This window comes from Camelina sativa, chromosome 3 (assembly GCF_030686135.1).
Source record: "Camelina sativa cultivar CO46 ecotype springtype chromosome 3, ASM3068613v1".
Lineage (NCBI taxonomy): Eukaryota > Viridiplantae > Streptophyta > Magnoliopsida > Brassicales > Brassicaceae > Camelina > Camelina sativa.
The window spans coordinates 12924377-13065748 of record NC_141882.1 but is presented as its reverse complement, the minus strand read 5'-3'; the positions used below and the strand labels follow the sequence as shown (position 1 = coordinate 13065748).

The 141372-nt window shown below is 33.5% G+C and overlaps 18 protein-coding genes, 1 long non-coding RNA gene and 3 pseudogenes across 34 annotated transcripts; 12 read left to right on the top strand and 10 right to left on the bottom strand.

Moving 5' to 3' along the window:
* Positions 1–15575: 15575 nt before the first annotated feature.
* Positions 15576–21042, top strand: LOC104777060 (auxin response factor 6). 7 transcript variants are annotated; one of them, XM_010501259.3, is made up of 14 exons: positions 15576–16908; positions 17017–17135; positions 17227–17325; positions 17415–17471; positions 17557–17712; positions 17804–17888; positions 17979–18069; positions 18153–18317; positions 18408–18548; positions 18631–18706; positions 18798–18945; positions 19031–20226; positions 20305–20495; positions 20587–21042. In XM_010501259.3, exons 1-14 carry the CDS (start codon positions 16866–16868, stop codon positions 20801–20803), a joined length of 2784 nt encoding a protein of 927 aa, XP_010499561.1. In that variant the 5' UTR covers positions 15576–16865; the 3' UTR covers positions 20804–21042. The 7 variants fall into 7 exon arrangements, with proteins under 7 accessions (XP_010499561.1, XP_010499563.1, XP_010499562.1 ...); XM_010501261.3 differs by having other exon boundaries at positions 15580–16908; positions 18426–18548; XM_010501260.3 differs by having other exon boundaries at positions 15767–16908; positions 17023–17135.
* Positions 21043–24520: 3478 nt separating this feature from the next.
* LOC104777058 (uncharacterized) lies at positions 24521–27530 on the bottom strand. Of its 2 annotated transcripts, none has more exons than XM_010501257.2 (6): positions 27294–27530; positions 26720–26915; positions 25641–26192; positions 25136–25553; positions 24956–25037; positions 24521–24850 (listed from the first exon to the last, which is right to left on the bottom strand). In XM_010501257.2, exons 1-6 carry the CDS (start codon positions 27315–27317, stop codon positions 24641–24643), a joined length of 1482 nt encoding a protein of 493 aa, XP_010499559.1. In that variant the 5' UTR covers positions 27318–27530; the 3' UTR covers positions 24521–24640. The 2 variants fall into 2 exon arrangements, with proteins under 2 accessions (XP_010499559.1, XP_010499560.1); XM_010501258.2 differs by having other exon boundaries at positions 25653–26192.
* Positions 27531–29556: 2026 nt separating this feature from the next.
* LOC147946877 (uncharacterized) lies at positions 29557–30366 on the top strand (annotated as a pseudogene).
* Positions 30367–37072: 6706 nt separating this feature from the next.
* On the bottom strand, positions 37073–39813 carry LOC104777057 (putative hydrolase C777.06c). The gene is made up of 10 exons (XM_010501256.3): positions 39346–39813; positions 38916–39051; positions 38599–38726; positions 38361–38508; positions 38170–38275; positions 38022–38080; positions 37891–37926; positions 37709–37818; positions 37542–37603; positions 37073–37445 (listed from the first exon to the last, which is right to left on the bottom strand). The coding sequence occupies exons 1-9, from the start codon at positions 39537–39539 to the stop codon at positions 37546–37548; spliced, it is 975 nt and encodes a 324-aa protein (XP_010499558.1). The 5' UTR covers positions 39540–39813; the 3' UTR covers positions 37073–37445; positions 37542–37545.
* Positions 39814–39968: 155 nt separating this feature from the next.
* LOC104777056 (uncharacterized) lies at positions 39969–42835 on the top strand. The gene is made up of 2 exons (XM_087503638.1): positions 39969–42339; positions 42528–42835. The coding sequence occupies exons 1-2, from the start codon at positions 39969–39971 to the stop codon at positions 42620–42622; spliced, it is 2466 nt and encodes an 821-aa protein (XP_087359764.1). The 3' UTR covers positions 42623–42835.
* A 1646-nt stretch (positions 42836–44481) lies between these two features.
* Positions 44482–45871, top strand: LOC104777055 (uncharacterized). Its single transcript, XR_766199.3, has 2 exons — positions 44482–45087; positions 45487–45871. It is a non-coding gene; the product is annotated as an uncharacterized LOC104777055 (long non-coding RNA).
* Positions 45872–50684: 4813 nt separating this feature from the next.
* LOC104777054 (uncharacterized) lies at positions 50685–53013 on the top strand. The gene is made up of 5 exons (XM_010501253.3): positions 50685–51572; positions 51684–52257; positions 52354–52443; positions 52535–52714; positions 52798–53013. The coding sequence occupies exons 1-5, from the start codon at positions 51091–51093 to the stop codon at positions 52840–52842; spliced, it is 1371 nt and encodes a 456-aa protein (XP_010499555.2). The 5' UTR covers positions 50685–51090; the 3' UTR covers positions 52843–53013.
* A 3247-nt stretch (positions 53014–56260) lies between these two features.
* Positions 56261–57712, bottom strand: LOC147946876 (uncharacterized; annotated as a pseudogene).
* Positions 57713–62722: 5010 nt separating this feature from the next.
* LOC104777053 (CBL-interacting serine/threonine-protein kinase 23) lies at positions 62723–66756 on the bottom strand. Of its 2 annotated transcripts, none has more exons than XM_010501251.3 (15): positions 66006–66756; positions 65837–65899; positions 65532–65603; positions 65333–65440; positions 65154–65234; positions 64966–65019; positions 64738–64863; positions 64459–64548; positions 64227–64346; positions 64018–64143; positions 63685–63801; positions 63535–63591; positions 63365–63439; positions 63156–63234; positions 62723–63056 (listed from the first exon to the last, which is right to left on the bottom strand). In XM_010501251.3, the coding sequence occupies exons 1-15, from the start codon at positions 66240–66242 to the stop codon at positions 62998–63000; spliced, it is 1464 nt and encodes a 487-aa protein (XP_010499553.1). In that variant the 5' UTR covers positions 66243–66756; the 3' UTR covers positions 62723–62997. The 2 variants fall into 2 exon arrangements, with proteins under 2 accessions (XP_010499553.1, XP_010499554.1); XM_010501252.3 differs by having other exon boundaries at positions 62723–63050.
* Positions 66757–70897: 4141 nt separating this feature from the next.
* LOC147946875 (uncharacterized) lies at positions 70898–71545 on the top strand. The gene has a single exon (XM_087503625.1). The coding sequence runs from the start codon at positions 70898–70900 to the stop codon at positions 71543–71545; it is 648 nt and encodes a 215-aa protein (XP_087359751.1).
* Positions 71546–71547: 2 nt separating this feature from the next.
* LOC147946874 (uncharacterized) lies at positions 71548–74500 on the top strand. Its single transcript, XM_087503617.1, has one exon. It carries the CDS (start codon positions 71570–71572, stop codon positions 74276–74278), a length of 2709 nt encoding a protein of 902 aa, XP_087359743.1. The 5' UTR covers positions 71548–71569; the 3' UTR covers positions 74279–74500.
* Positions 74501–76136: 1636 nt separating this feature from the next.
* Positions 76137–76714, bottom strand: LOC109131142 (uncharacterized). The gene has a single exon (XM_019241770.2). The coding sequence runs from the start codon at positions 76650–76652 to the stop codon at positions 76251–76253; it is 402 nt and encodes a 133-aa protein (XP_019097315.2). The 5' UTR covers positions 76653–76714; the 3' UTR covers positions 76137–76250.
* A 6617-nt stretch (positions 76715–83331) lies between these two features.
* Positions 83332–84014, top strand: LOC109131140 (uncharacterized). Its single transcript, XM_019241766.2, has one exon. It carries the CDS (start codon positions 83444–83446, stop codon positions 83690–83692), a length of 249 nt encoding a protein of 82 aa, XP_019097311.1. The 5' UTR covers positions 83332–83443; the 3' UTR covers positions 83693–84014.
* A 373-nt stretch (positions 84015–84387) lies between these two features.
* LOC104777052 (uncharacterized) lies at positions 84388–89457 on the top strand. 2 transcript variants are annotated; one of them, XM_010501249.2, is made up of 13 exons: positions 84388–84746; positions 84864–84976; positions 85067–85131; positions 85547–85652; positions 85940–86011; positions 86245–86304; positions 86409–86538; positions 86619–86803; positions 87096–87280; positions 87585–87712; positions 87812–88089; positions 88254–88497; positions 88583–89457. In XM_010501249.2, the coding sequence occupies exons 2-13, from the start codon at positions 84890–84892 to the stop codon at positions 89281–89283; spliced, it is 2241 nt and encodes a 746-aa protein (XP_010499551.1). In that variant the 5' UTR covers positions 84388–84746; positions 84864–84889; the 3' UTR covers positions 89284–89457. The 2 variants fall into 2 exon arrangements, with proteins under 2 accessions (XP_010499551.1, XP_010499550.1); XM_010501248.3 differs by having other exon boundaries at positions 84393–84746; positions 84860–84976.
* A 417-nt stretch (positions 89458–89874) lies between these two features.
* Positions 89875–92016, bottom strand: LOC104777051 (elongation factor 1-delta 1). The gene is made up of 7 exons (XM_010501247.3): positions 91606–92016; positions 91177–91284; positions 90883–90999; positions 90687–90780; positions 90480–90600; positions 90119–90394; positions 89875–90033 (listed from the first exon to the last, which is right to left on the bottom strand). Coding segments are annotated over exons 2-7 (693 nt in total). The 5' UTR covers positions 91260–91284; positions 91606–92016; the 3' UTR covers positions 89875–90031.
* A 4552-nt stretch (positions 92017–96568) lies between these two features.
* LOC147946873 (uncharacterized) lies at positions 96569–97379 on the top strand (annotated as a pseudogene). Its single transcript, XR_015586959.1, has 3 exons — positions 96569–96705; positions 96777–96855; positions 96953–97379. The product of XR_015586959.1 is annotated as an uncharacterized LOC147946873 (transcript).
* A 519-nt stretch (positions 97380–97898) lies between these two features.
* On the top strand, positions 97899–100951 carry LOC104777049 (putative inositol transporter 2). The gene is made up of 6 exons (XM_010501246.3): positions 97899–98280; positions 98402–98472; positions 98969–99304; positions 99403–99510; positions 99596–100201; positions 100284–100951. Exons 1-6 carry the CDS (start codon positions 98136–98138, stop codon positions 100767–100769), a joined length of 1752 nt encoding a protein of 583 aa, XP_010499548.1. The 5' UTR covers positions 97899–98135; the 3' UTR covers positions 100770–100951.
* Positions 100952–109332: 8381 nt separating this feature from the next.
* Positions 109333–112915, top strand: LOC147946872 (transcription factor TCP24-like). 5 transcript variants are annotated; one of them, XM_087503591.1, is made up of 4 exons: positions 109333–109449; positions 109681–109825; positions 110460–111436; positions 112664–112915. In XM_087503591.1, the coding sequence occupies exon 3, from the start codon at positions 110484–110486 to the stop codon at positions 111396–111398; it is 915 nt and encodes a 304-aa protein (XP_087359717.1). In that variant the 5' UTR covers positions 109333–109449; positions 109681–109825; positions 110460–110483; the 3' UTR covers positions 111399–111436; positions 112664–112915. The 5 variants fall into 5 exon arrangements, with proteins under 5 accessions (XP_087359717.1, XP_087359700.1, XP_087359713.1 ...); XM_087503574.1 differs by having other exon boundaries at positions 110319–111436; XM_087503587.1 differs by having other exon boundaries at positions 109392–109449; positions 109643–109825.
* A 162-nt stretch (positions 112916–113077) lies between these two features.
* Positions 113078–115282, bottom strand: LOC104777046 (F-box protein At1g30200). Its single transcript, XM_087503566.1, has 2 exons — positions 113889–115282; positions 113078–113483 (listed from the first exon to the last, which is right to left on the bottom strand). Exon 1 carries the CDS (start codon positions 115063–115065, stop codon positions 113914–113916), a length of 1152 nt encoding a protein of 383 aa, XP_087359692.1. The 5' UTR covers positions 115066–115282; the 3' UTR covers positions 113078–113483; positions 113889–113913.
* Positions 115283–121562: 6280 nt separating this feature from the next.
* Positions 121563–122706, bottom strand: LOC104741619 (uncharacterized). Its single transcript, XM_010462504.2, has one exon. The coding sequence runs from the start codon at positions 122643–122645 to the stop codon at positions 121785–121787; it is 861 nt and encodes a 286-aa protein (XP_010460806.2). The 5' UTR covers positions 122646–122706; the 3' UTR covers positions 121563–121784.
* A 5660-nt stretch (positions 122707–128366) lies between these two features.
* LOC104777044 (uncharacterized) lies at positions 128367–130094 on the bottom strand. Its single transcript, XM_087508952.1, has 3 exons — positions 129804–130094; positions 128907–129643; positions 128367–128830 (listed from the first exon to the last, which is right to left on the bottom strand). Exons 1-3 carry the CDS (start codon positions 129834–129836, stop codon positions 128503–128505), a joined length of 1098 nt encoding a protein of 365 aa, XP_087365078.1. The 5' UTR covers positions 129837–130094; the 3' UTR covers positions 128367–128502.
* Positions 130095–131836: 1742 nt separating this feature from the next.
* Positions 131837–133839, bottom strand: LOC104777043 (uncharacterized). 2 transcript variants are annotated; one of them, XM_010501236.3, is made up of 3 exons: positions 133499–133839; positions 132460–133193; positions 131837–132381 (listed from the first exon to the last, which is right to left on the bottom strand). In XM_010501236.3, exons 2-3 carry the CDS (start codon positions 133119–133121, stop codon positions 132063–132065), a joined length of 981 nt encoding a protein of 326 aa, XP_010499538.2. In that variant the 5' UTR covers positions 133122–133193; positions 133499–133839; the 3' UTR covers positions 131837–132062. The 2 variants fall into 2 exon arrangements, with proteins under 2 accessions (XP_010499538.2, XP_010499537.2); XM_010501235.3 differs by having other exon boundaries at positions 133398–133613.
* Between the last annotated feature and the right edge of the window lie 7533 nt (positions 133840–141372).

The window sequence follows — 141372 nt, the reverse complement described above, 5'->3', positions numbered from 1 at the left end:
CTAGTTAATCATCCCGTCGTTTTTAGAAGTATTATAGTTGATGAGACGTTTAGGTTCACGAAACAACTTATTTTTTCGCAACATATAATATAAAGTTACATATGAGTCAAAATTGTTTATAGAATTATAGTATTCTGGTAAGAAAAGAAAACAATACTCCCTCCGTTTTAAATTACTTGTTGTTTAAGGTTTTTTCACAAGAAACTAACTCAATTTTCTATTTTACTCATTCTTTAATACATTTTTTTAACCTTTTTATTGGTTAAATCATTAAAATAATTGGGATAAAATTGATATTTTTACCAAATATATGCATTGGAAATCTAAAACGATAAGTATTGGAAAACAAAATTTTTACTCTAGAATAACAAGTAAAAGAAACCAGAGAGAATATAATATAAAGTTACATATGAATCAAAATTGTTTATAGTATGTGGTATTAAAAGAAAAGCTGCCCTAGCTATTTGTATTTTTATTTCAGTTTAACTAAAATAAAACAAAAGTAAGTTGAACTAGTACGGAGGTTTCATAGAACTAAACTCTTTAACAAAAGTTGGATGCTCATGAGTCACACATGAGGTACGATATTTGAACCAAATTGCCTTCGATTATAATTTAATATATGGTTAGGTACTCTTACTATATATTTAGGTTACAAGTTGCGGAGAATCCTGTTCTTTTTCTTTTAATTTTTATTTTCCTTTGGCACAAAAGGAGGGTCAATGTGTACTAATTAAAGAAAACATCCTTAAAAGAGAAAAATGTTTCATTTAAGGTATCTTTCTTTTCCGCGAAATCCCCTGAAAAAAATAATTTCATGATTATCTTATAGTAGCAATTTGTAGATCTCATTGTTTTATATAAGATGCATTGTAATCATTTTATCGTAGATGATTCCTTTGCATGTTCGCTTTTAGATTATTAATATAGTATTTACTAGCGATTAATTTGAAATAAAGGGTATAGTTTGTCAGGAGAAAAGATGTATTAATTAAAGCAAAATATATATCATGTACTAATGCATACAGTATATAATAGTACTATTGGTTTATTTATATACGGCCAATGAAATTTATTAACAATAATAATAATAATAATAACAACAAATTTTTCCCATAAAAACAGAATTAGTTGTTTATAACAATATGGGCCCAATATATAAAAAATGTTGCACTACATGTTTATTATATCAATAGCCGTATCTGGCTCGTCTGACGTCAAAACGTTTTTAAAAACTATCTTTGGTTAACTCATTTTACTACATTTCTTATAATTTAAATTAAAATAAAAATAAAATTATCCATTGGTTGTATCTGTAATCTCATTGATAACATTGTACTCTGATTGATATTAATAAAGTTTTTAAGATGTTAAAAAAATTTAATTGAATAGTGGAATATATTATATCTTTCATTACGAATAACAAATCCAATAGTTTTTTTTTGTCAAACAACAAATCCAACAGCTATGAAACAATACATATACAAAAAATCTAGTAAGTGTGTTTGGTACTAGCTTTGCAAAACTCTCCAATGTTTAAAACATATTTATCTATCGTCAGATATTTATACTAAAATATGTGAACAAAATGTAAATGAAAGGCATGGGCGATAAATGTAGGCAGTGGGTGAAATTGTACCTACTCTTTCTTTCGTATATGTTTGTACTTTGTAGTTTATAGAGAACAAGTGCCTTAAATTTCAAAATGTGGAATGGGCTTATATGTTATCTATAACAAGTATGGATGTTTGTTTTTTGATAAACTATTTAAAAATAAGAACCTATAAAGTAAGTATGGATGTTTCTCCTCAATTGTTTTATTTATAATATTGAGGGTAATTAAATTGTGTTCATCTTCACGTAAGCATGGATAATTCTCTATTATATTCACAAGATTAAGTCAAAGTCACCTTATGACACTAATTCTAACAAGTAAGAAATACAGAAAATAAAAACTCCCCACATTGTTTAACACAAAATATAAGAGTAAGTTTGAAGGAAACTTTTGATTGACGAACATGCTCACTCCAAAATCACATTGTTATTAACCACACTATCTTTTTTTTTTTTTCCTATGCGAGATGAAAACTAAATTGTTGTATTATTCTTAATCATAGTGAAATCGTTTTCTTTTGAAAATGAGCAATTATTTGTGAAAAGCGATGGATTAAATCATAGAAAATATATATAACCAAAAATCATAGAAAATGGTAGGACCAAACTTAATATCAATTTGTTGAAAGGATCAATTTTTTTTTTTTTTTGGACAAAGTTGAAAGGATCAGTTTTGTATTTATTTTATCTTCATCAATACAAAAAAATTATAATCAAATGAACCACATCGTCATATACAAATTAATTGCTCAATAAGTGATAGAAACTTTACATTTGGAATACGATACATTTGGAACATTGTAAAGCTGCAATGAAGAAAAATAATTAATAATTAATTTAAGGCAAATTTAATTTTGATAAATCATTACATCAGAACTTTGTACTTCGTTATTGATTATTTTTTTATTGTTGGAATCAAATTCTAAGACATTCTAGAAAAACAAAAGGTTTATTACACCTCACGTAATGATATTTTAGATTGATTAAATTCATGCATAAACATAACCGCACAGTTCAGTGTGATTCTAATAAAAATAAGATTTTTTTTCCCGTGACTATAAGAATCGCACCATATATACTTTATCACTTTTCTTTCTATCTAAACTTCCACTTATACTATAGTTACGATAATAAGTGAATTAGAAAGAATAAAATATTCAATAAATTTTTTATTATATATTAGATTAATTATTGAAGGATAAATATTTACAATCTTTATTTTTTGGGTGGTTTTGGCTAAACAGTCAACCTTAAAATTAAACGTACGATAAGTAAGAGAAAGAGAGAAATAAAAGAATGATCGAATATTTATATGAGTCTTATTCATATCAAATTTTGATTTTGTAATTCCAATAGAATATATATATATATATATATATATAAAAAATATACATAAATCCAATACAAAATATAACAGTGATCGAATTTCTCATGTCGCCTCTTTTTCTTCTTCTCGGTTTAGATCATCTGTTTCTCTCTGCAGCTTCGTAACTTCGATAATGTTTTCGATATTGCTTTCCAAAAGCAATTAGCCAAAAAGATAATGATTATTAAAGTTAGGAGAAGAAATAATAGTGGAAGATACAATATGACGTCAAAAAGAGATGGGACGGGGAAATCTTAAGCGATGAAATGGTGGGACTCCCAAATCTTACACTTGACCTGTTGCTTTTTTATTTTTTATTTTCTCACAAACCTGAATCCTCCCCTTTTTTTTTCGTGGATACAGTGAATAATATGCATATAATCTAACATTTTTCTACGGCCAAAATATGTTATGAATCATATTTTGAGGGGTTTTTTTTTTCCAGTTATAAGCGTGAGATATAGTTTTGTTTTTGTATATTTGTCTTGATTGGGTTAGTTAACTCGACTAAATTTGGCACTCTGATAAATAAATATGAGCTTCAAAATTAAAATTTATTGGCAGTTATTCAACTAGTCTTTGTTTCTTACAGAAATATGTTTTCTCTATCTCTACTTTTAATGAGAAATATAATAATAGATTTTTTTCTATGAAATAACCTAGTATGCTTATAAAACCAAAGAAGGAGGTTGATTTTTTAAATCGTAAAATGTCTTGGTGTCTTCAAATTCTGAGAGTTCCTATTTTTATAATACTTTTTGAAAAAGATGGTGTTTCTATAACTAACATCTAACATATGCCACTTCTAACACAAACCTAGTTCTTCTTTCCTAGTATGATATTCTACATGGGTACCCAACAGGTACAATTGTTGGCAGTGCGGTCTACTACTAATAAAAACGATTTGTATTGTCAGTACAGTACGAAATAAACAGTGCCATTAAAAATGTTAAATAGTGAACTAATGTGATGTATTAAAAAAAAAGGAGTTTGATATTACTCATTTTAGAAAGCTAGATAACCAAATACTGTTTTTATTTCGTAATTTACATATTTTATTATTACTTTTCAAAAACAAATATAAGCAGTATGGCGGTGCATGAGAACCGCAAATACTTTTCTACATTTTTAATTAAAACAAAACTACTTCACTTCATTTTGAAGACAATGACTCTTCCCGATATAAATAGTGTTTACTGTTTAGAAGAGTCCAAGTTTATTCGGATAACAACTCGTTGTATATATTTGCAGCCAGTACTTAGTCATATATAACTTGAGTTTTCGTTTACTTTTATTTATTGTATTATATGAGTTCATAGCATATGTCTGCATTTATTGTGTTGTTTTAATTGAGTTCTTGGTTCTGTAAAAATGTTTGTGGTTATGAAAATGTATGAGAAAATTTTGACCATGACGTTGACTCGAATGACAGGTTTGCCAGAGAAGTCGGTGTTTTAAATAGGTATTGTTTTTTTGGCGTTAACTAATTATTCAAACGTCAGATACAAATAATATTGTCTAGCCAATTATATTTGTTAATTTTTATATTATTTTATATTATAAAATCCAAAGAAGAGTTTTGAGCTCATACTCGATAAGACAGGTTTCACGTGCAATGCCCATAGACCAGAGATCAAATACATTTTTGGACTAGGACTAATCTCAGCAATCTTACAAATTTTAAAAGAAAATTCTAATATAGTTTTTGAGTTAGTTTATTATGTCGAAGAGAATGCGTGTTAAACTGACTTAAACGTATTAAAGACAGGCTAAATAAAATTATTATATCGATAATTAATGGTATGCTCCAGCCTCCAGTATTATAAATATGCGATATTAACACCAAACATTTGGATAAGTCATACGCCAAATTTGCATGAGACAGGAACACTTGGAAATTTGTAAACCAAGTCTAAGAATGATGTGATGCTGTTGATAGAAAAGGTATCTCGTTTTCTAAATTGATACCAACATTTTTTTCAAAAGAATAAATTAAACTTATTTCCAAGAATTAAAATTAATACACATAACTAAATTATCTCACAATTGTTTTTCTTATAAAAGAAATGAGAGAGAGGGAGCGCATGTGAGATGGGCCAGAGCCTCTGATCCAACTGGCAGTTTCTTCGAGGGACATGCATGAATGGCCTCTTCTTCCTTTTCTTTCTCTTCTCTTCTTACTTACTTAGGGTTTTAAAAAAAAAAAAAAAAAAACTCTAGCATTTATTAGTTACTTTTTTCATGCCCGAGAACTTTCTGATCGAGAAAACTCAGGAATCTCTTTGGACCAGAGACAAAAACATAATTTATCTAATGATTTTTCATCAAATAGTGCTCGAACAAACGACATGGTCCGACTCCACCACAGTTTGATTTCATCAGATTCAACCGATTGAATTATCGTTTCCAAGTATTTATTATTTACTTCATAAACATATATCCTTTGTTATCATCGTCCTATCTGTTTTTTAGTTGTACGTACGTTCTTGTCTTGAACAAGTGAGGTTACACGGTGTTTCGATGATTTTAGAATCGTAGCCTACATAAGACGTCTCCCAATGATTTTTACCACGAAAAAATCATACACCATTATTTTCTGTTCACGATCGAGGAATAACTATGTTTTGTTTATGTAAGGCAAGATACTCTAGCTTCATATATATGATCAACACCAAGGGTTATATATCCTGCAACTTTTTCTTTATTTTATTTGCCTTGGAAATAAGTCTTTGTAGAATTAATCTTATTTATTGGATATTGATTTCATGGTGGTGGTCATTTAGAGCAACGCCATTAAGATATGTTCGAGGCATCATAAAGCCATCAAACAATCCTGATAACAACAAGAAACTATATATCATTTCACCCGGTAACCTTTGATATTTTGTGTAGTTTATCCATCATTCCTCTTATAAATTGTACTTCTGGTTCTGAATAAAAGGAGTATATTCTTATGGGTAATATTATGCATTGAACATGTATGAGATATATAGGCTTCCATAAAATGCATAACTTTTTCCTCAAAACTATTTACCAGTGACTATTCTTTTTTTTTTGTTGGCATCCAGTGACATTTTTATTCAGTAATTTGTGGCTTGAAACAAGGACAGTTTTGACCCAAGAGAAAAAAGAATGGGAACAGTTTCCTTTTAACCACAAAAAAAAACCTTGCATTTTTAATTATTAGAAACACTATTGTTGTAAATATCCAATGAAAATTTTCTAAAAATTCGTAGTCCAATTAAATACAAAATGTAAATCATTTTTCTCTTATCTTTCGTGTGTGTTTCCAAATACAATATACATCAAAAATGTCATACGCCTCGTAGATCTTATCTTGATCATATTTTCAGAACCTTTCAAGCTAATATATAGTCGAAGAAGAAGAACAATAAATATTAGACTATTTTTCGTTTTATGTGTCACGCAGTACACACAGTGACACACGTGTGGATTAGAGTGTGGGAGCGGGAAGGTAACTGCGTGTAGCGATGAAACACCGTAAGGTACTGTGAAAACGACCAATGGAAGAAGCCCTACTGTTTTTAGTATAATGTCATGTCCCATCTCCAACTCATGCGAGTCCCCACTCTTTTTTTTTCAATCGAACGGCTACGATTCATTCCTTGTGTTCATAACCTATCATCGTACACCGCTCACTTCCGCTCTCTACCCTTTCTTTCTAGGGACAACCCATACACTGTCCTATTCTTCTTCTTCTTCTACTTACGCATATAATAGTATTTTTACATAATTCTTTTCTTATTTTGACGTCCAAAATCTGTCATATACGTACTTTTATAATATACCCGTCAAGTCCACATATATATATATATCGCCGACAGACAAAATATCATTCTATAGTAGTTGTAATACATTAATTTATTCGTGTACACATACCGAGCTATATTACTTAATAAAGGTCTTGCTTTTGAGACTTTTGTGACAAGTTCAAAACGTATATATATATATACAAATTAATTTTAGTTCATATCGAAGTCAATTTCCATTGCAAAACCTCTATTGCTTATCTCTTAAACAAGTCATGGTTACTATTTTCTACACATATCTCGGACAGTGGCGGATCTAGCCAAATTTATCACCATATGCAAAAAACTATAAAATTGGAACATAGAGGGCGTCGAACCCATAACCTCATTTTTAATATGGTACATTCCTACCATTATACCACTTTAACTTCAAGAATTCATACATAAATTAAACAAATTATAGTTTCATATGGTGCACATGCACCACCTTGGATAAAGTGGATCCGCCCCTGATCTTGGAGACGAAACAAGAAAACGAAAACTAAAGTCAATGTGGATTTGTAAGGAGTTCTATTATGACTAGGAAACACTTTTATGGCCGCCATGACATTACTAGTAACATCGTATAGATCTCAATCATTTCATACATTAGTACGCAAAATCTGATTAAGAAATTTTCTAAACCAGCCGTTTCACAATAGTCCGATTAATTTATGTTTAATTTGAATATTAATGTAGTCTACATCTCTTTTTTTCATTTTGAATTTATTTTTTTACAAAAAAGTAATGTAGTTTTAATTTTTTTTTTTTTTGTTTTTTTTTGTTTTTTTACCATTGTACCACAACGGATCGATCTATTATACCAAATCCCTACAATCGTAGGGAACATGATTTGATCCTTAGTGGTGTATTTTACAATTGGAATTTTTATTAGCTTTTGTATATATTAAGATCACTTTATTGATTAAAATTATTTTTATCCTATTATTTGAACTTATTAATTAGAAAGAGAACAAATTTTAGTGCATATGTAAAAGGTAAAACAGAGATTTAGATAATTTTTTAATTTGTGTGCATTATGTCCAAATAACATTTTTGTAAGATAGAGGAAGTTTTAAATTTAAATAACAAATATATTAATTAACATGATACAATAACTTTTGACATATTTTAATTTTGTATCTGATATATCATAACATATATCTAGAAAATGAAATAAAACTTTCAAATCCACGATTTTTTTTTGGATCTATAATCTATATCTGTAGACTTGTTTTTAAAATTATTAAGAGTTAAGAGGGTTTAATTCTTTTATTTTTCTTTTCGAAAGTCCTCTTATAATTGAGACAAGACTGAACCTATGATGTTGTCGAAATCCGTATAACAAAAGGAATAGTTTAAAATGATCATAACTTAAAATGTTACACAAAATTTAGCTTGTACATTTATTATACACAAAAAATAGTTTATGAACAAAAGGGGGGAGAAAAATATGAAGTAGAAAAATGGAAATGAAAAATGTCTCTAAATGCGAAAAAGACAAAAAAAAAAAAAAAAAAGAAGATTTATTACTTTATTTATCATATTTTTTCAATTATATAATTTGGCAATCTTGCATTGTAATTCACTAAATTCACCCATGTTTCTATATCTCCAATTGTTTTTCTATTTAAAATCATTAGATCTAAATTATTGTATATAATAACTAATAACTGTTATTTTTGCATAACTTACATGTCATTTGTATATATAATAAACAAGTACTAGGCAACTAGCTATTTATCTAGGGTAACTTTAAGGTTTTTTGCTTAAGAATGAGTTGCATAAACAAATGCCACATTAGCCGAATTTTCTAGCAACTGAATCCCATGTTATTGAGAAAACTCAATAATGCAACTATAATTAATACAAACAGATAAATATCCCAAAAATATATGACGATATATGTTACTGATCTATATTTGTATATTATGTTGTTTCCAAGGTTACCCTTGTTACGTCAAGAAACTGCACGTGCCTTCTTAGGGACAGTACTGTCATTGCAAAGCTAAATGATCACTAATGTCCACCGTTCGGAATCAAATTAGTCACCCAAAATAAAGTGGAAAACACCTAGAAAGTTCGAAAATATGATTTTCATTTAAAAAAAAAAAGAAAATAGCTCTAAATTGATTTGAAAGAAATATACGTATATTACAAAAAAATATGACATCAGATTCGTGAATTTCCGAACGAAGAAAAATGTGTATTATATACATATATTGCCAAAAGTGCCCTCTCCGACATGCAATTTCGAAAGTATTATATACATAAAATATAAGAAAAATGTATAGAAGAATCAGGAAACCCTAAAAGCACGTCCTGTCATTTTTATCAGGTGATTTCACTGTCTATCTTGACTTATTGCTACAAAAAAAAATTATTTTATTTGTACCTCACACACTTCCAATTTTTCTCATAATTACAATTTAAAAAGTAAAAGTTCTGTACCAAATTAATTACTACAGACCGCTTGCACTAAAATCATTTTTATTTTAACTAAATATTATGCCACAAAAAAAATATTATGCTCTATGATGAAACAGTTAGATACTTTTACCTGAATATTTATAGTACCATATTTCCTGTTTTGTGATAAAGTGAAGTCCATCACCTCTTAATATTTCTTCAAAATTAATTAGAACACTTACTTAATTAGTGTGTAATTTGTTGATGATTATTGTTACAAACAATGATTTATTTCATTCACGATAAGAAAATTTAAATTTATATAGTAAATACTTAATCCACACAAACATATGATCTTATGAACAACTTTACAATAAACTGTCTACATGTATAAATACTTCAGCGTTGAACATTTAATTTTAATAAGTAGAATCACCGAAAATCATATCGTTAACATTACTTTGCTTTTTTTTCCCCCCAAATAAAATATATTGATTTAAACTTAAACATTACAAAGTTGTTGTAAGAGCCAAATAGGCTTTGTTACAGATTCGACATAGTATTCAACATGTTGACAACCAAATTTTGCTAAAGAACGAGCAGCCAAAGCTGAATGAGCAACCAAATCTTGACAACATTACTTTGCTTTTGTAAATTGCCATTTACATCAATATGTACATCAAAAATCAAATCTTTTATTTAGTTTCAATTGATTAAATCTAACTATGTACATCACATAAGGTTATAATAAAAGAAGTAACAAACTATTCTACAACATATAAATCTAACTATATACATCAGATAAGGGATCTAATTGGTGACTACGATTAAACGAGACAGTTAAAAAATATGAACAATTATAAAGAAAATAATTATAAGAAAAAATGTTAAAGATAGCTAGAGATGTAAAAATGGTTAACTCAACCCAACTCAACTCATTATCCAATGAGTTAAAAGTTAAATGAGTTAATGAGTTGATTTAACTCATTTAACAATTGGGTTGGATCAACCCATGAATCCATTTAGTTAAATGAGTTAGATGAATAATTGGTTAACCTACTACAATATAAATTAATTAATATATAATATAAAATAATAATAATTAATCTTTATCATCCTTTTTACTATCATCATCATTATCACCATCACATAACTTTTAGTGGAAAATTATAGAGGAAAAATCAGATTTTACATTTTCGGCGGGAAAATTATGGTTTTGAGATTTTGGCGGAAAATTACGGTTACCATTTTTGGCGGGAGATTTACGTTTGCGGGTTTGCGTTTTTGGCGGAAAATTTACAGGTTTGCGTTTTTGGTGAGAAATTTACGGGTTTTCGTTTTTGGCGGGAAATTTACGTTTGCGGGTTTGCGTTTATAGCGGGAAATTTACAGGTTTGCGTTTTTGGCGAGAAATTTACGGGTTTGCGTTTTTGGCGTGAAATTTACGTTTGTGGGTTTGCATTTTTGGCGGGAAATTTACAGGTTTGCGTTTTTGGCGAGAAATTTACGGGTTTGCGTTTTTGGCGGAAAATTTATGGGTTTGCGTTTTTGGCGGGAAATTTTACGGGTTTACGATTTTGGCGGGAAATTTATGGGTTTGCGTTTTTGGCGAGAAATTTATGAGTTTACATTTTGGTGGAAAAATAGTGGGTTTGAGATTTTGGCGGGAAATTGCGGATTTGAATTTTGGTGAGAAAATTGCGGGTTTGCTTTTTTGGCGTGAAAATTATAAATTCTGAATTTTGGCAAGAAAACTACGGATTCCAATTTTATCAAAAATTACGGATTTGTGTTTTTGGCAGGAAAATTGAGGGTTTGAGATTTTGGCGGGAAAATTATGATGATGTTGATGATATTAGGTTGATAATGTAGAAATTGATGGGTTAGTAGGTTAACTCATAAACCTATTATAACCAAACTCATTTGACTCATTAACTCATTTAATCATCAACTCATTTAACCCATCAAGTCATTAGGATTAAAATTTTCAACTCATTAGGGTTCTTGATTTGAGTTGAATTGAGTTAAACCATTAGTCTTGACCCATTTTGACACCCATAAAGATAGCAGAGGAAAAAAATGATACAGTTAAAGAGAGTGGTAGCTAGTATTTAGTTTGATTGGTAACATTGTAGTGGTTGAATAATATAAATTACAGTAATTAGTAAAATAAATAAATTAGTTTAGTTGGAAAATAAAAAATATAAAATAATAGATTATTTATTTCATTATATGAAATATAAACATAGTTAAATGAAAATTTGTTAAAATGCTAAAGAATTAGTTTTGTCATAACGATAGTAAATTATGATATTAAACTATCATAAATTATAAAAAAACGAATTAATTTTTTTTTTGTATAAAAAATTCATGAAAGTATTATATGAACTATTTTTTCTTTTGTGTTAGATAAAAAAGAATAAAATGCCAAAAACAAAGGATTAAAATGCCAAAAACAAAGGATAAAATGCCAAGTAACTGAATTTGGTATTTGCTAAAAGCATGAAGACATTTGGTGGAACAAGGTTAGTCTGTAAGACACAGGAAGAAGCTGTGCCCAGGAAACAATGAAACTGAGGTTGAATGATGTGGCGAATTATAATTGGAATATTGGAGTTTCCTTTATTGTTAAGCAAGATATCATCGGATCAAATAAAGAAGATTTGGGGTTATCTTAAATTAGGAAAGTAGGTTAGTCGACGTGATATGTTAGCTATCTATATATATTTGTATTGAGGCTTAAGGTTTTTCTTGAGCCGTATAGAAAAAGTAGAAGCCAAGCGAATAAGCTTTTAGGGTTCTTAACAAGTTTTGGTTAGATTAAGAATTGGTCAGTGACAAGTCGTGTTGACAGTGTGTAAATCTGATTAAACATATCTTGTAAGATTGTTTAAGTGATTCTTAATAAAAAAAGAGGTTCTTTTCAATATTGGCTGCATCTTCGTTTTTACAATTGGTATCAGAGCAGTCAACCGACGAGAGCTCTATACTCGCTATAGGTTGAGATCTTGGGATAATGATGCAATCGGGTAATGAGTTGATGATGCTTCAAAGGGTTGTGATCTTGGATGAACAAAGTTATGGTCGTTGGAAGGTCCGCATGGTTCAGTTGATCCGTAATCTAGGTGAGGATGCTTGGACGGCTGTTGAAGAAGGTTGGGAGCCTCCATATGAGAAAACCGAAGCTGGTGACAAGATCACTAAACCTAAGGCACACTGGACAGTGGAAGAAAAGAACTTGTCTAAATACAATGCTAGGGCTCTTAATGCTATCTTTGGAGCTATTGATGATGATGAGTTTAAGCATGTTCAAGGTTGTGAATCAGCTAAAGATGCTTGGGACATTCTGCAGAAGACTCATGAAGGAAACTCAAGTGTCAAAAGAACAAGATTAGACCAACTTGCATCTCAATTTGAAGTCTTAAGGATGGATCCAGAAGAGTCAATTTCACAGTTTAGTGCAAAATTGAGTGTTATTGCTAATGAAGCAAAGAATCTTGGTAAGATCTATAAAAATATCAAGCTGGTTAAGAAATTAATTAGATGTCTACCTTCTAAGTATGCAGCTCATAAAGCAGTTATGAGGGTATCTGGCAACACGGACACCTTGAAGTTTGAGGATCTCGTTGGTATGCTAAAATCAGAGGAGATGGAAGTTGCTGAAGAACTGAGAATTCATGGTAAATGAATTGCATTCAAGGCAGATGACAGGAGTGATCAGTTGCAAGAGATAAAAGATAACATGTCCTTGATGGCAAGAAAATTTGAAAAGCTCTCAAACGTGTTGAAAAAGGACATGGACGAGGGTTAGCTCGCTGGAATCAAAGTGCTACAGAGAGGTCTTGTTCTAGGCCAAATATATCTGAGAAAGAAAAAGCTGATCGGAGAAAAGAGATTCAATGTCTTGAATGTGCTGGTTTTGGTCATTACAAGCTTGAGTGTCCAATGGTTAAGCGCAAGGAGATGAAGTGCTTTGAATGTAAAGGGATTGGACATTTAAAATCTAAATGTCCAAACATGGTGAAAAGAAATAATAAGGCATATGTTAGCTTTAGTGATTCAGAATCAGAGAGTGATGGAGATGAAAAAGAAGGAGGAATGCTGAATCTTTTTGCATATAGTGCTAAGAGTGATGACATAGCTGATGAAAGCTCAGATGATGATGGTGAAGAGTCGATTTCAAGAGAGAGCTACTGTGTTTTGTATGACAATTGGGTTCAGTTGTGTAATGAAAAGTTGTTTCTTATCAAGGAAAAACTGAAATTGGAAGCCAAAGTCAATATGTTAGAAGAAAGGAAGCCTGAAGTATTGATTGGTGAGGAACTTCCTCCTGCTGAAAAGGAGTTGTTTGAAAAGAAGCTAAGAAATCTGCAAGATTTGTATGGTTTGGAGAAGGAAAGATCGACAAGCTTAGAAAGAGAGTTGAATGAGAATCACAAGAAAATCAGAATGTTAAACAATGGTGGAAAAAAACTGGATGAGATTTTGTCAATGGGAATTGTAGGGTCTCAGCATAGAGGTCTAGGTTACCACAAAGAGGAGACTGTTGAGCTGTTGTCTCGTGATAAATCAGTGAGTTTTGTTAAGAGCAATGCAAATCATGAAACGGAGTCAAGTATTCTGGAAAAAGGTGTACAACAGAAGGTCTCTGTAGTACCAACCAGGAACACACAACATCAACCTAAGCGAAGAGGTTGGACTGAATCCAAGCGAGGACGTAGGATCTATGAGTGTTTTCACTGTGGTAAAACTGGGCATGTCAGATCTTTTTGTTATAAGTTTAAGAACAAGATTAGAGAACTTTGGATGGCTAGGAAATGTCTTATAGACCCATCTCACTGTTGAAAAGTTTGGGTTGCTAAAAAGGATCTTTACAGTAAGGTTTCTGAACCTATGAAAGACAATATAATCAAGTAATCCAGGAAATTGAGGAGATCAACCTATGTTGCAATTTCTCGAAGATAATCAATGAAGACAATGTTGGGGTTGAACCTGAGGTTCTACAGAAGCGTGTTGCAGAACAACATGTACAAGAAAAAGTCACAACTAAATCAACTGGATCCAATAGTGCTGATTGGAATGATGAATCGCCATGAGTCTTAGCAATATCTAAACAGTTTCAAGGTCACAAGAATCATTATGCTGCAATTGCAGTTGTTGAGCAAACCTCTCATTATGTTGAAATGAATTTTCAAGAAGTGTTGCAACATTGTTGTGTTTCAAAGGTTGAGCCTAAGGATATTATAACAGCTCTTGAGGATTATTTTTGGTACAAGGCATGATAGGAAGCTTGTTGTGTCTCCCTGCTTATATGTCTTCATCCTTGTTTTTATCAGAATGTGCACTCACGCTGGGGGAGAGTATGCATATTGGTGATGTTGTAGCTGAATGTGGCTAAGGGGATGTTTTTGGAAGATTCTGGTAGTATTCAAATCTGGAGTTTGAGTTGTCACATTCAAATAAAATGGGGGAGATTGAAAGCATGAAACTTGAGTTGACACATTCAGATAAAAATGGGGAGAATGAAAGCATGAAAACATTTGGTGGAACAAGGTTAGTCTGTAAGACACTCGAAGAAGCTGTGCCGAGGAAATAATGAACCTGATGTTGAATGATATGGCGAATTATAATTGGAATATTGGAGTTTCCTTTATTGTTTAGCAAGATATCATCGGATCAAATAAAGAAGATTTAGGGTTATCTTAAATTAGGAAAGTATGTTAGCCGACGTGATATGTTAGCTATCTATATATATTGGTATTGAGGCTTAAGGTTTTTCTTGAGCCGTATAGAAAAAGTAGGAGCCAAGCGAAAACTTTTTGGGTTCTTAACAAGTTTTGGTTAGATTAAGAATTGGTCAATGACAAGTCGTGTTGACTGTGTGTAAATCTGATTAAACATATCTGGTAAGATTGTTTAAGTGATTCTTGATAAGAAAAAATGTTCTTTTCAATATTGACTACATCTTCGTTTTTACATTTGCAACCTATAAAACTAAGCTTTAACTATCTTCTCCAAATTTTTTTTCTAATAAAGATTTTCCTTCACTTTTTTCCAATCAATTTGTTGATTGATGAGTATTAGAACAGTTTATGATGTTAATAAATGCACTAATCAGAGTCAAGATTATAATTAGTTATCGATTAGTGGAAAAAATCCCACAAACAACTTTTTTATATAAGACTAGGATATACAAAGGATTCTTTAACAAAAAAAAACTATGATATACAAAAAAATAAAAATAGAAAGAAATACGACGGGATGACGGGATGTATAATAGTAGTATATTTTTTTTTTGGTGTGAGTATAATAGTAGTATATGACGGGATGTATTATTAAAACCACTATATAGTACTTCTTCATTTATTTATTTTCATGGACGGGAGAATAAATAAATGAAGCACATTTTTTTTATAATAGCAACGAAGTTCTTAAAATTTCGGGAGAAGCACATTTTTTTTTTTTTTTTTTTGACAACGGGAGAAGCACAATCTTTGTTTTTTAAATCAATTTTTGTTTTAAAAAAAAAAGGCACGAGTCCCCAACTGTAATAAAAAAGAAACAAAAAGGGTAAATGAGTAAATGTAAGTGTCCTTTCGGAAACACAAACAAGTTGCTTTAAAAATGTTTTAATCAGAAAATCAAAGACCCGCTCCGTTCGGGTTCGGGTCTAAAACTGCCATTGTCGTTCTTCTTCTCCTGATTCAAATAAGAGAGAGAGAAGTTTGTAAAAACTTTTTGCAGAAGAGAGAATAAACAAATAACAATAACAATAGCACCGCCACGTCGCCCCCGTACTTCGCTACCGGAAATATAATCAGTCTTCTCAGTTTTTTATCACTTTACAAATCGAAAGAAATAAAAAAAAATAAAAACCGTCTCTTTCTTTCTATCTTTGTCTATACTTTTTTTTTTCTTTTTCTTTGGGGGGGGGGTTGGGTTTGATTATTCTGACTGTACCCATGTTCTGCAACAGTTGAACAAGTGCATGCCCCATATCTTTCTTACTTCTCATTTCCTGATCTTCCTCCCCCATTAATCAATCATACTCCTCTTGGGATCTCATCGGTTAGACCAAGCTAAGCTTGAAAGAAGAAGATCTCTCTGTTCTTAATCTGAAACGACGCCACCTCTTGTCGTTTTTTTATTTAGCTCGAGATCTGTGTTTTCTTTCTTTTTTTCTCCTTTTCTTGGCTTCTGAGCTTTTTAGCGGTGGTGGGTTTTTCTGGAGAAAACCAAAGGACAATTAAAGTTTTGAGCTTTTTATTTAATTTTTAATGGGAGTTATGAGTGGGATTGTTACTGGGTGAGTAGTTTACAAGTATGAAGGAGTTGAAGAATCGAAGAAGCGGCTTTGAAGTTGGTGAGACCAAGATTGCGAGCTTATTTGGCTGATTCAGTTCTGTGAAGGAGATTAGAAGAAAACAGTTATTTTATAATTTTTAGGGTTTTTTTTTTTTAGATTGTGAAAAAGATTTGGTTGGTGAATGGGTGGGAGGTGGAGGGAAACAGTTAAAAAAAGTTATGCTTTTTGTGTCCCTTCCTCATAATTACATTTGGGCATCTTGAGAAATCTTGGATCTTTGAAGAAAACTACAAACTTGCAAGTTTTTTTTTTTTTTTTTTTTCTCCTTTGTTATTGGTGTTTGCTTTTAAGTTATCAAAAAATGAGATTGTCTTCAGCTGGGTTTAATCCTCAACCTCATGAAGGTACTTCTTCTCATAATTTTCCCTCTTTCTCTCTCTCTCTCTCTCTCTCTCTCTTTGGTTTCTTGATATACTTAAACTAACTTTGTGTGTTTTGTTTTGGATTCAAAGTTACAGGAGAGAAGAGAGTTCTTAATTCTGAGCTCTGGCATGCTTGTGCTGGTCCTCTTGTCTCGTTACCTCCTGTTGGAAGCAGAGTTGTGTATTTCCCTCAAGGTCACAGTGAACAGGTTTTTTTATCTCCTTCCTTTATTGGTTTGGGATTCTAATCTTTCCTTTTTTGGTTACAGATTACTTAAGCTTCTGAGAACATTTTTTCAGGTCGCTGCTTCGACCAACAAAGAAGTGGATGCTCATATACCAAACTATCCAAGCTTGCATCCGCAGCTTATCTGTCAGCTTCACAATGTCACAATGCATGTGAGGAGCTTGTTTTTATGAAAAAGAACTTCTCAGAGTGTTTTGTTCTGTTCTGTGTTAATTAATAACATGTTTCCTTATAATTTCAGGCTGATGTTGAGACTGATGAAGTCTATGCACAGATGACTTTACAACCTTTGAATGCGGTATGAGACTTTCCCTCTGAATCTATACTTCATTTACGCCGAATTTGTCGGTGTCCTGAAATTTTTTTGCTTTGATTGAATGCAGCAAGAGCAAAAAGATCCTTACCTTCCGGCGGAATTAGGTGTCCCGAGTAGACAACCTACAAACTATTTCTGTAAAACTCTGACAGCTAGTGATACAAGCACTCATGGAGGTTTCTCTGTGCCTCGCCGAGCTGCTGAGAAAGTTTTCCCTCCCTTGGTAAATACATCCTCTAGTTCATATGAAATTTTAACTTTTAACCTTAGCTATTGTTGCCTCTTTAACCAGAAAATGTTATTTGTTTCTTCAGGATTACTCACAACAGCCTCCAGCTCAAGAGTTGATGGCGAGGGATCTGCATGATAACGAATGGAAGTTCAGGCATATATTCCGAGGTTAGCTTTCTTTTTGATTAATCCAAGCTCTGTATTGATAACCTAAGAACAAAGAGGTTTATGTACTCTGCATTTGTTTCCGCCTTTCAGGCCAACCAAAGAGACATCTCCTTACTACGGGTTGGAGCGTATTTGTGAGTGCTAAAAGGCTTGTTGCTGGTGACTCTGTGCTTTTCATCTGGTTAGAAACGTTTCTTTCAATTTGTTCTTTTTTAAGTGAGACCTGCGAATCTTGGAACTAACTCAAATATTTTATAATTCTAGGAATGATAAGAATCAATTGCTTCTTGGTATAAGGCGAGCGAACCGACCACAAACTGTCATGCCTTCATCTGTTCTGTCAAGTGACAGTATGCATTTAGGTCTTCTTGCTGCAGCAGCTCATGCTGCCGCCACAAACAGCCGGTTCACTATCTTCTATAACCCAAGGTACGGTTTTAGATCCATAATAATGCGCTGCTTATGCATAAGAATGCACAAGAATGTGCTTATGTGTTGATCTGCATTTCGCGTTTAAAGGAATCCGCTTTTCTTCAGGGCGAGTCCATCAGAGTTCGTTATACCCCTAGCTAAGTATGTGAAAGCGGTTTATCACACTCGCGTCTCTGTTGGCATGCGGTTTAGGATGCTGTTTGAAACCGAAGAGTCAAGTGTTCGTCGGTAGGTGAATAATCAGAATTCCTATATTTTTACTCTGCTTTTTGCAGCTGGAATGTCCTCAATTGTCTTTGTTTATTGTCAGGTACATGGGTACAATAACTGGCATTTGTGATCTAGATCCTACTCGTTGGGCTAATTCTCATTGGCGGTCCGTTAAGGTTTTAGCTCCAAAACCAAACCTTATGTGAAACTTTATTCATTAATCTTTACTTTCTCATATGTAACATTCACAGTCTGATCAAAATGTAGGTTGGGTGGGACGAGTCTACTGCAGGAGAGAGACAACCGAGGGTTTCCTTGTGGGAAATTGAACCATTAACGACATTCCCGATGTATCCATCTCCTTTCCCTCTCAGGCTTAAACGTCCTTGGCCTCCTGGTCTCCCATCTTTCCATGGTATTGTAAAATTCAAAACTTGTTGGTTCATCTCTCAAGAGTCTTTTGTATCTTCTAATCTCGGTTGCCTTTCCTTTCCTTGTAGGCCTTAAAGAAGATGACATGGGTATGAGTATGAGTTCGCCGCTTATGTGGGATCGTGGACTCCAATCTTTAAACTTTCAAGGTATGGGAGTAAACCCGTGGATGCAGCCGAGGCTTGATACGTCAGGCTTGCTTGGTATGCAAAACGATGTTTACCAAGCAATGGCTGCAGCTGCACTTCAAGACATGAGAGGCATTGATCCCGCAAAAGCTGCTGCTTCACTTCTTCAGTTCCAAAATTCTTCGGGATTCTCAATGCAATCTCCGTCTTTAGTGCAGCCGCAGATGCTGCAGCAGCAACTCTCTCAGCAGCAACAACAACTCTCTCAGCAGCAGCAGCAACAGCAGCTCTCTCAGCAGCAGCAGCAACAGCTCTCTCAGCATCAGCAGCAACAGGCGTATCTCGGCGTTCCTGAAACCCACCAGTCGCAGTCTCAGTCTCAGTCACAGTCAAACAATCTACTTTCTCAACAGCAGCAGCAGCAGCAGCAGCAAGTAGTGGATAATCATAATCCGTCAGCATCCAGTCCTGCTGTTGTTTCCACTATGTCTCAGTTTGGTTCTGCTTCTCAGTCCAACACGTCACCACTCCAGTCCATGGCTTCTCTGTGTCATCAACAAAGCTTCTCCGACACCAATGGAGGAGACAATCCTATTTCCCCGCTTCACAGTCTTCTCAGTAACTTCTCTCAAGACGAGTCATCTCAACTGCTCAACCTCACTAGGACTAACTCTGCAATGACTTCATCCGGTTGGCCATCAAAGCGTCCTGCAGTTGATTCATCGTTCCAGCACTCTGGAGCTGGAAACAACACTCAATCCGTAATGGAGCAACTGGGACAGTCCCACACAAGCAACGTTCCTCCTAACGCAGTCTCGTTGCCTCCATTTCCCGGTGGTAGAGAGTGTTCAATCGAGCAAGAAGGAAGTGCCTCAGACCCGCATAGCCATCTTCTCTTCGGAGTCAACATAGACTCATCTTCTCTTTTGATGCCGAACGGAATGTCAAACCTTAGAAGCATTGGCATTGAAGGTGGCGACTCCACGACTTTACCCTTCACATCATCTAACTTCAACAACGACTTCTCGGGTAATCTTGCAATGACCACACCATCCAGTTGCATAGATGAATCAGGTTTTCTACAGTCCTCAGAAAACATTGGTTCCGAGAACCCACAATCTAATACCTTTGTGAAGGTAAAAGCTTAGTTATGTTCTTTTCCTACCCAAAGTGTTTTCCTTTTTTGTACACGTAGTGATACTTTTTGTTTGCAGGTGTACAAGTCAGGGTCTTTTGGGAGATCGTTAGATATATCGAAGTTTAGCAGCTACCACGAGCTGCGAAGCGAGCTTGCTCGCATGTTTGGCCTCGAAGGCCAATTAGAAGACCCTGTGAGATCAGGCTGGCAGCTTGTATTTGTCGACCGAGAGAACGACGTTCTTCTCCTCGGCGATGACCCTTGGCCGTGAGTTTACTACTTACTAATCACACAGCTCAGCTTTTGTTGTTTTGTCCATTTCCATATTTACTAACCCGCATTTATCATTTATCAACAGGGAGTTTGTGAGCAGCGTGTGGTGCATTAAGATATTGTCACCACAAGAAGTGCAACAAATGGGTAAAAGAGGCCTTGAGCTTCTCAATTCCGCGCCATCTTCCAACAATGTCGATAAGCTCCCGAGCAACGGGAACTGTGATGACTTTGGGAACAGGTCAGACCCGAGGAATCTCGGTAACGGTATCGCATCAGTTGGGGGTACATTCAACTACTAGAAGTATAAAGAAAACCCCATTCAAGTTAAGTTTCAATCTTATAAAATTAGTAGTGAGATCCTCTTTTAGTTTAATTACTAGCAAAAATCTCTCTTTATAACTTATAAAAAAAAAAGGGAGTTGTGCCTTTGCCTTTGTGGAAACAAAAAAACTATATAATCCTTCTGTCGTAATACTGTAATTATAAGATCTTTTGGTCTTTTTTTCTTTTTCTTAATCATATGAATATTTTTACTCAACTCTGTATGTCTTTTTCTTTACTCACTTCTTCTATCAATATGATAGTGAAGTGCTATTTTGGAGTTATATTAAGACTTTGTCTGACCTTAATGGTCCACATAGAAAGGGATTGGGTCCCAATTCCTTTATCAGAAGTGAAAGCGTTTTGTGGTTTTGTTGTGTGAAACACCGAAATATTCCGACCCGCAATTTAGGGCTTTACCCTAAAATTAGATCTCGTTCTGCGTCAGCAGTACCTTTTTTCGCTAGACACGTATCGATCCGTAGTTCGTAGGACACCTTTATTGGTAGGTAAATTAATATATGTCCTAGCCTCGGAGAAGAAAAAAACGAGGCGGTTCAATAAAAGAAGTTTAGAATGAGTAAGGTTTTTGTTCACGTCTTATGTTATGAATTTATGATGATGATTAGATTATTATTGTATAACATGGAAACGTAAACGTAAGGGTATGCATAACTCGGGCTATATACTTACAAATCCAAGTCGTTTCAATGATTGATCGAACTGGTGAATTTGGAAATATATCTCTTGCGAGTTGCGAGTTAACTTTTTTGTTGGCTTTTAACAGATTGGGATATGGTTAGCTATGAATTGGGCATCTTCAAATTATTAGTTTAGAAGAATTTATGATTTAGTTTGGTATTTGATAGTTCTTGTTTGATTGCCCATTACGATATAATAGAGTGGCCAATGAATGAAAGACCATGTTTTATACATTTTATTGAGTCAAAGAAATAACAAATCTGATAAAGAGATATTTGTAAGCATTTGGTTTTGATGTGTGGTGTATGAATGTGATTCACATAAATCTTTATAGTGGTGGGACTCTATATTCTAAGTAAGAAATTGGGAATGGTTGAAAATAATGTTGGGTGCATGTGGTAGGGACATTTATAGATGACACAAGTTAGGGCACTTTCATGAACCCTAATTAAATAGTGCATGGTGACCCATCATTCTGAAAGTTCTCACTTTTTTTTTTCTTTTCATTTTCTTTATTTACCTTTTTTCTCCTTTTTAAAGTTATTTCTTCTTCTTACAAAATCAATTATTAATTCTAGTCATCCATAGGATGTTATAGCCATTCATTACGTGGTTAAGAATAGATTCAAATGAAGATCTAAGAATATAACTTTTGTCTATATATATCTACACAAAGAATCATATGTCTTTTCTAGATTATATGTCATAACTATATATATATTTTCAACTTTATAGGAATTTTCATGACTTTAATATTACTGCATAATTAAAAAAATTCTGGTTTGTTTTATTTGAGATTCAAAGGCTGAAAGTGAACGTGTAATTCTTTGAATTCATTACTTTAAAAGCATGCATGCATCAGTGCACCACTCTATTATTTCTGATATATATATTATTTTTGTGATGAACATATTAATCTATTGAAGAGTAGGATCTTAGAACCGTAATCTGACTTACAGAAAACATTTCATGCTTTAGTTATTTTGTTGATGGAGAGCATAATTTATTTTGAAGTTTGCTATTGAAGAATTTATCTAGTAGTAATATTTCTGATTTTGTCTCATTACCAAATAGAAATAATAAAATGATATTTGCACTGTTAAACTCGTAGTGGAATGAAAATATAATCCTTACTTTCTATCTATAGATGTATGGAAATTAAAAATGGATATAACCAAAATAAGCTTTTAGCGATAAGGCATAAGGGTTTTGAGTGGATATGTAATTTTGTTATTGTTCGACTATCTTTCTCATTTATCTCTTTTAAAAACGACGAACAGAAAACGTCAAATGTGATAATTATTGATTGTTGAAGCACTTTTTGAACAAAGTAAATAAAGGCACTTTTTTGAGTTGTAAGACCAAAGAAAAAAAAAATTCTTTGGACCATCCTTTCGTTGTACTAACTACTCTGTTACCGTTTCACTGAGTGATCCCTTTATCACATTAATTCTATTTTGTAAGGATGGTTTCAATGCAATGGAACAACCGGACAACCATGCATTGTTAGCGAAGTACGATCCAAGCTTGAGTATGCCAGAACTTCTAACTGAACTACTGCAAACTGTAAAAAAAATAGCATAGCTAGTACGTAGTGATCCTAGCTATACTACTTACCCATGTTTTTTCTAGAGGTTTGAAGGGAGTTAAAACAAAATGAGTATTTTGTATAAATATATTTTAAGGATGATTATGATTGAGTTTCAGTCAATCATAAAACATACTCCCTCCGTTTCATAATATAAGATGTTTAGAGAAGTATTTTTGTTTCATAATATAAGATGTTTCCAACTTTCTATACAATTTTTAGATTAAATTTATATTTTATATTATGCAGACTTATTTATGATTGGTTAAACTTTTTAAAAGTAACTCTTTCTTAATATGCGTGTTTTCACTAAAACATCCTATATTTTAAAACGGAGGGAGTATTACATTTGGGAAAAAATGATCGATAAAAGTCTAATTAAATCGTTGATATAACCAGATTTGTAAGCATACTTTTGATATTTTTCTACAAAATCTTTCCAAACTTTCATATTCGAGTTTTCTAACCAAATTCATTTCGATTATATGATAGCCAAGTTTATTTTTTTGGTAAAAGAAAAGGAATCCGGTTATATGATAGCCAAGTTATCCAACCTCACTTGTTGTGACATAGTTTAACATTCCATCTTCCATGCTTTTAAAAGAGACTTCAACATTTCAACTATCTTGCCTTTTGACCAAACATCTCTTACAACTTTTAGTTGGAGAGGAAGAATAATAAAAATGGTTCGTGGGAGAAGAAGACTCAAGCGAACGAAGTTACGTACGAAGGTCGAAGAAACAACAACTTCAAATTCTAAAGTATCAATAAGACTATTTTCTTTGATTAGAGATTTAAAAATCAATAGTGTCTTTGGATTTTGGAATATGAGGCAAATGGCTCATTTTGTTTCAAAGTATACAGGGGCCGGCTTGCAATCGGAATATGGGATATGGATTTTCTAAGCATAGATACAGAATGTATATAATTTTTTTATTTTTTTTACAATATGTGAGTTTGAACTCGAATGATGATATGAGGACGACGCACATATAACTTGGCTGCATATCCAATAAGACGTTCAATCTGTCATTCCTGCTTCTTGAAGAGAAGATTTTTAGATTTGGAATCATATATACATACAAAAAGAATACATTTGAAATCTTTCTATCACAGTGAAACTTTTTGGGTCAACAGTTGTACTCATTTTTAAACATTGAGTCCATCGGTCGAAGCCCAAATATTTCAGCGAAACCAAAGAGGGCCTCTAGATGATGATAGGTACAACTGCTGTCCGGTTGCAAGTGAACCATTTCAAATTTGTTTGAGTCTTAGAGGCCTAATGTCTATCAACAAGCAAAACCTATAAAAGCAAAGAGTTCGTCTCTAGCAATTTGTTTTTTCAATTCTTGGATTGTTAACTTGTTCCTGAAGGCAATAGGAATCCCTAACCTAAGGCACAATCTTTGGCATTCTCTTTTGAATCTATGCAACATAAAAATGCATTCCATTTATATATTACACAAAAGGGGATCTGAGAGTCCAATCTTGGTTTACTCAAAGCCCAAAAACTCAATCTAGTGCCTCATGAGAACCAACCACAACATATCTTGTAACCAGAAGCCGGTATTCGACCAGCTTCCCGGATATATTGGGCTTCAGCTACTGCCTTTTCAGCGTCACGGAATTTTCTAGCTTCCGCCAAAGCCCGTTTCTCTTCTGACCTTTGCTTAGCCATCGCTATTTTCTTCACTATCTTTGCTTCAGCTTCAGCTTTCATCTGCTCAACTTTAGCCTACCAACAGAAGTTTATATAATCTTTAGCAATGAATTTGGTGTGAGAGACCAATCAAAAGTTTCAAAGGGAATAAGAATTTTGATCAGAAAACGCCTTACATACCTCAATACGTCGCATTTCTGCTTCGAGTTTGGCTTTCTCTTGACTTTCCCAAGCTTGGATTCTGATTTCCTCACGCTTATACCTAAATATTTTGAGTTTCAAAAAGAAACAACACATTAAGTCTTTGCTCTTTACCTGCAAAGCAAGAAATATTGGTTTAGGTCATAGGAGCACACAGACCTTGCATTATGTTTGGATTTCTCTGCTTCTTCCCATGCAGTAGCTCGTTTTTCAAACTCAATCTTCTGTGCCTCCTCTGCATCTTCATTTTTTTTATTGTTCTCCTCTTCTTCTTTACTTGCCCAAGCCGCAATGTTCATCTTCCCTAGCTGAACTCCAAGAGCTACAATCTCTCTCCTCGTCTTTGCTTTCTCTTCCTCCTCAGATAGTTCTCTTCTTGTGTTTTTCGACTGGTCTTGCGACAAAGAAGAGTCCTGCTGTTGGCCACCTCTAGGAGTCGAAGGGAGAGATGAGGTCGGGCTTCGAAGAGGAGTTGTTGCATCAACTGGTGTGACAGATCTTGAAGGTTCTTGACTCGGTATTGGTGTCATATCAGTTCCCATATCTCTCATACATACAGAACGAATCGCAGGACCACCTTCAAAACATATTAAAATACTTATCTTGTCAAGCTCCGTGGTCATCTTCAAGAATCAAACAATTTCGCCAAAACAAAAGTAGTCACCTTTCTTTTTACCTATTGTGTTATCATGTGATGAAACCTTTGTTGTATCCACAAGATCATTGCTTTGTGCAGATTGATCGATCAACGAGTTTCCTCCATAGTGGCACGAATCCATCCTAGATTTGTTATGCTCGTAACCTGCATTATCAGGCACAACTCTAACGGGCACCCGGTTCCCTTGACCGTTCTTCCTCATCACCATGTTCTGTCTGCTCATTATCCACTTCTCAGCATCATTCCATTTGGATGGCATTTGTCTCGAAGGGTAAGCTCTTGACCCATGATTCTGATTCGAACGCTCGCCACGAGCTCGGTGAAACTCGAAGCTTGAAGAGCTAGCGTTACTGTCATAATCAAGGTTCTCATCTTCTTGAGGTCTCATCATGTGAGAAGCCATACTCAAGTCCCCTTTTCTATATTGCTGCAGTCTTGGTTGATCGTTTTCCTTCACAACACCATCATGTCTCGAGGTTTGATTGTCGTTCTCGGTTAGATCCAGAACTGGCTCATTTGGAAGTTTAGCTACTTCGACATCCGTAGTTGTAACCGCCACTAGACGTCACACACAACAAGAACAGAGCAAAGAAACAAAATTTAGCCAAATTCAGGAGTGAAATCGATGAAAAGACTTCAAATTGTAGTATAGAACAGAGAGACCAAACAAAGAAGAGGTCAAAGACACAAACTTTATCCAAGAACAGAACAAAGACACAAGCTTAAGCAAAGTGTTGAGGACCAAAACAGAACAAAGACACAAGCTTTAGCCAAGTGTTATATCAAAACAAGAACAAAGATACAAGCTGTAGCCAAGTGTTGAGGACCAAAACAGAACAAAGATACAAGCTTTAGCCAAGTGTTGAGGACCAAAACAGAACAAAGCAAAGACAAAAACTTTAGCCCAAGTTCCGGAGTTGAATCGAGCTAAAGACTCCAATTGTAACGTATAGCACATAGACGAAAAGAACAGGTGAAAAAAACACGCACTTTAGCGAAAGAACAGAGCAAAGACCAGAGACTTAAGTTGATTACATGATCAAACTGTGATACGGAAGAGGAGAGAGAGAGAAAGGGAAAAAAACCATTATTGTCGTCGTCGTCAGAATAAGTATGAGAAGCTAACAAGCTGTTCTTGGAGAACTCGGTGTCATCTGAAATCTGAAGACGAGAAGGAGAAGTTCTTGAAGAGTTACTGTTAGACTTGGATCCTTCTTTCTTCTTGTTATTGTGAGGACCCATTAGCTTCATCCGCAGCTTCGTTGGCGAGATTATGCTCTTCTGCAATTTATTATACACATATATTAAAACATTTAAAAAATTAGTGAATTTTTCTTGATTTTTTTTTTTTTTTAGTTTGTTAATATGAAAATTCAATAGTTCAAAAAAGACAAGACATATCAAAAAAAAAAATTCTGATAGAACAAAACTGAAAAGGACAAAAATTTCTAAAATTGAATAGTAGGAAAGTTAAAGGTAGAAGTGAAACTCACTGTAACATAAAATGGATCCTAAAAAATCTTAAGCAGAGAGTGTAATAATGAGGACAAAAACAAACAGAGAAGTACAAACAAGATTCAAAAACCAGAGAAATGTTGTACGTACTTGAATTGATAGAGAAAAAAAGAAAAAAAAAAAAGATTTAAAATGAAACTGTACCTTCTCTATCCTCTCGTAATCCATTATTGTCAATGCCCAAATCTTTTCTTCTTTATTTTCTCTATATATTTACAGATACAAGAAGAAGAAGAGCAAGAGGAAGAAGAAGAACTGAAGAAGAGAGACAAATGAGATTTTGTTTTGTTTTAACTTTGTTCCTAACTCCTAGCTTCTTCTCTTTTTTTTTTTTCTCTAATAGGGGTTTTTGGGAATTTTTTAGATAATGATTGGGACAAAAGACGAATATATATTTTGGAATTTATATACGACTTCTCAAATAGGGTGGGACTGTGCACGCCGGTCCACATTTTGCTAGCTCTTCATCATCATATCACCGTTCTGATTTTGACACGTCACCTAATTACATCAACAGTTTATTTTTGGTTTTGAGTACTTTTTGTTTTCTTGTGTTGTAATCCAAGAATACAACAATTTTTCTTGTTTCTATCCAATTAAGTTTGGAAAATTCTTCTAATTTATTTATTCAAATAGAGAGAAAACAAAACAGATGTATTAGAGACACAAAGCAATTGGATATATGATGAAATTAGAGTATTTTAACAAAGTTTAATTTGAGTTTAAATAAAAAGAAGAGAAAACGAGTCTAATCATTACCATGGTAATCATTTTGATTCTTTTTTTTTTGAGATAAAGAGTTTGGAATAAAAGAGAACAAAAATTGAACTACATGCCAAAAAGAAAACTTCATAAAAATTCACTGATAACTGAAGAGTCTATAAATAGATCACTAGTTAAAAAAGTGTATTTATTATTTATACCCATCATAATGAACTCTGAGAATCGTTTCTTCTTTCACTGTTAACCTAATAATTAAAAGAAAAAAAAATCAGAACCCCCCATACAGCATTTGCCTATTTGGTTCAGAATAATAAAATGGTATTTATTTTCCTCATATAATGATTTTTTTTCTTGGTTAGTTTTAAAGAAGAACCGAAGAAGTAGTTGTGTTGTGTTGTAGAGAGATTCGCAAAGCAAATGTAAAAAAAAAAAAAAAAGAGAAATCAGTACTGACTGAAACGTAAAACAATCAAAACGGACACTTTTTCTCCACTTTAGGGCATTACGTTTCCTCTGTCACTTTGACCGTTGACTACCCCTCTCCTTCTATTTTTCTTTTACTTTAATCGTAAGACTATATAGTTCCTCTGATTTATCAAATAAACACCACAATCGATATTATATAGTTTCATGGGATTATAAAATTCAAAACATACGAATGTATAAAAAAATAACGAGGCGTGTGTACGTATTGCGAGGCTCGAGCTCACAGCTAGATTCCTCTAGCCTAACCTTGTTTTCCTCAAAAGTTTTTTTTTCTTTAAAAGAACAATTTTTTCCTAAGAAGCCATGCTTTTGCCCACTACATAAATGACATTATTTCACTAAAAACACATATTTTTTTCTAAAAGAATATACTCTATCTGTCTCACATAAATAAATTGATATTTTTAGAAAATATTTCTTGTCTCTAAAAAATTAATTTTCTAGATTAAAAAATTAAAATAAATTTTTTATTTTATATTTTATTTTAAGTTAGATTATGTTTTTTCTTTCTACCATAAAATAATAATAAATTAGTTTAAAAATAAAAATTTAACTTTTTCTTAATATGTATCAATCTATATGAAACGAGAGAGTATGAGATTATTCATCGATCATAATTTTTGTTTTTTCCCTTTTCTCTCAGTTTGGTCTAAAATATTCTTAACCATCACAAAAAGGACTAAAGCAAACCTTATCCTCAAATCAATCCTTACTATAAGGACAGCCCCATCGGGGTTGCTCACGTTGATGCTTTTATTAAACAAATAATTAAAAAAAGAGAGAAGAGTAAAGAATAAGAAATGTTGCTTGGTTGAGCACCGTAAAAAACGTTGCTTGTTTGAAAATAGACATATGTCATTTACTTATTGATATACATATTAAAAATAAATAAATAAAAAAACAGGAATAGCGATACAATATGGCGATTGCGAATGCGATTCGACGGTTACTGTTCTTCAACGCTTTCTAGGAGACGGTTTGTCTCAATTTTTCCGGTGATGTGGGTAACTACTACTCCACTTTTCCGACGGTTATCTCCACGTTGGTACCCCTTTTACAACGTGATGCACTATGGGCGGTTACTGGAGGAGATCCTCTATATAATCGCGATCTCAGTCTACTATTTGTTACATCCCTTTAACAAAAATTCTCTTTTGTTCTTCTATTTCCTTTCCAATTTTATACAATCCATATGAAAATGGCTGATAACTTAAGAAGAGCGGTACAAGACATCAATCTTGGTGCCGATGAAGAACCAATAGCCCTCCCACCGGCTGTTCTGGAAAGGGCTCAAGCAGAGAATCGATTCGTGCTTATTGGGCGACCCGTAATACCTTGACGCCAGAATCTACACTCAATTGTTGCATCAATGCCCCAAATTTGGGGAAAAGCGGGACTGGTTCATGGAAGGATCATCCCAGGAAATCAATTTCAATTCACTTTCCCTACGGAAGAATCTCTGGAGACAGTGTTACGAAGAGGTCCTTGGGCTTTTAACGACAGAATGCTCGTTCTTCAGAGGTGGACTCCTCTGAACCTTCCACTCATCAACTTTATCCCTTTCTGGATACAAATTCGCGGCATACCATTTCAATACCTCAATCATGAAGTGGTCAGTTACATTGGTCGAGCACTAGGCAATCTTCTTGAAGTGGATTTTGATGCAGAAGCGGCTGTAAGCGCCGAGTTTGTCTGTGTCCAAGTCCATTGGGATATCACGCATCCGTTAAGGTTCCAGAGGAACTTTCAATTTCAACCAGGAACAAACACTTTGTTGCGCCTCCGGTATGAACGCCTTAGTGGTTTCTGTGAAGTATGTGGCATGCTCACACATGAATGAGGAGCATGTTTGATCCAAAATGGTGGCCCTGGTGATGTACCGGACTCTGATGAAGGACATGATGATGGAAATCCTGGAGTTGGTCACCAAAACCATGGTGTGATCATCAGAGAAATCAATGAAGAAGAAGCTCTGGTCCCTGCAGAACCTGAAGAACAAGATTTGTAACAGTCCCACCACAAGGTATAAGTGGTGGAATTGCAATCTTATGGAAAAATTCAGTATCTGTTTCAGTTATTTCTTCTTCATCCAACCTTGTAGATATGCAAGTTAATATTAATGAAGCTTCCTTTTGTTGCTCATTGGTGTATGGTTATCCGGATCCGAGTATGAGAAATGATCTATGGGAACTCTTGGAAAGTATCTCGAGTAACAGATTTGGCCCGTGGATGTTATTAGGAGACTTTAATGAGATAAAGAGTAATGCAAAGAAGAAGGGTGGACCTAGATGACCTGAACGATCCTTTGATGACTTCAGACGCATGATCACCAATTGCAATATTCATGATCCCAAATCAGTCGGGAACCGTTTCTCCTGGAGAGGAAAAAGATACACACATGATGTTTGGTGTTGTCTAGACCGTGCGATGGCTAATAATGAATGGTTAGCACAGTATCCATCTGCACAAGTTGAGTTCTTACCATTTGAGGGTTCTGATCACCGACCGATAGTAGTCAGTGTTTGTAAGGTCATTGAGCAGAGAAGAAATGTCTTTCAGTATGACAGTCGAATGTTTGATAAATAAGGATTCAGAGGTATGGTCACATATGCTTGGAATAATGTTGATAATTCTACTCCTTTCGACACAAGAATCCAAATTAGTAGAAAGAAAATGGCAGACTGGAAAAAAAGAAACAACTTAAATGCAACAGTGAGGATTGAGTTTTTAAAGAAGGAATTGGATAATGCTCTCACACATGGTACACACACAACAGAGCAAATACAGAGGATAAAAAGGGAGTTACATCAAGCCTATAAAGAGGAAGAGAAGTATTGGCAAGTTAAAAGCCGTAACACATGGGTTAAACTAGGAGATCGAAACACCCGATTCTTTTATGCAACAGCAAAACAGAGACTTGCCAGAAACCGATTATTGGCTATAGAAGATGATGACGATATGATTCACAGAGGAGGTGAGGCTGTTGGCAAAGTGGCTGAAGACTACTTCAAAGATTTATTCAAAACTTCAAGAACACCAAATCGGGACTATAAAGATGTCTTTGCTAGGTTCCAAGCGCTAATGACAAGGGAGATAAATGAGGATCTGCAACGAATGGTCTCAGAGGAAGAAATCACAAATGCTATCTTTGATATAGGACTTGATCGAGCTCCTGGACCAGACGGAATCACAGCGGTTTTTTACCAACAATTCTGGCCAGACATCAAAGACAGTGTTATTGCTGAAGTCACACGTTTTTTCAATGATGGCATCATGAGAGGTACCATGAATCATACAAATCTTTGTCTGATCTCTAAAATTGATACACCAGGAAAAATGAAAGACTTTAGACCCATTGCTATATGCAATGTGAGTTATAAAATCATTTCTAAAGTCTTGGTGAACCGATTGAAGAAACACTTGGGAGCAATAATCTCAGAAAATCAAGCAGCCTTCATACCAGGGAGAAACATCATGGATAATGTGATCATAGCTCATGAAATGATCCATTCCCTCAAGAAAAGGAAACGATAGGCGAACTCATATATGACAGTCAAGACCGATATCACTAAAGCCTATGATAGAATGGAATGGAGCTTTATCAGAGACACATTGATGGCCATGGGATTTGATACAGTTTGGATAAACTGGATAATGCAGTGTATAGATTCAGTAAGCTTCTCAGTCTTGATTAATGGAACACCAAGAGGAATGATATTGCCAGAGAGAGGCATCAGACAAGGTGACCCATTATCACCTTATATATTCATCCTTTGTGCAGAAGTTCTTAGTCACCTGTTGAGGAAAGCTGATGAGGAAAACAGATTAAAATGAATGTAGATAAGCACCATAGGACCAACTTTGAACCATTTGCTATTTGCTGATGATGCCTTATTCTTCTGTCATGCGCATCCTAAATCCTGCAGATACTTCAGGATTTTGAAAGAGTTTTAGGCCAAGCAGTGAATCTTAATATGTCGGCAATCACATTCGGTTCACGAGTTAGGCAGGACGTGAAGACAAGATTAAGGCGGATCTTAAATATCCACAACGATGGAGGATGTGGTAAGTATTTGGGGCTACCAGAACATATAGGACGAAAAAAGTAAGAGATATTCAGTTTTGTGGTTGATAAAGTAAAAGAACGAACACAAGGATGGTCCTACAATATTTAACAACAGTTGGGAAAGAAATTATTCTAAAAACGGTGGCAATGGCTCTTCCGGTGTATAGCATGAACTGTTTCAAGCTACCAAAAGGAATATGTGATGAGATTACAAACGTATTGGTAAAATTTTGGTGGAGTAAAAGCAATGGTGAAAGATCGATGCACTGGATGTCCTGGAAAAGACTTAGTCGATTAAAGCATGAAGAGGGATTAAGATTCAGAGACATAGAGAACTTCAACTTAGCTCTTCTTGGTAAACAAATATGGAGAATACTACAATCACCAAACAGTCTACTTGCAAGAGTTTTAAAAGGGAGGTACTATCCAGATTCAAATATTTTCACAGCAGGCCCAGGCTACAAACCTTTATTTATTTGGAAATCCTTACAAGAAGGACGAGATCTACTCAAAAAAGTAATGAGATTCTTTATAGGAAACGGACAGAATACCAACATATGGGTTGACCCATGGTTACCAGTTGACCCTCCAAGACCACCGCGAAGACTAATTGATGTGAATACAGAACTAAAGATGGTTAGTGAATTAATGATGGAAGGCCAAATGGGATGGAACATGGATCTTCTACGAGCTTATATAGAGGATGACAACATCAGAATTATTGAGAAAATAGTCCTAAGCCCTACAAACATCGGAGATCTTTTAGGATGGCATTACAACGAATCAGGTTTATACAGTCAAATCAGGATACTGGCTCGCCACACACCTACAAGATCATCACAACATACAACCACCCTTGGGATTACAATCACAAAAAGCAGCCATTTGGAAAATTCACACTGCTCCGAAATTAAGACACTTCCTATGGAGGATGATATCTAGGATTTTGGCTACCGAAAAAGAATTAGCAGATAGAGGAATGATGGTCTCTACAAGATGCAAACGATGCAATCAGTATGAAGAATCAGTGGAGCATTTGTTTTTTGATTGCCATCATGCACAGGATGTTTGGAGACAAAATCAACAAATATACCAAGTCATCAGTAACCCATCCATGTCATTTGATCAGAAATTTCAGAGCATACTCGACTGCTACAACAATCAACATCTCACAACCTTTGAAAGGCAAACACCTATCTGGATATTATGGCAACTTTGGAAGCGTCGCAATCATATGGTATTCAGAAGAAAATATAATAGACGGCAAGAGGATTTGACAATTGCAGTAAATGAAGCAAAAGAGTGGATAGACATTTGCCAATCAGATAACACAGAAGGAAACACATTAATACAAAGATCGCAAATAACAATTGTTTCAAACTGGAGAAGGCCAAGAGAGGGATTTGTCAAATGCAACTATGACTGCAAATTTGCACAAAACGGAGAGGAAGTATGTACAGCCTGGATAACACGAGATCATCGAGGAACTTTCAAAACTGCAGGACATGGGAGAGGAATGCAACATAGTATTGGAGGCTGAACTTAAAGGATTAACAATGGCAATGCAGCATATGTGGATAAGTGGATACAGGAATGTTATCTTCGAAAGTGATAACCAGAAAGTAACAAAATTACTCCAAGGTAATATGAACAATTTTTCAGCACACAATTGGATAAGACTGGCGAAACACTGAAAGAACAAATTTGACAATGTCGAATGCATATGGACGAGTCGAAACAACAACGCTGCAGATACATTAGTGAAACAACATCTCCATGATACAATATCTTATGTATCATATTTTTATATTCCTCCTTGTATTGTAAACATCCTCCATGAGGATCACATTACTTCCTAGATGTTAAAAAAAATATATATATACAAATAAATAAAAAATGTGTAATATTTTTTTTTTTTAGTTTTGCTGAGAAACGTTAAAGATGGTCTTAACCAACCTTAATTAAATCTCTCACTTTCACTTACTTTTTTATTTCACTTTTCACTTTTCACTTTCACTTATATTGTTGTTGACCACTGTTTCTCAAACTCATTTTCACTTGTTAATTTTTGACTGTTGCACATTGGTGAGCCCTATTTTTTTTGTTACATACATATGTGTATAGTCTACTATATTAATTAACTATACACATTGTCAAAGTGGTGTAACAATTTTTTTAAATAGAAAAGAAAAGTTGATTAGAAAAATGATTCATATTGACGAGTTTTTCTCCTTGTCTATGTATTATTTTCAGAGTCTTGGAGAAAGATCTTTGACTAATTTCACCGGCATATTATTCCACATTCTTTCTTCTTTCAAATAATCAAAAATAAACAACTTAGATCTTTTTGTGTTTCTTTACATGAAATCAACGTTGATATGATTGTGATGTACATGTACGAGTCGCTGAATTATTACATTTTTTTCTCAATTGACAACGAAAAGTGTTTGTACTCTCTTTATTCTTGGTCAACAACGAATACATTCTTATTCTTTAAAACAAAATAAATATATACAAACGGTTACGTCAATACCAGTTGGACGTTTCACAAATGGGCTTATTGAAATGGTGCATCAATTGGATTATGGTGGTCGGTGTATGAGATAAGTCAAAAAAGCCACTCTACTACATTTCCTCGCCCACATCTTTTGACATTTTGTCCATTTCACATTGATAATACAATAAGATCAAATGCCGTGAATTAAATTTCGAAGATTAGAATCATTTGCAAAGGTTCAAACCCATGAGGTTTGACTATCATAGTAGAAAATAGAAATGGTGACCGTGGACGGAGCTAGGATAGAAGTATGTGGATCAATTGATCCTGATGAAATTTTAAATTTAATTGAATTTTTAGAAAAAAAATCTTGATAAAATAGTAAAATTGACCCCTATAAAAAAATTTAATAACACAATTGACCTCTTAAATTATATTTTGACTCTGATAAATTGAATTCCTAGCTCCGCCACTGATGGTGACAAAACATCTCTGTAGTGGATCCAAAAAGATTTTGCTAAGCCTATTGAAACTTGTTTGGCATACAAAAATAGATCCAATTTAATTTTGATTATCATGTTTGTGGAACCTTTGGTCGGAGACAAAAGCTCCATAGTTCCAAACTATATATATCCCATCAAGAAAGTTAGAAAACCTATTAGTAGCGACGATTTCTACATATTTTGGCTAAAGATAAATGTAGATCTTCTAGTAACTACATAAAACATATAGTCTTTTGTTGAATGCTTAGGATGGCAATGGCGATATTACTTCGAAAATTCAAAGGCAATGAGATTTTCTTTTGAAATGACCCGGATCCAAACTTGTTTCATAAAACCATTCGGTCCACGAGCCAGCTCAAAGCAACATTAATTAATGGTCAGATAGGAAAAAACAAATTCCTTTAAATACCATTAAAAAAGTTTTTTTTCAAAAATACCACATTTTAGTTTTTTTTCCCAAAAATACCACAAAAGTTATTTTTTCCAAAATTACCACAAACACAAAAAATTGATTTTAAGGATGTATAATTTTTTTGTAGGTTTGAGTTGACACATTTAGTTTTAAGATATAGTTTTTAGGGGTAGAGTTTAGTATTTAGAATTTGAGAATTAGTTTTAAGTATTAGAACTTTAGTTCAATTATGTGGTATTTTTGGAAAAAGGTACATTTTAGTGGTATTTTAGGAGAAAAAACTAAATTGTGGTATTTTTGAAATAAAAAACTATTTTAGTGGTATTTATGATAATTGCCCTAAAAAAAACTATCCGGATACTACAAGGAAAGTTAATATTAAACATCTACAACAATGATTGAATTTTATTGTATACACAAATTTTAAATATTCTTTATATGTTAAAATAATTTTTTGATATATTTTGTAGTATTAAACAAATTAGCCTTGACATTTTACATATAACCCATTCTCTATTATATAAATTATATGTTTATATCTCATTTTATCATATAACTAATTACATTTTAATATGTTAATAACGGAATATGTAATAAGACTAGCACCCATTTGTAAAGAAAATGATTATATAACTTTAAAAATTATGATAGTACAAATAATAACTTTAAATTATGATATTTATTAAAATAATAAGGGTTTATTATGTAAATTTTACAAATGGAATGTTATATTTGGAAATGTACTTCCGTTTTCCATTTTAATAACAGGGGATGATAGTAACAATACGTCTGCACTGAAACTATAGTCTTGCCGAGCTAAGATCACCAATTAAGATATATCAAGATGAAAAATGTATCATGTATGCGTGCATATCGGTGAATAAAATATTTTTCAGTTCTCATGTCTCTCACAAAATTCAAGCGGTTGGAGAAAACAGTGATCCACATTATGAACTTTGGGGTCAACTACTTGGTGAGAGAATACGTACGGAGAGAGTGATGCCGTGAGGGCAAACATGATAAAGATCGAAGAAATAGATGAGACGATCGCGGAAATCAGAGATCCTCAGATGTTGAATGTGATCTACCACTGCATAACTGGGCCTACGTCGTTCTTCTTCTCGTGGATTTCACTATCGAACACCACCTCAACCCTCAACATATTCATACAGAGAGAGATTTCGTAAACCCTACTTAGATCCTAAAATTGACAAGAAGATAACAGAAATTAAAGAATGAGAAAATTTGTTGCTTCTGTTATTATGAGATTCCGTTACAGAGTCTCTTTATATACACACTGGTTTTGGTTTAATTGCACACAAATTACTCGGTTATCTAAACCGGTACACTAATATCAAAGACAATTGAAGATGTGAATTGGTTAAGAAACAAAAAAAAAAATTCTCTGTTTTTACTTTTTATTATAACTGGTATATCTGGTAAAAAAAAAAATCTTTAGTGATAATGTCGATATGAAGCTATGTGAGTAAATGCATCATCTTGAACAAAACCGTTTCTTTCTTCTCCATGTCTGCCTCTCCCTCTCTGTATCTTCTTAAAGACAAGAAGACCCACAAGCATCCACATCTTGTAACTTAGATAATCAAGCCTAAAGATATTCAAGAACCAGAGCTCAGTTAAAATATAAGAAGACAATATTAATGTTCTTAGTTTCTTAATGGGAAGACCAAGTAATCATTTTTACCTCTTTATAGGTCTATTGGCACTCTCAAGCCATCGTGAGCGAGTTTTACTGGAATCCCTTCCCTAACAAACCAAAACATTGCAGCAAGTAAGATTACTTCTCTCTTTCTATGGTATGGATTCGTCAGATGGATAATGTAATTAAGGCTTTTTCATTAGTTTTATTACCTTTTAGACCATTCTTCAAGATACTCGTTGTCCTTGTGGTGATCAAACTCGTGAGTCATTCCGATTAGAAGAGCCCTTTTCGGACTCAGTCTTTTGATTGTGTCTAGTGTCTACAGAGAAAAAAAGTAAGCATACATACACCATAAAAGAAAAACCACACCTTAGCTTTCAATTATGCTAACCTGCGGGAAACATAAGTGCGTGTTGTGGGATCCTGTCTGCAATCACAGTTAAGGACAAAGAATGTGAAAACATTAGCTCACACTGAACTTAAAAATTCAAACTTTAGTGCATAATCAATGATCTGTGTTACCTTATATAATGTATCCAAGATAAGGAGATCCAATTGTCCACCACCAGATTTTGATATAACTGTGTTAAAACAAAGGCAAATGAAGTCTGAAACATCTTCTTCATGTATATCAAAATGCAGCCGCACCAAGCAAATTCGTTACACTTACCATGCTCGGTGTTTGGAGGAAAACGTGATACATCAGATATATATGCCACTCTTGATTTTTCACCAAAAAGGAAACCAAGACATACATAGTCTTCTCCATGCATCACCTGCGGCATTAATAAGATTGAGTCTCCACATAGATTAGCAGGGAGCCATGATTCACTAGTTATTCGTAGGCTTTGAGAAACTTACTGGAAGTGGCGTGAATGATAAGTCTGAAGCAACAAATGGCTTCTCACAATCTTCTTCAATTATTCTCCAATCTAGCTGTGCTACTCGCCTAACTTCTTGGCCTTCTTTAAGTTTCTTCTGAACCAAATACGGGAACTTCACAGCAAGGCTGTTTTCAAAAAAAGCACGAGATTGTCTACAGCTTCAGAGCCTAAAAGGTCAAACCGAAATTTCCAAAGACCATGACTATGTTTATTACCTGTCCATAGCGTATTGGCTTACAAAAATTGGAGTAGGCTCAATATCATTCGTAGGACTAAATGGTTGCACAGAACGTATATCATCCAGGCCAAGTACTGCATCAGCATGTTCATGAGTCAAGATTATCTGCAATTCATGCAAAAAATTTGAGAGCTTCAGATGCAGATAGTAAAACTCGGATAAGTGACCCAAAGATTTAAAATTTGCTTTCAAGTTAGCTTTCTACTTATCTCAGGCATGTTAAGACAGCATTCATAAAAGGAGATCTTAATAGGAAAGAATGCAGAGCAATAAAACGATTTCATGACGACTTACAGAATCAACTTGAGGAATCTTGTGAAGAGTAAACCAACGAAGGACTTGTTCCCTAAAAGTCTTGCCAACATCGATTTGAATGTATTTATGTTTGCCATCACTTTGACAATAATCAATGAGCATTGAAGTATTCCCCCTGCCAAAAACCACCCACCACAACATCTCTTATACAATGAAAAAAAAAAAAACAAGCTAGAACTAGTCTAACACTGTACAGGCAAACTCAGCTTAAAAGATGGATCTAATCAAAGCACTAAAGGCTTTATATGATTCAACTCAACACATGGATCAAAGTGGAACACCAAAACTAGACTAAGTGATCCCAAATCCTACGGAAATTGAAATTAATTCAAATTTAATCCTTCATAAAATTTCCACTGAATCATACACTTTAAGGAATTACCAAATCAGTGAGACATGAGAATGGTACCTGTAGTTAGGATTTCGCTCAGGAGGGATCGAAAGCGACTGGTAACAAACGTAGCAGGGACTATCAGATCGCTGGATCAAGCACATTGCGTTAGGTACCGCGCTCGAACATCCCGTTCCGAGGAATATAAGAGCCGATTTATCACGATCAGAGGAAACGGTGCCGTTCTCCATCGGAATCAAAGCGTCCATCATCGGCGACGTCAGTATCGTCTATGTATATATGGAATATTCCGGCGAAGGAGTCGATCGTAAAAACGGTAACAAAAGGGTGTCGACGACGCAAAGGGTACACAGACGAAGGAGAGAGAGAACAAAAAAAATTAATTTGATATATAAATAAATACATATATCAACGGTTTTTGTCTACTTAGTGTCCACCACGTGGCGTAATCTTAACGGTTTTCTCTCAAAGCCCACGTTTTTAATTTATTTTCGATTTTGGACTTGTAGTTTCTTTCCATAGCTTCGTCACCCCCCTTTCTGATTTCAAAAATTCGCATGGTTCCGTTGATTTTGCTCTTTAAGCATTTCTCAGTTCGAGTTAAAGAACGGAGAGAGCTTTGTGTTACCTTGAGAGACTTGAGTTGCTTAATTAGTGGAAGAAGCTTCTTGTTTTGATTGATGTTGAATTTAAGGGTTCATCGGATTCTTCGTAGACCCTTAATTCGATTTTCACCTTGCTCAATCTCTAACGATGATGCATCTTTCTCGACAACTTCGTCGAAAAATCCTGTCTTTAGTCATGTTCCGGAGATAGGAGGAGTTTCTCATCGAGAAGATGAACATTTAGGAGAGTTGAGGCAATTGGGTTTCGTAAAGTCATCAGCTTTGAATGCTACGAGCGTTGGTGAAGCTGAATTAGGAGAGATTCGAAACCCTAGGTTTGATGAGATAGATGAATTGGGAGAAGATGAAGAAGAAGAAGAAGAAGAAGAACTAGATGATGATGATAATGATGAAGATGGTGGAACAAGTGGCGAAGAGCGTGTCGCTGTTCTGAAATCGGTTAGGAAGATCCCTCAGTCACGAGAAGACGTTGGTAGATTCGATGTGGAAGAAGATGAATCTAGGCATCCTTTGGTGAGAGAGATAGGTAGGTTAATTGGTCTCAAGTCATCTTGGAACCCAAAGCATGAAGCTCAGATGAGGAATCTTCTGAGGAGTCTTAAACCATCACAAGTCTGCGCTGTTATACGCTCACAAGACGATGAACGTGTTGCTCTTAAGTTCTTCTACTGGGCGGATCGTCAATGGCGGTATAGGCATGATCACATGGTGTATTACTCCATGCTTGAGGTTCTTAGTAAGACTAAACTGTGTCAAGGTGCTAGGAGAGTTCTCGTTCTGATGAAGCGTAGAGGTATATATCGAAGCCCTACAGCGTTTTCGTTTGTAATGGTATCATATTGTAGGGCTGGTCAGCTGAGAGATGCGTTGAAGGTGTTGACTCTTATGCAGAGAGCTGGTGTTGAACCTGACTTGTTGATTTGCAATACGACTATTGATGTTTTCTTGAGAGCGAATAGGTTGGAGAAAGCTTTACGGTTTCTAGAACGTATGCAGGTTGTTGGTATAGTGCCGAATGTGGTGACTTATAATTGTATGATCAGAGGTTATTGTGACTTGCATCGAGTTGAGGAGGCAATTGAACTACTAGAGGATATGCCTAGTAAAGGATGTTTGCCGGACAAAGTTAGTTACTATACCATAATGGGCTATCTTTGTAAAGAAAAACGGATTGTGGAAGTGAGGAACTTGATGAAGAAGATGGCGAAAGAGCATGGTTTGGTGCCGGATCAAGTCACTTACAATACTCTAATTCATATGCTCACAAAACATGACCATGCAGATGAGGCTCTTTGGTTTCTAAACGATGCTGATGAAAAAGGTTTTCGGATTGACAAGGTGGGTTATAGTGCTATAGTTCATGCATTGTGCAAAGAGGGAAGAATGTCTGAGGCTAAAGATCTTATTAATGAAATGCTGTCGAAAGGACATTGTCCACCTGATGTAGTAACTTATACTACAGTTGTCAATGGCTTCTGTCGTTTGGGTGAGATCGACAAAGCTAAAAAGCTTCTTCAGGTTATGCACACACATGGACATAAACCAAATACTGTGTCATACACAGCTCTGTTAAATGGGATGTGCCGAACAGGGAAATCATTAGAAGCAAGAGAAATGATGAACATGAGCGAAGAGCACTGGTGGAGTCCGAATTCCATTACTTACAGCGTAATTATGCATGGGTTGCGAAGGGAAGGGAAACTGTCTGAGTCCTGTGATGTGGTAAAAGAGATGGTACTAAAAGGTTTTTTCCCTGGCCCAGTTGAGATCAACTTATTGCTCCAGAGCCTTTGTCGGGATGGGAGAACTCACGAGGCCAGAAAACTCATGGAGGAGTGTCTGAACAAGGGTTGTGCTATTAATGTCGTGAATTTCACTACAGTGATTCATGGTTTATGTCAGAACGATGAGCTAGATGCTGCTCTCTCAGTGCTTGATGACATGTACCTGATCAACAAACACGCAGATGTCTTTATATATACTACTTTAGTTGATGCGTTAGGAAAAAAAGGTAGAATATCAGAAGCAACGGAACTTATGAAGAAGATGCTTCATAAAGGTATAGATCCTACCCCTGTTACATATAGGACTGTCATCCATCGATACTGCCAAATGGGAAAAGTTGATGATCTTGTGGCTATATTGGAGAAGATGATATTGAGGCAGAAATGCAGGACGGTTTATAATCAAGTCATTGAGAAGCTTTGTGGTCTGGGAAAGCTCGAGGAGGCAGACAAACTTTTGGGAAAGGTTCTGAGGACAGCTTCAATAGCTGATGCTAAGACATGTTACGTACTTATGGAAGGCTATCTTAAGAAAGGTGTGCCTCTGTCAGCATATAAAGTGGCCTGTCGGATGTTTAACCGCAATCTGATACCTGATGTTAAGATATGTGAGAAGCTTAGCAAAAGACTGGTTCGAGACAGTAAAGTAGAGGAGGCAGATCAGCTGATGCTACGTTTGGTTGAGCGTGGTCATATATCACCCCAGTCCTCAAAACCGTCAATGGTCTAGTAAATACCTGTCTTGATTTACTTTAGTTTTTGTAACAACAAACTTCTTGATAGTATTTGAGGCTTCAAGCAGAGCGATTTTGATAATACAACTGTCCAGGTGCTGGAAATGATAACTACATGCTGTTGTATATTTTGCTTCTTAGTCACAACCTCCAGATCCAAAACGAAGGAACTAGGCTCTCACTCCGTTAGCAGTGATGGATTTCTTCTTTGATGCTCTTGGCATGAGGAAACTGGTTTGAGCAGAAACCAGTTATTCTATTTCACATTTTCCTGGTAGCGACACGTTATCCCCCAATACATCTACTCATTGTTTTCATTATTACTGTTAATGACTGGACAAAACTAAGTAATAACCTTCCGAAAGGAAGAACGTTAAATGATTTTTCCTTTCCGCAGGGACCATATTAAAGTGACACCATACAATCAAGTACTGATAAGTCTCTGTCCTCTTAAGTTTTACTTTAATTAAGGCCACAATTGTTTCTTTGCGTTTGCGTTTCCATGTTATCATGATTAGAATATTATAACATGGATAAGTAAACAGAAACACAGAGAATAAATTGTGACCTAAATCATGTGTCTCTAAGTTTTATTTTACATTATAGCAAAACTAGAGGTTCAGTATACCTCACTGTTTAATGATAATTTTGATTATTCTGGGAAGTGATTTCATTATAGACCATGATGTTTTGTTGGTTGCTGCTTGATAATTAGAATACGGTAGAAGGTGCTAATAGAGAAGAGTTGTTGATGCAAATGATACGTGCTCTAGTTTGCTTGCTGAATCATCTCCCATGTTCTGTTTACTTTGTTTGTCTTCCAATTTTGATACGTGCTCTAGTTTAGGTGTCTTGGTTTATTGGTTTAATGATAGTTCCTTTTAATATTTCCTTTTAAACATTAGGATTAGGGTTATGATTTAAGTTGTATGAAAACCTATATAAGGTTCTCTATTGATTAACAAGAGGGGAATCCCCAAGAATTAACCTTAATCTTTAAGAGAAGATTAGGGTTAAGAGGGAGCTAAGCTTTCTATTCTTCTTAATTCACAAGCAATAAAAGAGGTTCATAACAAATTTGCACCCAAAGATCATTCATTGCATCTGTAGCAGTCAAATTGTTGTGTAAATTCGGTTTTGCCCCTACCCCTCCTCTTGATACACTTTTGTGGGAACTGAGGAACTATCTTGGGAGAAATATCTTGGGATATGTGGAACCATAGCCTAACGAAGTTATGTGCATTGGAACCATTGACGAGGAAGGTCTTCCAGGTGAGGCATTGTTGGCCGCCTTAGAGAGCTTGTCTATATGCCGAGTGAATTCGACCATATTCTTTCTCTCCGCACATGATAAATAGTGGTTCGGAAAGCTAGTCGAACGAGGATTCACTGCAACTTGCTGAAGTAAGCCCCAATGTGGTGAAAATGTATTCCCTTTTGGCGCTATAAAAGTGTGTCAAATTTAGTATACGAATGATACTAATGTAGATTTCAAAAGAGGATGATACTTCTTATTTGTGTTACAAACTAAACATATTGTAAAATGGACCACCAAGATTTTTCATTCCTTTTAAAAAGGAGATTTGATCTCTAAAGTCATATCGTGGAAAAGATTTTGATATATCATGAGAATGAGAGATAATAACTATGAGGACAACATCTTTGCAACATAGCATCCTGAAAAGTTAATAAAACTGCAAGGAAGCATTACAGCTCAGACACATGCTTTGTAAGTTGTAACAGCTAAACATCCATGATTATTTTTAAGTTTTTATCTAATTACTTTGTTATTATTTTAGTTAATATGATCTAAAGCTCGAATCTTAAGGGAGCAAATCCCATAAGAAATGATTGCTTTTGTATATGGTTTTGTATATTATATAGTATATTTTCAGAAAGAAGATAAAGTTGTCCCCCTTGAAGACCACCTGATCTGCATTTTTTACCTGTAATGTTCCATACCATGGTTTTAAATCTGATACATGTTTTAATATCACTTGCTTGTTCCTTTTTTTTGGTTGTTTTTGTTCCTTCCCAAAATGGTTTCCAAAAGCAATTAAAAACTGCATGGTCTTATTCAAAAGGTGGTTCCGAGTTAGAGGAGTATTGTTTTACAACTTTTGTATATGACTGATTTTGTTGTTTAATAAAGAAATAATTACTATACTAGTACATAAATGGTGGTTTATTACTAGATTAGTACCTGTTTTCTTTCGTTTACTAGAGTAGTACTAATTTGTTGCCAAAAGACCTTAAACCATTTTTATAATCTTGTATTTATATGAGTGCCATTAAAAATTATTTTTGGATTAGAAAAACTAATATAGTTCAGTTTCCCAATCTCGTTTTATCTTCTCGACAATCTGGTTCTGCCGTTCTGTTCTCGTTGGATTGGGAGTGGTAGTGACTTGTTATTTGTTCCGGTTGCTTTCAAGGTTGATCTGAAAAGTTTTGTTCTTGGAATTTGTTGGCTTTGCGTCGGTGCTGCCCCAAAAATTCTCTCCCCTTCTCCAACGGCGATCAATCTCTGTCCGATCTCTTTCTTTCTTCTGCTCTACGAACCTTTAGAATCATGAATAGTATGAGGTTATCGTTCTTGGCACCGGTCTCAAAGGGTGTATCCTCAGCGGTTTCCTTTCCGTCGATGATGTCAAGGTCTTGATCCTCTTTCCTCTCGATTCGTATCTCGTTTTTAAAAAAAAATCCTCTTATCTGAATTCATGATTGATTTATTTGGATTATTGAATTGTTCCGGATTCAAATCTTCTATGTTATTTGATCTACGATGAATGGACTGAAAACAACATATGGTCGGACAAATATGACAGGGCAAGAGAGAACCATTACATCTTTGCCCTTCCTTGAGTGTTACAAGTTTCTATTTTTGCTTTCATGTTGTTGCTTTCTAAACCATCTAGCATGTATGGCTAGGTTGTGATTGGGAAAGCTAGAAGCAAGCAACTGCAACCCCATGAATACAACTTCATGCTTTTGAAATGTAGGTTCTTGTTTTAAAGTAGGTTCTTGTTTTAAAGTTTCATGTTTTGGTTGTAGATGAGCTCAGAACCAACTTCAACACTGGCAGAACAAAGAGCTGCGAATGGAGAATTTCTCAGCTTCAAAACATTTCTAGGATGCTTGGCAATAAGGAGAATTGCATCACATAAACTTTGTATCAAACATTTCTAGGATGCTTGGCAACCGTTTGTATCAAACATTTCACAGGATGTTTGGGGTCTTTAGCCATAAACCATGAACGTACCTGCTATTATCCATTTGCTAAAGACCGATTGTACTAACTGTAGCTTTGTATCAAGATCTTTCTAAGCCTGAGATTGAAGCTTTTCTTGTCTACATTCTCCAGTGAATTATATAGTCTTACAGTATACCTCTATCTTTATGTTTGGATAAATACAAATTAAAACAACCTTCGTTGGGATATTGTCTTGTTTTGAAATTTATGAAATTATCATTTTGCTCTTCATCGACTCTTTTAGTGGCTTCATACCACCATTAGCTTTATTGTGCATATATCCAATTGGCTTGATCACATTTATAAACTGACAACTCAATTGCCTCAAACTTTATTATAACATGTACATACCAACCAGGCAAATGAAAACAACATGGTTTGTTTTTAGATCATGAAAATAACTAGATAAGTATGAGCTAACTCTCTTAGCCCATCCTTAAGCCGTGATCTCCATCAGCACTTTACGGACACATACATATTCAACAAAGTAAAAATTTAGGTATCTCTTTGTTTAGGACAATTTTGTCTTTTCACCATTTAGGTAATCTCATTTAACCTAAAAATTGTTTTTGTAATGTTGACTTAAAATTTCTTAAATCTACTACCAATTACTAACTTTATCACCATACAAAACGCTAAGTCTACGAATTTTAAGCTATTTTAGTAAGCGTTAACTCTACCATAACATAATTCAAAAACTCTATTCCAACAATAACTCTGCTGTCACTAATTATTAGTCTGCCATATAACTCAATTCTACCTTCTTACTCTACCACCACTACAATTAAGTGTATCCCATATCTCTATTTCGCCCATAATTCTAAGAATCTTTTTCTTAGTTACTCTACCACCACTAAAGTTAACGGCGGATACTTAATCTACCACATAACTCTATGGGTTTTACTAACTCTACCATAACTATTTATATCTCTCCCACGTAACTCTACCAGTGTTTTAACTCTCTCATATAACTATATCTCTACCGCCACTCTACTTCAATCTATCACATTACTCAAAGAAAATTTATAAATCTATTCACTAACTCTACCAATCTCATCTAACTTTATCGTCACTACGGTGGTAGACTTATGAATTGGCGATACATTTTCCCTCCAAAAAGAACTTCCTTTTAACACTTTCTTTCTTATGTGAATTTTAATAACAATGGCATGTTTAGTAATTTCTTTTTTCCTAACACATGATTCCAAGGGTGATTTTGCCATTAAAAATCAAACCTCCCTACCCTCCAAACTAGTAATAAACCACAATTAATGTCCTATTCTAGTAAACCTCCCTTTAATAAATATAATATTTCAAAAAATAAAAAATTTACCTAAATGCGTCAACTTAAAAAAAAAAATATAAAAGTATGTGTTATGTGTATATTCAACAATAATACGAGTTTCTTACAAATTACTTGCATCGTTTTTTTGACTATAGTAGAAATGGAATAGAAAAAAATTAAAGTCAAACAGAAAATAGCTAAGAACTGAGATTTGACGTGCACATTTTTGTATATTTACTTTATTGATTTTCAATAGATTTGTGATCCCAAACAAAATCAATTGTTCCATCGGCTTCCACAATAATAGTGCCCGTTTCAATTGCTGAGCCAAAATGGAAATATCTTTTTCTAACACCAATTAATTAGTCAAGAATAGCAAAGACTCCCTAAGTGTATTGATTCATTGACGTAGATTGAGTTTAACCCATGCTTAGTAGTTCATCTTAGGGGATTATTATAAACTTGTGAACATTAATGGAATTGATAACCTAAGTTATATGCCGAAAATGCCAAAATAGAATTGCTTACAATAAAACCACTTTTATAATGTGATGATAAATTAATGATCTGTCCATTCGGGGACATCAAAATAAATAAATAAAAAATGGTTAGCGATCTTTTCTTTCTAATTAATTTGGGAATAATGATAAGCATGTGTTGGAAAGTAAGAAGGGTATGGCCTTTTTGGTGGGGAAGAATGTTTATTGACATCAAATTATAGCATGCATTGTCCCCCTCCAAAGGGTATGTGTCATTCCTTCACCCACTTCTTTTTTAATATCGAAATGAAATTAAAATGTTTTATAAATAATCATTTCCCTAACATAATAGGAATATCTATCGGGAGTGACTCTAATTATAAATCAGTTAAATGGTTTACGTTTTACATATCTTATATCTTATCGATGACCTGACAACAATTGAAAAACGTGATCTTTAGTAATCCCACTTATCAATCAAGCTTAAGCTTTTTAACAAGATGATTTACAAAAAGAGAACAAGTTTTAACAATAGTTTTACTACAAGAAATTTTAAGCAATCATATCGGTCATTAATTAGACATGTTAAACTGTCTAATACTAATCGTACATGGTGTTTCTTCGTCGAACTTGATTTGAAACACAAACTTTATTGTTTTTTTTTGTATTTTGACATCATCATACATCATGTTTTTGTTTTACATGTAAATAAAAAGATCATGTTTTAGTTCTTCTTGAACATATATCGGCATCATCTATATATGATGTTGTTTGAAAAACAATATACTATTTTTGTTTAATTGGTGTTAGAAAAAGATCTTTGATAATATCTCCTTGATCCATTAACATTTTATCTTGTAAGTATATAATTATAGTTTAGGAATACAACTAGCAAACGCGAGACATGTTGGAATGTTATCACAATGCAAAACGATATCGGATTCATAAAATATCAATATATCATAGTTAGATATTTTATGAGGTACGGTCTAAAATTTGATAAGTTTATTGTAAAATATTTGAAAATGTATATATACTTTTTAATCTAAATAGATTAGATTTGTTTTTGGTTTTACCCACCACTAGGACCACTATCACCCAAAGATAACTGAAAACTTAGATAATGAATATAATTTTTTTGAAAATTATTATATAAAAAAGCTAGAAAATAATGATACAACAAAAGGCCGGAAACCATTAAATCATGTCTTCTGAGAGACTAGGGACTCCAAGTGGGTAACATGCTATTTGGTGACAACAACAACAACAAAAAAAAAGATAGCAAAAAAAAAGTCAAAATCTTTATTACATATATAGATTTACAGTATTTGCCTCTATTTAGAAAGACATAAACATAAAGAAAGAACACATACTTGTAGAAGTGCAAAAAGAAACAGCATATACATACATAGATTTGTGAACTTTTAAGAAATTAATCATCTCATGTTTGGTAAGACCTGAGATTATTCAATACCAATATATATAAAGAAGATGATAATTCAATGAAACCTTTTCATGAAATATAACCAAAGCAAAGCCTTTTCATGAAGTATGTGCGCGTGTGCAGTATGTTAAGTTGTTAACCTTTTCACTTAATCAAAGTATTTATCTTCTTTTCCCCCTACATTAGCTTGAAAATTAATAGTTCCTTTTGATATTACTATTAGTAGGTACGAGTTTCATTGCTGATTCACATATTGTCTTTAAATATGCTGGTTCGGTTCAGCTTCTTTCGGTTCGGTTTCGGTTCGGTTAGTTAAATAGGTAACCATAACTAACATAAATTATATTAAAATTAACCAAATTAACCTAATATAACCAAAACTAACCGAATATAACCAAAATTAACCAAAAATACAATAACAAAAATACAAAAAATGAAAAATATTGATTCAATTTTACAAAATAGTATTTAACTTTGTAAATTCAAAATAATAACATTTAAATATATTGATTATTTAAAATATTTTATTGTTTCGAATCTAGAAATAATTTATATTTTAAGTTTATTTTATAGTTTTGCATAATATTAAGTATATAATATTTGGTATCTTCTAGGTTTTTGGATATTTCGGTTAACCATTTAATTGTCGATTCGGTTCGGTTCAGTTTAAGTTAGTTTGGATATAGATTTTTACTAACCATTCGGGTATTTGAAGAACTTCGGTTTGGTTCGGTTTGGTTTTTTTCGATTCGGTTTGGTTTTTTTCGATTCGGTTTTGGTCGGTTATTTGGTTATCAGTTATTTTGCCCAGCCCTAATGCCAATTAATCTTTCTTTCAAAATATGCTGATTCACATATTGTCTTTAAATGCTCCAAATTCTCAAATACTATTAGTTAGTATTCTAGATTAAGCACTCTTTTTCATAGTATAACCAGCAAAATTCATAGTCGTATATATTGTGAAAAAACATTGTAAATAAAATAAAATAAATAAACTACTCTCTCTATTTCACAAAAGTGTCATTTTGACACAATTCACATAAATTAAGTAATTGTAAAACTATACATATTTATTTTTATTTATTAAATGATCAATGATTTAGATTCAATGTAAATTAGTTTTGGGTTTAGGAGTAAATTAGAAAATTTAATGTAAAAAATATATTGAAATTGTAAAGTAACACTCTTTGTGAAATAGAAAGAATATTAATAACGTACAACTTATAGGTTTAATTGATAACATCACGTGTTTAGCGGATAAAAAAATGGTTAATGATACATAAATAATGTAAAAAGATACCGAAATGGTGAATAGGAAAACCAATGTTTTTAAAACTGGACCGGAAGATGAACCGGAAGTTTTTCGGGTCACTGGGTCAACCGGTCGGACTGGTTGAACCACATGTCAATTAGTTTATCCGTTCGTTTACATTTTATAAATATAACATCTACTTTTCTATAAATATATGAACAAAACATACATAATGGAGTACTAAACAACTAAAATTAAACTTTTAAATGATTAAATAGAATAACTAAGTGATTTTCTATAAATAACAATATTGAAATTTATTTGGTTTGAGTTTGAAATGTGATAAAAATAAAATATTTTAATTTGATACTGACTCGTTGGTCCGACCCGCTGGTTCAACCACTAGTTCACAGGTTTTTAGCAGATTTTTCCAGTTTTTTACGGGTTTTTAGTTGTCCGGTTTTTAGAGGTGACCCGGACCGGAATGTCTATCGGATTTCGGTTGGACCGATCCGGTCCGGATTTAAAAACATCGAGGAAAAAAAAAAAAAAAAACAACAACACCATCGTTATGTATTGCTTTTTAGTATTGTTTTCTGATTCTTGACAATAAAAAATGGTAATGAAGCACAATTATAATAGACAATTACATGTTTGGATAAAATCATTAAATGCATTGTATGTGTAATGTGTCGTACACAATACTAATCCACAAGGTACAACTAAATTAAAAAATTTAATTGAAGGAGAAAAAAAAGTTGAAAACGAATAAGATCCATAACCATGATGAAAATAATTAAAATAAGTCTTTTGTTTGCCTACTATATATACACATGTTATGTTCGTTAGTGTCCATTATTACACAACACACTCTCTTCACTTCCTTTTTTCCTTAGACTTCCCCGGTGACCGGAGAAAGAAAAATAAAAAAACTTCACCGGCGAAATGGACGAATCGTGGCGTATGAAGATGGGTTTAGGCGCTGATCCATTTTTCTCCATCGCTCGTAAATCTATGGACGCTAGGATCGACGCAGAAGACTTCGCCGATGTTTTCGGTGGTCCGCCGCGAAGCGCCCTCACCCGAAAATTCTCCGGCGACTTCTCTCGTTCTGATTGTTTCTATGACGAGATTTTCCGTCCACCGGGAAATTTCTCCGGCGGCGGCTCTCTGGCTTCTTCTAAATCTCATGGCAGGAACTTACCGGCGTTCAGGATTCCGTCCGGCGGAGAAGGATTCTACGACGGAGTATTCGGCGGCCGCGGTGGGTCGGCGAAGGAGGGATTAAAGAAACAGAACTCGATGGCCAAATCGAGGTCGAATTCATCATCTGTACTCTCTTCAGAAGAGCTCAGTCCTCATTATCCACTACCGGCGGCAGCTTCCGGCGACGACTCCGGATTTTCTTCTTTCACTTCTAGACTCAGGTGAGTGGACTTTTTACTATTCTATCCTCCACATCATTGCTTGTTTATTCACAGTTCTTAAGGACAGTTCCGTAATTTCAAACCATGCTCTGTTTTCTTTTTTGTCCTTAGACCGTTAAACGTCCCTTCAAGAAGTCATAAACGAGACTCAAAGAAACAGAGTTTTCCGGCGTTTCCAACATCCAAAGATTCATTCTCCGGCCAAAACAACACGCCGGAAAAAGCAGATTTTTACTACAGGAAACCACATTTCAGCGGATCCAGGAGAGCATCTCCGGAGACAATTAGCTTAGATCCTAATTCCTTCAGAAGAACGGATGATTACGGACCGAGCTCCCCTGCATCTTCCCCTGTTTCTTCATTCATCTGCGAAGAAGAACACAACAACACTGATGCGAAACAGAGAAGGAACAGAGACGAAGAGGTAGTCGTAGTAGAAGACGAAGAAGAAGAAGACGAAGAAGAAGAGATGAGCTCTTACGTTATTGAGATAAACTCAGACCGATTCGATCTTTACAAAGAAGAAGGAGGAGGAGGAGGAGGAGGAGGAAACTCGGATTCAAACGACATGGATGAAGCAATAGCTTGGGCGAAAGAAAGATCACAAAGACCAGAAACAAAGCAAACAGAAGAAGACGTTATCGATTCGAGAAGAAGCGAAGAAGAACCCAAATCAGAAGAAGAGGTTAGTGTTGTTGTTGTTATTGACATTTTCCGGGGAAAAAATAACTGAACTTTTTCTCAAGAAACTGATGAGATAAAAATGAAATGAATAATGCAGATGGAGATGGAGATGAAAGATGAAGAGATAAGAATCTGGTTAACCGGAAAAGAGACAAACATTAGACTTCTCCTCTCAACGTTACATCATGTAAGTGTGTGTATAAAAACAGAAATTTGAATTGGTTTTAATGTTGTCTCGGACCGGTTACTTAACCGGGATTTGTTTATTTGTTATTCAGGTTCTTTGGTCAAATAGTAATTGGTACGCGATTCCTTTAGCAAACCTCCGAGATGGATCACAAGTGAAGAAAGCTTATCAAAAGGCTCGGCTTTGTTTGCATCCAGACAAGTTACAACAAAGAGGTGGAGCTTCACCGATTCAGAAATCTGTCGCGAGTAGAGTTTTCGCAATTCTTCAGGTACTACTAAAAACCGAATCAAAAATCGACTTTGTTTTGTGGTTCTGGTCACTAACTCTTAGCTGACATTTGAAAATTTGTAGCAAGCATGGGCCGTGTACGTAACAAACGAAGGGCTCTCGAGCTAAACCGGAATCCGCAAACATTTTTATCCTCTCAGTTTGTATTAAACTGTCAGAATCGGTTTATAATGTAAGAAGAATAAGAGCAAAAAAAAAAAAGAAGCACAGTTTGGTTTCTTGATTGTAAAAGTCATATATATTCCACTGTCAATGTTCTTTTATACAGAAAACAACAAATTAATGCGTGAATTAAAATATAAAACCTTGATAAGAAAGAAAAAAACGAGAAAGCGAAATAAAATAGAGCAAGTCTCACATGCTGATATGAATGGAATAACGTGTGTCACTGTATTGATAGAAGTAGAGAAGTATTTATACAGCAGAGATCCTAAATCTACGAGATACGTACTAATCGTAAATATATAGATTACAACAATATGTCCTTATCCTTATCTCTATACCTCCCTTCAAGTTGGCGGTGAAAGATATTGAATCCCCAACTTGGAAAGAAGATAAGCAAACGACGGAGCAGGAAGCGCCTTAGTGAGAATGTCAGCCGGCTGCTCCTTAGTGACAATATGACCAGTAGTAATGAGCTTGTATTGAACAGCATCCCTAACAAAGTGACAGTCGGAAAGCACGTTCATGGAAAACTGGATTAGCAGCAAAGTACAGAGCCGATTTACTATCACAAAACATACGCATAGGCGCCTGGTGAGAAATGCCAAAAGAAGCAAGGAGTTGTTTCAACCATTTGAGTTCTTTGAGAGTAAATGCCATTGAGCGATATTCTGCTTCAGCAGAGGATTGAGAGACGACGTCCTGTTTCTTTGTTTTCCAAGAAATCGGAGAGGTACCAAGTAAGACGACGTAAGCACTGAGGGAGCGGCGAGTCTGAGAGCAACCATTCCAATCAGCATCACAATAAGCAGTAAGGCGAAGATCGAAGTCTGCACGAAGAAGAATACCCTGACCGGGAGAACCCTTGAGATAGTGAACCGTACGCAACGCCGCATCCCAATGAGCTTGACGAGGAGTCTTGAGAAACTGAGATAGAATATGAACCGTGTAACACAACTCCGGTCGAGTAGAAGTAAGATAGATAAGACGTCCAACCAGTCGACGATAGGCTTCAGGGTTGTCAATGAAGGGACTCTTATCACGAAGTAATGTATGGTTCACCTCGATAGGAGTAGCAATAGGCTTAGAGCCAAGGAGACCAGTTTCAGCGATGATATCCAAAGCATACTTCCGCTGAGAAATGAAAATGCCTTCATTGTTCCTAGCAACCTCAATGCCCAGAAAATACTTAAGTTTCCCCAAATCTTTCATATGAAAGCACTGACTAAGATAATTCTTGAAACGTTGCATTGCCGAAAGATCATTGCCACTCACAATAAAATCATCGACATAGACCAGAATATGCAGAACCGTCGGACCCTTAATGAATGAGAAATGAGAGTAATCGGGTCTGCTCTGTTTGAAGCCATATTTCTGCAAAGCATCACTTAGTTTAGCAAACCAACAGCGAGGTGCTTGCTTAAGACCGTAGATGGATTTACGAAGGCAACAAACCTTAGTAGGATCAGAACTCTCGAAACCCGGTGGCAACTTCATATAAACCTCCTCATGTAAATCTCCATGTAAAAAAGCGTTGTGAACATCCATTTGGTGGACCTCCCATTTCTTTGCAGCAGCAAACTCAAGAAGCATACAAACAGTAGTCGGTTTTGCAACCGGAGCAAAAGTGTCAGTATAATCAAGACCCTCACGTTGTCTATTACCAAGAGCCACCAGCCGAGACTTCTAACGGGCAATCCTCCCATCAGAGTGATGTTTGATTTTGTACACCCACTTGCTACCAATAGCTCGTTTTCCAGGAGGGAGAGTAGTCTCATCCCATGTGCGTTGTGACACAAGAGCAGAGTATTCATCAGACATTGAATCGTTCCACACATCATCTTGACTAGCCTCTCGAAAACTAGGCTCAACCGCAGAGGTGACAGCAGCAATAAAAGCCCTGTGACTAGGAGAGAAATCGACATGAGGAAGATTGTCAACAATAGGATAGAGTGTAGTACCTGAGACGGAAGTAGGAGAACCCGGATCGGGAGGCGATGAAGCGAGAGGGGGGGAAGCAAGGAGATGTGAAGACTTAACAACATAATCCTTGAGTAAAACAGAAGGTTGTTTCACACGATGACCCCGACCAAGTAACTCCGGTAAACCAGGAGAAGAGGAATCAGGTGTCGCAGAGGGCGAAGATACGTTGGTAGGTGAACCAGGCTGATCAGGTGTCGTACTAACCGGAGGAGAAACCTGAGAGGACAAAGAGGATGGAGTAGGAGAAGTACGAGTAGATGTACGTGGAGAAATATCAACCGCAGGTTCGAGAGATGGAGGAGTAGCCGAGGGAGAAGACACAGAAGGAGGAAGAGCAGCCGGAGTAACAACAGGACCCGGTATAGGAGTATGAGCAACAGTTGGAGCAGAAGGCAGCCAATCATCAATAGTAGGATCAGGTAGAGAGATAGATGGTGTAACAGAGGTAGTACCAGGGACACCAGGAAATTGATCTTCTAGAAAAACTACATCACGACTGATAAAGAATTCTTGGCGCTCAATGTCATATAACCGCCAAGCTTTCTTGCCGTAAGGGTAACCAACAAAGAGACATTTGCGGCTCCGATCACTGAATTTATCCTTGTCTCGGGGACGCTGATGAGAATAACATAGACAACCAAAGGTGCGAAGAGTATCATAAGTAGGTGAGCAACCATAAAGCATGGCATACGGACTTTTACCATGGAGAATAGGCGTTGGAGTACGATTTATGAGATGAGCCGCAGTAAGGACACTCTCACCCCAAAATGTAACCGGAAGATTAGCTCTAAATAGGATTGATCGGACAACATTAAGTATGTGTCGGTGTTTTCTTTCAACACGACCATTCTGCTGTGGTGTGTCAACACAAGAGGTCTGATGTTCGATCCCATTCTGCCGAAAGTAAGAGGAGAGAACCATGAACTCAGTTCCATTGTCGGAACGAACAGCTTTAACCGGTTTATCAAACTGTTTGGCGCTCATAGCACAAAAATTCTTAAGCAGTCCTTGAACCTCTGATTTTGCGAGCATGAGATAAATCCAAACAGCCCTAGAGTAGTCATCAACAATTGTTAAGAAGGAAACAGTACGATAGGGTCCCCAAACATCGCAGTGAATTAAAGCAAAAGGGGCAGAAGCTTTATTAAAACTCTCATGAAAAACAGAACGTGTTTGTTTGGCACGAAAACAAATGTCACAAGAGTGTGTATCTCCAAAATCAACTTGTAAACTATCAAAAAACGGCAACTTAGAAAGCATTTTGTAGGACGGATGACCAAGTCTTCGATGCCATAAAACAGAAGATGAGACAGCTTCCTTGCGTGCAGTATGAGCTCGTGCAACCTGGACTCCCTTGAAATAGTATACCCCCTCTCTCTCTTCACCGGCGCCAATCAGGGTCCTCGTAAAACGGTCCTGTAAAACACATAGGGTGTCAGTAAATATGGCAATACAACCCGTCTGTTTGAGAAGACGTGCTACCGAGATGAGTGTACAGTTGAAATTAGGAACATAGAGAACATTAGATAAAAAAATAATCACGATTCAATTGCATTGTGCCAATCTTGGTAGCACGAGAGGTTGTGCCATCAGGAAAAGTCACCGTAGAGGGCATTATATCAAAAACATTCCGCAACAAGGACAAGTCGCCTGTCATATGATGAGATGCACCAGTGTCTATAATAACGTCAGTGAGTTTTGTTTTACCAGAGAGACGTTCAGTAGAAAGTTGACTCTGTTGGTTCTGAAGCAGGTTGATGAGTGCGGTAATCTGATCAGCAGGAACAGAAGAAGCGGAAGTGTTAACAGAAGCAGAAACCCCATTCACATTGACAAGACCACGCCCGCGACCACCAGAAGAAAGAGTCCGACCACCACGACCCCGAGTGCTCTGCCCTGAAGAAGCAAAACGTTGTTGATCAAAAAACCAATCGGGATAGCCATGTAAGAGAAAACACTCTGAAGCTTCATGTCCTTTTCGCTTGCAATGAGTACACATGCGATGAGGATCACGAGACCGAGCAGCAACAGCAGCAGCCGTAGCAGGAGTAGACATAGTAGAAGGAGCAAAATCGGTTTTGACTGCAAAACCAACAGCATCTTGTTTGACTTCAGTGGAGCGCATGTTGTTGAGATGTTGTTCAGCCCGAATAACACGCGAGTAGACGATATTCAAGTCAGGTAGTGGTTCCTTGTCAATGATCTGGGAACGTATGTGACTGAAGCGAGGCTCATCAAGACCAAAAAGAAATTTGTGAACCCTCCTATCTTCACGTTCTTTCTCAAGGTCAGCCGCAGCAGCACAAGTACATGTAGAAGTAGACTGAAAAGCATGTAATTCCTCCCAAAGCTTAGAAAGACGGTCGTAGTACACAAGAACAGATTGACCATTCTGTTTGCAGTTGGTAATTTCATCCTCCAGGAGATGTTTGCGAACACCATTCGTGACGGAGAACCGCCGTTTGAGAGACTCCCAAAGCTTGAGGGCATCCGGAACATGAGTGACAGTAGAACGAACTTGGGGATCAATAGCAGTGCGTATCCATCCCACAATCATAGAGTTAGTAGAAATCCATCGGGCAAGATCGGGATTAGCTTGTGGTTTGGGGATAGAACCATCAATAAACCCAATCTTCTATTTCGCTTGGAGGGAGTTCCAAAGCTCCGTAGCCCATTCTGAGTAGTTATCACCACGAAGCAAAACAGGGGTGATAAGCGAACCGGGGTTATCCGAAGGATGTAGAGTATACAAAGTCTCCAAAGAGGTGGTCTCCGCCATAGTAGAGGTAGTAGTAGAGGAGGTAGCAGATGAAGTTGCAGAAGAAGTAGACATGAGAGCAAGTAGGAATAGTAATTTAAAAGAAAAAAAAAATGAAAAATCAACGCCTAGAAAACAAAACAATGCTAGGTCAAAGATCGTTTGTTTAGGCTCAATACCATGATATGAATGGAATAATGTGTGTCACTGTATTGATAGAAGTAGAGAAGTATTTATACAGCAGAGATCCTAAATCTACGAGATACGTACTAATCGTAAATATATAGATTACAACAATATGTCCTTATCCTTATCTCTATACATGCATCAAACAGAGAAATAGTGTCTCCAAGTGAGAATGATGTTTGAAAGATTTAACAATAATAGACAGACATAGATTCTCTAGACGACTCAAAAACTAGTATTCTATTACATCTTGAGGTGGAATATGGTATGGGGCATTGAATCTGAATCTAGATGAACCACCCTCGTAGCTGCATTCAGCAAGATCGACTAATCCGACCTCGGCGAAATCAAAGATGTGGACTTTGTTAGGGAGCATGCCCGGAAAAGAGCTAGCAGGGACACAGAAAGGTTCAGACCTTCAGATGAAAATGCCAGACATCTCCTATGTCTTTAGTGTAAACCGTGTTTCCTTCTTCGTCAAGCTTGAACACCATTAAACCTTTTGTTTTCATTTTGGCAACACCGCCCATGATCTTGTCGGTCTTCTTGTACAATTTAAACAAGAATGTTTCACCCGTGGATTGTGACTCCACCAAGTGTTCGCTCGTAGTGCATGAACTCAAAAGCTCGCGTTCGGTCTCGGTCAGCTCGGGAAGGTCTTGATATCATAACTTCTGAAGCTTGGGTGTGTGCTTGTGTTTGTGGAGATCCCATGATCAAATGGAATGGCCTCCAGATCCGGTTATGCGAAACATGTCATGTTTCTTTGAAAACATGACTCGGGAGAGGAAAAAACTCGGGAGTGAAAGAATTTATTATTTTATAATAAATATTAATTTAAAAAGTATTAATTTATATAGGTTTTCACTTGAAGACTTGAAGTAATGACTTGAAGTCAACCATAACAAGTCAAAGATGAAGAGTACTCACTCACAAATAATTGGCCCATTATCCACACACAAAAAAATAAGTAGTCGGCCATTAGTTTGGTTAAGCCCATTATTGTTGTTTTAGTCTACTAACCTTAATAGATAGAGAGAGAGTTGTTGTAACTTATTGTTTTCCTTGTACCACAAAAAAAACTTTATTATATCATCTAAATGACTAAATCCAACACTAAAATTATAAAATTCTGTGTGTCTTAAAATTTATTTAGAAAAAAACGGATCTGAAAATCTAAACAAAAATTATGTCTTATTCAATTTTTGATTTTTAAAATTTCTATGATTTTAAAATACTAGTTAAAATCATATATCATTCATGATTTTTTTTTTCAAAGTCCACATTATGCTTTAGATGGATATGAGAAAGTGAAAAATATAAGATCCAAATCCAAAGGAAATATTTCAACAATAATCTATTTTGATTTTCATAAGCAATATACAACTAGGTTTGAACTCGCGGTACACCGCGGGACTATTTTTGTTTTTATTATGTTTCTAAAAAATTTAAACATTTTAGTAAATATGTGTATATTTATTTTTGAAATAATTATCATTAATATTAGTTATGTTTTTCTTTAAAATAAGTTATAAGTTAAAAGATTTATACCATTAAAAATTTAATAAAATGTATGGACTGAAACGGTTGCGGACATGTATATACTTTCGTGGGTTTCGTAGGATGGTTAATTATTTTGTGAGTTTAAAATCTATAATATATGAAATAAATCAATATTTTTAGTGTTAGTTCAAACCGGTAATGTCAGCTCGGTTCTGGAACAAATTTAATGACTTTAACCTGCAAAAAATTATCTTACAAAACCCATGGGAGTATATAATATGCACTCATATGTCTCCCTTGAGTTTACAGGATTAGGATATGTGAACATTTTACTAATTCAGTTCTTCTAGTTTTCTTTTAATGGTTAAAACATGATAATATGTGTTAACCCGTCATGTGAGGTTTGACCCGCAACAGATTTAATTATTTAACCCGCAAAAATATTATTACTCTGATTAGGAAGAAGTTTTTTCAAGTTTAAGGAAAGTTATATATATTTAATTAGTTTTCAAATTAGTATTTAATGCAAATAGTAGTGATTCCGATTTTTTTTGGAAAGTTGAGATTATTAGAGAATAATTGTTTTAAAAAATAGGAAACCTTATCATAATTTAATAAATGGTAAATTATAAAATATAAATATTTAATGTTAATGGCATGATTGTAAATAAGTTGGAACTCCAAGATTTTTTTCATAAAATGCTGCAAAAATGTATATAAGATAGATAGATTTTCAATTCAATAAACCAATAACACCCCCTCCCCCTAAGCCTCTAAGTAAAAACGTATGATTATAATCATGATGATGCCAACCAATGTGAGATTTTCTTATTCCAACTCTCATTCTATGTTGGCTAGGTGCCTTGTGGGTTATTCCAACACCAACAATACTTAATGAACCACTTTGATTCCCAAAGCTCACCCAAAGATCTATAGACATATACCACCACCACAAACTACATGCAAAATAAATAAATATAAGTTATGTACAAATCCGTAAATTCAAATCTTATTGTCTTTTTTAATAGGAACATATGATTTTTTTTACAAATTCTCCTTAAAATAAGCATGATCTTACTACAATAAGTCAATAAGTTATATGTACATCAAACATATAAGAAAATTGTATATCATCACATCTTGTACAAAACTATAAAACAAGATCTTTTGAAAATATGCCAATTTTATTATAATTTTCCATTGATTAACTATTAATTTTACTCTTAGTTCAAGATATTTGTAATTGTGAATCTAATGGAAAGTCCTAACTGATAATTTATGGTTAAAAATCAAAATTTGAGATTCTCATACTTCTCTTGAAAATCAAAATTTTTTTATGGTTTTGGGCATTATTTCAGGCTGTGTTTCCATTGTCGAGATCCTCTACTACGTTGGCTTTGAAGCCTCTGAGTACGCTGCCGACGGCTTTTGTTTTGTCTTTATCCTTGTGATTGTTGTAAAGATCATTCAGTATTGCTGCTGCTAGAGCAGTATCTTCTTGTTTATAATAAATATATGTATTCCCCTTTTGTTAAACATTATTTCTTTTTTTTTTCATCTGTGTGCAAACTTTTAAGTCTTCAACTTCGAAGATAACTAGAAAAGTTTCTTTACCGCTGTCATATTTAATGAAATTGCACAAGTTTTTTATATATATTAGGATCTCTATGGAAACTCATATGACTTGTTTGTTGGATTAATTTAATGATATCACACACCACACTGATGCAAGATATGTGGATTTGATATTATTTTATGGTGGGGTTAATGAAGGATCCAACTCTGTTTCATGCTTGCTTATGGCACATAGTAAAGGACAATAGTACTTGGGTTCACCCCTGCGGTTCAACCTATGTATTCACCCACTTGTAAAATATGTGAACAAAATATGTATACATTATTATAAAATAAAAAATCTAAACCGCTATTTTATTAACTTAAATCGATATATAATTTCTTTCTAATTGTAAAATTTAAATCCTAACCACCTCATTTGTAAACCCAAGCCGACATATAATTTCGTTCATTTCATACTAATTGTAAAATATAAACCCTAACCACCTCATTTGTAAACCCAAACCGCCATATAATTTTGTTCTAATTGTAAAATCTAAACTTTAACCAACACATTTGTAAACCCAAACCGACATATAATTTTGTATTAATTGTAAAATCTAAACCTAATCACTTCATTTGGAAACCCAAATCGACATATAATTTCGTTCTAATTGTAAAATCTAAACCCTAATTCTCATTTATAAACCCAAACCGATATATAACCTTGTTTAACTGTAAAATTTAAACCAAGCCAATATTTAACTTTCCTTAGTTAAAAGTATACAAGATTTGTTTCCTTAATTTGTTTTGCTTTTTAACTTAAATTTAATTTATTATTTAAAAGAAATATTCGATACAAGATTCTAATTGGTTGAGAAAAGAGCCAGTGAATACAATCATTCACCTCTAGTGGTGAACCTAAGTATTTTTGTAAATTTTTTGCACATTTTACAATAAAATTGGTGTCAGGGGAGGGATTGATGTGTATATATAAACAAGACATGATATAGACGGTTAAAATGATAGTAATACTTTATCATTTGAATTTTAAATTAATGACTAAAAAAGATTTGACACAAATTTTTAGTACAAGCATGCATATATGTCTAGAATATTATAAAATAAAAAAGAGACACTGGAATTCTTAGACCATCTCCAATGCTTTTTCCTATTTTTTCTTCTATAACAGAAGATTTCTATAATACAAATGAATTTTGTTCCAATGATTTTCACTATTTTTCCTCTAAAAAGAATATATCAAATAAATACTATTTTTATTTACAATTTAACACTTTTATTTATAAAAATTGGAAACTAACTAATTGTACTTTAAATTTTGTAACATTTTCATAAATTTGTTATTATAAAGACCATCACGTCTTACAAAAATTATAAAATATACTAAATTTTTAACCATCATTATTACTGTATATTTCCCACTTAAGTTATTAGTCTTTATTGTATTGAAATAATTATTATAGAATAAATAAAAAAAATTAAATTTTATTATTTTTATAAATTATATTTTACAAATAGTAATCTCAATATTTTAGAATAAACGATTAAAAATCTACAAATAGTAGTCTCAATATTTTAGAATAAACGATTAAAAATCTAGACGCAGTTGCTTTTGCCTGCGTCAACCAAACGAACGGGAATATACACATTACGAACTTTTTTCTTTTAATTCTCATTAACGTCAAATCATATAATATACACATTCAGTTTGTTTTTGGCTAGATTGCTGATATTGGTTTTTAATCGCTTTCCTTTTTCGGGTTTTAAAGTGAAAAATCATCTACCAAACCTCACTGTCTAAAGTGTAAACAGATGTAGAAATGGCAAAACCAAATCTGTAATGCTTTTACTTTCCGGTTAATCGATTCAAGCCAAGATACTCGCAACACGCATGCTATTCACAACATTCCATGGAATCAAACAAGATTAAATTATCAATAATCCCCATTTCCCAATATAGTTTCAAACTGCTTTGCTTCACTTCTTAACAACGCTTCCTTTGTATAACTTCAAACCCACTCGCAACCCCACCAACTACTATAGTAAATTTATTAACCGTAGAAAAAAAAAATCTATTTTTGAAAAAAGTAAACAGCTTATGCCGACTGTTTCGCAACTGTCCGGTTAGCCATGGCACCATTAGTACCACCTGAAACTTGAATAGACGAAAAGGATTTGTGTTCAGATGTTTCGTTAGTTTCTCCTTTCTAGGCTTTATCTAGTAAACATAATAATATTCAAGGCGGATACTTACCATCGGTCCCTTCCTCTTTCTCTTCGTCGATGGTTTTCCAAACAATGTCCTTAAGTCCCGTGGTAAGGTTCTTGTAAAACTAAAAGAAGAGCAAGAAAGGAGACAAAAGGGTAAAGATTCAAACATCAGTTACTGGAACTTCATTTGACAAACAAAAGCACAAGCTCGGGTTTGATATAACCAGATCAGCATTAATAAGCCTTGCATACCTTGTGGAATTCCAACGTGTCACCCCCTGATTTTCGCATTTCAACCATGTAAAGAGATGGAGCAACTTGAAAAACCTGAAGGTAGATGTTAATTAAGTTAAAATTAGGTTCTCATCCAACATTGGGTGACACTATACAAAGGTTGAGCACTGGTCATTGTGAAACCTAACCTCAGTGGCAACTGCCAACTGACCCTTGCGGCCTGATTTTTCTCCTGTCAGCTTCATCTGAAGGAGGTGTGAAATGATAAAAGGGTCTAATGAGAAGCATCAAACCAGTACAACTCCACAGCACGGGTAAATATGTAACAGTATTCTAACCTTGTAGTTATTTGTCTTGACATCAAACCCCATAGGTGCTGCCGCAGCCTCAATTTTTGTAACAATCTCATTAGCCGAAGATTTGGAAGTAAATCGAGTTTTTCGCTTCACAAGCCCCTGAAATCGAGATGCTTATCAATCAGAATGACGACTTTATCAAACTAAGAATGGCCTCCAAAGAAAAGTATTGGTCACTAAAATTTGGTGGCAAAAAGCTACTTCTTATTAGGTTCTGAGCAAACCGGCAAAAGAAATAGTTTAAAATCGTCAACAAAATGAGAGCCTTGACGGCTGAATTCTAAGGACCAGCTTTTACTTATCAGACATCTGTACCATTTGTTTTTCGAAAAGTGAACCGAGATTGAGACCCTGGGATGTTGAGATGAGCTCAAAAGCATTCATAGTTACTGGTGTTTTGGGTCCTTCTTCTCGCCTCTCCACAACAAGATTCTTAGACTCCTATTAACAAACAAAAACTAACTGAGCAATCATCCAGGACAAACTACAGAAAGAAAAAAAACCCAAAAGAGCATAAGCTTTACCCCTGAGTCATCAAAGATTGCATCAACATCATCAAGGCTGACATCAGCATTCTCAAATTTAGGTGCTTTATACCCTTTTTTAAACCACTCATTTTCAATGACCTCAGCAAATGTAATCCTCTGCCCAATATAAAAAAATCAGTGTAAAGCTTTCAGATCTACTCAATACAATAGAAGCCTTTGCCTCTTCAAAGGGAATCCCCTCTAATATAATAGGGTAAGAAAAATATACCGTTGCTGGACTGGGATCCAAAATCCTTTTGATTAACTTCTTTGCACTAGCAGAAAACCAGGGAGGACAGGTAAATTCTGCTTTGAATATCTGTAATCATGAAGAAAGAAGGCTGAGGTGGCATCTATGCTATATAACTCTCGTGTCCTATAAAAATCACAGAGGCTCCTCCCCATACAAACCAAATGACACCTTCTAGAAATTCAAACGCCTTTCTGATAGCATGCAAAATGAATATGTATCAAAGGAAAGCAAAAGAAAAAGAACAAAGCGTAATACCTTTTTATATAATGAAGTCAGGTTAGAATCTTCAAAAGGTAAATAACCAGCCATTAAGACAAAGAGAATTACTCCACAAGACCACAAATCCGCCTTCGCTCCATCATAACCTTTGTTGTTGATTACCTAAAGAGAAAAAAATACAAGGTTACCGAGACTAGAAAATAATAGACTTGATACCTTCAAGACAACCGTGTGTCAGTTTTCAGTAGCAGTCGATGATAATACCTCCGGAGCAACATAATTGGGTGTTCCGCATGTTGTGTGAAGTAACCCATCCTCCTAAAGAAGAAGGATCACAACAAAATCAGCTTTTGATAACTCATGGAAAACTTTCCCTTAGAGGCCATACATAGTAGCTGAATTATCAAACTATCACATATACAACAATGAAATCAACATATATGGATGCTCACTCGAACTTGCTGAGGAAGAGCGCTCAATCCAAAATCAGACACTTTCAAAGCACCATTAGCATCCAAAAGCAAATTTTCTGGCTGCAACCAGAAAAGGTAAACTTTTTTTAATTCTGAAACCAAATTCATTCACAAGAACCCTATGCAAAGAGTATCACAAAAGTAGGATTTCTTCTAACCTTAAGGTCTCGATGATAAACTCCTCTGCTATGACAATAATCAACCGCATTAATAAGCTGTTGGAAGTACTTCCTCGCCTCATCTTCCTTCAATCTCCCATTGCTTGACTACATACATGACAGTTATAAAGAAATCAAGATCTCATTAACCACATAGTATTAAGAAGAAAAAAAACACAATCTTTCAATGAAAGCTTACAATTTTATCGAAAAGCTCCCCACCAGTCACGAATTCCAAAACGAAGTAGATCTTAGTTTTGCTAGCCATCACCTGAACAAATAAGAAGAAGAAGAAGAGAATCAATCGGTAACTACAAAGATACCAAAACATAGAATAATCAAAAATCCGTTAAATATAAATATATGATCTAGCCTAGCCAGGGACCACAAAACTATGTTCCATAACTTCAAAACGAATCTCAGATTCTAAGAACAAAAACTTTGGAATAGAAAGCTCTTTTTAAGAGTCTTGTATAGATACAGGGGAGATGTAGAATAAAAAACCTCAAACATACGGATCACATTTGGGTGCTTGATCAATTTCATTGTAGAAATCTCACGCTTGATCTACCAAAAAAAAAAAACAAAATCCAAGGTGACATATATATATATATATATCACAGGCAGCGTAAATCAGATAAACAAAGAGATTTTGTGTATTAATGAAGAGAACCTGAGCGATCATCTTGTTTTTGGTGACTTTCTCTTTATCAATAACCTTAATGGCGACATTATCACCATTCTCAACATTTCTAGCGAATTTGACCTTAGCGAAGGTTCCTTCACCCAAAGTTCTACCAAGCTCATACTTACCAACTCGTGTCCTACCTGAAGAACCACCACCACCACCACCACCAGAAGGCGTTGATCGAGAAGGAGTCGATCGTGAAGGTGTTGTTCGTGAAGCCATATCTCTGAATCTCGCTTGCTTCTACAGATATAGATAGATCTCTATTGCTAATGAATCATAAGGAGGAGGAGGAGGAGGAGGAGGAGGACCTCTTCTTCTTGCATGGCTGCCATACTTGGGATTTGGCTACGCTCATCGTGAGATCTGCAGACGATTAAAAAAAAAACCCTAAAAGGGAACCCGGAGACCGGAAAATCAAAATCTCGGGGATTTCAAATTTCGCGTGCGGAGAAAATTCAAACCGGACGACGAAGACGAAGACGAAGACTCATCACAATAGGAGAGGATTTTCAAAAAAAAAATTGTTAGTGAAGAATTTTTTTCAGTAAAGGTGAATTAAATGTGTTTTTTTTTCTGATATTAATCGCAAATTTCGGCTACAAAGGGAAAAAAATCGAAGCCGGTTTTGAGAAAAAAGCGAGTAAACAACAGGCTTACAGCGAGAGAGAGAGAGAGAGTTTTGTGATTCTGTGGGTGGAAGAGGATTTAAAGTTATATTTATTTTTATTTAATTGTTTTGTTTTGGTCAGTAAAGTTGTTTAATTAATGAAATGTTTAATTAAATTCTGTTTAGGGATTATACGAGGAAGGTTATATCTGTGGTTTTTTTTTTTCTTTTCTTCTGACGCATGCATGCTACATTGTTACATTTTTATAATAATTCTCTAGGCTTATTATTATTATTATTTACGCAAAGTTTGAAAAACTGGGTAAGAAAATTTCCAATGGCAAAAGTCAAAACCGTTACTAAAGTAAGCATTTTTCTTTATCTTCTTCCTTCCTGGTAATATACAGTGATTTATTTATTTGTTTGTAAACGTTTCGTAACCAATATATATATGATGATTCTTTAGTTCTTTTTTACTTGCAATGAGCGTTTTCGTATTTGGGTATAACAAAAATTTGACAAAAATTTGAGGTTATTTTGGGTCAAATGTAAAGCGACGTTTATTGACAAAAGTTATGACTTATGAGGCTTTTTATATGTCAATCAGGAATTTATGCAATTGTATCTCTTATCATTAAACACATTCTGTAACTAAAAAATATAGTGTTGGACACTTTTATACATATGATTTGACAACGATCCTTTCTTGTGAAGCTGGTAGCTATGAATGATTCTTCTATGAGGCAATAAAAAAAAAAAAAAAATTGATTTGCCATCCTTTTTTATTCATGGCGTAAATTTTATGTGGTAAATAGTTTAATGTCAAGGTTACGATAGTTGAAGTGAATAAATCCATCATCATCAGTTTAGTTTATTTTATTTGTGATATATATAGACTACGAATCGTTATGGATCAATTCTATCTGTTTGTCAAAGCGGTTTGTAACAGATTTACGACAATAATTGTTAAAAAAAAAATTGAATTTGTCTACTGCAAATATAATTTATGAATTAGTAAAATAAAAAAAAATAAAAAAAAAACAGTATATAATCCACAAATCAATTTACAGAGTATTACACAAATCAATTTATCGGCATCAATAACCATTCGAACTCAAAACTTTAGAACGAGTCTTAAGTCTTAACATCAGAATCTTATTATGTGGGTATCGAAACTTTAGAGTTTAGACCAAGAAAAGAAGCTTCTACTACCACTTATCCAATTTAGCTTCCAGCATTTATCCAGTATTATCCTTTTATACTCCGAGATTCCAAACATATACTTATGAGACTTATAAAATGTTAAGAGGAATATCTTATTATATTAACTCTAATAAAAACTTATATTGTGAAGTTTTGAAAACGTCCACTTCAACTTTTGATGTTATGGAAAAGCCGTTAGCAGTATATCAAAGAGCCACGTGCCCTTTTCAAGCCTAAATCGTTTTACAAAGGGGCATTGATACAAGACATTAAACAATGCATTAGTACAAACCATAGCATTAAACAATAAAATTCCATGGTTTGATCATATATTTAGAATCTTGTATCTTCTAGATTACGTGTTTGTGTTTTCTCTATAAGAAATAATGTTCTATTGTAAAGTATAGTGTTATTGTTCTAATCTGGATTTTGTATTCATGGTTTCAAATATATTTATCAATCAATCTAAAATAGCTTTACTTTTTTAGTTGTCAACCCAAATAGTTTGGTTTCTTCTGTTATTATAATGTTCATCATTCATCAGTGAGAAGAAGATATGTATTGTTTTCATGAAGAAGGAATCATCCTCCTATCACCATATAATAAGAGAACAAAATCATTGATGGGAAAATGTAGATCCATGAACTTGCCACGTTTTCTAGAAAGGTTTGACTTTAAAATATTTATAACCTGCAGTCCCCATGATGCCATACTCTAGAAAAATGTTATCATATTAGTACTGGTTTAGTCGTTTAATATATTTTCCTATATTTTCAAATACTTTCACTAGAATTGTAATTAGATGATCATTGTTTATAAAAGATTTAGTTAGTTTTTTTATAAACCCTAAAATCAGTTTAAATTTTGGTTCCAAGTTATAGTTACAATAATAACAAAGCATGAGCTATGTGACTTTCTTATTAAGAAACGTATATTCCTCGTCAGTCATTATTATATTTGACCTCGGAAACCAAGTTTGATTTTGATACATCGATGACCACAAAAATAAAGAAAACCTAAATTAACGGACCTTAACAGAAACAATCATGTTAAGAGTGTCTGTTGGAGCCAACCAAGACCTTGTTTTTTTGCCTAATTAAAATGATTAGTAGTATTAATTAGTTTTGCAATGATTAATATTATTGGCGAGAAAACAAATTTTGCAATACTCTTAAGTTCCTATAGGTAACACATGATAGCATAATTACGTTTTCTAAGTAATTTTATTCAGCCATTTTTATTTTCTGGGTATTCATTATTCGAGTTTTCATTCTGCAGTTTGTATTATACTGCGATATTATAATGCGATTATATCAGGTTACCGATGGGAGCCTTAATTAGTTTCTTACATGTATAAGACCATATATATGTGAATCCAATTATAATAGAATGATACAATATTCATTTTAATCGATTGAGTAGAGTGCGTTTGGGTTATAATCATAATCGTTTTATATATTCACATGACAAAAATATGTTTATTTGTTTTTTTTTTCCTCGTAGGCTAGCTTGTAATATATTGAACAATTATCAGTACTACCGTAGAATCTTAAACTCCTAAACTATAGAAACGTAGACTTATCAGTTATATATTCACATATAATTTAGCGAGACTATAAAACTTCAACAAGGATGCCTAGTTTTCGTTAACAATGCATACTCAGTTCAGATCTAGTATAGTGATGTGATCATGGATGGGACTAAGGAGGATGAGCTTGTAGCTGAGCTTGTAGCTGAGTTTGAAGCTGAGGAACATGTAGCTGAGCTTGAACCTGAGGAGCTTGTAGCTGAGGAACCATTGCTTGTACCTCAAGGACCAATGACTAGAGCAAAAGCTAAGAAGCTAAAGGATGCACTAAATGAGCTTATTCAAGAGCTTATGGTCAAAGAGAGCATTGGAAAATCTATTGGAGATGATACCTATCAAGTCCAGCCCACTTTGAACCTAATTCAAGTCCAAGAAAGCCCAAAATAATCACTTTATTTTGTGGTCAAAGAAGAGTGACGAAAATTGAGATACATGCACCTAGAGTCACTTTGGAGGAAGGAATACATGCACAAGAATTGGGTCTTCATTCAACCATCTATCTTAATTGTTTTTTTAGTTTTAAGACTAGTTAATACTTGGCTTTGTTACCAAGTTTTCTTATCCTATATAAACTCATGTAAGATCATTGAAATAACAATTCAACTTTTTATCAAAACCTTTTCTTTTTGAGAGTGATTCTCTTCTGTTCTTTGTGAACAAAACCGATTGCTTGGTGTGATTCCAACAATCAAAACCGACTACTTGGTGTGATTCCGATAGTCAAAACCCCGATCTCCTTGGTGCGAGGTTGAGAGATCCGATCTTTTTGGTGCGAGGCTGAAAGATCAAACCGGTATATCAAGAGTCTTTCCGCAACTCTTGTGCAACCATTCATTCCACCATCCTTATTCTTGAGGCTTCGTCGTCTTTAGAATCAAGGTGTCTCTATCAACCAACTCGAAGGTGTTGAATCCTTGGGAGGATCATATCAAGTGGTATCAGAGCACACCCTTGAGTTTGGTATTATATCATTTTATCATCTTCTAACCGTTCATCTTCTTCCTATCATTTTCTATCTTTCAATCTTCTATCTATCATCTTTCTATCTTTCCATCTTCTTTATTTTCATCTTCTCATCTTTTCATCTTCTATTTCTATTTATTTTATTCTTAAAAAAAAAAGCAAAAAAAAAAAAGCAAAAAGAAAAAAAAGAAAAAAACAAAACAAAAAAACAAAACAAAAAAAAAAGGAAAAAAAAAGAGAGAAAAAAAAGTTCTTTTCTATTCAAAAAAAAAAAATCTACTTCTATCAATCGGTTCTGTTTTATCTTTTGGTATCTCGCTGAGTTTGATTCTGTTTCGACTGTTTTGGAAAAACATTGGGTTTGATTGGTTTCTGTTCTATTTGAACCTTTGAGAGTCACTAGAACACACTTTGAGAGTTGAGAGTAAACACTGGTGAGTGAAACACTTGAGAGTAAACACTTGTGAGGATTTTGTTTTTGTGAGTTTGTTCATCTTGCAGGTTTCTTCAAATATGGCTGACGGAGAAAATAACAACCATGAAGTAGAACAACCCGGGAGACTTCAAAATATCCAGATGGAAGCATTGTTGGGAGAAATGCGGAGGATGATGAGGGTTGAGATGAATGGAGTCTATGAGAGGTTGGACGAAGTTCAAGCAGAAGCACAACAAAGGCAACCACAAAACTTGCCTAATCAACAGAGGAAAGTAGAGGAGGAGTTAAGAATGCCAAGAGATGTAGCAGCTGAAGATTACTACAGTCGTAGTGGAAACTCATCTCAAGGAGGCCGAAGGAGACCTAGACGTGTGCGAGAAGGAAGAGAAAGAAATGATGATAACATTGGAGGGCTGAAGTTTAAAATTCCACCATTTATTGGGAAAAATGATCCAGATGTCTACTTGGAGTGGGAGAAGAAGGTAGAACAAGTTTTCAATTTTCAACACTATTCTGAGATCAATAAGGTGCGAATGGCGGCTGTTGAGTTTAGTGAGTATGCACTTAGCTGGTGGGATCAGTTGGTGACTTCACGAAGACGTAATGGCGAATATCCGATTGAGACTTGGGCTGAGATGAAGGCTATCATGAGGAGAAGGTTTGTTCCGGGCCATTACCACCGCGATCTGCATCAAAAGCTAAGGAGACTGACTCAGGGAAGTTGAAGTGTGGAGGATTACTATCAAGAGATGGAGATTCTTTTGATAAGAGCTGATGTGGTTGAGGACCGAGAAGCTACTATGGCTAGATTCATGAGTGGGTTGAACCGAGATGTCCAAGATAGGCTTGAGATGGAGCATTATGTGGAGCTTGAAGAGATGTTACATAAAGCAATCTTGGTGGAAAAGCAACTCAAGAGAAGAAGTTCTACGCGGATAACTTATGGTGTTGGTTCATCTAACCCAAAAAAAAGTTACCAGAAGGAAGAAAATCCAGTTGCTATTCCAAAGGCTGAAGCGAAGCCAATTGTTGCCAATCAAGTTACCAAGGACAAAGCTGAGGCTACCAGAACCCGAGCTCGTGATGTGACGTGTTATAAGTGTCATGGGAGAGGACACTATGCGCATGAATGTTCCAACAGAAGAACCATGATTCTCTTGGAGAATGGAGAGTTTGAATCAGAAAATGAAGAGGTGGTTTCTGATTCACTAGAAGAACTTGAAGAAATTCCAGCAAAGGGTGAGATATTGGTGGCAAGGAGATCACTTAGTGTTCAAACTGTGATTGTGGAACATGAGCAAAGGGAGAATCTATTTCATACAAGGTGCCATGTCCGAGATAAGGTATGTTGTCTCATAATTGATGGCGGGAGTTGTACTAATGTGGCAAGTGAAACAATGGTCAAGAAGCTTGGGCTAACTACGGAGAAACACCCGAAGCCATATAAGCTGCAATGGCTTAATGATGATGGTGAGATGAAGGTTAGTATCCAAGTAAAGGTTCCTATTGTCATTGGGAAATATGAGGATGAGGTTTTGTGCGATGTTCTACCTATGGAGGTAAGTCATATTCTTTTGGGAAGACCATGGCAATCTGACCGGAGAACAAGCCATGATGGTTTCACCAATCGTTATTCTTTTGAGTTCAAAGGCAAGAAGATCATTTTAGTTCCGTTGACACCTCATGAAGTTTCTCAAGATCAGTTGATTCTCAAGCAGAGGAAAGAAACAAACACCATGAGCGACCCCACAAACACAATTCACCAAAAAGAGAGCGAGAGTTTGAGAAAAACCAAGTCAAAGGCCTGTGAGAGAAAACCTGTGAGGCATTCAAATTTCTTTGTGAGAAAAGGAGAGGTTAAGAGAGCTTTATTTTCAAAACAACCTTTGATCATGTTTGTTTTCAAAGAAACTCTCATGAATTTTTCTGACCTTGCATCGGTGTTACCGAGTGAGATAACCTTTCTTTTGCAGGATTTTGAGGACGTATTCCCGGAGGACAATCCGAAAGGTTTACCACCTACCCGTGGTATTGAACACCAAATAGACTTTGTTCCTGGTGCATCACTTCCAAACCGACCAGCTTATAGGACTAATCCTGTGGAGACATTGGAGTTGCAAAGACAAGATAATGAGCTCATGGAGAAGGGACATGTTAGAGAGAGCATGAGCCCATGTGCAGTCCCATTCCTAATTGTGCCCAAAAAGGATGGAAGTTGGCGCATGTGTGTTGATTGTAGAGCTATCAACAACATCACGGTAAAGTATCCACATCCTATTTCTACTCAACCTTTGCATGATATTTCTATGGATTTTGTGCTTGGTTTGCCTAGAACTAGGACTGGTAAAGATTCAGTTTTTGTGGTTATTGAACGATTTTCAAAAATGGCGCATTTCATACCTTGTCACAAAACTGATAATGCTTTGAATGTTGCTGAGTTGTTCTTTAAGGAAATTGTTCGTTTGCATGGAGTGCCTAAGTCAATTGTTTCTGATAGGGATACAAAGTTTTTGAGTTACTTCTGGAAAACACTTTGGTCTAAACTAGGGACTAAGTTACTATTCTCCACTACTTGTCATCCACAAACTGATGGTCAAACTAAAGTAGTTAATAGAACTTTGTCTACTCTCTTGCGAGCTTTGATCAAAAAGAACATTAAAACTTGGGAAGAATGTTTACCACATGTTGAGTTTGCATACAATCAATCAGTTCATTCTTCAACTAAGTTTTCTCCATTCCAAATTGTTTATGGCTTTAATCATTTATCTCCATTGGATCTAACCCCTCTACCTTTGAGTGAAAGAGCTAGCTTGGATGGGAAAAAGAAAGCTGACCTTGTCAAACAGATCCATGAGAAAGCTAGAATAAACATTGAGGAGAAGACAAAGCAGTATGCAAAACAAGCAAACAAAGGAAGGCGCAAGATGGTTTTCAAACCAGGAGACCAAGTGTGGGTTCACTTGAGAAAAGAACGGTTTCCAGCTGAAAGGAAGTCAAAACTGATGCCTAGAATCGATGGGCCCTTTGAGATCACAAGAAAGATTAATGACAATGCTTACCAACTTGATCTTCAAGGTAAGTACAATGTGAATTCAAGCTTTAATGTTTCTGATTTGGTTCCTTTTGTGGCAGATGATCCAGATTTGAGGTCAAATCCTTTTCAAGAGGAGGGGGATGATGTGATCATGGATGGGGCTAAGGAGGATGAGCTTGTAGCTGAGTTTGAAGCTGAGGAACATGTAGCTGAGCTTGAACCTGAGGAGCTTGTAGCTGAGGAACCATTGTTTGTACCTCAAGGACCAATGACTAGAGCAAAAGCTAAGAAGCTAAAGGATGCACTAAATGAGCTTATTCAAGAGCTTATGGTCAAAGAGAACATTGGAAAATCTATTGGGGATGATACCTATCAAGTCCAGCCCACTTTGAACCTAATTCAAGTCCAAGAAAGCCCAAAATAATCACTTTATTTTGTGGTCAAAGAAGAGTGACGAAAATTGAGATACATGCACCTAGAGTCACTTTGGAGGAAGGAATACATGCACAAGAATTGGGTCTTCATTCAACCATCTATCTTAATTGTTTTTTAGTTTTAAGACTAGTTAATACTTGGCTTTGTTACCAAGTTTTCTTATCCTATATAAACTCATGTAAGATCATTGAAATAACAATCCAACTTTTTATCAAAACATTTTCTTTTTGAGAGTGATTCTCTTCTGTTCTTTGTGAACAAAACCGATTGCTTGGTGTGATTCCAACAATCAAAACTGACTACTTGGTGTGATTCCGATAGTCAAAACCCCGATCTCCTTGGTGCGAGGCTGAGAGATCCGATCTTTTTGGTGCGAGGCTGAAAGATCAGACCGGTATATCAAGAGTCTTTCCGCAACTCTTGTGCAACTATTCATTCCACCATCCTTATTCTTGAGGCTTCGTCGTCTTTAGAATCAAGGTGTCTCTATCAACCAACTCGAAGGTGCCGAATCCTTGGGAGGATCATATCATATAGTATATGATTATATGAATCACCACCAATACCCCCCCCCCCCCCCCCTTTATGAATCAAAACGTCCTGATCAAAAACATAATATATAAGGTTTTGGTAAAGGGCTGCTTATGCTATCCAGTAAACTAAGCAAAGCGCACCGCTGATTATCATTGAGACCATGCCAGCAAGGCCGACTCGATCATTGGCAGTAACATGCGTGAGCTGTGAGAGGAATGCATGAGAGTGGAACCCGAAACTCTTATATGGAGTTGACACCCTTTATTGAAGATGTTTGTCTTTGAACTCATTATTTTACTCGTTGTACTATATATCTTTCAAGTCTCGACCATGATTCGTCAATCCTACGGATAAAAAAGGTTCATTACTTTAACTTGATAAACGATCTTAATAATTAACAGCCTTTTCGACGTCATTGATGAGCGATCTAGTTTCGGACCGTATAGGTACTTTCTTTTAACACCATTTTATTATGATGAAGAACACATAATCACGAGCTGAGGGACAAACACAGATTCATGCATGAACTTGCCACGTTTTCTAGAAACGTTTGACTTAAAAAATTGTATAACTTTAAACTAATTATATAGTGTACGCATGATAAACATTAGGTGAGACGAATAATTTATCAAGATGTCCTTTTTGTTGATGATGTACCGACGCCTAATGTGTTGCCACATATCCCTTTGCAACTTCCAAGCTAGTGGCGTGGAGCATACTAGTTTTGTAACAGTCAATCGATAACATAACTTTCTCTAAATTTTCTATAATTCTATCCACAAATTTCTTACGGTTTTCAAAAATATCTATTTATAATATCGCATTCATAGTGCAAATCATTTATCTCATATAAAATATAATTGACTTAGTAGTAATCATTTAGTATTCATTCTCAAGAAGAGTTGGCCACCATCCATTTACTAATACCATACCTATAATCCACCAATCCTCGAAGTCACCACGTAATATTCACTTGGTTTAAAGATAGAAACATTCACAAAACCACATTGTTTTGCGCTTTAACTATCATAGGCATAGGCATATGCATATATACTAGAAGAACAATCATGTGATACGGTCAAAAGTAGAGATTGTAGAAGTTTCAACAAGTAAATGAAAATAACAATATCCTAAATTATTGTTTTTTTGTTTTTTGGGATCATTTCATATAAAAAAAGCGTATACATTGAAAACGACATCGAACAGAGTCCCTTCCACATATTTGACTACGTACACAATTCTTTGATCAACCCACCAGGGAATAAAACTCTGATCATCCGAATTCACCGGAGCAGGCGGAGCTCACCGGGGAATCAAACTCAACACACATAGACACACTTCTGATTACAACGTAATCGAATACACAAAACATTTGCATGCATACATATACAAATATAGATATATATAATTTACATCTGAAAACTGGTTCAGTTCTTGAAAACCGGAGAAGAGCTCCGGTTTTCTATAACCGGGAAATTTTTAAGACCGGAACTAGATGAAACTGAAGAAACAGAGGGATAAGGAGAAGTAAAGGGTGAGCCTGAGGAGATGATCTTCGACTTCGAAGAAAATATGGAATCAGTGCCAACTTCTCTTTCTTCCTCCTTGATGGTGTCGAGTACCTTAGCCGTTCTCCGCCGCATCACCGAGACAAATTGTGGTGGTGCAACCTCTGTTATGAATCTCGCTAGTCTTGAGCTCGCCATGATCTTGAAATTTAAAAGGATAATTAGATCAGAGTGGTGATGATCGATGATGAGAGAAGATAATGGATGGACTTGGTTTGAGAGGATGGATTTTATAGTTAGGTGACAAATCATATCTTTCATTGTTTTTATTGACTTTGTGAACAATAAAATTATTTTAGTGATTTTTAACAATTGTATTTTCCTATGGTGGATACTCGTCAGAGACTAGATAATTTTGTATTTTTTGTTCTTTTTCTTATTGGTATATTGGATTTTGAAAAAGACCTTGACTTCAGAATCGTGACACGTGTTGAATTAATGTAGAAAATGAAATTATTGTTATGTACTTTTCTATCCGCAAATAAAACTAATATTATATATTTGCTCGAATTGGGGAATTTTTTTTTTTGGTGAATAAATTGATATTGGGGTAACATACCAAAACAAGTTACACTTGGATGGTTGTATACTATTTTGGTTGGAGAAAAAACGTTTGGAAAAAGTGGTTAAATTTTAGTTATGGTGGTTTTGAATCAGAAGTTGCAATCAACTGGCTTTTATACTAGTCACCGCAAGATATGGCAAAAAAAGTTGGCTCAGTTTATTTGGAGGTATTGTCAATTATAGACTAGACATGACCAAAATTGAACCGTAACCGTATTTCGGGTCGTAACCGGACCGTTTTTTAATCGTAACCGGACCGTTTTTAATCGTAACCGGACCATAACCGTATAAAATGGTTAAAAACCGTAACCGTAACCGTAAAATCATATTGGTTAAGGTTACAAAAATTATTAACCGTAACCGCTAATTAACCGTAACCGTATGAAAACCGTCGGTTAACCGCATAATTAAACCGTCAAATTATAACCGTAACCGTTTTCCAAATATAATAAACTGTACAAATAATTACTTATGTTAACTAATATGTTATATAAACATTACGTATAAGAAATATTTATCGGCCAAATTTAAAAATATTAATATTAAATATTTAAAATTTTTGCTAAATCCAAATATTTAAAATATTTAGGAAGAAAACTGTATTAATTAAACATTGTTTTAGAAAATATAGAGTTTTCTTAATGTTAACAGTTTCTAATTTAAAAAAATAAATGAGATATATTTCGTTCATTTAAAAAAAAAAACAGTGAAACAAATGAAAGTAAGTTACTGAAAAAATTACAAAATAGAAGTGAGTGGCTTCATGCTTGTGGATGAAAATATCAAAATATCACAGATTATGTAGATCGTGTTTGTGTAAATGTGTTTGACTCTCTTTGTAAAACTGGGACACAATTTAAATTATTTTGTTAAATTAATTATGCTAAAAATAAATAAATTAAATATTATTATTTACTAGTAAATAATTGACCGAATGATAGGGAAGTGTTAGACTGTTAGGCTGTTAGCGTGAGCTGTGGAAAAGTAGCCGTTCCATTCATTTAGTAACAAAATTCTCGATAAATAAATATTGTTCGAAACAAAGAGTCAGATACTACTTCTCTTTTATTCCATTATCCAACGTAAACGTGTTCATTTTTTCACAGTCTTGAGCTCTTTTGTTATTTGAGAATGTCTTCCAACTCATTTCATTTCGACAGTCAAGGAGAAGATGTCCACAACTCATTACCAACCATGAATACTCAAGAGAGTGCAACTCAAGAACAAGCTAGCAGAAATTTGGAAAAGCAACGTTTGAATGGTTCCGATATTTTTAAGGTACACTTTCGAAAACAAAAATTTGATGGAGAAATGAAAGCTTGCTGTAAATATTGCAACAAAAGGTTTTCTTAGAGGTCGGGTTCAGGATATGGATCATATAGGTATCATTTGCAACATATTCATCCTGAAAAACTTGGTGTAGAAACTAACCCTCATAATGCTTCTTCTAGTCTTTCATCTTTTCGCTATTCAGATAAAAAAAATCGACAAGAATTAGCAAAGATGGTTGCGGTTGATCATCTTTCATTTAGCTTTGGTGAAAAATTGAGTTTTAATAATTATTGCATAAATGTTTTAAATCCTCAAGCTAAGAGAGTTCCTCGAACTACTCTTACTCGTACTCTAAAATCACTTTATCGAAAAACAAAAATAGATTTAGAAAAATTGTTTTCTAATGTTCATAATAAAGTTTCAGTATGTTGTGATATTTGGAGTGATCATTGGCAGATACATTATTATATGGGCATTACTTGTCATTGGGTTGATAATAACTGGATTATTCAAAAGAGAATTATTGCTTTTAGGGTTTTCGATGAAAGGCATACAGCTGATAACATATTTAAATTAATAAAAATAATCTTAGAAGAATATAGTTTAACAAAGAAAATATTTTCTATTTCATTTGATAATGCATCTGCTAATACTGCCTCTGTTTCTGAATTAGTAAATAATTGTAGTCCTATTTTAGGTGGAAAATATTTTCATATTCGATGTATTTGTCATGTTTTAAATTTATGCGTTCAAGATGGTTTATTAGTTTCTCAAAATAATCTTGTTTCACCAATTAAAAAAGCTTTAAATTATTTATGGGGGCGTCCAAAGTTAATGAAACGATGGTTCGAGTTTTGTAAAATGCATAATGTATCTCCTAAAAGGTTTTCTCGAGATGTTCCCACTCGCTGGAATTCAACATATGATATGCTTGCTGGTTCTATTGGTTACAAAGATTTATTGTGTAGTTTTATTCAACAAAACTGTAGCTCTTTAACTTTGTGGCCAACTCATTGGGATGAATGTAGTGCTCTTCTGAAATTATTAAAATGTTTCAATGATGCAACATATATATTGTCTGGTGTTTATTATCTGACTAGTCATTTACTTGTGTATGAATGCGTTAATATTGCTGATGTGATGCATGAACATGAAAATAATATTGTGTTGTCATCATGCATTGAAACTATGAGAGATAAGTGGATAAAATACTACGAAGAAATTCCACCTCTTAATTTGCTTGCATCAATTTTGGATCCTAGAACTAAAGTAGATGGTTTATCTGATTATCTCACCACATATTATAATTTATTGCATTTGTCTGACAGTGTTAGTGTTTCGAGCATTATTTCAAATACAAAAAGAGACATAGAAAATCTATATGATGAATATTATAGAGTTTATAAGAATATGACACCAGATGTTGTTGAATCATCTCTTCAAAATGATACGTCAACAACTTCTAAGCTGAGTCTTGCAGAAAGGATGCGACGAGAAAAAAGGCAACGACCATCACAAAGTAACAATTCTGAACTTGAAAAATATCTTTTCACTAATTTTGAGTTTAGTGATGAAGATACAGGTAATGACTTTCAAGTCGTTCAGTGGTGGAAGTGTCCTCAATCTCTCTTTCCAATTCTAGCCATGATCGCAAGAGATGTTTTTTCTTCACCAGTTTCTACAACATCTGTCGAACGTGCTTTTAGCATGGGAGGTCAAATTTTAGATGAAACTCGTTCAAGAATGACTCCAGATTCTCTTGAAGCTCAAACGTGTCTTGATGATTGGACTAGAGCCGTATATAGACAACAAGAATACATGCGAGACAACGAAGAAGAGTTAGAAGACATTGATAGTGATGTATCTTCAATCCGATCAGAAGATAGTGACTAATATTTTTTATTTTTACATGATTGTAATCAGCATAATAAATATGCTTGCATGTATGTTTTTACGTATTCGTTTTTTTTACGTACTCATGTTCTTTACAGAAATACAATAATAAATAGTTATCTCATTCCAAATTTCCAACTGTGACTTAAATAGTTTAATGTGTCCATCCACTGCACTAGGACCACTACCCTTAAAATAACCGCTTTTTTCTGTTAATCAACTCATTCTTAGTTTATATATTTAGTATATTTTTTATAATCACATTAAAAAATTTAACCGTATCATAATAATTAGAAACCTTAACCGTATATAACCGTAACCGTTTAACCGCAACCGTATTTAACCGTAACCATTTTAACCGTATATAAAATTACTAACCGTAACTATATACAAAATTTCTAACCGTAACCGATGGTTAAGCAACCTTAACCGTAATAACCATAACCGTGGTCATCTTATTATAGACCATTAATGAATAGTTTATTTGACTTAAAGGTTGTAACAATTATAATTTTTTTTCTGTGAGTTCAATATGACAACGCATGTCCATTATAAATGTCGACGACGATCGAACTTCAAACTTTAAAGTTGGAAAGCAAAAACTGATGTGAGAAATTTAACGGTTAGTGCCGCCCACTAGCTTTTTGGATACCCTTAATTATTAAATAACATAGCCGTCTAATTCCTTGACTTCAGTGACCAAAAGCAAGCTTCGTCATTACTCATTAATTCTCAAGTCTCAACCTGTCTACAAAAGAAAAGAAAAGAGAGTACTACTTGTTGTTACTCAAATATGTGAAAGACCAAAAACTTGTTTCTGCGGTTATACTTAACATTTTTTTACATAATAAGTAAAACAAAAGGTACATCAAACAAGGTGCAAAAGATATGTACTGAAAAAATAGGAAAATTTTATTCACAAATTGGTGTATTCACCAACCGAGTGGAATTTAATGTTCATATCTACAATGCAACACAGATTTTGTATTCAATGTATATTTAAGTGGAGCTTTGTTTTCGTTTGATGTAGTTGGTCATCTTCCTCAATACTTTGTTAAATCCTAATGCAGTGTTAACCTGTAGACTATGGCATTAAGAATCAAACTGCATAGAAGTCATAACAATTTCGTTTCCACATTTGGAATTTCACTATAACTAGCCAAACTTCATTATTGTTTCTTTAACATATCAACTTATTAGGACCACCTTACCCGATAAAGAAAGTTACAAATTTTGTGTTAATCTTGTGATGCATATTATTACCACATTTATAATACCAACTAAAAGTTTAAAACTGATAAATTATCTGGATAAATATATATTCGTATCTATACAAAAATTGACTTACGAAAGACGTACAAAAAGGGAAATGTAAGAGGATAGGTTGGGTCATATATCTACCACGTGTAACACCCTGAAGATCTGAGGACCACGCCTATCTCTAATCTGATATGTGCTTGAGCTTAATTTTATTTTGCTTTTCCCTGCTAGCATCAGCCTAAATTAGTATATGATTTGGATACCTATTTGTGGCCTTATCTCAATACGGCAGTGACGGCCAAAAGCAGTCACTGCTATAGCCGGACCTCTCTAGCTCATATTTGCGTCAGAAACACGGCACAAGCCACCGGCTAAAGAAAAAGGAGAGTTTTCAAACTTTTTGCCATCAATTTTTGCCCTAGTCGAGACAAAGGTTTTGCAGAAAACACCAAACTTCTTCTTTTATTTTCTATATTTGGAGGGTCCCTTGCCCACATGATATATTCCCGAAAATGAAACGGGAAATGAAAGCTTTAAAAGAGCACATATCTTGTAATCTAGCCCCATCGACCTCTTATACAATTTCACGCGTTTGCTTCGATAATTAGACCGTAAGCATGACGAAGAAAAACATATGATAATGAACGTAAGTATAGAGACGACCAGTTCAGAGCAAAACAATTCTGCTGAAACATGAGACTATGGGAGGAATATGTTGGGACATAAAGAAGAGAGACATATATGTCGTGGGAACTCATCCAATCTGATATTAATTTTAGGATGGCCAAAATGAGCGAATAGCTGACGTAGCATTTGAAGATATAACAAGTTCAAGAAACCTGGATTAGATTTTAGGCACATGAGGGAATCATTTCTGTTAAGGTTCCGGTTTCGGTTTATCAGCAGATACAAAGTTCACCTCTAGGAAGACTCGTTTTGTGGAACAAAGTTAGTTCTTCGACTAATTTGTTTATGCTTATAATATGTTACTTTTGAATTAAAGACTCAAGGGTTTCTACTGTAAAAAGTATTTTTTTGAGGTTTGGAGAATTTAGTTCTTGTCAATAATTATTTAATTGTTTCCGATTCCTTATCTTTATTCATATACAAAATAGTTACACATTAACTTACAATTTTCAGATATTATATATATATATATATATGTGTGTGTGTGTTAATGAGATAGGGCAACACATATCGTTGTTTAACTCATAAAAAGGCCATGTTCCAACCGATCGAAAAGACAAATGTAAACAACTTGCACCAATAATATTGTCTTCTTATCGCTATTTCATATATCAAAAAACATATCGCTATTTAGCTTTGTACTTTGAGAGAAATTAAGAAGAAGGAAGACGCTAGCTGAATATTGAAAATTCTTTGATGTATGTCCAAAACATGCATTTAATTCATAAAGTTCTTTAGTGCTGTCTTTTTTTTTTGGTCCTTCAGCATTGACGTCCATCCAATTTATTCAAGTAATAAGGTACTATTTTCATCTTTATAGTGTTTATCGAATTGTTTTGGGGAGTAGATTTACGAAAATTGCGTTCCAAAAGTTAATAAAACTACACATTTGAGTATATTATTTTGATAAGATAGAACATTACTTCATTCAAAAAGATAGAACAATATCTACACTAATGTGGATGAGTACTAGCGATAGCCAATACGATTTAGACTTAGGACAAATACAAGCTAACAAAAAATATTTTAAAAATCTATAAACTTGGGACAACAAATACAATTTTACTATAGAATAAAATCTGTAATTTGGACAAAACAGATTATTAATTAATTTTCTTTCTATGCTTAAATAGAGTTTTATAGAGTTTACTGTTTACATGTATATATGTTGGCACTTTTATTTTTCACTAAGATAAATAAGGAATAAAAGAAAATGAGGGCAATCTCGTCTAGGCAACTCCTATATAAACAGAGAAACCCATCTTCCAAATCAACAACATTTACAACAACCCAAAGCAAAACAAAAAGCTTCACTAGTAGTCCTTGCTCCTAAACACTTTAGTTCAGCCTTAAGAAACACAAAACCCTTTTTCAAAATGGTTAATACTCAAAACACCCTTTTCGTCTTCCGACCAGACCAACAGGCTCTCGCACCTCAACCTCTGACTCCATTCTCTGCTGTGACTGCGAACCGTGCCTCAGCCATACGTAGGTGCCTCATGATCTCTGCCAAAACTCTCGAAATGATCCTCGACGATGAGATAGCACCAGAAGAAGATGATCCAAGCATCATTACCCCTTCGTTGGATTCTCTTTTGGTGTGTCCGGTGACCTCTTGTTTCTAAGACATCAAGAAATAAGTCTCTTCTCTGTTTTGCCGAAGCTACAACCTACAAGTGCCCTTGATCATCCTTCACCACAATTATTGTGTCTCTCTTGTAATAGTTAAGTTAGTGATGTCATTTAAGTTCAAGTCTTTTTTTTCTTGTAATTTATGACTTGGTGCTTTTTTTCAGAAGTCAGTTTAAGTTTTCTTTTTTCTTTTTATAGTTTCCACCAGATAAGAATTAATCTTGTGAAACTGTTGTTTGAAAATATGTTCTTATTGGTTTCGCAACCTAAGAACTTGTTTTTTTTTTTAAATTGAATAAGAATTTACTTCTGTGATATTCATATTCTTGTTAAAAAGATTTGTTTATTAGTCTTACCGATTTGTCGGTTTAAATCACCAAATTAAAGGATAAAGTCATACAGATATATATATCAAATTTTCCTAAAGAAGTCTTGATTTTTGTTACTTATGTACAAAATGAAAATTTGGTACTATAAAATTAATAAAAGGAAATCCCTACCCAAAAAATAGAAAATAATAATAAAAAGGAAATTTCAATTTTGAGGATATTGTCCCCTAATTTGGATTACAATGTAAAGGTACATCCGGTTAAACACAAGATAAATTACTCAACAAACCGTCAAAATTACCGGTTCAATTCGAGTTAACCGATGAACCAAACCTGATTCGCTTAAACCTTGTCTCTCTAACATCAAAAAGCTCGAAGCCACCTCTGTGTCCGCTTCAGTTCTTAAACCCTAATTTCACAACAACCCCTAATCTCTTCATCCGCTGCTTCAATGGCGTCTTTTGAGCGTTTCGAAGACATGTATGACTCAAGATTGAAACCCAAGATTCTCAGAAACCTTCTCTCCGAATATGTTCCAAACGAGAAGCAGCCTCTGACCAACTTTTTAGTACTCTCCAAGGTTGTATCCACTATATCCACCCACAAGCTCTTATCTGAGCCGCCTCTAGCTTCAATTGACCAGAGTCATCATGTTAAATCGAAATCAGCCGTTGATGATTGGGTTAATAGACTATTGGCTTTGGTTTCTTCAGATATGGTATGAATCTGTCTTCAATGACCTTACTTTGGAATCAATTAACTCTATGTGGTGAAAGCTCACAACTTTGGTGTTAATTTGTGTGAGTTTTGTTGTTTTGGTTGTTGTTGTAGCCAGATAAATGCTGGGTAGGTACTTGTTTGATGGGAGTGACCTGTCAAGAATGCAGCTCAGATCGTTTCATTAGCTCCTACTCTGTTTGGTTTAACAGTTTATTATCACATCTTAAGGTATGTTTGGCTTTGCTCCTATAATGAGGTTTGTTTCATCTTCTACTGTTTATTCCTGAAAGCTAAATGTTTTGTTTTGTTTTCAAACAGAATCCAGCAAGTTCTAGAATCGTCCAAGTGGCTTCATGTACCTCAATCTCTGATCTCCTTACAAGGTCTGTATATATATGAATCTGTTTTTTGCTATTTGTTACTATAAAATTCTCTGTTTCGTCTTCGATAATGGATTCAAATCCTGCCGTTATTTGCACTGAAAAGCTATGTATATCAGATTGATTTAGTTTAGACTTTAGGCAACTATGAACGGTGTTCTCCACACTCCGCAGAGTCTGTAATTTTAGCTGATCTATATCTTTCTTCTTTTACTTTATTGTTAAATGTTATATATGTGTTTAGCCCTCAAGAAAATGCTTAGGCTTTTTATATAAAGAGACTTCTCATATTGCATTGCATTGTACATGGTTATTCACTTTTTATATTTGTTTCTTTATTTCTACCGTCTCTTCTCAAGCTTTTTGTAACAAGGAACTTTTGAAAATCGAATATTTTTTTTTGTTTTAACTGATACAGGCTGTCTAGATTTTCGAATACAAAGAAAGATGCAGTTTCACACGCTGTGAAAGTAATCCTACCTATCATTAAACTATTGGAAGAAGATTCTTCAGAAGCACTATGGGTAAGTGCCATATAAGAAGGCTTAGGCCTGGAATTATAAAAAGTAAAATTCCAGCTTCCATCCTATAATCTTGGTTTTGTGCCAAGACTGTTCAACCACTTAAAAAGTAAAATTAGATGTTTAACATGTAGAGTTAATAGTTATACATCGGTTCCTCTGTTTGAATCCTTTGTAGCAGAATCATAACCTACTATAACAAGTGCTATAAGAATTTAGGGAACAATTATTCTTCTCCTGTCATTGCTAGAATCTTCAATTTGATTTTTTGATTGGTGTTGGATGTGCAGGAAGGCATTGTCCATCTGCTAAGTACAGTTGTAATCTTGTTTCCTGCTGCCTTCCACAGTAATTATGACAAGGTCAGCTCTCTTGGCTTAAATGTATTTTCTGTTCGTCTAATTTCCCGAATTTGTTATTATCAGTATTTTGATAGCTACATGACAACAGTGCATAGTCTAATTAATACACACACATATGACTTTGTTAGACATTTATTTCCATCTCAATGGTACTACACTATCACAATCACCATACATATTTCAAGTAATTATGTTACCAATATGTGTTTATTTGAAATGCTAATTCTTTTTAGGTTGAAGCCGCTATTGCCTCCAAAATATTTTGTGCGAAAACCAGTTCTAATATGTTAAAGGTATTCATCTTTTTACAAATCCTCTACTTCATATTGTCCATCAAGGCATCAACTAAGCAAGAAACTATTAACGTGTACTTCTTTCCTTCTATCTCAACCTTCAGAAATTCGCCCACTTGCTAGCATTGCTCCCCAAAGTTAAAGGAACCGAGGACAGCTGGTCCTTGATGATGCAAAAGTTATTGATATCTATAAACGTACATTTAAATAATTTTTTCCAAGGTCTAGAAGAAGGTAATTTGTTCATTTCTTTGTTCATTTTGTTTATGTGCGGCTATAGTTTTCCTGATAAAACATGGTGACATGTGTTGCAGAAACAAAAGGAACAAAAGCAATCCAAAAATTGACTCCTCCTGGAAAAGACTCTCCTTTGCCCTTGGGAGGTCAAAATGGGGGTTTGGATGATGCAACGTGGAACTCTGAACAATTGATTGTATCCAGAGTTTCTGCACTTATGCTCTGCAGTTCTACGATGTTAACTAGCTCGTACAAATCCAAGGTAGTGTGATATCGTCTTTTAGGTTGGACTATTTGTGATTCCTCTTGATTTTAGACGTGGAGAGAGTTAGCTTTTTCGTACTTGGTCATAAATAGATAGGGTCGCAAATTGGGTATCTAGATTCAGCATCATTGTTAAAGCCTTAAGTTAAGCATGTCCCTTCTTATGCCAAGTCCAAAGTTTGGATTGCCCCTCAGGAGACTCCTCCAGTCTCTCTTGATATGTGCTACTACGTAACCAAACTTGCCATTAACTTCTGAAAGATCCTGATATTCTTTATTTTCATCTTCAGGTTAATATTCCAGTTGGCTCATTATTATCTCTTGTTGAGCGAGTGCTAGCGGTGAATGGCTCTCTACCTCGAGCCATGTCACCCTTCATGACAGGGATCCAGCAAGAATTGGTTTGTGCAGAACTTCCAACTTTGCATTCGTCTGCTCTGGAACTCTTGCGTGCTACTATAAAGAGTATCCGCAGGTAATTGGTCTCCTTTCATTCTCGCTAGTAGCAGAAACTATAGTTTTCATTTAACCTGGATTGTTACCTTCATTAGCGAAAACTATATATATATATTTACATGTCAGAAACATTAAAGATTATATTTCAAGTAAAACCTGACCTTGGTTTCATTGACACACAATTAAGGAGTTGTTTCTTTGGTAGTTTATGTTTTGGCTGATAATAGTTTGCACTTTCTCGTTTTTACGAATAATGGATTGTTACAACATCTTCCTGTGCCGTAGGAACTTAATAACTATCCTCTTATGTGTTCATTTTGCAGCCAAATTTTACCATATGCTGCATCTGTGGTGAGACTTGTTAGTAGTTACTTCAGGAAATGTTCATGGCCAGAATTGAGGATAAAGCTCTACTCAATCACTACGACCTTGCTCAAATCCATGGGTACAGGTAATTTTACAAGATCTTGCCTTTGCTTGTAGTTTCATTTCTCAGGTTGATGTGATGAAAATCAAGATCACTTCTGCTAACATATAGTTCTCTGACCAGGAATGGCAATGCAACTAGCACATGAAGTTGTCACTAATGCCTCTGCGGATCTAGACCCAAGAAGTGTAGAAGGATTTGATGCGGTATCTAGCAAAAACATGTCGCTTACTAACGGAGCTGTTCTTCAGGCATGCAGTAAAAAAAGGAAGCATTCAACTAATTCAGGAGTCGAGGCAGAGAATTCTGCTTTTGAAGTGGGAGTTCCTCACAATCACTCCAGTAGCCCAATTACATTGAAGATTGCATCTCTTGAGGCACTGGAAACTCTTCTGACCATTGTAAGCTCTTTTAACTTATTGCTATTATAATTCCGCTTTCTATCGACACTGTTGGAAGTTAATCTCTGGATTCTTACTCACAGTCACCATTTTTCTTCTTTGTAATTCTGTCATTATTTCAATTTGATAGGTTGTCACATATTTTTCTTTGTTTTTTGTTTCAGGGTGGTGCATTGGGATCAGATAGCTGGAGAGAACGTGTTGATAATTTTCTAATGACGACAGCAACAAGTGCTTGTGAAGGGAGATGGGCCAATACTGAAACTTACCATTGTTTACCCAATAAGTCGACTACAGATCTAGATGAGTTTCAGCTTGCAGCACTTCGTGCCTTTTTGGCATCTCTCGTTTCTCCATCACGAGTACGCCCTGCATTTTTAGCTGAAGGGCTTGAGCTTTTCCGAACAGGTAACTAAGATTGTTGGCATGAATTAACTTATTTTTAAAAACCAGAAACCGGAAATATTTGATGCATATATCGGCCTTTGAACAGGTAAACTGCAGGCTGGAATGAAAGTTGCCGGATTCTGTGCTCAAGCTCTCATGTCCCTTGAAGTTGTCATACATCCGAGGGCACTTCCACTTGACGGTCTCCCATCACTTAGCAACTTGTTTCCAGAAAGCAATTCCCTTGCCAGCCAAAACCACAACACACCTAATCCGAATAAGTTGAATGGTATTGCTCATGATGGTGATGATCTATGCAACAGATGGCTGGCAAATGCGGACGTTCCTTCTAACAACGCAATTCAGAGAACCTTAGAGACGACTTTACCTTTCCAAGAGACTAAAAGATTGAAAGTTGGGAATGATTTAGCTACTGTCACATCGACTTTACCTTTCCAAGAGACTAAAAGAATGAAAGTTGGGAATGATTTAGCTACTGTCACATCTCTGGGTGTCCAAGATCCTACTGATGTGGTTGCATCAGAGAATGTTCAACAAGCTGATGTGCCTGTGACGGTTCCTGAGGGATCTCTTGGACAGATTTCAGACAAAGATGCTATGGCTCCCCAAGACGGTTATGGAGAAGTAGTGAGTGGGACTCAGGAGGGAGATGATTATGTGGTTAAGGATAGTCTGATGGAGGAAGCATCAATTGGTAAGAGAGAATCATTAGATGAATCTGATGATGATTTTATTCCTAGTCTTAAGGACGATGACTTTCTCTCTGATTCTGATGCTGAATCTTAGTGCAAGACAAACAAATCCATCTGTTTTTTACAGAATCTCTTTTGTTTCTCAAATTAAAGTTTTGATCATGATTATACATACCCTCTTTTTCAAGATGTTGAATTGAAAAAGGCCCCTATTATGATGTTTCAAATTTTCAAATTTCAAAGAGTTTATTTCTAAGGTTTGTGTAAATGAATGTTTCACTAGTTTCCATGAGAGGAGCAGCCAAAAGAGTGGTCATGTTCCAAAAGCAACCACAGAACCAAAGTGTCGATTAAGAGATTAAGATCAATCGAGGTAATACTTCACCCAAATCTTACCACTGAAGGGAAAACTTGTGGGCCACTTAAGCTAAGACACTCTTCTGTATAATATTGTGCTCAAGTCAATCAAGAAACAGTCTTTAGAAGTAGCTCTTAAACTCTATACAGCACAGTATCTTCAAAACCTAATGTCTAGATAACCATCATAACAATTTTATTCAGCTTGAATTCCTGTAATCAGGAAATCCTACTCAGACAGCCAAGGATTCACTAAGAATTACATATGATGGAAGCTACGAAATAGTTAAAGGAAACAGGAAGCAGAGAATGGTCATAGACTCCTCCATACTGAATGGTCATTCTTCATTAAATATCAAAACGAATCAGAGATGGCAAAAGCCATAACAAAGTCAAAACAACAGTCTACAGAAACTCGGTAAACAGAATATTGAAAAAGCAGCAGACAGCGTAAGCACAGAACTTCCTCGAAGCTTTCTCCATCTTCCTGCGTTATGATTCAATCCAATATACAAAGTTACACACTACATTATCTTATATAAAGAGTTGAAAAACATATTCATGAAACTTACATATCTTGTTGAAGGCAACAATGTCACAGCTCTGGACGTACTCATTGATTGGTTCAACAGTGAGTTGCTCTTCGATCATGGTGTCAATAGAGACGAGGTCATCAACAATGGTGCACATAATCTGCAACTTCTTGATACCATAACCAACTGGGACAAGCTTTGATGCTCCCCAAAACAATCCTTCCATCTGAATAGATCTAACAGCTTCCTCTAGCTTCTTCATGTCAGTCTCATCATCCCACGGCTTGATATCAATCAAAACTGATGACTTTCCAGCTGATGAAGAGAATAAGAACAAATGAGAAACCAAAGACATCTTAATATAATAAACTACAAGTGTAGAATAAGAACCCAAACTTACATTCCTTCTTCTTTGTAGATGCCTTCACAGAAGCTGCTCTCTCTTCAGCAGCTTTCTTTTCCTCTTCTGTCTCCTCTCCGAAAAGGTCAACATCATCATCATCTTCCTCAGCCGCAGCATCCTACAAAAATACACATTTATATGAATCTACCCAATGCACAACTATAACAGAACATTATGAGTAACCATAGAAACAATCAAGAGCACCTTAGAATCAGCTGCAGGGGGAGTAGCAACAGCCTCTTCTGTGATAGGGGCAGATCCCTCAACAACGACACCGCTTCCTTCAGCGGAGAAACCACTGTAAATAACAGAGTTTAATGAAACACCATTAGATAAATCCAAACAGCGAAAACTATAATCCACACGTAAACAGGAACCAATAGAAGGCAATTAAGCTTACGAGATCCTCAAGAGGGCATCAATGTGGTTGTACCAACGAGAAGCATTCACATGCTGGGAAGTTGGGGGCTTTGCAAGAGCTGCGAAAACAGTGATATCATCCTTTGAAGCCTGGTACCTATAAACAATACAGAACGAAAAATAAATGTTACTTCAATTGTTTGAAAAAGGTACAGACATAGGATCTACTCTATAAGAGACGTCCAAAACCAAGCCTGAGATAACACCAACTAAAGTAAAAACAGACAGGGCTTTGATAAAACTTCTTTACACTTTTGGTTCTCAATGAACTTACCCAGTGATGTAACTGCGAGTGAGAAGATGCTCATCGAGCTTCTTCAATCCAGCATCAGAGTTAAGGTTAGGGAAGGACGCCATTGTTTCTGAAGCTTGAACCTTTTCACTGATATAAAGCAGATCAAGACAAGAACAGATCAACTACTAAAAAACCACAAAGATTCAGCAAAAACGAAAATTTCTATTGCTACCAAACATTGATTCTCTAACACATTACATTAAAATAAAGAAAAAGAGACCATACAAGGCTCATTGATCTAAAGATTCCTAATCACAGGGGATCAACAATATTTGTTCAGATAAGTGTCTAAAAATTGAATTTTTAATCGAATACTATTACAACTATGGATACTTTCAGATTGAAACAAACTTAATAGGAGGCGTATGAACAATTAATCTAAAAGAGGGAAATCGAAGAAGAACAAACCTGAGCTAAAAGGTGCAGACTTTGAAGATGAAGAGCGAAGGAGGCAGAGGAGGAAGACACAGAGCTCAAAGGAAACTTATTTAACCCTCTCTAGGTTTTTCTCTAGTGGGCCTGTATTTGGGCCTAATTAATTCCTCTTTTAGGCCTTTTCTATTTTCTCCTTTTGGGGTTTACACATAAACTAATGAACCGGTTAAGATCAATTTGATAGACTTAAGAGAGCATCTAGATGAAAATGAAAATTTTATAAGCTAATGATGATGTTTAAGTGTAAATTGATTGACCCAAAAAGTTCCAAATTTTTCAGTTAGGAATGAATTAGCAATTTAGCATTGCTCAAAAGTCAAAACTACTAAAAAAGCGATAAGGAAAAAAACAAACTTTAGTTTTATTAATAAGGTAACTTAGAATGATTTATGGAAAGATTAGATGTGTAATGTATCTTACAAAAGTAATCAATTTTCCTCACTGATTAGTTGTCACTTTTTATCTTTTAAGTTGTCATTTGCTAACAAAAGACTGAGCTCAACTGATTTTGAAAATGATAGCTCACCCAACAAACAGATTACATCCAATATTTTGATATTAGTTATACTTATATCAGCGCAAAAAGAAAAAAGAGAACAACGGTGTGTAGCTAATCCCAAGTTATTAACTTAATACTATTTTCTTAAGTTTGAGTTGAGAGACTAGTTGTTGGATCTAACAAGCTCACAACGCCAAAAATATATCTAGTATATAAAGTTTTCATATATAGAAATTAACAAACGCCAGTTTTAGATTTTATTATTAATTATTTATCTTTGTTAAAAATGTGATTAGTTATTTACTAAATTACTAGAATCAGGCCTACATTAAAGCACAATTTTTTTTTTTAATTGTTATGTGATTCAATTTGATCATGTAGAAGTAGTAAGAACGTCAAACAAAGTTGTAAATATTGTATTCGTAAAAATTACACAATCATAATGTATGTGTTGACATACCAACCCGCAAATATTAGAATATTTGACATAAGTTGATTTAACTAAGATTGTATAATATAATTAAATCATTAGGAAAAATGTGACTTAATCACAGTGTATAAATTAATGATTATGTATTTACATCCTTTATTTTTTGTTATAATAATTAAAAATCAAAATATAATCTCAAACACTAAACAAAACAAACTAAATATAACAAACAAATGGTCATGAACTGTATTGCGCGGGTTAAAAAATAATATAAATATTTAGCCGCAAAACAACCAAAAAATTTAGTTATTCCTCTATTTACAAAACATTAAAAAACTAACAAATAGATACAACATAAAATAAAAATTATAATAGAAATTATATATCTGCGGTGTACCACGGGTTAAAATCTAGTATGATAGATGTTAGAGATATACTAATATGTATTTATTCTTCTACACATCATGAACATGGACAATGTATTTAACCAATTTGGTAACCAGTTTAAGTATAAATTTTTTAGTTTATGACTTGTAATTTAAATATATTACTAGATTTTAACCCGCAGTATACCGCGGGATTATGTTATTTTAAAAAATTATTTTATATAACTTACTAAAAAATATTATGTTGAATCAAATATTTATTTTTTAATAGTTGACAAAATCTATCAATATAGATATATAGCAAGTTTTTTATAATAATATTGAGATGTTTGTAATTTATTTGCTTTATTTATATACAAATTATTGTTTTCGTTTGGAATTTAATTAATTTAAATTCCTTTATCTTGGAATTGAATCAATCAAAATTAGTTGTTGTAAAATTAACATCTGTTAATATGTATAATACAGTTTGTAGTTCATATAATATTATTTAATTTTTATTCACAAATTCTCAATTTGAAATTAGTTAGTGTTGCCTAGAGCCTATTAGTTATTAAAAAATAAAATTAATTAGTTTTGTATATGAGTGTGATGGAGCGGATTAGTGTTGGTTTATAACTCTTTTTTTTTATAATATTAAGTTTTAAGATATTTTGCTTGTATTTTTTAACCAACCAGCAAAAATATATAAGTATACCCCATCACATACTTATGATTATTTTTAGTTTAGGTTTGGACCCGTGGATAAATAAAAAGTTTCATAAAATATTGTTGTTTTTTAGTATTGTGCATATGTTAAATTGCTAAAATTTGTATTTACACAAATTTAGTTTTATTATCATAAAGTTAGTAGCATTGTTGATATTACTCATATAGGACTAAATTTGATTTACTCAATATTTATATTGTGTAACAGGATATATTTGTATTCGGTTAAGGATCGATTTTTAATATAAAAAATCCAATAAGGAAATATGGTACGTGTATCAAAGCAGGTTAGTAAGATTTTCATATTTTGATAGGAGATTGATATCTCACAAATTAACTGATGAGATTGAGTAGCGTAATTCTCGGCTAATTGCCGTGATAGGAAGGTAATGGATTTCGTTTAAAATCCACAAATTTGTTTCCTAAATATGCACAGCCCACAAATTGTTCTCTAATGTGCACAGCCCATTTGTATCGAAAACCAATAAACCCCCCCCCCCCCCCCTAATTGTTCTATAAAGACCCGATTTGTGAATTTCGGGTTACGCTAAAAATTAAATCCGACCCAATTAATTATATTGTCATATTTACCCTCCGCGTTCGTGTTTGCTTGTAGTTGGCGTAAGGGCATTTTCCGACGAAATACAAGTTGTACTTCTCTTTTTTTTACTAATATAGAGATGTATACTCTTAAAACAATTATGACAGCAAATGAGTAATATTAATGATACAAGGCGGAAAAATATTTATTGGCATATAGTGTGTTGTTACTTGTTACGTATATCTTAAGTTTAACATTGCATGTAGTTAAGTAGTAATTAATACGTAATATAATCAAATAAAGACAAATATACAGTCTATGTACCGTGGATGACTATGTTTTTTTTTGCATATATATAAATATAGTATTGTTACATTAATTTTAACATTGTGCATAATTTGAATATCAAAATATCAATAAGACTTATTCGTTTTAAAATTTGATTTCGTTAATATTTGAATAGTGTATTTTGTGAATAAGAATTTGTATGAACCATCAACAAAAATTTATTTAGTCATCTAATTTTGGACTCGTGATCTACCACAAAATCCAACTTTGTTGTTCAGCACCTTGGACAAGCCAGCCCTTAGAAGCATGGGTGCATATGTTTTTGTATATAGTGTTATTATATTTTAACATGGTACATATATAATTCAAATTTAAAAACTAAGAGAATTCCTGAGTGTGGTGCAAGACGGGTTATATAGTTCAAATTTAGTCAAACTCTTGATAGTGTCCAAATTTAAGTTTGTTTTAGTCCAAATTCACGAGTTGTGTAACACTATCAAGAGTTTGACTAAATCATATTTAGTTCAACTCAATCCAATTTTCTTTTGTGTGTTACGTGTATTAAGTGATCAAATGAAAATGATCTTTGACCAAAGTTTGGTAGTGACAATTAAATTAGGTACTGTATATAACTAAATTATTAACGTGCAATTCTATACCACAAACGTTTTCTCTTTGTTTCTTGAGTCTTTAATTTGATCAAATCGCATGTTTTTTTTTTGGTTGGTTGAATTGAGTATCTCCTCCTATAAGCATCGTCCCAAAGTCTTGAAGGAGGTACGAATGTCATATCCACCTCCCAGGAAGCCATTATGAAAACTCCCTTGTAAAATCATTTATGGTATGCAAAGGGATGGAGTTTGGATTAATCCATAGTGATTGAATTAAGCGCATTCCGCAAGCTCACCGTTTCGTAGACACCAAAAATTCACTCAAACAGATATTGACACTATTTAGCCGGAACGAGAAGATAAAGAGTATCGTCAAGTCGGTTAACAAAATTTTCTCGTTAGCTTGAGTTCGAATGATGTAAGAATTGAGAACTCATAAATCTATAATAATATTTTTGAAATACGTTTTGGTTTATATCCTTTAAGTTTTAATTATTTAATTTCTTTTTACAACATTAACCTCTAAAACAATTCCATAAATAATATTGCAGAGAAACTCAAATACTAAACTTTTTTAAATTGATCAACATTTGTTATATTTATTGCCATAAAATCTTAACAACATCTATACGATTTTTCCAAAAACAACTCTATCCATTAAAGTTTTAACCCATTAAATCTCCAAAACTATTTTTATGGATGCTAGAATCTCTCAAATTTAAATGATATATAACAGATTTTCCATAACAAAAGTTTACAATATCCATAATTATATTAACATTAATAAATTTCCTAAACCGAAAATCCAATTATAAAATGTCACATTAAATATGTTGAAAATCCCCATATAATTTGGTTTATTTTTTATTTTTTGAGGAATTACCAAAAAAATTAAAATTCTATTAATTATCATAAACTATGGATATTGACATGGAAAAATTATAAACTATGTAAGTATGCTAATTTGGTAAAACAATTAACATAATTAAACTTGATAAAAAACTTATATAGATTTTTTTTTTGCGCAAAAATTTATTTCGATTTTGGTGAGTCGGGTTGACATTAATCCTATATAGGGAGTTAAGTGGAATTGTCTTTTTTTCAAACATTTTTAGATGTGTACCAGGAAATAAATGTATTACTAGACTATACATATACCACACGGGTTAAAAACTTGAAAACAATACAAAATCCTATACTTTGAATACTTATATCAAATACCTGTAAAATTTTATCTTTTTAATATTAATAAAACAATAATAAAATAACAAATAAATACAATATAATTTTAAATTTTTAAAATTAAAAATATTGTCCCGCAGTGTACCGCGGGTTAAATCATAGTATCTCTTATTCTAGAAGCCTTTGTTTGAGTTATTCGAATATGGAAACCGACAATATTTATCAAAGTCAAACATTGCATTAACTTGCTAATGTAAAAATTCGGTAATTATAGAAAGTTTATGGATTCTCCCTTTGTATATTAAAGATTTAACGATGCTTAGTACAACAAATCTTCTTTTTATCCATTGAGTTTCAGTTTAGGGTTTTCTTCTTCTTTTTTTCACCAAGCTTCATTCACAATGGTGAACCCAAACCAATCCGTCTGGGTACTTCTTCCTCTCTCTCAATCTCTCAGTCTATCACTCTCTCTCTTCAGTTGCTAATGTAAATTTTGCAGACTTGCAGACTAAAAGTCGATCTAAAGTGTTGCACCGGTTGCCAAAAAAAAGCAAGCATGAAGTTGCAGAGTATCTCTGGTAAGAAATAAAAAGTCCAAACCTCTAGAGTGCGAGACTCATAAGTCTTATAACACGAGATGATGATTCTTAATACTTTTGTTTCCATTGAAAACAGGTGTAAACGAAGTGGAGTATAACAGGGAAAAAGGGCTCATGACGGTCACAGGTGACGTTGAACCTATGGCTCTAATTCGTAAACTTACTAAATGTGGCAAAAAAACAGAGCTCCTCTCAGTTAAGTACCAGCTTGAAGATGATGATCTAAACAGCGACGATGAAGATGACACTTCTTCTGACTCTACAAGTTCATATAATATCCGAAGATTCCGAACCCCATGGAACGTGACTTCCTAGAGAAGATGAAGCAGCAGAACAAGACGGGACTACCAAAAAACCCCTTCTCTTCTAGGGTGTTTCATCAGTAAAGGACAAACATCTCAATAATTTAGTTTTCTTTTGGAGAAATTATTGTTTTTTTTTTTTTGTTGAAACTTATGGAGAGATGATGAAAATGAATAACCAAATCATATATATGAGCCTAATTAGATAACACAAGAAGACTTCAATAACCCGCTAATGTAAGCGTTTGGTACCTCTGCTAGTATATCCATAATTTTAAAATAATTGGGTCGATAAGACTACATATGAGAGAAGACACAAACCAATGAATTGCCAAGATAGAAATTTTCTATACGTAACATTAATATTATTAAAAATATATTTAAAATTCTAGTCAACTATACTGACATGTAACGTATGTAGTCAATTAATGTACATACACTTTAGTAATTAATGTTGTCATAATTTTATTTTTATGTGATATATGTTAATTTGGCAATAGAGACAAAATTAAAAAGCTAATAAAACTTTTTTTTGTGATATTATAATTATTTTTTGGTTGAAAAAATATTAAAAATATTCAGATTGCCATAATGTAAATTATTACCCTAGAAATAAATGTTATATTTTTTTTCAACAAAATAAATGTAATATTAAAAGTAAGGTACATATAAATACACAAAGAAAATTAATAAATGAGTTATCCAGAGAAAAAAAAAGTAAAAGAAGAAAAATTTGAAAAGTCATTGGATTTTTCTAGTAAGAATCATCGTGTTCCATCTCAATTCTTCATTCATTCATCACCACAATTATATTTTATTTTCCTCACTTTTCTCACCAGATAAAAAATACAACAGAGAGAAAAAAAAAACAGAACACAACAGAGAAACTTTACAGTCTTATATTGGTTGTTCCGTCTCATTCGACAAACACTTTTAACCCAAAAGAATAAAAAAAAAATGGAAGGAGGAATAATACATGGATCAGGAGGAGCAGATGAATCAGCTTTCAGAGAATGTTTCTCACTAACATGGAAGAATCCTTATGTTCTTCGTCTTGCTTTCTCTGCTGGAATCGGTGGTCTTCTCTTTGGTTACGACACTGGTAAGTTTCTTTAATCTCTTCTCTTGTCTTCAAGTATAATTATCTCATGTATAAATATAATATATTTGCTTTGGAGTATGATGTGTATATAAACTTATATATTCTGTGTATATACATGCAGGAGTCATATCTGGAGCTCTGCTTTACATCAGAGATGATTTCAAGTCTGTTGACAAAAATACTTGGTTACAGGTTCTTGCTTTCTGTTTTCTTGATTTTTGGTTAATTTTAGGATTATCTCAAAAACATAAATGATCAATGTTTTAAGTAAAAATTAAATGAGTCCACCTCGGACTGAAGAAATTTATATGTACTAATGTTTCGTAATTTGCGTTTTTGACACTATACTAGTTATTTATAGTTTGTTTGCATAAGTTTTGTCAACAAAACAAACTTAAAATTTGTAGTTAGATGTTACTGTACCGCCGCGGTTTGACTTATTGGTTGTAACGATTTTATTAGTTTGCAAACAAAATTTAGCAAGCATAAATAAAAGCAGATCATCAGGATTTGGATTCTGTTTTAATTTAGAGTAAGATTAGCACCAAACTTCATGTTGTTTTATTGCATGCCATTTAGTATTTACTATTTACCGTTAAGAAGCATCTTAATACCTAAGCAAGTTTCATGAACATACAAAGACACTAGCAAACACTAAACTTGAAACAAAACAAAAAAATGGAAACAGGAGATGATAGTGAGCATGGCAGTCGCAGGAGCCATCGTTGGAGCCGCTATAGGAGGTTGGGCGAACGACAGATTCGGGAGGAGAAGCGCGATTCTTATGGCGGATTTTCTTTTTCTGTTAGGAGCTATCATTATGGCGGCAGCTCCTAACCCATCCCTCCTTGTCGGTGGCCGTGTATTTGTGGGCCTCGGGGTCGGGATGGCCTCAATGACCGCTCCTCTATACATCTCAGAAGCTTCTCCAGCAAAGATCAGAGGAGCTTTGGTTAGTACAAATGGGTTTCTCATTACCGGAGGACAGTTCTTGTCTTATCTCATCAACTTGGCCTTTACCGATGTAAGTGCATGATATTAGCCCAAAGACAGTTCTTGCCTTACCTCATCGACTTAGCCTTAATGAAAAGGGTTTCAATGTTCTGTTTTCTCTTGTTATAGGTGACCGGAACATGGAGATGGATGCTCGGAATCGCGGGACTTCCAGCTCTTTTGCAGTTTATCCTAATGTTTTCGCTCCCGGAGTCACCTCGTTGGTTATACCGCAAGGTACTTATGATCTTCAAGACTTTTTCACAAAGTGATAATATCTAAAAATGTGTGTAACCAAAAGTGTTTTTTGTAATCTCAACAGGGAAGAGAGGAAGAGGCTAAAGCGATTCTGAGAAGAATATATTCATCAGAAGATGTAGAACAAGAGATACGTGCACTTAAAGACTCAGTTGAAACAGAGATACTCGAAGAAGGATCATCTGAGAAAATCAACATGATCAAACTATGCAAAGCCAAAACTGTTAGACGGGGACTCATAGCTGGTGTTGGTCTCCAAGTGTTTCAACAGTTCGTTGGGATCAACACTGTAATGTATTACAGTCCAACCATTGTTCAGCTTGCCGGTTTCGCTTCAAACAGAACAGCTCTGCTCTTGTCTTTAGTTACCGCAGGACTTAACGCATTTGGTTCCATTATTAGCATTTACTTCATCGATAGAACTGGAAGGAAAAAGCTTCTCATCATTAGTCTTTTCGGAGTTATTGTCTCGCTCGGAATACTAACCGGTGTTTTCTATGAAGCGGCTACTCACGCTCCAGCGATTAGCTCACTCGAGACAAAAAGGTTTACTAATCTTACTTGTCCGGATTATAATAAGTCAGGTATGAATACCAATGCTTGGGATTGTATGACTTGTTTGAAAGCTTCTTCTACATCTTGTGGCTTCTGTTCTTCTCCTAATGGAAAGGTAAAGGTTATTCGAAAAATATATGTTTTAACTTGAAAACATTTGAATTCCAAATCCTTTTTTATTTATATGATGATTGTAGGAACAACCCGGGGCATGTTGGATCTCTAATGATTCGGTTAAGGACTTATGTCATAACAATAACCGGCTTTGGTACACGAGAGGGTGTCCTAGCAATTTTGGTTGGTTTGCTCTTCTAGGATTGGGACTTTACATCATTTTCTTCTCTCCTGGAATGGGGACTGTCCCATGGATAGTTAACTCAGAGATATATCCATTGAGGTTCAGAGGAGTCTGTGGTGGAATAGCTGCAACTGCGAACTGGATATCGAATTTGATCGTGGCTCAATCTTTTCTTTCATTGACTGAAGCTATTGGTACTTCTTGGACTTTTCTCATCTTTGGAGTGATCTCAGTCATTGCTCTTTTCTTTGTTGTGGTTTGTGTTCCGGAGACGAAAGGAATGCCAATGGAGGAGATTGAGAAGATGCTTGAAGGAAGATCTATAGAGTTTAAGTTTTGGAAGAAGAGTTCAAAACCTGTTGAGAAACATAACCAAAGTGCATGAAAGAAACTCAAAACCAGAGTGCATGAGGAAAAAAAACTCTTGTAAGCAGTATCAATGTATAAGAACGCTCATGAAGATTTGTAAGTTTGTATTGAAACTTGATAGTGACAATGTCGTGATCCTCTTTTGTAAGAATCTGTAAAATATTTGGTTATAAATCATATAATTGGAGAGGTTCTATATTCTGGCTAGTTTCCCGACGCCGGTAGAGCCTTTGCTCGCCGGCGTCGGACCATCCCCTCTTCTAACTTCTTACATCTCTTGCTCTCGCCCTTTATGTCTTTGTTTGGATCTGATTTACGAGTTTCCGGCAGTTGGCCGAGATTAAAGGTACCAGATCTGGTGACCAGTGACGTAGCCTCCGGTTGGGTTCTCCGGTGGACAACTGTATCCAGCATAGTTGCTGTATTCTCTCCACCTGTTTCGGGTGTGTTACTCCTCTCGGTTCTCAACCGAAGAAGATCTTTGGAACCCCAACCCATCACCACCTCTCTTCACCAATCTTTGCTCTCTGTTTACCTCTTTAAATTTCTCTTCTTGAGTTTCACTATCAACAGACTTCCCGTCAATGCTTTCCATGTTGTCTCAGGTTTTAGACATGTCGGCTTTCCTCCCACTTACGGTCGCTTCGCATCACATCCTCCACTGAGACTTTTTCACACCTTCCACTGGTTATTTCCGACACTGGTGAGTGCTTCTTTTGACAGCCCCATACCCGAGCAATTAGATCTTTCCCTCCTCAAAATCTTTGAAAATTTAAAGATGTCTGCTCTTCAGATCTCTCTCGATCTGTATACATATGCAGATCAAAACTCATCTACCTCTCACCCTCCGGTGAAGACTTGTATCTTCTACGGCGAGGATCTCTCGCACATTCCATCGGTTGAACTCGTCGCCGGTGAGGCATACTTCCTGCACCATAAGTCTCTGTTTCTTCCTTTTCGAGGTGTCATGTTCCTACTCGAACCATCCTTACCCTCCATAGTCGCCAGAACCATCGACTTAGCGAGTTCCACCTCCATAGATGGCTCAAATTCCTTCACTTTTTCCTCCTATATGGAGAGGGTAATTTTATTACTATCCCCCTGTTCTAAGAAAATCACACCTTCATTTGGTTCTTAGAGGAGAATGCTTTAAAGCGGTTACCTTGGAATGTATCAACAGCTAGTAGATTGGAGAGACCATTGTCTCTTTTTTTCTCTGTGGTGAGTTCTACTTCTATCTCATGTTTCCTCATATTTGAAAGAGAGACTTATTTCGTTGATCGTTTGAGAGGTGATTTTCTCTTACCTCTTTGTTTGAAAACTCAAGCAAATGTCGGGCTTCTCTGTTGGCTCTTACTTTCGTCTCCCAAATCCACTCTTTTGCTTTCATGGTCTACCTCTAGCTTTTGTTCTCTGTTATCCATCTGTTTTAGGTTCATCAACAAAGAGTGGCAAGGTGGCTCGGTTATGGACTCCTTCTCTGGCCTTCGGCTCTTGGGAACTTGTTCCCGCCCTACCTGATGTCTCCCTGTTCAGGGAGATGATGATTCGTCATCAATGCGAGTTAGGAGCTTTAAAACCCGTAGGAATCTTAGTATTCCAGTGTGGCAATATGTCGTTATGGGATCGGCGATCTGGTCATTATCAACCCCTAGTCATTTCATTTGGCAATGGACTGCTATCTACCAATCCGAGTGGCCTTACTTTGTGTGGGAACTCGCTATCTTCAGGGCTTTAGGCCCCTTTTATTTAGCTTGTAGTGCTTTCGGTTTTATGCCTAGTTTTAAAGTTTGGTTGTTGTCTTTGATTACAACAAGTCTAAGTCATCTATCCTCATGTGTAAGTTTATTTGGTGTGTTCAATTTCTCAATTGTAATCCTTTAAATTTAATATAATGGAGTGTGTTTGAACTCAAAAAAAAAAAAAAAAATCATATAATTGGAGGAAGCTCCTAGGAGCTAGATCGTACCAATAAACCACCATTGAAATGCCACCAAATTATTTTGATGAGACCAGTAACTTATTATATAGTTCTATATGTGAACATACAAAAACAAACTTTTCTTAAAAAACACACATGTTGTCGTTTAATTATTATCAATCTTTAAGGATCCCTATGGTCATACTTGACTCTTTAGCTGTTGAGCATGAAGCTGACAAGTGACAAGTACAAGTGTACCTAAACTAAGTGCAGATAACAAATATTGTACTTGAAACTTGAGTAATTAGAAATCATCTCGTCCGCTTGTTGCATTAGCATTTACCTTTCTTCTCTTAGTTGGGAAACACAAACCAAATATGTTTTAACATATCATACATTCGAAATTCATAGAAGAAATACATTGGAGCAATAGGAAAAAAAAAGTGAAGTTCGATGTGAAACAAAAAAAATCTGAATGTGCATCAATAAATGCCTTTAGACAGCGACACGTGCGTGGCAGTCTCGAGCCCGTCGTTAGCTCCATTACCACCGAAACCCAAATAAAATGAGTATATCTTATTACCTTTTTTTAGGATTTAGATCAGAAACGTTAACCCATCAAAAGCTAGATACACATAACACATCTCACTCTCGAGTCTCGATACACACCCACCCCTACTTTAGATTAACCAAATACTGAAATACATTACCGTTTAAGGGATATGTTACGTTCTTATATTATCACATGTCTTATGTCTCTATCCATATGAATACTCCACAATTGGTTGTTATAATTTTAGAAAATTGGAGTTAAAACTTAATTGGAGAATTAGTACATTCACTATTTAAAATTGGCAAAACACACACTTTCACTATTTACTACTATTTGAATTACTTTTTAATCTTCTACTAATCATTTTATTTACAAATGTACCATTGAAATTAAATATATATATATATATATATTTTTATTAAATCACCCCTTGAATCTAATAAGTAAAATACTATTCAATATATATATATATATATTTAATTTTTCTACAGATACAAAAAAATCTATGTTTTTTCTTTATAATTTGATATGCATTTTGTGTAATGATTATATTTGATAATGTTAAATATTTTTTTATAAATTTTGTATTCGTACACCTTATTAAGTGTACATGTGTCTGTACACATTATAATGTGTACATGTGTCTGTACACATTATAATGTGTACAGTTATCAAGTTTACAAATAAATAATAATACACAAGTTTAACCCATAAAATTCATTTAGTGTACTTATATATATGTTAATATACATGTTTTTATCTGTACAGCTGATATATAATATATTCAATATGAATGAAATAAAAAAATTTAATATGTGTGTAATAAATGTGTACACTAAATATGTTGTACGAATATCTTTTATGCAACTACCCTTTTGTAATTTTACACTACTACACTATACCCCACTTTTTTATCTATCTCATATATCTTATATTACACAAATAGTAAAACTCATCTATTTCTCCAATTATAAATAGTAAATGTATTATAATTCCAATTAAGTTTTGAAAATGTACTATTTTGCCAATAAACCCTTATAATTAACACTAGACCGAGTAAATTCCTGTAAAAACAGAAAACGAATGGCATAATTAATAGTACTTAGATTTTGTTACATAATTAACAGTACTTAGATTTCGCTACATAATTTAAACTTTGCTTTGTTTACAAAAAGAGTTTGGACATTGTTTCCCTGTCAAGAAAATAGTCGTAATCACAAAGATTTTACTGGTAAATTGGCCATTCGGCCGATAGTGGTTTGTGCATTTTTTCTTCTCTTTCTATTATCCATAATTTTTACATTATTATTAGTATTATTTTTAAACTATTTACTTGTAGATGTATGAGTTGTATGTTTGACTTATCTAACATTGATTTCAATTCTACCGTTATTCATAACAAGTTTCTTTTTGGGGTTTTTCTAATTCAAAATGTTGTTGTTTTCTTTCTATTTTCACTTGAGTTTTTTTGCATTAAATCCCATCCCATGTCTAGGCCAATAAAAGTTCATAAGAAATTATTGTGGCATGAGGAAATACCAAGAAAAGAAAAGCTTGAATCTTTCTTTAGCATTGACAACAATTATGTATACAGTATATATATATATATATATATGAACACCATCACATCACATACCAAAATCAATATTACCATAGTAAATTCTCTACCACCAAACACTAAAATATGTTTTAATTGTTTTTCCAAAATATAATCAAACACTAAATTGTAATCTAATTTACCTTTCTAAGTATAAATAACTCGAAAAAAACTTGTGCCAACGATGCACATATTTGATTTGGTGATTCTTTGTTGCATCCTTTGAAAAATCTTTAGTGCACTAAATATTTGATTTGGCACTAAATATCTGATTTGGTAGTTCATAAACCACAAAACTAACAATTAATTTTGTGATTTGGCGACAAATGATTTTAATATTTTTCACACATATCATATTAGATTATTTATTAGTCATTTCTCATATTGCATTTTGTAAGTCTTAACTTCTCTATCTTTAGTTACATTGAAGCATACTTTAGCTTGTCATAGCTAGTAGGTCCAAACACAGATTTGTTAAGATATAATTTCATTTGGTTGAAATTTTTTCTTCACAAAGCCCATGAAATCATCATACTAAATTGGAGATCTAACAAAAAAAAAAAAACTTCATTTGAGAATATATTTTCGTAGATCCGCTAGTTAATCTTAAAATAAAAAATGATCTTTCAAAACTTAGATTGAAAACATATTTTTTTAACGTATGCAAAAAATAAAGCTATTTTTATAATAAAAAAGTAAAGTTGTTGCTTTGTATTTTTTGTTTGTTTTGTTGTCTAATACTCATTTATGTACTTGATCACCTTGACAAAGCCTGTCTTAACCATTGATATATCAACATGAAATATTATACAAGCTTAATATATCTTGAAAAGGCAATGATTTAAAAAGAAAAATAGGCTAAATAATATTGGAAATATGCATCAAAGAAGAAGCATTATATTATATACACGAATTATAGAGCACACAAACTATATGTAGCAAATATAATGTAAACTAGATTATGACCCGCAGTGTACCGCGGGGTAAGTTTTTTCTATAATTTTTTTTGTTAATGTACTATTTTAATACTAATTTTGCTAATATACGCTTTTGTTAATTTTAGTGATTTAATATATAAACCGTGGTATACCGCACAATAATTTTTCTTTACTACAATCTTAATTAAATCAGTTTGATTAGACATATTTTATATTGGTGTTGTTAAAACATTAAAATGAGGATTTAACCGTATTGAAATATCATATTACTGATAGTTTATTTTTTTAGTATTATTAATTCAATCATGTAATGTCATATAACCCATCATGTAATATAACTCGTTTGTGTAATTTTGAACATTTAATATGTTTAAATATTTATATTCTTAAACTTTTTATTAAGTTAAGATATATTAGTTATAAATTATGAACTTCTTAAAATTTTTTAATTTACTATATACAGTAAATTTACTATATATGTATGTTGAACACACACTTTTTATATTAATTGAGTAATATATGTTTGTTTCAAAAAATTCAAATCATAATATATGCAGGATAAATACACCTTTTTGTTAAATTTATGTATTATATGATGATTCGCTACATTTAAATTTTAAAATCAAAAAGAGATGATTGGAGAATATTTTTTTTTTAATCTGGAATAAATCTTCTAAATATCTATATTAATTATAGAACATTAAATATATGGATATTTAAAATATTTTAATTGTGTTTGGTTATAAGGATAGTAGAGAAAGTTAGCTAAACTTGTTTGGATATGAATATATGCATTAAATAGTATTAAATGTAAAAACTTTGCAAAAAAACATTTTTGAGCAAAAACTGCTGCAAAAATACTAGTATACTAGGATTTAACCGTGGTACACCACATGACAATAACTTATTTATTTTTAAATATAATTTTATATTATAAAATGATTGAGTTTCTTTTATTTATACAGATGTTACAATGTTAGTATATATTTTGATGTATTTGCAATAAGGAGTTGTATTTTTTATTGAATTTAGATAGGTTGGATTTGACCTTGTAAAATCTATAAATAATGCTTATTTTAAATATTTTAAATATATTAAAAATCAGATTTACTAAAATAATCTATGAATAAAATACATTTCTATTTGTAAATATATTTATAGTTGTAAGACTTGATACAACTCGTAAATGAATATATGTGAGTTAAATTTGAAATAAATATAATTATTTGTATTTTACAAATAAAATGTAGTAATTGTAAACTCCAAAAGTCTATGTTAAAATTTATAATGAATAAAACACATCTGTTTAGTAACTACCAAACAGTAATAGTTATCATCAAGTATTAAATTTTAATTATAAACTTTTTTATTCACATACGGTAAAGAGATAAGTTTTTTTTGTTTTTTGAGTAAAAAAAAAAGGTGAAGCTTAATGAACAGGCCAATCAATGGAAGTAGCTAATTACTCATCATCAAGCTATGATGACAAATGTTAGAAACCAACTCATATAAAGTTATTTATAGTTCTTTGTATCCCTTGATGAAATATTAGAATTTAGGGAGTTTTATTTTGTGATAAGAGAGTATAATGGAATCAAGAACTGTAATCATTAAACTGGTAATCCGTAGAACAAATATAGTTTTAAAAAAATTTAAACAAAAATATTGTAGTTTGGTTGGTAATAAAAGCTCTGACTTGTTCTCTTGTTCTCCTGTAGAACATTTACTTGGCAATATGATACCTACGATTAAAAGAAAATTAAAAAATAAACATGTTATAATATGATATGTAAAGGGGCTTCATAACAAATCATTAATTATTTACATATACAATATTTCACCACTATATATAAAGTGAACGTACGTACCTTTATTAGAAGAACAATATGTTGCATGTCATTCTTCTTACTTCTCAAAAATTATGAGACATCTCTTTCAAAACTACATTAGTTGTTTTTTTTAAAATGGATTTCTATTTAAATTTGAAGAGAAATAAAATGATACAAAACAGCCCAGCTTTAGAGTTAATTGGGAAAGCCCAGTTTAAAAAAGGGCTAAGCCCATTAAACACATAACAAAGAAACTTATTGAACCAGTTAGGAGTTGGAGGATGGAATAGTAAACGTCATTGATGGCGGAGAGAACCAGAAGTCGAGCATCTTTAGAAAAATCGAGGGATCTGAATCACGGATGCTGGAGATTTTGTTGCGGATTTAGTTGTTTGCTTTCGAATTTTTCTTTCTTTCAATAAAATGTAATCGAGTTAGTGATTTAGGAGGTGCTGTGAATGAAGAAGAGTATATATAGAGTTTTGAGGTTAATATTAGGGTTTTTTTATAGTGAGTAGAATAAAATTTGAAGAGCAAATGAAATCTTCTAAAATATCTACAAATCTACAATTTCGGAACCAGTTAAGTAGAAGTTAGAAATTAACTATGGAATATGCTAATAAAATGCTATTGTGTTTATGAGCGTGAGAGTATTATATAGAAATTTCCAATTGCAATTAAAAGTCTAAATTATATGATATAGAAATAATTCATTGCTCAATAATGTTAATCAATATATTTCCAAAAATATAAGGTAATCGAAAATATGGGTAAATTATTATCCGATTTTATGAAATATGGTGTTTAATACATTCATTGAGTTTTTATATATGTTACATTATGATTATGCAACAAAAGGATTATATATATTCTATATCAGTTTTGATTCTAATGGGATTTTTAGTTAAGATTTTGTTATTTTGTATATATCAAGGGATTAACTTTGTAATTTAGTATTACTAAAAGGGTAAAATCCAAAATGTACTTAAAATGTATATATTCAGTTTCTAAATAAAATATATACTGAATTAAATGTATGTTTTCTTGTTAAAGTTGAATATTTGCGAATATTGGGTTTCTAATCATTCTAAAATTGGATTTTCGGTTTAGGTACTTTATTAATGTTAATATAGATATGGAGATTGTAAACTTTTGTTATGGAAAATCTGATGTATATCATTTAAATTTCAGAGATTCTAGCATACCTAAATATAGTTTTGGAGATTTAATGGCTTAAAACTTTAAGAGATAGAGTTATTTTTGGAAAAATCAGAATGTATAGACATTGTTAAGATTTCATGACAATAAATATAACAAATGTTGGTCAACTAAAGAAAGTTTAGTAATTGAGTTGCTGTGCAATGTTATTTATAGAATTTTTTTAAAGGTTGTAAATAAAAATTTAAATAAACAATACTTGGAGGATAACACAAAATGTACTTTAAAATTGTTAATATTGATAGATTACTCTTTTAAAGATTTTCTGACTAGAGCTTAATAAATTAAATCTACTTGCCTTTACTATATCTATATTCTTTCATCTACATATAAACAAATTAGAATATTATATCTTATCTGCTTATTCCTAGCTACCGTCTTATCAGATTTTACATCAAAACTAGTAGAAATGATTAAACATGCATACATTTTATACCAATAGAGAGTTGATATTCCAATTGTAAAGTATAGTAGGGTAAACAAATGAGTGGCAGATTTGTAAAAAAGATAAAGAATGAAGGGTAAAAAAGAGAGAGGACAGAACAAAGGAAAGTACAAAACAGTCCAAAACAGTGCACTTCTGTCTTCCCTTTGTCCGAAGGCTTTACTTACTCTACTGTGGATATTTTTTCTCTAACAGGTAATAAAAAAACACTTTTCTCCCTCTTGAGTCTCCTTCCAATTCCCATTTTCTGCTAATTTCCTTTCACTTTCTCGTCCGATTTTCCTGGGAAATTAAAAAAAAAAAAAAAAGAACATCCTAAAACCCTACCTCAAACGAATATTTGTTTTTAATCTTATATAGAACCATTTCGATTTGATTATTATGGCAGATCTGTGGATCTCAACACTCTAATGTTTATAATAGCAGCTATGATGAGATCTAAGCATGATAACAATACCAAAGGGATAAAGAAGAAGCTCGTCTAAAAAAAAGATAGTTTGGTCTTTTTTTTTACAGTCGCCGCCATTGTTGTTCTACAGTGAGCTTGGACAGTTGACACCTGTAATCCAAAGTGAGTTTTCTCTTTGTTGGCGATTTTTGAGGCAACTCTTTTATTTATATTTAAATTCTTTTTAGCTTTTCTTTAATGTAATCAAGATTGTTATTTTGCAAACCTGCCATGTTTATGTTTATTAGGGCAAGCTTCATGAACTAAGTCATTTAAGTGTTGTAGTTCTTATTCATCTTCTTCAGTTAATAAACCTCTCTTTTAACTTGTGGGTATTTATTATTTCAAGACCTTAGCTAGCTCATAATCTTTTTTTTTTATCAAACTCCTATAGCTAGGTCTAATTAATAGGTTTACATATATTTAATTTAGGGTTTCTGAAAAGGCTCTTAAGCTATAGGTCTATAAGCTATGAACATATGAATGTTTAAAAGATAGGCTTTGCAGATCTACAAAATTGGTTTTATTAATTTCCTGAAACAAAATTATTCATATTTCAGCTTTTTCAGTAATGACTTTAATCTTCTTCTTCTTCCTTCTTTTTTTTCTTTCACAGATTCAATCACTGCAACATACTCAGCCTTTTTGCATTTATCATCGATAGCTTCTGATAAAGTATGAGAGTAGAGTTTCAATGGAGTTGGACGAAGGCATTGAGGTACAAAGACAACAACAACAACAAAGCAGGAAGTTACAGAGATTTACAGACGACAACACCGGAATGATGAAGGATTGGAACAATCCATCGTCTCGTATCATTAGGGTTTCACGAGCTTCAGGAGGCAAAGATCGACACAGCAAAGTCTTGACTTCAAAAGGTTTGAGAGATAGGAGGATACGTCTCTCAGTAGCTACAGCCATCCAGTTCTATGATCTTCAAGATCGTCTTGGATTTGATCAGCCAAGCAAAGCTGTTGAGTGGCTTATCAATGCAGCTTCTGATTCAATCACTGATCTTCCTCCGATCAACACTAACTTCGATCTTGAGAATCAGAACCAGACCAAATCTGCTTGTAGTAGTGGAACATCTGAGAGCTCGTTGTTGTCTTTGTCTAGGACAGAGATTCGTGGGAAAGCAAGAGAGAGAGCTAGAGAGAGAACTGCTAAAGAAAGAGATAAAGATTTGCAGAATGCTCATCAAAGCTCGTTCACTCAGCTTCTCACCGGCGGCTTTGACCAACAACAACAACAACAACAGCCAGATAACCACCGGAATTGGACCGGTGGTTCTGATTGTTTCAACCCGGTTCAGTTCATACCAAACTCATCCTCAACATCTCATCAAGAGCCAACAATGAATCAGAATAATCACCCATTCTCCTTTGTACCTGATCAATACAACTTTGGAATCTCTTCTTCTTCTGCCCTTAATGGAGGTTACAGTAGTAGGGGGACCCTTCAGTCCAATTCACAATCTCTCTTTCTCAACAACAACATTACTCAAAGGGCATCGATTTCGTCTTCTTCTTCTTCATCTTCTCCAATGGATAGTCAGAGCATTTCCTTTTTCATGGCTACACCTCCTCCTCTTGACCACCATAGCCACCAGCTTCCTTCTACTTTTGATGGCCGTTTGTATCTTTATTACGGCGAAGGAAACAGGAACTCCGATGACAAAGATAAAGATAGGAGATAGGAGTCAAAATGCTTCCCTTTCATCTCTCCACAATCTTGGTTAGTATTTTTTACTATCTTTTTTTACAATCTCATTTCTTGATTCAGTGTTTAAAAAATGGTTAATGGATTGATTAGATAAGTTTAGTAATATTACCATGTTGTTTGATTTGTTAAAATTTTGGTTTCTTGATTTCACAAAAGAAAGATGGTTTATTGGGGGCGTGGCATTGATGAGTCATTTCTTGATTTCATTGCTTTTTTTTTTGTGTGTGTCTCGAAGTAATGACTTACTTACATTTTAGATTTAATAATCAAAGGGCATGTGGATGAATTTGAAAAGAGGGCTTCATCGTGTGTTATGTCTCCTCATCTGTACTATGTTGGGTTCCCTTCTTCCTTAGCATCATCACTTTTGCTCCAATTTGTTGTGATCATTACTTATTTTCTCTAAGGGTAGATCCGGATTTCATTTGATTTGTCTCCAACTTTTGATGTGTTTATATTTCATTCACATCACACACATTCACCTAACCTTTTGACTCCCCTATGTTTCTGATTGATACTATGCTTACCAAAATTTAAGCCTTTCAATTAATTAATACTCCATTAGTATTCAAAGTTCTTGGTTTAGGAATCTTTATGGAAATTTCATTTTCTTAATGGAAAATGTAGTGAGTTGATTAACTGTTTAAGGATAAGAAAGAAGTTGGTTAATATATTATATTATTATTGGTATTAAAGAATCAGCATTAGATAAAGAGACTTTTGCTGTGAAAGAATCAATGAAACTGTGTCCTATATATATATATATATATATATATATTTATTTTTAGAGAAAAGATGGGACGTTAAGTGTTTTTGCCTGGCAAAAATGTTAAAAACATTAGCCTCCTGAAGTGGCACCACATGCTCTGTGTTGGAATCTAACCCATCTCTTCATTGTTGTCCCATGAGCTCTTTCCCTTTACTTCAGGGCATCACTCACATCTTAGATCTCTTCAACTTTACATCACATAAAACATTTTCTTTGTAAAGGTTGGATTTGTTTCTAGTAATGAGGATAGATGAGTTTTTGTAGTTATAATGTCACCTTTCAAATGTATTTTTGCGTTAAGGAAGATGATATAAAATGTGTTTTTGTGTTAAGGCCGATGACTTAAGTCCAATGCTTAACATGCACATACGGAATTCTTGATAATGGTCTTTAACAACCCGATTGGGGATTTTATCTTCCTCAAGATATATGGTTGATTTATGACAATGTTTCTTGGATTTGAAATGCAGGAGAGGAAGTGTAATTTTGAGGGAAGACGATGTTTGCGCAGCCCTGAGCATATATATGGATCCGCCATTGCAATCATAAGCTTGATTGGTTGTATGTTCAGACCATGAGGAGTAATTGTTGTTTGTTAAGATGTATTATGTATGTATAAAATTATGAATCATATATATGTTTTTATGTGTGTTCATCATGTCCATTGTCATCATAAACTTTGGACAAATGTTTTTAAGGTCATCCTCATTCTGTTGGCTGCATGCTATGAAGCTTTTTCTGAGCTTCTGGGTAACAACTGGGGGCAATACGAGTGTTCTGATTCAGGTTTCAAAACAATTCATACAATCCATGATGGTGGATATGCGAGTTGATGGTGCAAGCCATAAGTAAAACAAGAGCATAGATCAAAGTAGAGAGGAGAATCATTAGAAGATCATTGTTTTATTCAAGAACAGAACATCAAAGTGTCGAAATAAAGCCTGAAAAATATTTATTACAGACTCTTTTATAACATGATCCCTTCCGTGTTACAGCGATTCCCATGCTATTATGTGTCTCTTTTAAACACAGACCACACACATGTTCTTTGCTCATTCGCAGACTTATGTTACAAGAGCGTATGTACAATGGCGTTCTTCGGTTTCAGAGTAACTCCCTTAGACATCCATGCATGCAGATCCGATGCGCTCCGCATGGCTGGCAAAGCAGTATGTGTCAAAAAAAGTCAGAGAGTTGCGGTTTTTAGCTTCAGGACATTTGCAATCTCTCTCTCTCTCTGTACTTTTTCCGGCATCCTCCAGTATATGTGGATTTGTTTGCTCCCACCATCTGCAAAATGTCTATGATTAACTCTGTACTTAACACCTTCTACATGTATAGTCTAAACCAGATACAAGACTCGATGATATGTACGAAAAGCAACTCAAGTTTTATCAATTTTGGCCACAAATCAACCACATTTTCAGTGCAATTGTTAAAGAGGGAAAGAGAATCTAATTCAGGTCCTGCAGGTAATGTATTCTCTCAACAAGAACCATGAAACTTGAGCTCAAGAGACATCATCAGCCAAAGTAACACAATTCACAGAACATGAGCAAGAACAAAGCAAATGCCCCTCAGATTGGTTCTAAGTACATGCATTTTCTTCTTCTAGCAGCGACACATAGGGAAGCAAATTCAAACGGCCAAAACAGAGCAGTACAAAAAAAAAATCAGAGAATAGCACAATTGTACCTGAAACCGGGGTCGTAATGCAAAATCAGAACGAGTTCATCTCCAAACAATAAGTCCTCCTCTTGATCAACATCTTAGCCGCAGTCCCATACGGTTCCTCAAACGCATCAGACAACCAAGAAGCATCACAAACTTCCTTCTTCGACTCACTCGGCCTAATAGCCACCAACGTCGCACCTTTCAAAACCGAACCATCAGGCAAATCCAACTGCGGAGCATACCACAGCCTCATATTCAATGCAGGCACAAGCGTCCTCTTCGAAGCAGAAGAAGCTGATAAAGGAGTAACTCTAAGCTCTTCAAGCTGTTCTCTATCCATACACAAAACACCTTGTCCATCAGCATCAGATAAAACCAAACGATCTAACGTCTTGTGCTCAGTGATGATCGGCTGGAGAAGATAATGCCGAGCTGAAGCTGCGATCAACGAGCTAATCGTCCACACTACACGGAGCTTAAGCCCTCCGTTAGTGTAGAACGACTCAGGTATGTTACCGTTGTCTTCATCAACAACAACACAATTCTCAAGATTCTTCTTGACTTGATTCGATCTAATCACCGAAGATGCGCCGAGGATCATACAATTATCAAGCGTAGATCCAAAATCAGCTCTCCATTTCAGTAATATACCATCCTCGACCCCTAATTCACCTGTTGGGAGTTCGATTCTCAGAAACCTAATCTCGTTGAAGTTTTTCAAAACCTGCGTCGGCGAGTGATGCGTTACGCCGCCTTGCTCGATCTCGCCGTCGAACGAAGACGAAGATGACGATCGTTTCGGTCCTAGGAACTGGCCTAGAGCTTGGAAAGGTTTGAAAATTGGAGCGAAGACGAGACGGAACAAGGCGGAGAAAGAGCCGCCATCAGCGACGGCGTCTGAAATCGAAGCAGCGTTGAGTGAGAATCGACGGTTGTTATTATCATCATCATCAGAAGAAGAGTCGTCATCGGAGATAACACAATCAACGCGGACGAGAACGTTTTCAACGAAAGGGACGACAGAGTGGAATCTACGGGATACGATACAGCAACGGCCGAGATCTTTGACGTCGGCGACTTTATCGAAGATTAAGAGGAGGAGAGAGTCAGGGAGAAGATCGAAGTGGTCGAAAGAGGTTAGAGATTGAGGTTCTGGGTGGATTCGTGAAACTGGATCGGAGCGGAGAAGATAAGACATGGATCTTTTTTTTTGAAGGAGAGGGGTTTCAGAGTGTGAGATCTGAGGAGGAGAAGAGAGAGAGAAGAGACGCCATTGATGAAGATGATGATGAAGATTGAAGAGGTGTTGGCTCGTGATTGCTTTTGTCTTTTAGTGAGAGCAAAGAGAGAAAGAATGAGAGAGAGAGAGATGTCACTTAGTTTTTATAATTTCGCATGATTAAATTATGGATTATGATAGGTAAACTCTCTTAATTATTTAAATAGTTTTCGCAATTATGGTACAGGTGTTTACTATATTTCTAAGAAATCGTTTATTTATTTATTTATTTATTTTTGTGATTCTTTCTAATTTAATCGTATTTTAGTTTTTTTTCCCAAATATTTTAGTTTTTTTTGTCGGAAGAAATTGGAACTTAATTCTAATTTGTTCGTCACTATAATTTTTTTCGTTACATTTTCAAAAAATTTCAATGGTTTAGGTGATTATGTTGGAAACTAAAATTGTTTTTTTCAATATTATATATTGGAGTTTAAAATAAATTAGTTGTTGGAGTTGTAATGAGAGAAGAAGAGTAGTGTGGTTCCACGCTGTTTTTCTATATATGTAACATACAATTCTATTTTAAAGATAATGCAAAACTAATTTGTAATAATTCAAATATTTTCGTATTGGTTATTGGTAAAAGACAAACCAAGGTGTTTTAGTTATTCATATTCTATTGTTAATTTGTTAATTAACATATGACACACAATCTAGTGATTTGTATTAAATACAACAACAATATCAACATTAACAAAAGAAAAACCTACTACTCCCTCCATTTATTTTTATTTGTCATTTTAGAGATAATTTTTTGTTTTTTTATTACTTGTCGTTTTATATTTATGATGCAATTTTATGTATTAAATTTTCAGTTTTACCCCTAATTTTTAACTTATTAATTACTTATATCAAATGAAATAGTGTATTAACAAGAGGTAAAATAGAAAATTTAATTGTTTTCTTAATATGTATGAAATTGTTTAGAATGACAAATAATATAAAACGGATGGGTATATCATAAACCTAGATTTTTAATTCGATTACGAGCATGAATAAACTAGTATAAATAAAAGTTTAAAAGAAATTGTCACTGTCTTTATTTTTTTTTTGGTTTTCAAATACCATGAAAAGTGTAAATTTAAATGAAATAGTTTCTGGTAATATATAGAAATGATATAGGTTTTTTTTTTTTGAAAATTAATTTCAATTTAGTTTAATTAATAAGAAAGGATATAGGTTTTTTTTTTTGAAAATTAATTTCAATTTAGTTTAATTAATAAGAAATGATATAGTTATGGACCAGAAATTATAAAATTGGTGATAACAAAATGTTAGGTATTTGGCTAAACAAAACATGTTAGGTATGGTTTCAGTCGCATGGCTCTACCAGGTTACTCAATTCTTATTCACACTAAAAAGGTGAATGAAAGCAAAATCTTACTTGTAATCTACCAATATCTTTTTCTTTAATCATGTTTTAATATTTCAACAAATTTAGTGACTTTTAAGAACAAAAAAATAATCTTCTTTCGGTTACTTAATTTGGTAAAAAGTATTCTAAAAAGAAAAAGTTAAGAAAAAAATGATCCTGAAACATGCACTGCTTATTTGTGACACTTGTGATGCACCAATAGACTTGCAAAAGCATGTAAGAAAACTTACAAAAATTCTGAAGACTTGCAACAATAATATTTTCAAATAGGGAAATTTTTGTAGGTTTCTCGGAATTTGAAAATAGGTTTATGAACTTATGAGAAGGTGAAATTGATTTGTAAGTTTTCACATAACTGATAAAATTTTGGTAAACAAGAAAAACATAACTGGAGTTTCTTCAACTCATGTATTAAGGAGATATAATTAATAGAGGCCCTTGGACCTTATAATTTACTTTATCTGCATTAATATCTAACCATATGCAATTCATTTTAAGAAAACACAAACATATAATACATTTCAAACAATTTATCTATAACTTTTTTAAGAACTTAGGTTTTGATATGTAGCCACCAACTTGCAACCCGAGATTAACCACTTTGGTGACTACCAAATAAATAAACTGTACATCATCATGTGTTTTTATTTTACTTTTCAATTGTTAACATCTTAACGTGTTACCACTTATATATATTTCCACTTCTAGACTTCTAGTTTTACCACTAGTTTTACTCCTATCGCATTCTGTTTTTACTCCTATGAACCGCATTCTAATTTGGATAATCGGTATATAAAAGAATACCACGACCCCGATGCTTAAAGTTAAAACGTTTGTGCTTAGTCCAAATTCTTGGTTGCATATTAAAACATCACACGTCTATAATAAACCTTATCCATAGAAAACACTAATATAGTAATGTAAATGTTTCTCTAAATAAGTACTTTAGTTATCAATCAATTATTATCCAAATCTACGACATTTTTGTGTGGATATAATAGTGTTATTTTAGTTATTGTCATAGTCGTCCTTAGTGGACGTTTCTTTGTATTGTCTATAAATATATAAGGTTATAGTAAGTATTTCGCAGTAGTCTTGCCTTATAAGTCGCAATATATGGGTCTCCACCTAGTGACGAGTTGGTGCAAATTGCATTTATATCAGTTTTATAATCATTATCGTTTGACGTCTATATTAACTAATTGAGATTAGGTATAATATATTCGTTGATTTTATAGTGGATAAGACTTGAGAAAAAGCATAAGACAACTAGTTGGATATTAAGTTAAAAATATCTGAGTTTTATTTTCTTAAATTTTAAAACTCCTGTCTAGGATTAGATAATATAAACAATCTCATTTAGTTCGTGAAGATGTCAACATACAAACATTTTTTCTTGACATCACTTTTTGATTTTTTTTTTCTACAAACAACCCTTGTTGATCTATTAACCCCACAAAAGAGAAATATCAATTATACAGTATTAGCTAATTTTTACCATCTATGATCTATCTATCCATAACATAGTGTATGTCTATAACAATCATATGATTGGACATACACATACTGATTTATTTATAAAAACACGATAACATTCTAATGTGAAAACATATCTTGTGATTGGAACAATGCGAGAAAAGAATTGGTTGGAAAGATGCGCCAGATCATATTAGCTACCACTCAATAATATCAAAGTACAGGAATGCATTTGCAGGTTTTTGTCATTAATGAGATCCTCATTAATACATTCTTTATAAACAAATTTGATTTTTTGAGTAAAGTCTTCGCATTGACCGTACGTTGCAATACATTTCTACGTTTTTTTGGGGGTCTAATGTTACTTGCCATCTCCATCATAAACTACAATAAAATGTCAATTACATACATTACAATTTATCTTTGGCAACTTCTTTGACTGCTATATTACTTTTTGTAAATGATTAAAAATCGAATGGTGATCATTGTTGTATACATAATGAGCTTTACAATTAACAGAGAAAGGTCCATCTCACGTAACAAAGATTTCATGTAGCCAATCCAAATAACCTAGTACCTAACTAATGCTACATATACGTACGTGTTTGTGTTTGCTTCACGTAATCATATGTCAAATGCCTTTAGGCCCTTGGATCAAGTAGTTTTTTCTTTTTTTTGTTCGTATCAGAAGAGGTAAAAGCTAAAAAATCATTAGTATAATCTATAACCCTTTATTTTATTCACATTGGCATTAATATATATATATATATATATATATATTTTTTGTCGTCAAGCATTAACATTTAATTTATTCACTAATTTGGTTAGATTACATCGTAAGGATTCACCGGAGACACGGCGTCGCATGTGTCCATGTGTTTTGTCTGTACTTTTCCCCGGAAGTTCGTACGGAGATTCACCGCTTTTTCACTTTCGTTTGCTTTTATACTAATCTAAATCATAGTAGTAGCAACTTATGTATTCGGTATTCCCTATTGGATGAATCAACTATTTCAACTAAAAGTTTATTACTATTAAATACCTTAACGTGTATATGGCTTGTTTAGAGATTGTGGTTGATAATCTCTTTTGGAATTGTGATTTTGCACGAATAACACATACTCCTTTTTTCTTTAACAGCTCCAACTAGTAACCAAAATTTAGGAAAAAAATGAGAAAGAATATGATATTCCTCTTTATTTCTCAAAATTTTTATCATTTACAAAGAATATTATTTCCTCATCGTTCCTCTACATTCTTCATAAAATGAGGAACACTAGACCAAAAATGTTCCTTCCCAAAATTGACGAGGAACAAATGGAACACAAAAAGAATTAATATTAAAATTCGTTTTTTATTTTAAAATAAATAAAAATATGTTTATTAATAATATTTTAATTTTATAATACAATAATATTCATATTTTTCACGGTATATTGGCAGAAAAGTATCTTTGATACAAAATTTCATGTTAAATTAATTTGAAAGCTTTATTTGGAAATTGTATGAATAGTAAATTAAATTTAAAAGATGTGTATATCATAAATAAAAACTAAAGAATATTTTAAATTAAATTTTATTTTAGGTTAATATTAACTATTAGTATTTAATATGATGTCTCTAAAATTTAATTCACAAATTTTATTTTAAAATCAAATGTAAAATTTATTTTATATACATTAAAAGTAGTATTAGTATTTTTATTCATTGATTGATTTAATATTTAATCTATTTTTAAAAATATTGTTATTATTTAGTTACTAGTCATTATTTTATTCTTTCTCTGCATCTTTTCCTTTCATTTCTCAAAAATTGTTTATTCCGTTCCTCATTGTTCTTTTTATTCATTTTCTTTTTGTTCCTCTAATGATTACCAGCCAAACATCTTTATTTTCTGGGACCATTTTGATTTTTGACCAAAATGTATTTTCTCTTTTCTCTCTATCCTTGATGACCATCTCACGCTCTTTCTCTCTTTTCCATTTAATATACAAAGATCGGGACGAGTTCGTTCGTTCGTGGCGTGATTGAAGGTTTTATGTTGGGTTGCGACATTCATTCCCAAATGAGCTACAAAAATTTGATATTTTCAAGAAATTCACTTGTTATTTTCCTTAAAACTTGCTAAAAGTTTTTTTTTCTCATAATTAATATCAAAAACATATTTACAATACTACTACAAATGATTTTATGTTATTACTGAAAAGATGTTTCCAAGAGATATGGATCGAGTACTATATATAAAAAAACAACTTTTTATAAGTTTATGTCACCTAAATAATGAAAATTGTGCTAACAATGATGGGTGTATGTAAAACTTAGCTAACATAACTGAGTTTCTTCTACCAGCTAAAGCCAAGAGTATAACTACTTAGATTATGTGGAGAAATTAAAATGTTCAAAAAATGTTATTCACTGGTTGCCCTCAACATATAATAGTATTATATTATCTGTATATACAAAAATTTGAAACATTTAGAGCTTTGTCTAAAGCCGGTCGATTTGTTTTCCTTCTTTAGTTTTGGCTGAATATCACACTTTTTTTTTTTTTTTTTTTAATCATTTTCTCCATTACTTTGGAGCTAGCCTTGAAAATTGAATGCTTTGAAGTTTGAAAGCTAGTTTTATGGACTTTTACAAGTCTTCGACAATTATTTCAACATTACAAGAAGATTCGGACATTATTACGTACCAACCACAGCTATCTAATCTAGTGGACACTAATATATCAGGAGATGTTAACAATTCTGAGTCACTACCCATAACATTTTCACATTGAATATTTATCGGAAAAAAAAATAAAAATAATAACTAACGTCTAACAATGCCTTTCCCCAATTATTAACTTAACTTTGCTAGTGATTATTTTTATGGTCCTTTATTTATAGAAAAGTTTATAGAAAAGTTCATAAAAATCTGATCCGACTCCAATTTCACCGTCTCTCATATGGCATACTATCTTCGAGTCATTTTCACGTCTTTAGCATTTTTGTTTTCAAACTCATTCATCATCATCATCATCATCATCATCATCATCATCATCATCATCATCATCATCATAATTACTATTGATATGCATAATACAACAAACGCATTGATGTCGGGAATCTTTTTTAAATAAACAATCAGTTTTTATAAAGTCTTCTGTTTTAGCAAACACTTCTCTTAGGAAATCACTTCAAATGTGTGGAGTTGAAGGGATTCCTTACTGGAGTAAAGAATTCATGGGCCTAAGTTTAAAAACCCAATACAGGCGCATAAATAGCGACGACCAAAATAGGTTTTATGTAGTATTTGTCCATCAAGATAGATCATTCCAAATTTTGTTTACACCTCAAAAACATTTATATAGGCTTTTTCAATATATCCTACAAGATCCATTAAAAAGGATTACGAACCTCATCTGGGTATCTAATTGATTTTACATCAGAATGTTCCAAATGGAATATGATCCATTCCTAATTAACTTAATTTTATGAACAAGATCAAAAAGAAAAAAAAAAACTAATTATTCTTTACAAATTTAAACACATGTAGGATAACTAACCGATACTATAATGTATTTGTTGGCATTAAGCGATTATATATATAAATTTTTGTTTTTTTACAACGGACCAAATACTGTATTTATCAGTAACAATTATCCTTTTCATATTCTACTGCCTATAATAATTTACACCGACAACGACTGCAAAAATAGTCGTCTCATCACCAAGTTTCTTAGACCATACTCTACGTTCAAAAAGAAAAGTACCGACTAAATTAATACTAGGATCAATTTAATTTACGTAGCTGAAACTCGTGATTGAGATCTGATCTGTCTATTGAACCGTTGGATGAACTCTTCGACTCGTTTGTTCAACTCCTCGTTCGACATATTTGAAAACTCTTCGGATTCTTCTTCAACATTCTCCCACTTCTCCGGAACAACCATCCATGTCGAGCTATCGGAATTCCTTCGACCATAACTCTTACGTTTTGTCTCTATACCTTCACTGAGCCTCTTTCTTCGTGGCTTATCTGATTTACTTCTCCCGTACAATTTAGGGTTCATATGATTTCTTGCGTTGGAAACTTCTACCCTAACAACAGTTTCATCAGTAACAGGTTTGTATTTCTCGATAGCAACATCGTCTCTAGGTTTCTCCTCGTTCACCACTCGTAGTATTTTCTCGGGAGGAGAAACGTAAACGATCTCTTTCACCATCGGTGGTTCTTCTTCTTCTTCCTTATGGTTCTTGGTTTCCTTATGGTTCTTGGTTTCCACATCTTTAGGGTTCTTGATTTCTCCATCTCTAGTGTTTTCTCGGTATGTCAAGACGGGAATAGGAGAGTAGTTATCTGCACGGCTTCTCATCGTTCCCACTGCGGCGGTGTATTGACTGTAAACGTCGTGACTCGCTTTATCAGAGAAGGCGCCATAATCTGCGGCGATTATGAGGATGAGAGTGTTGGAGATGAAGAACAAGACCTTCGTGTCTTTGAAGATAGACGATGGGGATACTTCGAAAACGTAAAAGATCAAAATGTAAGTGAAGATCGATAAGAAAATAGAAAGCATCGAAGAGGAGTAACAACGCCGTTTCTTTGGCTTGTAAGGCTCAAACATAGGGTTCTCGATCATGTAAGAGGGCATCTCTTTCATTTTTCACGTGTCAAGAGAGGAAACGATTGAGAGTTAGTAATGAAGAGTTGTGTAATTGTGTTGATTTTTTGAGGTGTAGAGGAAGCCCCTTTATATAGAGGTTCATGGATATGAATCATTGAGTTAACGAAATATCCAAATTGCCCTTGAAATATATATTATTGTACTGAAAAAGTTTTGACACGATTCAAGATTTGTCGCGTCATAGTGATTTACGTGGAAACTAAAGGGTACTCATATGTGAAACATCCTGGTAGGTGCCCGGCAATTCATATTTAGTAATTAATATAGGATACAAATCTTGTCTACTTGAAGAATTACATTTGTATCAAAGTGTTATGCTAAGATACAAAATTTAATTAATTCGGGAAACATAGTTTGTCAAGGCATCGATCACGCTCGAGCATTGGTACAGCAGAGTTACGACACGTCATCATTAGACAACAACACAATAATCGGATATGTTCTCGGTTTTATCTCTCCTTTTTAATTGTATATCGATTAATTAATTCATAACTTTTTGTGAAGTTAGACGAAGAGCACTATTTATTCTATAACTCATGATATGACTTAATTTATATAAAAAAACAAGTATAGCACTTCAAATCTAAATTCTGTGAAACTGAATTAAGTCATTAACTCGAGTTTGGGGTAAATACTTTAATGTCTTACGTCGTAATACAATTTTATTCATAGATATCGTACGTGATAGATCTATTCTTCTTCCACGTGGAAGTGGGTTGTTTTAATTGCATCATCTCATGATTCACTATCACTTTACGAATAATTATATTGAAATCTGGTTCAATGGGATTTTATCATACCTTTCAATGCGTTTATATACTTATATATAGTGTATACCCTATGCCCTATGGCCTATGATATGTTTTTACTAATTTTGATAAAAGATAAATTATCTTCGAAACATTAACCTACTTACAAATATGTACCCTGTAAAAATTGAAATTTATTTAGAAAATTTTATTTGCCTATTTGGTCATGAACAACAATTTATGAGAAAATAAATAAAATTTGTTTACTACATTTACTATACTGCTTCCTATATGTTGTCTAAATTCCACCTTAGCGCTTTTTCCTCGACTTTTCTTTTACGAACCTTGAGATTTTCTTCTCACTCTAACCAACTTTTACTCAGTAGACTTTTCCAATCGTTCTTAACTAAAAAACGAACAAGAAACATAATAAATGTGCAATATTAGTTACCATGTTCCAGTAGCACCATGGTAGTTATATTTGAACTCAAATGTAAATTCGTACATGTTTGATCTACTATATAATTTATAATTTATTTATACTGCAGATTTACTTGTTTACGTGGGTCATTTGGTTGTTTGGGTTTTGTTCTAGAGTAGACAACTACTATATAGTGTGAATTGCAGATAATTTCATACCAATAATTTTCTTTTCTTTTCTCATCCCTGAAATTTCTTAATGTTAAATTTATTTATTAGTTACCACAAATATAGGATAACGCACGCAATGTATAACCACGTTGCAGCTGCATGAGCAAGTTAGTTGTATATTTATTAATTTAGTAGTCGTGTAAACTTCAGTCCAGTTCCTTGTCATCACCTTAGTCTTGCTCATAATTATTATATTTAGATATTTTCATCATTAAGTTATAATTTTACGACTGACGTGGTAAGAATGAAATGAATTATCGTTCATACAAATATACAAAAAGGCTTTAAGAATTTTGTCTTCTTTTGATAGATATATCATATATGCCTCCTCCTGATATTTCTAGGCCGTCTATATTCAAAAGAATATATATATTTTTTCTTTTTTCTTATAGTTAATCGTTACATATCATGTGACGTACGGCTAATCATTGTTTCTTGTTGTTGTCTATGACCTATATAAATGATTATTACTATTTTACTCCCATAAGAAAACTAGAGCTTAACACTGCTACTAGCTAAATCACTTGATTCCTCTTAAATTTAAGCTCAATATCGAAAACTTTCAATAACTAGCATCGTGTATCCTTGATTGATTTTTATTATCATTATTTGTTAAAGATCTTGATCAATGTTACAAGTGACTAAACCATTTTGGTTAATTAGATTTTATACAAAACCATATACTAATATTATCTACCCGTTATCTACATATATATAGATACTTTAGTTGTCTCTGAATTTCTACGAAAGTAACTTTTAGTTAAACCGGTCTTGTAATGACAAAAATATATATATTTTTTTACTTTTTCTTTTGTTACAAAAAAAATAGCTGTCTGAAGTCATTTTAGTGTATTTATTTGTAAAAAAGGACTTCCGAGTTCCAACAGAATATACTTCACATTTTAGGATAGGACACGTACATCTAATTCACATTATACATCTAGTTCACATTACGTGGTGGCATCCCTAAAATGTGTAATAAAAGATCTTTCGACAGTTTCTTTCACATGTTAAGATAAGAAAATTCCCTACCGCGTTCAATTCAACCATTACGTTATAATATCTCTAAATTTTGTAAGTTGAGTCATCTAAGCAGCTTGGACTAAGCTAAAGCATACACACTATTTAATCCAAAAAAAAAGAGTATTAGTTAGTAGAGATTTATATAATATAATTCATCAACATCTTTTCAACACGTCGTTTCATATGATTAAAAAGATTAAAGTTTTATGCAAAAAGATAATTTATTTGACGTTTTGGGCTTCAAGTGTTTTATCATCGGCTATATAGTTTTAAATCAAGTATTAGATGTTGTTATCAATATAAATTTAAAAAGAGTGAAAAAATAGAAATTATTTTTTATGTTTTAGCTAAATTTCTTATAAATTAAAATGGAATGAGTATATGTTATTTTATCATAAAACTGATGATGAGCCAACAATCAATTTCATGTATTCATATATTACGAATAAATCATAGATTTCGTAAAATACATATTGCAAATAGGGACTTGTATTCCAATATCTTAAGGCCAACAAGCTCCATTATATTTATCGCTTGTGTTCTTGATTAATTTTAGAAAATTTATAAGTTTTTTGGTCTTTAGGTGACTTCGCGTGATTGAAGACTCATGAAACGATCTATCTTTATCAGTAAAGATAATTCTCGAATAAGAATTAATAATCAGGAAACCAAGGTGCATTTATAGCTTGTATTCTTGATCCATCTTATAAATTTCAAGTCGATTGATCTTGACGTGGTTAACGGTTCGTAAAACGTCACAAGATATATAACAAGACATATCGATGAACATGAACCGATCTATCTTTTTCAAAAAAGATGATTCTCGAATGAGAAAGAAGAAACACCAAAACAAGCTTCATTTATAGCTTGTGTTTATGTTCCCTTTCTAGCAGCACATGAGTAGTTCATTCTCCATCCTTTTATTCATCATATCATTTTAATCATTCATATTCAAAGCTCCATTTTCCTTGATCCTATCTCCATTACACAAATGAAAAAAAAATATAAATTTTGGAAGAGGACGAGTTAAAGGAAATGAGAATATTAAATTTGTTTGCATAAATTCTATTTTTGATATTTTGTACGTGTTCCATTGTGGATAATTTTGTAGATATTATTGGGTGGGGCACACACCTGAAATTTATTTGAAAACAAAACTAAATACATATGTATATATATTTATATAATATGATAAGTTTTTTTTTTTAACTTTGCCTATGGATGCGATATTTGGCGTTCTATTTCTACGACACATGTACTTCACATTAATTTGAAGTTTAATCCTTTAAATTTATTTATTTAGAAAAGTGTTCATTTCTTTTACCTTCTTCTACCAAATATTTAATTATTTTGGGTTTGTATTAATTAGTATTATTTCATAGCAATACTCTATATACTTTAATTTGGTAAAAAAAAAGTAATCCATTTTACAAGAATATATCTATTTTAATTTATACAATTTGAATATTCCTCACTATTTTTCTTTTAAATTACTTTACTCTTCTTTTACCAAAAATTTAATTATTTTCAGATTTTTATTTAGTATTATTTTATAGCAAAAATTACGATATATAGATTCTTCACTCATTTTTTATCACAACAGTAACTCTATTAATTAACTATTTTTATCGGTTTCACATGTCAATATGTATATTAATCTATAATAAAGTAGAATTCTGAGAAATTGTCATTTGGCACCATTCAATTTTTTTAACATGTGTTTTTTTTTTCAATTTTAATGAAATAAAAGACACATTATTGCTAATCTAAAACTAAATTGTCTACACACATTTTTTAAAAATTGAGATATTTTATTTGTTCAGTTTCTTTAGATTACATTTACTTTGGTCAATCAATTACCTTTAAGACATTATAGGTGGACGTTTTCTTTTGTTCAAACTGTTCATGTTGCAATAATGAATATGACAAAATTAATTACAATTAATATGCTTTATAATTGTATTTATTGCCATGAATGTGTTTACTCAGAATAGTGTGTCAATGAAATTCCTTACAAACTTCATAAAATATTTAGTGTATTATATAAGATCTAATGCTCACATGACTAATAATGAAGAAAATGATCATGCACTATATGTCTTTCTTTTCCCATCATTTTTCATGGTATTTTATTTTATTTTTTCTTATGAAGTTCTTTTTTTTAAAATGATGTCTTGCAGTATGATGATTAACATATTAATATATCGATGACTATTTGAAGCAATTATTTACAAAGCAATGTCAAAGTTTTTTTTTTTGGGTATCAGAAACTTGTCAATATTTATTAGCCTCTTTCAAATAATTATGTTTTATGATAGTCATGATTTAAAGTTTTTGCATTGTTTTGTAATGTGTGTTTTTTTTACTTTCAAACTATAGTTGGAAATCTTGAGTGATGAAGATGAGCCCAATGCTCGACTCCTAAAACACAATCTCTTTGCCTTTGAACATTCACTCATAATATTATAGTTGTAAGTCCCTTAGATTTCTCTCTTAAGTCCTCTCATCTTCAACTACAATATATTTCTAAGTTTATGTTTCGCAAATTTGCTTTGTTTTTCGTTTTAAAAAGTTTTTATCCCCATTACAAAAAAAATATTTTACTTTGCCTAATATTATCGTGTAATGCATATATACATGGTCAAAAGATCACATACTTCTTTATGCGTCTTTGGAATCACTTCCCAAACTTTACAACATCCTTTCGCATTACATGGAAAAACATTACATAGACCTATTGTAAATATTTAATATATATATATATATATATATATATTAGAATTTTAGAAATGATGTGCTAAATTTAAAAAGAAAACTTATTTTTATGCAATTTGTGAAAATTTTCCTTTTTTAACATGCACACTTCATAATTATAAACTTATAAATGTATATATTTAAATTCTTTTCAAGGGATATATAAATAATATCATTTACATTTCCTAAATAATTTAATAAAAAAATTATTTTATATACAAAATATTTAATTTTATAATCCACGCATTGCGTGGGTAACTTTCTAGTATAAGTATATATTGAAGATATTTGAAGGGTATGAAAAAATTGGTTTGAGGATGAGAGATTTTTAATTATACCAAATAAAATGGATAGAATTTTAAACAATATTTCTCTAATGCCATAGCAAACTTTCCTTTTTTGGCTCAAATACATGTATTGTTGTAGTTGGGAGTGGGATGGGGAAACATGTGACAACCATAGTTTATTTAGGTGGTACTTCATTTTAAATAAATGAAGTGAGTTGTGTACGTAAATTATGTTTATAGAAGAACTATTCCATTGATCATAACAAACTAATTAATACAGTCGAAAGGGAACATAGATGACCGAAATTTAGATCTTAGCAAGTCGAGAGATAGTAAAATCGAAGCAAACAAAGCCATCCAATCCTAGAACTAGCTAGAAGATGGAGGAAACCAGTAAGGGTCCACAATATGATTTAGTGCACCTCTGGGAGCTCGAAAAGTAGAGACATCTCTGGTGGTAAGATCGTAGATACCTACGCCAAAGCCAACAAAATAGATGGAGTTTGGCTTAAGGCCAGTAACAGAGCTTGCGGGGACGCAAAAAGCCTCGCTCTTTGAAACAAAGATGCAGAGATCTCCAATGTCATCAGTGTAACACATGAATCTTCCTTCTGTAGTCTCCTCCTCTCTAAACACCATGAACCGCTGCGTTTCATATGTTATTTTACTCGAATAAGCCAAACAACCCTTGGCGTACCTGCATACAAAAACCAATGATCAATGGTTCAGCAATAATGTAGTACGGTAGTAGCTATAGATCAGTATTATTATACCATTTGACGAGGAAACGTTCATCTCCGGAGGGTGACTCCACAAAGCGTTCTGTCCTACAAGAAGAAGGAAACATCTCCGACTGCTCCGAGTCATACTTGAACGACTCTGGAAAGTTTCGGAACTGCAACTCATGGAACTCAGGCTGGCCGGCTTTGTCGAAGTGGAGATCGTAGGATAACAAGTGATGGCCTCCAGGACCAGGCAAGTAGAACTTTTGATCTCTCTTGGAATACGTCAGATTCGAGGTTGGAAAGTAGTCATAAGGGGTCTGGAACTTAGTCCAACGCAAGTCACGACGGGGCCTGCAGAAACTGAGCTGGTCACCCAATGACTTGATGCCAACAACCCAGTCTTCATCATCATCAGGACAACAGGACATTGCCACGTTCCAGATCACATCAGTTTGGCAAGAGAGCAGAGGATTAAGCGGAGGCAGAGTCAAGAGTTTGGGGATTGGTTTGCAATTCCATGGGTTCAAAAAGTCGGTGAGGAGTACACAACGGTCTTGTGTGTCAGAGTGAACTGACCATCCCTTGGAAGCTCCGATCCATTTGGCTGAAATGATTTCTTCTGGAATTGCTTTGTCCGCAAGGTTGAGTAACTCTTGTTTAGCTGGGACGTACAAAACCACTTCTCCGATGCTGACACCTTCCTTTGGGGGTCCTGCACTGACAGTAAGCGACAAATACGGACCGATCGTGGAAGATGAAAACGAACGAACGTTCCTCTTGTGAATCTGCCATGTTAAAAGCAAACATAAATGTAAATCCCCAATTCTCTAAAGAATAGATCAATAGCTCAACCCTCCGTTAGCGTAATAGCTCAACCATCTAAAATCTAAGAAAATACAAGCAAAAGAAATTAGAAAATTGAACAAAAATCAAGTAAAATCTTACAAGGGGAGAGAGCTTGGGGAGAAGGCGAGACATAATTGCAGATAACAACACCAAAAAAGAAAACCAAAGTTAAGTTGATGTATCTGTGGAGTCTCTACCATATATCTTCTCTTACCTTAAAAGAGATATATATATATAAACGTGGGTAGCATGCTTTTTTCTTTCCTTTCTGGTGTAATTTCGTTTTTGGAATCTTGCCAAAGCCAAGGCAGTCGCTACTAGAACAGAGACAATAATAATGCTCTTTTTTTTCTTTTCTTTTTTTTTTTTTTTTTTTTTTTCCAATTTTTCTATATTTTGTTGCTTGTATCTCTTTGTAACCCATAACTCGACTCATTACCGAGCCCCACTCACAGTTCTTACAAAAGTTACAATAACTTTGTGGACAGAATCATCTACAAGTACATTAATAATTCTGAGCCAACCATATTTCACACATCTCTCTATCTAAAAACTTACATATGGGGTCTACTCTAGTAAGTGTTGAGTCAATGTATAATTAGGACTCTAGGAGACTCGTTAAATGTATATTGACAACACGAAAAATTAAAATTCAATGTAAACAGTTAAAATTTGAAGCGTTGCAGTTAAAAAGGAGTTTTAAGAAATAATCATGTGGAGTTATATATGGCTTTGGAGATGTGAGCTTTCTCTTTGGCAATTCTTTGATCTCTATATGTATCTATAGTATATTATTAATACTCTCTCACTTCACAAAGCCATGACATATACACTAACACTATATCAGCTTAAGAAAGAGCAAAAATAATAAATAATTGTGTGTTTTCTTATTATAAATTTATATAACACATGAGGATTATTATTAGAGAAAATTGGAGTTTTAGTACATTTTTAAAATTTAATTGGAGAATTAGTACATTCACTATTTAAAATTGGCAAAACACACACTTTCACTATTTACTACTATTTGAATTACTTTTTAATCCTCTACTAATCATTTTATTTACAAATGTGCCATTAAAATTAAATATATATATATATATATATATTTTTATTAAATCACCCCTTGAATCTAATAACTAAAATACTATTTAATATATATATATATATATTTATTTATTTTTTTTACAGTTACAAAAAAATCTATGTTTTTTCTTTATAATTTGATATGCATTTTGTGTAATGATTATATTTGATAATGTTAAATATTTTTTATAAATTTTGTATCAGTACACCTTATTAAGTGTACATGTGCTTGTACACATTATAATGTGTACAGGTGTTTGTACGTGTGATTGTACACATTAGTGTACTTATATATATGTTAATATACATGTTTTTATCCGTACAGCTGATATATATTATATTTAATATGAATGAAATAAAAATATTTAATATGTGTGTAATAAATGTGTACACTAAATATGCTGTACGGATATCTTTTATGCAGCTACCCTTTTGTAATTTTATACTACTACATTATACCCCACTTTCTTATCTATCTCATATATCTTCTATTACACATATAGTAAAACCCATCAATTTCTCTAATTATAAATAGTAAATATACTACAATTCCAATTAAGTTTTGAAAATGTACTATTTTGCCAATAAACCCTTATTATTAAAGTATTCAACCTGTCATAGAAATTATATATATATATGTGCTGCAATAACGTGCATATAAATTAAATCTGTAAGTTGCAGTTGGAATATCAAATCCTTACATGCTTCAGATGAATCTTTTTGTTCTAACAGTAAGAGGAGTAAGTTTTAGAAATGTGTAACTAGAGAATCCAGGTTCACTCTGGTCTAAATTGTAGTCTCCATGTCTCTGCTTTCTTTTTTGTTTCTTTTTTTTGAAAAAAGGTATTCTATTGAAAATGCAAAAATTAAATGGTACCGATTAAGTCATACAGTTTTGAAAGATAAAATGAGAGAGTAGAGATTACATCAATGTTTATGAGTCATGGACTACGATTCCATATACAAGCTTTAAACTTGACAAGGGGGAGTAATCTCGGTTGGGGTTCATTCAAGGAACACAAAAGCTAATATAGGATCCGGACCTGTGAGAAATTTGTTCTGAAATTTACGATGCAAAGCTTGATAAATACGTGACACACGGAATATCCTTACACAAATATTTCAAATTTGTAACAATTATTCCAAAATACCAAATGCAGTCGTTAACTAGATTATCTTGACAATTCAAATCGGTAAAACAGGACAGAAGCAACCAACCAGAGTACCAGACAGACAATATATAACAGCAATGAAGCAAGGATGGATCGAGCACTAGGGAGAAAACGGAGGAAGCCAGTACTGGCAGTAGGGAATTTTTGCTGGTGTACCTTGGGGATATTCATAGCACCAGAAGGTACTGTTGCTCATATTGAACGTCGCAAATAAACGTCCATGTAAAAAGATGGAGTTACGGTGGAGTCCAGGACAAGAGCTCGCCTCGACGCAGAAATCTTCTCCCTTAGAAATGAAAATGCACAAATCTCCAATGTCCTCAGTGTAAACCATGTTTTTCCTCCCATCTTGTGTGTACTCCTCTCTAAACACCATTAGAGTCGGTGCTTTGAACCCTTCAGGAGTGTATTCTGAGTACCTGTAGCCGAGAAGACCTAAACGTGTTTACTTTTTGTTTCAGGAAAATTCCTTTATATAAAATATCTATATGATGTACCATTTGACAAGGAAGCTTTCGCCCGAAGGTGACTCCACCCAGTGATCCTCCCTGCAGTAGGAATCCAACTGCTTCCGTCGGGAACGTGGCATGCTGGGAAGGTTGTGCAAAACCAACTCATGGAACTTAGGCTTCTTGTCTTCCTTGAAGTTGAGATCCCATGAGCATAAGTAGTTGCCTCCAGGAGCAAGCAAATAGAACCTTTGGTCTTTCTTGGAATACATAAGTTTTGAGCTATCCCATGACTCAAAAGGGGCTAGGATGTTAGTCCAACGCAGGTCACGACGGGGCCTGCAGAGGCTCAGCTGTCTACCCAAGAACTTGATGCCAACAACCCAATCTTCTTCGTCTTGATCAGGAGGAGAGGAGGACATGGCCACGTTGCACACGGCTTCGGTTTGGCCAGAGTACATTCCGGTAAAAAAAGGCAGAGGAATCATCTTTGGTTCTGACTTGGAAGCGTAGGGGTTTAGATAGTCGCTGATAATGACCGACCGATCTCTTCTATTAGAGAAAAATCCCCATCCATGGGAAGTTCCCACCAACTGCGCGTCATAAAGCTCAATGGGATATGTTTTGTCTGTTCTGACTAACTCGGAATTTACTAGGTTGAACAACATGACTTGTCCGAGGTTGCCGCCGTCCGGTGAGGGTTCCATCATGCTGCAAATCGAAACATATGGGCCGGTCGTCGAGGATGAAAATGAACGAACGATTCTACTGCTCTTGTGAATCTGCCATGTTAAACACGCAGAGATTAAGACCAATCAAAGTAAATGAAGCATCTTCTTCTCTAACTAAGCCTAGATCTATAACTCAACCCTCCGATCCTTATCTAATCTAGTGTAATTAAGTAGAAAAGTAAACCATCTAAAATCTAAGAAAATACAGCAAAAGAAGTTATTAGAAAATTGAACAAAAAACAAGCAAGAGCGTACGAGGGGAGAGAGCTTGGAGAGAAGCCGAGACATTATTGCAGATAACAAAACCAAGACACCAAAAGTTCTTGTGGAGTCTCTACCATATATCTTTCTCTTACCTTAAAAGAGAGATAGAGGCGTGGCTAGCAAGCTTTTGTTTCCTTTTTCGTGAAATTTTCGTTTTTGGAATCTTGCTAAAGCCAAGGTAGCTGCTAGAACAGAGACAATAATTATGCTTTTTTCAGTTTTTCTATATTTTTTTGCCTTTTTCTTTGTATATCTTTGTAACCCATTACGTATTCGTTGTACTCATTACCGAGCCCCACTCACAGTTCTTACAAAAGAAAGATACAATAACTTTGTTGACAGAATCATCTACAAGTACATTAATAATAAACCATAAATTCTGAGCCTACCATATTTTCATACATCTCTCTATCTTTTTTTTTGTGTGTGCAAACATCTCTCTAACTAAAAACTTACATATTTAACCTTTTTTTTTTGGGGGGGGGGGGCGTTATACTATCTTTCAGAACTTCAAAATGGGCCTTGAGTGTGATCATTAGTCCTAGCTAGTGCTTTTGTGTTCTAGTGTGAAATGTGGATTTAGAAATATCAATTTTAAATATCATATCTAGAATTCTAGACACATGTAACATAAGTTATTTTTTTGCCTAAAATATTATTTTTTGCTTTGTTAGAAAAAAAATAAAGTCAAATTTACCCTCCAGAATTTTTTTAAGAAAATCAAAATATTTTCAAAAGTTTGCATGACTAGTTGTGACAGATTTATTTGTATATGACAGATTTATTTTTGCACAACCGATTTATTTTTGTATGACAGACTTATTTTGGATGACAGATTTTTTAATTATAGTTATGACAGATTTTTAATTGATGACAGATTTATTTCTTACGACACTTATTTATAAATACACCACAAACTTTCACAATATATGACAAATTTGATATAATATCTGGCAGATTTATTTTTCACAGTTATTTCAGATTTATTTTATTAATTAAAAATCTGTCGTAACATGACATATTTTTTTACAGAGAAATAATTACTAGGTTGACCTCTAATGATAACAGATTTTTTTAAAGTTACAACATATTTTTTAATTTAACCAAAAATCTGTCGTTTAATAACAGATTTATATCATTTTTAAAAAAATTGCTACAATGACCTATGTCAACACCATACGTTATGGCAGATTTGTTTACGTTATGACAGTTTTTTTATTTGCTTCCAAAAATCTGGTGTTTGATAACAAATTTATTATATGTAAAATGGAAATATAGTAACAACAGATTTGTTTTAAGTTATATTTTTTTCAGTCATATTGTTATTAATTATATTTTTATAAATCATATTATGAATCATATTTTTAAAATCATATATTTAAAGTATATTTTATACATTTAATTTTTCTAAATCATATTAAAAAGTTTAGCATCAGATTTTAAAATCATATTTTTATGTGTTATATTATATTTTCATAAATCTTATTTTAATATTTTTATATACATTATTTTTTTAGTTATAATTTCATATATTCTATTTTTTATAAAACTTTTATAAACTATATAATCTTAAACCTCATATTTTTAAATCATATATTTTTAATAATATTATTTTAATACATTATATTTAAATTATATTATATTTTTTAAATTATATTAAAAAATAAACGTCATATTTTTTAATCATTTTATATTTTTCATTAATCATATTTTTAAATCAAAATATTAAATACTCTAATTTTTGATTTTTCGTTTTTCAAAAAAAAATATTAAAAAAAAAATTTGTGAGTTTTTTTGTCTTTTTACGTAAAAATGGTGTCATCCTAGTTACTGGATAAAATAGAGTGTTAATCTAGGAATGAATTGTTAAATTTGTGTTAAACTGGTATATTTTCACTAAATAAAATAACCGATATTAGAATGTTCGTTTTCTTGGCATTAAGCGATTATACATTTCTTTTCTTTTTCTTTACAACGGACCAAATAGAGCATTTATAAGTAACAATTATCCTTTTCACATTCTTAAATTAATTTTATACTACTTGCTAGTCGTCTCATGTCCAAGTTTTAACAATTCTACGACTGTCAAAATAGTCGTCTCATGTCCAAGTTTTTAAAACAGTATGTACTCTATAAGTAAAAATAGCTCTGACTTTTATAATTTATACTAGCCCACTAGCTAGTAGCTATTAAAATTAAATAAAGGGAATCCAATTAGACGAAACTCGTGATTGTGATCTGGTCTGTCTAGCTATTGAACCCTTGGATGAAGTCTTCGACTCGTTTTTTTTTTAACTTCTCGTTCGACATATCTTTGAAAACTCTTCATATTATTTTTCAATATTCTCCCACTTCTCTGGAACAAACCTTAAACTAAAAGAAAAATCAGAGGAAAAGTTTAATTAGTTGATTCAAGAAAAGAAAAATATCAGAGGAAAAATAAAATTAATCTCATTATCTTCTACTACTGTATATTTTTACGGCTTTCTAGGTGTTGTGTCTAAACTCCACCTTAGTGGTTACCAAACAAAAAAAAAGAAAAACAATTCCACGTTACCTTTTTTAGCACTAAATGCTAATGCATCTATATTAACATTTTCACAACAGTTTGATAAAGAAGACTTAAAGTTAAGATTTATTAACATTTTCACAGTAGTTTGATAAAGAAGGCTTGAAGTTGAAACTTATTTATAAATAATATCATTGATATTTATTCATTTTTAAATCAAATTAATAAAAATAATTTTGGTAACGATAACACATTCCTAAATCATCCCAAGAATCTCTACCATATCTTTACAATAATCGATTTCAACATATAAATTTATGATAGGCCTATAAATCAACTATAATCGTTTTTGTATGTCTTTAATTACTCACAAATTTAATTTAAATTAGAAACAAATTTGAATACAAAAACAAATTAATTTCAGTAATATATATACACATTCTTGTGTGTGGATCATCAACATGATTAGCGTTTGATTTGAATATAGAAGATTAAGTGATGAAATATATAAAAAGGACCAAAACTTTAAACAAACTAGATTTTAATATTACTTTTTTAAAACAACACCAATATAAGATATGTACAATTAAACTGATTTAATAAAAATTGGTATTATGCAATCTTAGTAGTTATTAATAAACTCCAACAAAATCTGCAAATTCCAAAAAATGTGAATTCCAATAAAGAAATGTTTTACACTGCGGGTTAAATTATAATAATAATGTTTATGGATTATAAATATTTAAAATTTATAATAATTATAAATATTTTAAATTTATATGAATTATAAATATACTATATTGAGTTAATCTCAGAATTATAAATGTTTTTTGACTGAGAAAAAAATGTGTCATTTATAGAGTTAAGATGTCAAATACATATTTATCATGTATTGAGTAAATCAAATTTAGTCATATATAATTAATATCAACAATGTTACTAACTTTGTGATAATAAAACTAAATTTGTGTAAATACAGATTTTTGCAATTTAACATATGCATAATACTAAAACTGCAACAATATTTTATGAAATTTTTTATTTGTACACGTGTCCAAACCTAGACCAAAAATAATTATAAGTATGTGATGGAAATTAGGGTCAATATTAGTACAATTATATGTTTTTGCCGGTTGGTTTAAAAACAGAAGCAAAATATCTTAAAACTTAATCTTATATAAAAAAGAGTTATAAACCAACACTAACCCGCTCTATCACTCCTATATACAAAACTAATTAATTGTTTTTTTCAATAACTAATAGGTTCTATGCAAAACTAACTAATTTTCAAATTAGTGGATAATGTTTAAGTAATATTATATGAACTACAAAGTGTATTATACATATTTACTGATGTTTACTTTCACAACCAACTAATTTTAATTGATTAAATTCCAAAATAAAAGAATTATGATTAATTAAATTCCAAATTAAAATAAAAATTTGTATATAGATAAAGCAAATAAATTACAAATATCTCAATATTATTATAAAAACTTTTTAATGTATATATATATATATGTTGTCAACTTTGAAAAATATATATTTGATCCAACATAATATTTTTTAGTAAATTATATAAAATATATATTAAAAATATATAATCCGGCAGTATATCGCAGATTAAAATCTAGTAATCTATTATTCTACAATATCATGACTTCTAGATCTATAATTTAATATCATAATAAGTCTTTCCCAATAACTAAGAAAAAAAACTTAAAACAATAAAGTGCAATATTAGTTACCCTTGACTAATGATGCATAGTGACACATTCGTAATTAGATCAGAGCTAGAGCATAAACTCGTATGTGTTTCGGTATTTCGATTTGGCTGTCAATAAATATTTTGCACAAGGATCGTCATTTGGATGTTTGGAACTTGATCAAAAGGTGATTTTCATCCCTAAAATCAGTCGATGCTTAAACGACTGAACGAACAATTAATTATCTAACACTAGCCACGTTGCAGATGCATCAGCAAGATAGTTGTGTTTAGTAGTCGTGTAAATTTCAGTCCAATCCGTGTCATCACCTTAGTCTTCCCTATAATAATTATACTATACTATAATTAGATATTTCTAATAAAGTATAAGTTATATGATTGACGTGGTGAGACTGAGATGCATCTCCCTTCTTACAAATATATAAAAGATTTCTAAAAAACATTGTCGTCTTTGATTACATATATATTTTGAACCTAATGTTTTTTCTTATAGTTAATCTTCACATATATCATGTCTGTTTCTTTTGCTGTTTTCTTTGACCTATGTAAATGATCATAAATAAGTCTCTCCATATAAAACTAGAGGTTGAAGCATTAATTGGTAGTACTAGACCATACTATATACATACGATAAAATTGATTCGTGCTAAAATTGAGCGAGAGGTGACTAAGCTACTTTATATTTAGGATAAGCTTCTATGTGATACACAAACCACTTTATTTAGGTTTAACTTCTATGTGATACATACCATATACAAAATTATTACAGTATGTAGTTAATTTGTTGCCTGTCAAGTTTCGAGGAAAGTGACTTCTCGTTGAACTCGTTTTCGAAGAACAACTTATATAAATAAATTTTTTTATTTTTTGACAAAAAAGTAAACTTTTTTATTTGTTAACAAAAAAAAAAGAGAAAATAGCTGTCGGAAGCATATAGAGTATATTTATTGGTAATAAAACTAAAGAACTTCTGAGAGTATCAGTTCACAATCACATTATAAAGACTTCGCACTTCCAATATAATTAAAACTCTGACAGTCTTAGTTGCATGCTTACGTACAAACTACAAAGATCCTTAAAATGTGCAAGTTGGCTGTCTTTTTTTTTTCGGGTTTAAAGTTGGCTCTGTCTTTGTAATAAAAGACCTCACAGTTTCTCTCTGCTTCACATCTTATAGTATCTTCGACTCAACCATTAAGTTGTAATATCTCTAAAATATTGTAACCTGAGTCTGCTAAATTATACATACTAATTAGGAACCAAACAAAGTTAGACTATATTGCATTCCATAAAAATATCTACAATGCATAGTCCATAAATTTTTAAAAATAATATAAACGTTATAGTCCATAAAAAATATTATAGTATCTACAGATCAGTTTGAACTGAAACCTAATAATTTTAGGTTATTAAAATATATATATGATACGTAAAGACCTACCTACAAGATGATTAATAATCTTCATAAAAAATTTAGAACATATGAATCTACGATATCCTTAATCATGTAGTTGATTTGGTGCCATACAATGAGAATAATTATCGAAACTCTCTACGTCTAAGCTACGGCAAAAAGATTAAATATATATATATATGTTAAAAGGGAATACTAACAAGTAACAATTACTAGATGAAACACAAATTAAATACTATATTTAAAAAATAATAATTATAATAAAGCAAAATGAAATCAAATAATAAAACAAAAAGAATCTCTGTAATTAATAGATTGATGGTGACAAAAAACAAATCTCTGTAAATCCTCTCTCTTCTCTTTTGCAGAGCTTTAACCCTCGTTGCTCTATTTATATTTTCCTTCTTCTCATACCTCTCACTCGCAGAAGTTATTCCTGTCTTATTCATCTATCTCCCTATCTCTCTGAAGGAGTCCTAGCCCAAGGCAATTACTTTTTTTTTTAAAGAGCGTCCTATATGATCGTGACGGGGAGAAATGAATTGTGCTTCAGTGAATCAACCCCTTCGTTGGTGGGTTTTTTCGATAAATACCCCCCCCCCCCTCCACTCAACACCACACTTACTCATCTACACTACACTTGTTTCACGCTTCTTCTTCTACGTTTCATCCTTCTTTCACTTTTCAACATGGCCGGTGCATTCAGCAAAAATGCCGCCAAATTAGCCGAAAGACTTCGCGTCATTGAATCTGCCCGCACCAAGTTCGTAGACTTGTTCCGACAAACAGTCACAACCATGGTGAAAGAGCATCTGTTCCAGAAGGATCAATGCATCGAGCTTGAGTTAGCACGTGGTGTGGCAAGGGCAATGGGTGTTAGGGAGGATTCTGTGGCGATGGTTCAGCTTCACAACAACTGGAATTCAGCAGAGTTCATTCACAGTGTCACTACCCCCATGCCTCCACCGCCCAAGAAGGGCATGCCCCAAGACCCTCCGGTCACCACACGCACAATCTTCAAATTGGTTGCGGAGAGTGGGAAGCTCCGGGTCTGCTACGTCAATCTTGACGAAAACAACAACCCCGTGGGAAGAGAAGTCTTTGTTGCCCTCCACCAACGTCCAGATCCCACCACCATCTCGAGCTCTTCGTCGTCCCCTCCAAAAGACACCGGCGGGAAAGGGAAAGGCGGCAAAGGTAAAGGGAAAGTTTAGAGGGGTATTCAACTAGATATTTGAAAGATTGTATAGTATTTTTAAAATTACTTGTTATTTAATTATGAAATCTTTTAAAATCCTATGTTATTCAATTTGAAATTTATCTAAAATCATTTAAAATGATCTAAAATATACTGTTATTCAATCATGGATTTATAAAATTTACTTGAAATCTAGTGTTATTCAAAATATCAGATTTTTTTTTTAAGAATGCTACTTTAAATGATTTTACAAGACTTTTCTTTGTTTTTTAGTTGATAAATATGAGTAACAAAATCCTACCTTTTGAGGTAAAATTTTAAAGGATTTCATTAGAAAAAAAAACAGTCAATGAAAGATCACGTTTATTAGAAAAAAAAATAGATAACGTTTATTCTAGTGTGAGACAGCCAAGAACGAAACTTTGAACTCCTCACCGAACTGACGAATTTGAGATCGCGTCCCGCCTGGTAAACAATAGACAACATTTAGTTTACGTATTACTATCTTGTTTCAAGATTAGACAAGTCTAAAGATTTATTCAGTTGCTTGCTTCTCAATAAACCATGTAATCTAGTAAGAACATGTAATATACCAGCAACGTACCCTCGAGAGATACAATCATAGGCAATGCAGACAACACCATGAACAAAGGTATAAGCAATCTATGCACCTTGAAAAGAACCAATATATTTTGCTGGATGATTAACTGAATATGTTAGCTGGCTAAATACTGATAAGGTGAGAATCTCTACACAAAAGGGATCGTTTGAAGAAGAAAAAGAAAAAGAAAAAGAGACTAATAAAATCTCATAGAATCACAACTCATTTTCTTTTTTAAAAAAATATAAAAACTCTAAAACACAATCAATTCTCCTAAATCTTTCAAAATTCTAAAATATTAAAATTCTAACAAATCCTTAAAATATCAAATTGAATACCCCTCTTAATTAAAATTAAGATTTATTATCTCTATGTATGTTTATCATTCTTAACATTTGTTAAGAGATCTACCCATCTATCTAATCCAATGCATGCATTTTTCTCTCTTTTTAATTTCAATACACATGTATCGTCGGTCGGTGTGCATGTTTAATAATATTAATCCATTTTATGAAGTG

Bases quoted from the DNA above. Each gene is read 5' to 3' on its own strand.
- LOC104777060 (XM_010501259.3), top strand. From the start codon at position 16,866: ATGAGATTGTCTTCAGCTGGGTTTAATCCTCAACCTCATGAAG. The intron at 17,472-17,556 runs GTATGAGACTTT...GATTGAATGCAG, and splicing joins CTTTACAACCTTTGAATGCG to CAAGAGCAAAAAGATCCTTA. The intron at 17,713-17,803 runs GTAAATACATCC...TTGTTTCTTCAG, and splicing joins AGAAAGTTTTCCCTCCCTTG to GATTACTCACAACAGCCTCC.
- LOC104777058 (XM_010501257.2), bottom strand. From the start codon at position 27,317: ATGGATTACGAGAGGATAGAGAAG. The intron at 26,193-26,719 runs GTTTTTTTCCCT...TGTGACGTCTAG, and splicing joins TGACGACGACGACAATAATG to TGGCGGTTACAACTACGGAT. The intron at 25,554-25,640 runs GTGACTACTTTT...TATGTTTTGAAG, and splicing joins CACAATAGGTAAAAAGAAAG to GTGGTCCTGCGATTCGTTCT.
- LOC104777057 (XM_010501256.3), bottom strand. From the start codon at position 39,539: ATGATGGACGCTTTGATTCCGATGGAGAACGGCACCGTTTCCTCTGAT. The intron at 38,727-38,915 runs GTAAGTCGTCAT...CATGAATTGCAG, and splicing joins AGATTCCTCAAGTTGATTCT to ATAATCTTGACTCATGAACA. The intron at 37,927-38,021 runs GTAACACAGATC...CTGTGATTGCAG, and splicing joins TCTTGGATACATTATATAAG to ACAGGATCCCACAACACGCA.
- LOC104777056 (XM_087503638.1), top strand. From the start codon at position 39,969: ATGTTGAATTTAAGGGTTCATCGGATTCTTCGTAGACCCTTAATTCGA. The intron at 42,340-42,527 runs GTAAAGTAGAGG...ACAACTGTCCAG, and splicing joins CAAAAGACTGGTTCGAGACA to GTGCTGGAAATGATAACTAC.
- LOC104777054 (XM_010501253.3), top strand. From the start codon at position 51,091: ATGGACGAATCGTGGCGTATGAAGATGGGTTTAGGCGCTGATCCATTT. The intron at 52,258-52,353 runs GTTAGTGTTGTT...TGAATAATGCAG, and splicing joins AACCCAAATCAGAAGAAGAG to ATGGAGATGGAGATGAAAGA. The intron at 52,715-52,797 runs GTACTACTAAAA...GAAAATTTGTAG, and splicing joins GAGTTTTCGCAATTCTTCAG to CAAGCATGGGCCGTGTACGT.
- LOC104777053 (XM_010501251.3), bottom strand. From the start codon at position 66,242: ATGGCTTCACGAACAACACCTTCACGATCGACTCCTTCTCGATCAACG. The intron at 65,235-65,332 runs GTTAGAAGAAAT...TTCTGGTTGCAG, and splicing joins TTTATCATCGAGACCTTAAG to CCAGAAAATTTGCTTTTGGA. The intron at 64,549-64,737 runs GTATTACGCTTT...TCATGATTACAG, and splicing joins TGACTTCATTATATAAAAAG to ATATTCAAAGCAGAATTTAC.
- LOC147946875 (XM_087503625.1), top strand. From the start codon at position 70,898: ATGGCTGACGGAGAAAATAACAACCATGAAGTAGAACAACCCGGGAGA.
- LOC147946874 (XM_087503617.1), top strand. From the start codon at position 71,570: ATGGAGATTCTTTTGATAAGAGCTGATGTGGTTGAGGACCGAGAAGCT.
- LOC109131142 (XM_019241770.2), bottom strand. From the start codon at position 76,652: ATGAAAGATATGATTTGTCACCTAACTATAAAATCCATCCTCTCAAAC.
- LOC109131140 (XM_019241766.2), top strand. From the start codon at position 83,444: ATGGTTAATACTCAAAACACCCTTTTCGTCTTCCGACCAGACCAACAG.
- LOC104777052 (XM_010501248.3), top strand. From the start codon at position 84,480: ATGGCGTCTTTTGAGCGTTTCGAAGACATGTATGACTCAAGATTGAAA. The intron at 84,747-84,859 runs GTATGAATCTGT...TTGTTGTTGTAG, and splicing joins CTTTGGTTTCTTCAGATATG to CCAGATAAATGCTGGGTAGG. The intron at 86,012-86,244 runs GTCAGCTCTCTT...AATTCTTTTTAG, and splicing joins TCCACAGTAATTATGACAAG to GTTGAAGCCGCTATTGCCTC.
- LOC104777051 (XM_010501247.3), bottom strand. From the start codon at position 91,259: ATGGCGTCCTTCCCTAACCTTAACTCTGATGCTGGATTGAAGAAGCTC. The intron at 90,601-90,686 runs GTGCTCTTGATT...GTATTTTTGTAG, and splicing joins CCCCTGCAGCTGATTCTAAG to GATGCTGCGGCTGAGGAAGA. The intron at 90,395-90,479 runs GTAAGTTTGGGT...TCTCTTCATCAG, and splicing joins ATCTACAAAGAAGAAGGAAT to CTGGAAAGTCATCAGTTTTG.
- LOC104777049 (XM_010501246.3), top strand. From the start codon at position 98,136: ATGGAAGGAGGAATAATACATGGATCAGGAGGAGCAGATGAATCAGCT. The intron at 99,305-99,402 runs GTAAGTGCATGA...CTCTTGTTATAG, and splicing joins TCAACTTGGCCTTTACCGAT to GTGACCGGAACATGGAGATG. The intron at 100,202-100,283 runs GTAAAGGTTATT...TGATGATTGTAG, and splicing joins GTTCTTCTCCTAATGGAAAG to GAACAACCCGGGGCATGTTG.
- LOC147946872 (XM_087503574.1), top strand. From the start codon at position 110,397: ATGGAGTTGGACGAAGGCATTGAGGTACAAAGACAACAACAACAACAA.
- LOC104777046 (XM_087503566.1), bottom strand. From the start codon at position 115,065: ATGTCTTATCTTCTCCGCTCCGATCCAGTTTCACGAATCCACCCAGAA.
- LOC104741619 (XM_010462504.2), bottom strand. From the start codon at position 122,645: ATGAAAGAGATGCCCTCTTACATGATCGAGAACCCTATGTTTGAGCCT.
- LOC104777044 (XM_087508952.1), bottom strand. From the start codon at position 129,836: ATGTCTCGCCTTCTCCCCAAGCTCTCTCCCCTT. The intron at 129,644-129,803 runs GTAAGATTTTAC...TTAACATGGCAG, and splicing joins TCCCCAAGCTCTCTCCCCTT to ATTCACAAGAGGAACGTTCG. The intron at 128,831-128,906 runs GTATAATAATAC...TTTTGTATGCAG, and splicing joins GAACGTTTCCTCGTCAAATG to GTACGCCAAGGGTTGTTTGG.
- LOC104777043 (XM_010501235.3), bottom strand. From the start codon at position 133,430: ATGTCTCGGCTTCTCTCCAAGCTCTCTCCCCTC. The intron at 133,194-133,397 runs GTACGCTCTTGC...TTAACATGGCAG, and splicing joins TCTCCAAGCTCTCTCCCCTC to ATTCACAAGAGCAGTAGAAT. The intron at 132,382-132,459 runs GTACATCATATA...TCTCGGCTACAG, and splicing joins GAAAGCTTCCTTGTCAAATG to GTACTCAGAATACACTCCTG.